The 144,179-nt window shown below is 38.2% G+C and overlaps 7 protein-coding genes across 9 annotated transcripts in view; 2 read left to right on the forward strand and 5 right to left on the reverse strand.

The window, feature by feature from the left end:
• Window positions 1–10,358: 10,358 nt before the first annotated feature.
• LOC134532015 (tubulin alpha-1 chain) lies at window positions 10,359–23,827 on the reverse strand. The gene is made up of 3 exons (XM_063368140.1): window positions 23,437–23,827; window positions 15,655–15,877; window positions 10,359–11,594 (listed from the first exon to the last, which is right to left on the reverse strand). Exons 1-3 carry the CDS (start codon window positions 23,437–23,439, stop codon window positions 10,468–10,470), a joined length of 1,353 nt encoding a protein of 450 aa, XP_063224210.1. The 5' UTR covers window positions 23,440–23,827; the 3' UTR covers window positions 10,359–10,467.
• A 15,111-nt stretch (window positions 23,828–38,938) lies between these two features.
• Window positions 38,939–62,407, reverse strand: LOC134532016 (myotubularin-related protein 9). Its single transcript, XM_063368141.1, has 11 exons — window positions 62,126–62,407; window positions 61,024–61,186; window positions 58,546–58,700; window positions 56,311–56,436; window positions 55,285–55,434; window positions 53,462–53,573; window positions 50,485–50,606; window positions 48,405–48,511; window positions 46,559–46,782; window positions 45,705–45,874; window positions 38,939–42,201 (listed from the first exon to the last, which is right to left on the reverse strand). The coding sequence occupies exons 1-11, from the start codon at window positions 62,270–62,272 to the stop codon at window positions 41,974–41,976; spliced, it is 1,704 nt and encodes a 567-aa protein (XP_063224211.1). The 5' UTR covers window positions 62,273–62,407; the 3' UTR covers window positions 38,939–41,973.
• Window positions 62,408–62,779: 372 nt separating this feature from the next.
• LOC134532017 (10 kDa heat shock protein, mitochondrial) lies at window positions 62,780–73,531 on the forward strand. The gene is made up of 3 exons (XM_063368142.1): window positions 62,780–62,899; window positions 62,989–63,156; window positions 73,203–73,531. Exons 1-3 carry the CDS (start codon window positions 62,897–62,899, stop codon window positions 73,344–73,346), a joined length of 315 nt encoding a protein of 104 aa, XP_063224212.1. The 5' UTR covers window positions 62,780–62,896; the 3' UTR covers window positions 73,347–73,531.
• Window positions 73,532–75,747: 2,216 nt separating this feature from the next.
• Window positions 75,748–81,266, reverse strand: LOC134532018 (large ribosomal subunit protein bL20m). Its single transcript, XM_063368143.1, has 4 exons — window positions 81,092–81,266; window positions 77,305–77,415; window positions 76,445–76,588; window positions 75,748–75,914 (listed from the first exon to the last, which is right to left on the reverse strand). The coding sequence occupies exons 1-4, from the start codon at window positions 81,176–81,178 to the stop codon at window positions 75,807–75,809; spliced, it is 450 nt and encodes a 149-aa protein (XP_063224213.1). The 5' UTR covers window positions 81,179–81,266; the 3' UTR covers window positions 75,748–75,806.
• A 2,694-nt stretch (window positions 81,267–83,960) lies between these two features.
• On the forward strand, window positions 83,961–109,801 carry LOC134532020 (exocyst complex component 8). The gene is made up of 13 exons (XM_063368144.1): window positions 83,961–84,063; window positions 86,155–86,310; window positions 88,247–88,455; window positions 90,394–90,536; window positions 92,676–92,829; window positions 96,502–96,649; window positions 96,762–96,954; window positions 99,225–99,369; window positions 100,319–100,499; window positions 103,000–103,130; window positions 105,119–105,344; window positions 107,016–107,206; window positions 108,465–109,801. Exons 1-13 carry the CDS (start codon window positions 84,009–84,011, stop codon window positions 108,666–108,668), a joined length of 2,136 nt encoding a protein of 711 aa, XP_063224214.1. The 5' UTR covers window positions 83,961–84,008; the 3' UTR covers window positions 108,669–109,801.
• A 2,500-nt stretch (window positions 109,802–112,301) lies between these two features.
• LOC134532021 (dual specificity protein phosphatase CDC14AB-like) lies at window positions 112,302–126,416 on the reverse strand. 2 transcript variants are annotated; one of them, XM_063368145.1, is made up of 2 exons: window positions 126,229–126,416; window positions 112,302–126,009 (listed from the first exon to the last, which is right to left on the reverse strand). In XM_063368145.1, exon 2 carries the CDS (start codon window positions 125,993–125,995, stop codon window positions 124,436–124,438), a length of 1,560 nt encoding a protein of 519 aa, XP_063224215.1. In that variant the 5' UTR covers window positions 125,996–126,009; window positions 126,229–126,416; the 3' UTR covers window positions 112,302–124,435. The 2 variants fall into 2 exon arrangements, with proteins under 2 accessions (XP_063224215.1, XP_063224216.1); XM_063368146.1 differs by having other exon boundaries at window positions 126,360–126,407.
• Window positions 126,417–136,070: 9,654 nt separating this feature from the next.
• Window positions 136,071–144,179, reverse strand: part of LOC134532022 (ras-related protein Rab-18-B-like) — an 11,036-nt gene continuing 2,927 nt past the window's right edge. Inside the window, exons 4-5 of one of the 2 annotated variants that reach the window (XM_063368148.1) lie at window positions 143,723–143,848; window positions 136,071–142,448 (exon numbers count right to left, since the gene is read on the reverse strand). In XM_063368148.1, coding sequence (XP_063224218.1) covers window positions 142,332–142,448; window positions 143,723–143,848 — 243 coding nt within the window. In that variant the 3' untranslated portion in view covers window positions 136,071–142,331. The remainder of the gene's footprint in view (window positions 142,449–143,722; window positions 143,849–144,179) is intronic. The other variant, XM_063368149.1, reaches the window with a different exon arrangement.

Raw genomic sequence — 144,179 nt, forward strand, 5'->3', positions numbered from 1 at the left:
CAGCTGAATTCGCTCAAAAGTTCCCTTACGGGGAGTGTCAGTGCCGGAGCGACTGAGTCTAACCAAAGTTCTGTCCTCGGGAGACGGCCCGTACCGGATAATGAACCTACCCCTCGGACCAAGTGTGGTGCAGGGGGGGGGGTTTAAATTTATGCGGCCGGATTAGGTCCTGGACCGGAAAAACTGGACCGGGTACACACGGAGAGATTATTAAAAAGGGGTTTTAAGAATGACTATATTTACCAGAAGTGAACTCGGTGTGGACAAAGGATGATGTCTCTCCGTGGGACGTGCGTCCGCCCCGGTCCACGAGTCACGTTGTACTGGCGTCATGTCATGGCGTCCGGCCGAGGCTCGGTGGCCCTCGCGCCAGGGTTGACCTTATTACGTTAGTTTTTAGTGTGACATGTTAAATAAGAGAATTTAATGACGTTAAATTCTTACATTAATTATAAAAGCTGAATCAAGACCACTCGTCCCTTCTACGAATTGAAGTTATTATATTTAAGAATTATTATATTTAAATTTTACGTCACATCAGCGACTGTTCGTCTCTTGCCGGATTTCTCTGGTGGGGTTAATGACGCAACACCAGGTTTGAATAATTTTGTCATAAGGTCTGATTGACTAATTCAGGCAGAAGGCCGCCAGGGGAACACTCACACACGTATTGCCGTAGTTACACACGTGAGTGCCCGGGCACTCCTACGTCGCACTTTCGTTAACCAACTTCCAATTAATACGTAACACTGTTTAATAATCTATGTTTTTTAATGTGGTTGGTTGTGATGACGGTCTGTTTATTTTGGGGGGGCCGGGTTCTACCTTGATTGCTGGTGGCTCGCCTGACTCGGGTGGGCCATGGCTAGGGGCGTGTTCCGTTAGCGGGGGTGAATACTGGCGGTTGCAGGTCGGGCTTTAGGGTGGCCTTCGGTCGGACGACGTCAATAAAAAACACACATCACGTAGCGGAGTGTATCATTTGTAGTGTAAGGCATCTTGGGTGGCCTAAACAGCCCAAGGATCACCTCTTCGGACACATCCCTGCCTCCTGCCACTTGGCCGAACCCAAAACCCCGAGACCTATTCCGCAAAAACTTGATAGATTTGACAGGGAGGCAGCCGGACCTGTGTCAAGACAATGGCTACGAAAGCCAGCTATCTTTATTCCTTTACTTCTTATCAAAATAGGTTGACATTAGACACCAACATTTGGTCACACAGGTCATTATGACACATCTACATCCCCTTAGCATTTGCATACAACGAACGCATCGGTGGTGTGAGTTGGTACAGCGAAGGGAACGACCCTGAAGTCGAGGGATCGATAACCACCCGCGCAGCTATCGGGGAGCATTGATGTATTCATCCACCTCTGCAGTTAACATGTACGCTGTTGCTCTCATAATATTTGAGATGTGCATTTATCATCACCACCCAATGTATACGTCTATAGTAGGATAACAGGACACATTTATTTATTTAAGAATGTGATTGTATGTTAAAAATGTTGGTGAAGGTTCCACCTGTCCCCCGGTGGTCGTCGATGTAGGTTTGGGCTCGGCTCGATCTCAGGGGTAGGTTTGGGCATTAGTGGTGGGGAGAAGGGGATGGCTCGGCTGATGAGGCTGTTCTTACTCTGTAACTGCTTATCCTAGTCGGCGCGAGCCAGAAGCTCTCGACGGCACCTGTGTTCGTCCTCCAGGCGGTCAGCTGCCCGCAGATTTGCCTCTCGCAACTGCTCTTCTGGCCTCAGCACCCTGGTCTGCAGGGCCATGTCTCGCTCGGCGTGGGTGTAGCTGTCATCAGGGCTTCTCTGGTTGATGGTCAGCACTCTCACCACTTGCTCTCGCAAGAGCCAGAGGACGCACAGTGGCGGGCCCTCCTCTCCCTCCACTGTCGGAAGGGTAGAACCGCAACAGACGCACTCCATTGTCACAGTGCTGCAGTATAAAACCTAGTTGCTGCATCGCCCTGGGCCGCTGCACCGACACTCGCACTCACTCGCAAAAGGAACAGCGATGGGCAACAGTGATCTAAGCGACTGAGGAAGGCACGACGGATGTCGTCAATGTATTTGTATTATTAAGCACCAACACATTGTGTATATAGAGAGAGAGTGTACTGCCAATGTAGGTGCCGGCATCATTCCATTATTTGTTTGTGATTGGCAGCTGCACAGTGAAGGGGAGCAGAGAAGTGGTGGCGCGGCAGTCGGCAGCTGACCTTGATGTCCTGGGGATGGAGCTCGGCACTGGAGTGGTGGTTTTGCCAGATTGGGCTGGCCTTCAACTCTACAGTGTAGCTAACCTGTTGTAAGATGCCGACATTTGAACTTAAGTAACATTGTTAAGAACGGGCAATCGAGCGGTGCTTTTACAAGTAGTGTTTTGGTAGTGAGGTCGGTAATAATAAAAAAATTCAGAGTCTCTGCGCATGTATTATTTCTCAGTGTGGTGTTCCAGTGGCCAGAAGATTATTTAAATACATCACAAAACGAGAAAAATATAGAGTTTTATATACTAACTCTTCACTCTGAGGTTTAGACTTCAGTTTATAAAATTTCTTGTGTACCCATGTTCTTTTTTATATACCCTTTTTTTTAATCTCTCTTTCTTACTTTTGAAATGTAAAAGTACTTTGTAATATTTAGTTTTTGTAGTTGTACAGTTTGTTTGTATATATGTATATATTTATATTAATTGACTTGTTCTATATCCCGGAGTCCTTACCTCCATATGGGATCTACAGAACAAAAATTGAATAAATAAATAAAAAACCAGAGTTAACCTGTCATGCATCATTCCTCCAGAACACCCTAACTTGGCCTTTAGGTGTCGAATCCCTGACCTTAAGCAGTCTCGTGCCCCGACTGTGCCCTGGAGCACAGTCTGTTGTATGTTATTCTACAGCTGTGACCTGTAAATAGTAACTTAGCATTAGAAACTTTAAATATGTTAGAGGAGGTAATGACACAGTGTTTGTATTCATCTACCAAACATAGATCCATAAAAATTGTTATTTATGTATTTAATCAATAATTGTTGTGAAACATGAGGTAGCTCGTCTGCCGGGGCCATGTCAGTCACTTCTCAATCCGCGGTGAGACTGGACACATCTCGTCCAGTGGACCTATCACTGCTCCTTCATCATTATGTACCATCCACATAACTTACGTAACTGTAAATAAGGTGATATAATATACTGTACATTCTTCGGAAGCCACATTCATAGCACCTCACACAGTCTCTTTACAAACTGTATGTGTAATGTTAACTTTTTTGTGTAGTGTTAATATTCCCTATTCTCTCATGCGCATAGTATTTCTCGTGTTGCACATAACGAACGTGACATATCAGTGAGACTGCGTACCGTACATACCCAACAGACACTCGCCTTCATTATCGCAACCCTGCTCTCGCCATAACCGTAATGCTTCCATAAGTACGTACACGTTGACGCCGTCCCCGCTACCTCTGATTATTTAAACGTAATTTTTGTCCGGTTCGTGTTCTCAGGGAGGGTTCGGCCTTGTGGCTAGAGGTAGGGGTCAACGCAGTAGGGCCCCCCGAGCTGTTGAGGCCACTCGGGACGCCTGAATAATAACACAAAACCTCTTCAGATAGTTGGTGAATTTAATACAGCACAGCCCAATACATGGTGCTGCCCGTTCTGGCCGTAACGGTTTGCCCGACGCGACTAGTCACACGCGCAGCTCACTTCCTCAGTGGCGGCTCACGATTCTTATGCGCGTGAGGGGCAGACTCGTATACGTGACGCGAAAGTTACAAAAGACACTCTGACATGGCACACGATATTTTGAAGCACAATACACTACACTAATACCTAGCTCTGGATAAACTGGGCTAGCAACACGTAGGCCCGTGTCTCCGGCGACTCTACGTGGTGACTAGGTGTGTCCCAGGGACTGAATCGTTATTAAGTTTGGTGGCGCACTGCAGTACGACGGTGATACATAAGCCCTGACATGACGAATTACACTTAGGCGAACAACTATTCCGCTAACACATTACACTTGATAAACTGGGCTAGCAACACGTAGGCCCGTGTCTCCGGCGACTCTACGTGGTGTCTAGGTGTGTCCCAGGGACTGAATCGTTATTAAGTTGGATGGCACGTGTCGCCTGCTGGCTGCCCCGTGCGGGCCAAAACTAAGTAGCCTGTAGGCTAGGTTGGGCGTGAAGCGCCGACGTAAAAACACATACTCTCCCCACAGTACTTACGTATGACGTAAACACTCATCTCGGAGCACTGATTGAATTAAGTTAAGTACCTCATGGTAAATTTAGGCCGACCGCGGAACTGTACAAAAGGTTGAAAAGAAATTACACTATGGAAAACTACATGTCGGTGAATGCAAAGGTTGAAGGTTCCGCGTTGCGCGCAGGCTGCCGGCCTGGTTGAGCTCTCGAAGGACACTAGCGGTGTCGCCGCGCGCGACCCCCCTCCCCCGCCAGCCCTCCCGCGGAAACGTGTGAATTTCGCGGGAAACTGAACCGGCCAGGTTCGGGACAAATCGCACATTGAAACATGATTTTGCAAAGACTTAATTATTAATTAATAAAAAATAATGTTTAATAAAATCCTGTGGAAAAACATAATTATAACAATTTGTTGTAGTGCGGCGGAAGGATATGCCACACCCGGCCGGATCCTTGCGCCGGTGTAGCACTCGTTGTATGGCGTTCGCCTCGTCGCACGAACTGCACTTTGCTGCGCGCACGGGCGCGTTCGGTGCACACGCTTTTGCGAGACGTTGATGAGGCATAGCGGTCTATGCGACAGAGGAGCATTGGCGGTCGGCGTCAACGTACTCCAGCACCAACAAGATGCAGCCTGAGTTCTGCAGTAGCACAATGTAATGTGTTACCTTTTTTGTAATAAGTCATTATCGCTTCGGAGTTACTATTATTGTCACCTGAATTATCTCTTGTATTGACGCCACTCCCGCTGCCTGTCTAAGTTTTTAAATTGATTATTAATGTTGAAAGTGATCTCAGGGGTTTTAACGGGGGTTCGGCCTCGTGGCTGCAGGCAGGAGCACGTCTATGTTCGAAACCTACCCGGGCTGTTCAGGCCACCCAGGACGCCTTATAAATAACTGGTAAACGATTTTCACGACACTGCACTTTATTTAGAACCGTGACGCTGCCGTGAGTGCTCCCTCTGAGAGCACAGGCCGTTATGTGTCCTCAACACCTGATCAGTGCCGTGCCACGAACACGCCCGTGCGTGCAACGTAGTGCAGTGCCCCGAACGGCGTGACGTCAGTCACGGCCTCCTACGTGTGCAAGCGCCCGGCCGGGTGTGGCACCGCGCAACTAGGTAGTCTGTACATGCATTTCATAAAACAATCAAAAACTAAAACTTTTAAAATAGCCAATAATTATTGTTAATTAAATAATCATTTTGTAAACCAATATCGTTCACAAAACTGGCCGGAATCATCTTCCCGCGCTCCGCAGTTTCCCGCGGAATTTTCCCCCTCCCTGGACACGGTGGCCAGGGAGGTTAGTCAGTAGCGATCTAGCTCTCACCTGGGCCGGCAGCCCCGTGCACGGGGAGCACTCATCTTTCGCGCTATCTCCACGTTAACAGCAATAGGTAACTATCTTTAAAATCTTTTCAACAGTTCCCCGGTCGGCCCAAACCGGCCGTACGATATTTCGTGCGGTCTTTCATTAAAATGTGTGACTCGCCACCGAGTCTTTCCAGTGCTACGCAAGTGAATTTATTTAGGCGACCCGTCGTGACACCTGCGCCTCACGCTTTAAACCTCACCTTGGGGAACTAGTTCGTAGCCCACGCAGGGCGGCACAGTGCCGAACGCGAAACTGAACTTAATGACGATTCATCACCTGGGACGTGCAACAGTTGCGGACGAGATATCCCGCCGGATTCCGCCGCGCCCGTCCCCAGCATAACGTGGCCCTCGCCACCACGCGGAGTAGCCGCCATTGTGTGACCACCTGAGTGGGACACGTGAACCTTACCCCGAACTCGGGACTAGCCCTTAGTGACTGTAGTGTAATATTTCTTTGTCAAGTGAACTGGTATAATCAGACGTTAATATATCCGTGTTACGTCCCGCACAAACATCCACGTGTGCAGTAACGGGCTTGCCGCTCTCCCGAGCATTCGTCTCATAACTCGCAGTGTTACCTACCCCTCTTAAAGTACTAGCCGCCGGGCTACCGAGTGACCGTAAAAAGTACCGCCAGTTGAGGGTGGTGTAGGCTGAGTGGAGGTCGACGATGATGCGGCCAGTCGCGTGAGAGTGCCATATGTGACGTAGCGAAGTGTAACGTGTGTGACGTAATAAATCTGTTAAACATACGTGTGTGTTTTCTTTAATACGGCGTCCTGGGAGGCCATAACAGCCCGGGGAGCCCTTTGCCGACGCGTCCCTGCCTGCAGCCACGAGGCCAGGAACCCCGCCCTTAAGATCAAAATTCTTCAAAACCTTTTAATTTAACGTAATTTCAAAACAGGTAGCGGGGACGGCGTCAACCGATACACATATTGGTCCAGGTACTGGCCGCTTCTGTTGTCTAACCGCTGCGACACGCGTATCTCTCTACGTAAACGGTACGCACGACCAGGATAGGTTGCCAAGTGGTGTACACGGACTTATACAGTGGCCGATTATAAATGTGAATGGCGCGGCGGATAGCCATAGATCTACTGTGCTGCAAGAACTTCTACAGGCAGTTACGTTAACATGGAAAACAGCACATGCAAACGGACGTTCCAAAGTTATTTGCAATCTAACCTATGGCGAAATATTAAGGTCCCGAAAAGTACGTAACTCGGTACGCTGGAATCATACACGTTACAGTCACTTGTTAATCAGAAAATACTCGGTTAGATTGCATGTTACAAGTTACACATTTACAGCCGATGAAAGTTAAAAGGCGAAAGTTAGCGAGTAAGAACTCGACACACGTTGCTAAAAGTCTTCGATGATAACAATTAAGTGGCTGTGAAGCCGAAACTGCGTAACTCAATTATGCTGTACTTAATCTCTGGACACGATATTACGTAGAAAATGTTAAGTTCCCTGTTGGGATAGAATTAATTAGTTACGAGTCGCACGAAATATCGTGCGACTGGGTGGGGTCGGCGCAGAGCTAGTAAATGGATTTTTAAACTTACACTATTGCTGATATGTGGATGTAGCGCGAATGTTGATGGCTCTGCGTTTGCGAAGCGTCCGACCCTTGCGAGCTCCTGGCGGGAACTGAGTTTGAGACCGCCCTGCGGCCTCGCGCCTTAACACTTGGAGCGCGGGAACTGAGTTTGAGACCGCCCTGCGGCCTCGCGCCTTAACACTTGGAGCGCGGGAAAACAGATCCGGCCAGTTTTGGGCTTAAAAGAAATGTTACACAATATATGATTATAAAACAATTAGACATGATTTCCCTTGAATTAATTATGTTTTAAATTGTTATTAAATTGGTTGTTTTTGATTTGAACAGAATAATTACGTATTTAATTTGGCGCATTGCCACACCCGGCCGGGCGCTGTCGTCGCGGCGCACTTTTACACACTCGGCGGAAATCACGCTCGGGCGTGTTCGATGCACTTAAAAGGTGTTGTTTTGACATAACAGCCTGTGCGAACCAGAGGGAGCACCGGTGGTCGGCGTCAGTATGATATATTAGGTCCGACTAGCTCTGAACGGGTTCCTGGCCATGTGGGGACGAAATTAAGAGTTTATAGGTTAACTCTGTTGTGATTTCATTTCATCAATGTTTTGTTATGTCACGTTAAACTATCGTGCCTAAACCGACTTTACATACAACCAATTTTTTTTATAAGTAACTTGTAATCATGTGCCCCAAAATTCACCAACTGTATTGTGCATGCACCAACATTGCTAAATCAGAAACAAAACATTAAAATGCCCGAATTTCTATTACATGCAATCAGTCTAAGAATCCTGTGAAATTTAAGGACTTTCAAGAGGGATTACTCAAGTGAACACTTGCGATATGGAGATGTACAAACCCACTCAATATTTGTTAAACTTACGTCACAAATCAGTCCGTAAAAAAAAATTCTAATATTCCTTCCAATCAAGGGGGTAATGCAATGTATCATTCGAAACTTGTACGAATGGTTAGATGCTACTAGTTTCATTATGAAGTCAATTGTTGTAGGCACTACTCTTATTGAATACAGAATAGAATGACAACTTTTAAACACCACTGCGTAATAAGTTAACTTCCATTCTAATTCAGTTCATCAGCAAAGTTACATTGCTTCACAATATTAATGGTCAAAGTCAGAATAAATTTTCAGACATGAAATTCAACCAAAAGGTTTCTGTAACACATTGATTGCATCTGCATGGCAGTTTCGATAATAGGAAAAACTGGGGCCAAACATGTTTTATCCTTTGGACATATTAATTTTATTAAGAAGAACAATCGTATGCACAATTGATCTTAAGGTTTATATTTTTGAAATAGTAAATAATAAAATGTGTCAAGTCTCATGTGTCTGGAATGTTTTGGTAAACATCACCAAAGATAGTTGTCCGTCATTTTGAAGTGCTTCCTGCAATGTATTTGATACTTTAGATTGTGTTGAGTGATAAATGTATTTTTTGTACAGTTCATGCAGTAGACATGGTCTCATGTTTCCTAATCAAAAGGCCAAAGACATTTTTGAAAGAAAATAAAGAAATGTAATTTACTTTTTTTTTAGTTGATAGGCCTATCACAGTTTTGTTTTTTTTATCAAGATGGTAACCATAATAAATGTTTTTGTAAATAACATAGCTACATAATACTATGTGGAATAATCTCATTTTCCTGCCCAAATTAAGTACGGTATGTAAATTATATAAAACAGTCTCAAACATAATGTTTTTATTATTTATGTAGTACACAAAGACTAAAACAAAACATTGAATTTTTTTTTGTAAACGTCATACAGCATATTTAATGTCACCTATAATTCCCTTTATCTAGTTATATCAACATAGAGAGGCCACGAGGATAGAGTTAAATGTTTCTCAAGAGACCACACACTAACCCTATAATGTAAAGTTCCATTTAGTGTCAGTTATATATTCCTCAGGGCCTGCTGTGAAATATTGTCATCTTTGTCTGACATGGCCTTGCAGGAATGCAGTGGTGTGTCATGTGTCTGATGGCAGTCAATGTGTTAAAAAAAAACTTTATACCACCACAGTGCTTGCAGCAACCATGGTTGCATACATGTGCTGTATGCTAACCAAATTATATTTTTAAACAATCTTGTTTTGATTTTCAGGAATCTTTGGTTGTAGTGCTGTTCAATAAGCAAAAGGATCATGTTCACTTACAAGTGCCAGGTGTTCAATCTTAATAATGTTTGAATTCTCTAGTTACATTGAAGACTAATCATTTAGATTTGCACAATAAATTAAAAAGGTCAAGCTTTTGAACCTGCTTCGTCAGATACCTTTAATTCTTATAATATTCTTTTAACAGTTATGTGCATTTAAGAAATTGAGCACCAGACTTATCTACAAAAACCCAGTATTAAATTACCTGCATTAAATATCTTCCACTTTGTACTAAGCAGCAAAAGCCCAGTTCTGCACTTTCAATGTTATTCACAGCAATAATAACCAGTTTTTTTACTAGCCATGGCTAAATAAACTTGTGTATTCACATATATAAAACCTTACAGAGTATTCCCAACAATTCAGCAAGGCCAGGTTTCCACAGTGCTCTAGGATCTCACCAACACACCATGTAGTCTGTTACTTTAAGGAGCCCAAGACTTCCTTGATAGGAGACATCACCTTGCTTCTCACCACTGCCCAAGGCACAGTGGCAGGATCAGAGGTCAAGGATAGCTCAACTAGCTAACTATTTTGTCATCTACCAGTCATGATCTGAATCTGACCATGAATAATACAAATCCAGAGCCATATTTCAGAAAACTACATTCCTACAAAGAAAATTTTTTCAATTCAAAAGTTGGCACACTTTTAAACCTGAATGTCAAGTCTTACATCTGGGATTTTTGTTTGAACGAAACTTCAAGAGATGGTGATTTAGTGAAAGTATAATTCTCTCAATAAAATAAAACATTTGACATGGAAAGTCATTCCGTAAACTTGTAAAATTGTTGTTATGACAGTTGTGCACAGATAACCCATGAAAATTTTCCAAGTGGTGATTCTCATGAACCATTGCAGTACTAGTTGCAAAGATTTTTAATTTGTAACAAAGTTACCCCATAGAGCTGTGAAAAGTTTGTGTACTGTAAGTTTAATAGAATTTAACCAATTTAATTATATGGAATTAACTGGGTTATTTTCAAATAAAATCCACAATCATTGCAAAAAGGATTTACTGAACAAAACAAAATACATTTGCAAATAATGCTTAAAAAAAAAAAAATATTAAATAAATGCTTGAATCCAGTTGCTTGTCAAGATGTGTCTAGTACTCCTCGGCACCCTCGCCTTCTCCCTCGACGGAGTCCATGCCGACCTCCTCGTAGTCCTTCTCCAGGGCCGCCAGGTCCTCGCGCGCCTCGCTGAACTCCCCCTCCTCCATGCCCTCGCCCACGTACCAGTGCACGAAGGCCCTCTTGGCGTACATCAGGTCGAACTTGTGGTCCAGGCGGGCCCACGCCTCCGCGATGGCCGTCGTGTTGGACAGCATGCACACGGCTCGCTGCACCTTGGCCAGGTCCCCTCCCGGGACCACCGTCGGGGGCTGGTAGTTGATGCCCACCTTGAAGCCGGTCGGGCACCAGTCCACGAACTGGATCGTGCGCTTCGTCTTGATGGTCGCGATGGCCGCGTTCACGTCCTTCGGCACCACGTCGCCGCGGTACAGCATGCAGCAGGCCATGTACTTGCCGTGGCGCGGGTCGCACTTCACCATCTGGTTGGCCGGCTCGAAGCAGGCGTTCGTGATCTCCGCCACGGACAGCTGCTCGTGGTACGCCTTCTCTGCGGAGATAACCGGCGCGTACGTCACCAGCGGGAAGTGAATGCGTGGGTAGGGCACCAGGTTGGTCTGGAACTCAGTCAGATCTACGTTCAGGGCACCGTCGAACCTCAGAGAGGCCGTTATGGAAGAGACGATCTGGCCGATGAGACGGTTCAGGTTGGTGTAGGTGGGGCGCTCAATGTCCAGGTTACGGCGACAGATGTCGTATATGGCCTCGTTATCGACCATGAAAGCGCAGTCTGAGTGCTCCAGAGTGGTGTGGGTGGTGAGAATGGAGTTGTAGGGCTCCACCACTGCGGTGGACACCTGGGGCGCGGGGTAGATGGCAAACTCCAGCTTGCTCTTCTTTCCGTAGTCCACGGAGAGCCTCTCCATCAGCAGGGACGTGAACCCCGAGCCAGTGCCGCCCCCAAACGAGTGGAAAATGAGGAAGCCTTGCAGACCGGTACATTGGTCGGCCAGCTTGCGGATACGGTCCAACACCAAGTCCACTATCTCCTTGCCGATCGTGTAGTGACCCCTGGCATAGTTGTTCGCGGCATCTTCCTTGCCAGTGATCAGCTGCTCTGGGTGGAAAAGCTGCCTGTACGTGCCTGTGCGAACCTCATCTGGAACACGCCACAGTTGCTTAGTACACCTATACAACCACAAGTCATGTCAATGCGCACACACATCTAAATATTGTCTGGTGTAGCTTCAGAATAGCATGCAAATTTGTGCAAATAAATTCACAGCTACAAAACCTTACCAAAATAAATTACTGAGTCACAATAAGTGCAAGTGAAACTAACAGTGCCAAATGGTATTTAGTTACATTACTCCATCACTACCCTTCCCTGTAACGATACCACCCAGATCTACCCTATGGGAGTAAAAACCTTTCACATTATACAATAAGTAATGAATGATAAACAACCTACCAGTTATGTATGTGTCTACAATTGAAGTTTTGCTATAAAAGCATTTCTCCCCACAAAATGCTGCTTCAAATTTTCTTAAAATTAGTCACTGGGCCAGTTTTTAAATGAGCAAAACTACATTACATTAACTAGGTATTCCCAAACCTACACAATTGTTTGGAAGCTGTATTCATGCAATAGCATTGTTCCAGACACATCTGAATGAAATTAGGTGAATGTTAACATGCGATGACAAGTCTGTACCTCTGACACTCACCACATAAACAAATTAATTTATAGTTATGCAACAAAAAATATTTTATTTTAACTTTAAATCAGAGTGCACGCAATCAGCAATCTTAATTTTGATATTTAACTGTGCACACAATCAACATAACCAAACACTCATGATGCGAACACAACGGCAAGAAGACCAACAGATTGTTATAACATTTGAAAGCATCTAAAAGAAAATTCACACATTAAACAACTTTGTATTTGTTGACTTATTTCTGTTAATTAAATAAGCTTAAATAACTTCATATTGGATTTCATCTATTATACGGGAAAAATGTTAAATGAGCAATATCTTGCATGTAAAAAAATAACATCTGGCAGAGAAAATGGCAGGAGAAACATTCAAAACTTATTTCCAATTGTACTACAGAACTGCCGTACAAACATGAAAACTGATTTGCTGACAGTCTTTGTCCAGTCATTTTATTACCTACATTTGCACTCCATCAAATTAAGATGCCTAGACAGTATAACAATTATGCAATAAAACAATGCATCACAAAAAATCCTTGAGGAAATAATTTTAAGTAGTTCATGAACACAAATTAAGTTTTGTTGATTAGTTCAATCCGTACAGATAAACCACAAATGTCCAGAATTCTCTCAATAAAAAATTTAAGAAGATTAAAAACTATGGACTTTTCGAATTTTAAGGGCACCGTCTAGTCAAGGTGCATGTGCGTTAGCAAGGCGGGATAAGTGTGATGCTCACTGGTATTTCTAGTGCGATATCACCCTTAAGCACAAGACTCATCTTCACAGGAAAACAAATTTGAGCAGTGAACATAACATTACAGTCAAACATCTATAATTTTTCAAGGGACCAACAAAAAAATTCAGTAGATGCGGACAATCAATAGATGATGACTTCACTCTTAGATTTTGAAAAATATATTTCAACCTCAAAATTAGTGTCAGAAATATACCAGTTACTTGTCATTAAAGTTTAATCAGTTGAAAAAAGAAAAAATTGAAGCATTTTACTTAATTCTATTTACAATTGCAAAAAAAAAAACATACGCACGATAAACCTACATGGATATTAAGTCTTTTTCAATATCTGTAAGTCTGAAATATGTTACTCATGTCATCAAATGTAGAGATGTACTGAAGAAGCCGATTTTGCCAATATTTAGTTTAATCGGCATTTCTGCTGACTTCCGATACTCTTGTTAATTTTCGGCCGATATTACTGAAAAACGAGAGACTGCCATAACCTAAAAATCCACGAGTACCCGTACCCTTTTCACTTTTATAGTAGTACTGCATTCTTTCAGATTGCATTATTTCTTCACAACATGTGCCAACCATACATATAAAAAATTTAACATGCTTTTTTTTCCCAATAATGTTCTTTGATTTTAATATGTCATAAATAAATTAATTACCATCACGGTAAATATACATCTCAGTTGTTACGGTAACTATAGTGCAAATGTGGTAGCTATTGTGCTTCTGTAGTATTATGGTATCTACAAAGAATCTTTAGTTCTTTTTATGGTAATTATAGTAAGATAACAATTGGGTTTGTACTGTAGTTATGGTACATCATCCATATTTCTTCGTAAGTTGTTGTTCATTTGTCTTTTCTTCTTGTTTACGTGCTCCATTACTTGGCTGCAGATTTAAGGTGATTTTTACTTCTTCTGTATACAATCATTACTGTTTTTATGATGGTTTCTGTCTAAGAAATGGTTATTTCTGCAAAATCTTTATGGTTAAACGATCTATTAAAATTTATAGTGACGGGACCACATACAGTGAAACCTCTTATCTATCAAACTCGCACGTATCAATTGTCTGTGTTTATCGTACTTTCTACATTCCCGGCAAAATTGTCATAATACTAAGGTTAAAAAAGTCCGCTTGTACCGATGTTCGAATTATCGTTTTGTCCATATTGATCGTACAAAATATGTGGTCCCGTCACTATAAATTATAACAGATGATCGTTTAACCATAAAGACTTTGCAGAAGTAACCATAAAGATTTTGCAGAAATAACCATTTCTTAGAAAGAAACCGTCATAAAAACAGTAAAGATAGTATACAGTAGTAAAAATCACCTTCAATCTGCAGCCAAGTAATGGAGCACGTAAATATGAAGAAAAGACAAATGAACAACAACTTACGAAGAAATATGGATGATATACCATAGCTACAGTACAAACCCAATTGTTATCCTAAGATAATTACCATAAAAAGAACTAAAGATTCTTTGTCAATACCATAATTACTACAGAAGCACGATAGCTACCACATTTGCACTACAGTTACCGTAACCGAGATGTCTATTTATTTACCGTGACGGTAATGTATTTATTTGACATATTAAAATTAAAGAACATTATTGAAAAAAAGGATGTTAAATTTTTATATGTACATTCGGCACATGTGAAGAAATAATGAAATCTGAAAGAATGCAGTACTACTATAAAAGTGAAAAGGGTACGGGTACTCGTGGATTTTTAGGTTATGGCAGTCTCTCGTTTTCCAGTAATATTGGCCGAAAATTAACAAGCGTATCGGAAGTCGGCAGAAATGCAGATTCAACTAAATATTGGCAAAATTGGCTCCTTCAGTACATCTCTACATTTCATGACATGAGTAAACATATTTTAGACTTTAGAATATTGAAAACAACTTTAATTTTTATGTAGGTTTATTGTGCGTATTTTTTTTTTGCAAGTGTAAATTGAGTTAAGCTAAATACTTCCATTTTTATTTATTTTTCAACTGATTTAACTTTAATGACAAGTAACTGATATACTTCAGACACTAATTTTGAGGTTGACATATTTTTTTTAAATTCTTAGAGCTAAGTCCACATCTATTGAATGTCTTTATCTACCGAATTTTTTTGTTGGTCCCCTGAAAAAAAACGATAGGGGTTTGATTGTAATACCAGACATTTTATACACGTATTGTACATTCACTTGTTACAATTCCCCTTGCTTTAAACAAAAAATAAAGAGGTTCTAACAGATGAATTAGGGCTTGTTAAAAAATTTTTTTTACATCAGTCTACTATTTGTAACTATAAAATGAAGCCAAATCACACAATAATTTATTAGAAAATCGATAAGCCAGACTAAGTACACCAAACTATTGTAATGCAATTTCTCGCATGCCCATTACCATTTCAAGAATTAAATACACATTTCCAATTTTGGCGGGCACGATTCTGACTGGCCTTAACGTATTTATGAACCAGTACTTATATATAAAATGTTGGATAGAAAACTAAATCAAACTTCTGTAATAAGTTTACATAGTAATGTTTTCTGCCCTCCACACTTCTCCAAATTAATAGGATTAATAGGAAAGCACTGGAATGGGATTTGAGTGTATCAATAGCGCAATAAACTTTTCTACCCTCATGTTTTCTTCACCGCTTCTACATCGCCTGCCTTCTTAGGTCCAAGCCACACCAGAACATTTAAATCGCAGGGGTTGAACAGAGCATTACGTACCAACAACAGTCGGCTCCAGGTCGACAAACACAGCCCTAGGCACGTGCTTCCCCGCTCCCGTCTCGCTGAAGAAGGTGTTGAAGCTGTCGTCACCCCCACCGATGGTCTTGTCAGACGGCATCTGGCCGTCGGGCTGGATGCCATGCTCCAGACAGTACAGCTCCCAGCATGCATTGCCAATCTGCACTCCCGCTTGTCCAACGTGGATGGAGATGCACTCACGCTGCAATCAAATTGCCCTTTTTAAAACAGTTTCTAGACACAAAGGACATTGTTATCATGGACAACTGTAACTACTTGAAATATAGGGATAACAAGTTGCTACAATACAGGAAGTTAAGATATTACAATCTACCAGAATTATCTTATAAAAGACTGCCATAATACAAAGAGTAATATATTTTACACCTAGTAAAACAATATAAATGGCAAAAATAAAATTAAGTAACAATCTAAATGCTCACCTTACCCGACTCTTCATATTAACATTGACATTTATTATGCACAGCATACCTTTAAGTATTTAAACATGTGCAATCCAGATCAATTTTGAGCTAGCAGTTATACTGTTAAAATACAAGTAGTATCTTTTAATTATTGAACATCTTTGTAGCTATAATTTAGTTCAACATTCTTATCTGCACAAAATATGCTGGGCACTTATCCTTTGTACTTTAATTGTTCATCTTAAATATTTATAAATAACCAATTTGCTACCCTGATTTATTATTATAGTTTTGAATAGTCTTGCGACACTATTTGGCTCTTTCTTATGCAGCAATTTGTTAGTATTAAGTTAATTGAAAACCATGGTGGCATATATTCATTATTGTACTATATTGAGTGGTTAATTTCCTAATAATAATTTAAATGTTTGCCTGTGCAGTGAACACAGGCCTGCAATACGGGTATACATAGTTAAAACTGATGACATTAATACACCACCTAAAACACAAATTTGCAAAGAATTTAAAAGTTTAAGGGGATTGGTGCAGGACAAAAAACAGTCATACGTCAGAATTGGTTGGAAATGAGCTTAAGTGTTTCATAAATGCTTGTTTATTACTACTGTAAGGCCAGCCAGCACGTATATAAGCTAGCGGGTTAGATTTGGCGAGTTAGTGGCGAGAGAGCTTCTGTGAGGGGAGGTTGTCGAAGATTGCAGCTCTGAGGCCTGCCATCTAGCGGTAATCTTTCGAAGGTCTTCCACAATATCACCTTTCTCTCTCTCTCTCTCTCTCTCCAACACGGTCGGAAAGAGAACCGCGATAACCAGCTCCTATCTTCGCTTCCCATCTCGCCCTATCCTTCATTCTCGGATCAGGTAGCCGCCCTTCCCCGCGTAGACTTTCGTGTTACTCCAGATTTTTGTACTCTGGTAGAGTTGACTGTGCTTAATAACATACCGAAAGTTTACCGCTGTAGACCTTGTGCGTTATAACCGAAAATTTGCATTTAAGTCCTAGGTGACAGCAAATTAAAAACATTAAAATGCTACCCATTTATACAGTTTTTAATTTTGACTGTCCGTAAACTTACCAAAATAATCGAGAAACTGTAATTCACCCATTAATGTAAGAAAAAATTAAATTTTTAATATTTAAGATATGATATAAAGAGATTAATTCATGACATATATATATTTTTTTATCTTTGCCACCCAGATAAAAATACGATTTACACCGATTTGAAGAGCCCAATGCGAAAAAATGTCTAAATAAATGTTTATAATTATACTTTAAGCTTTAAGTTAGTATATTTATAAAGAGTCTAGCATAATTAGTTGCCTCATTAAAGCTGCCCGAGTGTTGCAGTGTACTGCGGCCGTACTGATCTTTCACGGCCGGCGTGCTTTGAAACACGCTGCGTACTGCGACACTCAATAAACTTGGTCTTATTTAAGGATTACTTAAAATATATTTAATGCATATGATAGGGTGTATTCATGTTACATCTATTGAGATATACATATTTTTTTTTCTTATATGAATGATATTTGATACAATAAAATTAACAATAAACAATTTCTGCTTGGAACTTGTAAATAAAAATTCTAGAGGACCTCTGGTTTTATATATGTGTGTTCGTATTTTGTTACAAGAAATTTTATTATTAAAAATTATTTTAATACAAAATATATAATTATTTTTTATTTCTAATACATTATATTATCTTCAATCAGAACTATGCAAAATTTTAATGTAGCCTATATTATAAAAAATATATATTTAATTGTATAAAATTAGTTTACTACATAACAATTGAAGAAAACGATACACCGTAAATTACTTATTGAGTTTTGTCACTTTTGTAACATAATTCGTATGATAATATTATTTTTTCCAGAAAATAAATAAAACATAAGTTGTGTTGTAAAATGTATTGATAGAATTACATATTAAGTATTTTTTTTTCTAAGTTAATTTATTGGAGTGCTGCGCCTAGCTGACTTCGTTGAATTGCTAGTGGCAAAGAGCGGTGGTGGATATTTTGCAAGAGTTTGACCGTATTTTATGACCCTAGCTGTGAGAGGGTGTTCGTCCCAGAAATCCTAACGGTCAAGGAAAATAGCCTTTCTCTGTAGTCACGTACGGGTCTGCTACTCGCGCAATATCGTCAGTTTATCACAACTTTCTGGGAAGTTCTATTGTTGTTATTTATTTATAATTTAGAAATTAAAGAGTTGACCATACTAACATTTTTACCTAAGCAAATCGCATCCTGGAAGATTTTTATCTACGTTTGCAGAAAAAATCACTTGTAGTTAGGAAACTTTTATTCTTTCAGAGTAAAATTCAGTCTGGAATTACCATACATTAAAAACCTTAGTTTTCTGGAGCAAAAAACGTCCCAGCACGAGCGACTTTAACACTGCTGCACACACACTACGCAGCTTGAAATACATCAGTGGTCAGACTATTGTACCAGACACTCAAAATATACACATTTAAACCTTGAAAAAAAAAAAAAAAAAAAACAGACAATATTTATGAAGTGATTTTGACGCTACGCTCAACATATTTATGTAACATGTAGTGAAATTTCTATAAAAATATTTTTTTCTTACCTTTTATGATTAAAATTACCAATTTAATAATAGGACGTTTAAACTTTGAGGTGTTTATCACAATTACCATGTAAGACATTCTTTTATATAACTTTGGTACCATAATGAGAACCGACTTAAAAAAGTATTAAAGTTATTAAATTTACGAAACATTTTTGTGGATCATTGTAGAAATTATCATTAAGGACTCAACTTCTCATTATTGGTGTGATTACTAGGTTTCATCGGTAAACTTATGACGTGTTACTAAGAAATGTTCATTCTACTAGTGTACAAAATTTTTGCTTTGCGATAATTTTCCATGTATTAAAAATTTTTGTTTCTTAACAGCAAAATTCGTCCCAACCTGAGCCTACTTCCACAACCTCACAGTAGTATACACTACGCGGCTCGTATCGATTTAGTGGTCAGACTAATTGTATGAGACACTTAAAAAATATACCAATTTGAAGATGAATAAATATGCAACAACGTTTACTTTAAGCGATTTCCACGTTGGGCTCTTTAAGTTTATGTAAGATGTATTTATATTTCCTTAAAATTGAATGAAAGTGAATTCGTTAACTTTAATGATTTTAATGGTCTATTTTATAGAAACATGTTTAAACTTTGTGCTTTTTATCACTATCCTCAGATAGGGCAATGTTTCTAGATTATTTTGGGTTCCATACTGACGGTCTACTCCATAAACTGCATTTGCAATATCCATTATTGTGGATCGTTGCAAAAAATTGTCATTTTGGACTTAACTGCTCGTTTTTACTGCTCGTTTTTGGTGTGACGCACAAGGTTTGCGGCAGCACTAAAACTTTTGACGTATTACTAAGAAATGTTCATTCTACTACTGTACAAATTTTCGGCTTTGGGATAATTTTCCATGTATTAAAAACCTTTGTTTCTTCACAGCGAAATTCGTCCCGACCCGAGCCTACTTCGGCAACCTCGCAGTAGTATACACTACGCGGCTCGGATCGCTTTAGTGGTCAGACACATTGTACCAGGCTCTCAACAAATAAACTAATTTAAAATTTAAGAACAAAATCGTGATCGTAAAATGGCCGCCATGGTGACTTGCGATTTATGGAGAAATAACAGCAGTTAAAATCTTATGTAGTTTCCAAGAGACATTATTACATCACCAATCATCTAAAGTAACAGGTTTACAAAATTTCAACATATTCAGTAACTAGTCAATTTTTTCATGTGTGTTAGTATTAACAATCTGGACCATATCTAGTCGGTGAGGTCTGTATTGTTACAGACTATCTGTATTCTGGTATTTGGATTTTGAAGCTACTTAATGATTCGCTTTCAATGTCTATTAAAATATACCTATTGCTAATTGCAGGAATATTTCTACTCGATTTCAAAATTATAATTCCTGAACATTTGTAGCGGACACATTTCAATGTAACACATACTGATTTTCGAGTTGTGTTGAGGTTTAACAGGCCACTTCGTGTACACCTGCTCTGGTAACAATGAGTCATCACAACCGGTGCCGCCTGTACGAGCGTCTTCACAAGTTATCCTGAAATATGTTCTTAAATATTAATTCAAGTGAATTCTTAAAATCCTACACACCTTATCTTAAGTGTCGTAAATGAATCGTTATATTTTGTAAATCCATATAATATAGGAGCCAACATGGCGCGAAGCGATGGACGCGATACGAATAATATTTTTTTTACCAACCACTACATCAGTAAATATTTGTGGTTTCCATTCGCTATGAATTCAAGCATGTAACATGTGTACTGCTTCTTCAATACGGCCACAGTTAAATGGGAGGCTCTGAATCACTGAAAACTCCTCAACAAAATCAACGATGAATCACAGGCATTACAACAAACAGTTGTCACAAGTCAAGTAGCCAATGAGCAGGTGACATTTTTCGAGTCCGTAGAGGATTGTTGAGACTATCCTACAGGTCAATGGCAACGCGCCCTTACGCGCATGGTTAATACCCCGCATGAGTAGAGTGTAAAGGCGTAAGCCTGAGACACATCTAGGTCCTCATCTAACCGCGCACACTTAGATTTAACTCAGGATAGGGTGGAAAATGTTTACTAATTTTGCAGTCCTAACAGTCACCAACGAAATGCCAGCAAAATAAATAAATAAGGCCACGTATATTGTTCGTGAATGAAGGCGAAGCTGATACTTTGGAAACGTTACCAGCAGATATTAAATAATGTTTAACTATTATTTACGTAGCTTACTTCTTAAAACTGCATTCATGTAAACTGATTTTGTGTGAGACTATGTTGAGTGTTTTCTGCTTCTGCTACACTTAATTTTCTGAAAATAAGTCTATTGTGGCTTAATAAACTTGTTAACATTGATGCCTGCCATAAAAAAAATAATTCAAACGTAATTATACGGATACATGTTGAGTATAGTTTATGAATGGTTCACGCATTGCTGAAAAAAAGCATGTTTACAATTTTACACATCTTTTTGTTGTCGCATCGCGTCCATCGCGTTGTACATACGCAACTCTGAAAAATAAATGTATGCTAAAAAAATCTATAGTAAAATAATCTCTTATCTTTCTTTATTCTTTTTTCTAAGCGCTCTAATGGCTTTCGATAGTTTTGTTCTTTTGTGTACTCTGCTTGGTGGAGGTTTCTTCGGCATTTTATTCCTGAATAAATCTCACGCTTACAACAAAAAACATCTAGCTAAATCACTGTGCTAAATAATAACAGAGAATAACCATTCAATTATACGCCGAGCTAGACCAAACACGTTATCTTATCTAATGAAAATGAGTACGTTGACCTTCATATCAGTTTCGCACGAAATCCCGTCTCTCCTTCGTAAACAGCAGACAGCTGTGGCTGGGTGGGAACGAGAGAAAACACTGGCTGCAAACAGTTGGGGAAACTGTCGCAAGGTGTCACTACTGTCCAGCGCGCTCCATAATTTCTCGTATCCGAGCTTGCACGCTGCTCAAACTTCTACAGCTACGTTTTTACTTTAGGTCCGACTGCAATAAGCTAAAGAGTAAATTAAGTCAATCATTCAGCCGACAGATATGTTGGCGTTTGAATTACAAATGAAAACGCGAATGTTATTAAATTCGCAAATGAATATCACGCAATTTCGTAACATCTCATTTATTAAAATTCAAATTGTAAATACGTTAAATTAATAATGATTACAGATAAAATAATGGTCACAGTCATATCTCCCGTGTCTGAAAATTTATCTGCGAAAGTTTTACCACTGAATTCTTTATAGTTTATTAATAAAGCTTGAATTTAAAAAATTCCCGAAAATCAGCAATAACTTAATTAAAATAAAAAAATTAAAAAATAAATTTTACACCAGAATGGTTCAAATGTTCTCTAGCAGCTGAATCATTAACAAATATATTGTTTTTTTTAATACGATGCTGGTGCACCAATCCCCTTAACTTGGTCTCCTTACTTGAAATAATCACAACTAAAGGAGCAACTTATTTTAGGCATAATATAAAACTAAGTTTACTATAAAAATTATTTTAAATAGTTATTTTCAAAAAGCCCCTTAGAAAGCTATTTAATTAGTTGCGGAATTTTCCAGAAAAGCACACCTTCAGAATTACCCAATTTCCTTGTGCTTCACCGCCCTTCCACTAATTTTCAGTACCTATTTGAAATTCGAAAAAGCCTTTAGGATAATCAACCAAAATTACTACCTTTTCTCACATAAATGGCAACTTTCAGTATTTTTTATTTATTTATTTATTTGGTTGCCTCCTGTTTTCTCCAGTACATACCGTTTGATTTGAAGGGGAAAAAAAGGGTAATTCCTTATTGAATTTGCTACTAGTACTGTAACAAATATATTTAACTAAAAAACTAAATTTGACGTTTAGAAATGCAACGAGATAATTACGTAAATACATTTGAATTTTGAAAAGATAAAGATTAACTGGATATGCAATTAGGAAAAATTAAACAGAAAAAAATTTAAATAGCATTTTAAATAGTTTAAAACCTAAATAAAAAAAATTAGACGCAATTAACGCTGTTTTAAAAATATTTGTTTCAAAATGCCGAAAATCCTTGCAAGTACGATGCTTACTTTTTGAATGGAATTTTCCCGGCAAGTTTAAATTTGTAACTAAGCATGTTTAATGACGAGAAGTATACGTACATATAAACTCAAGTATTTGAAGATACAAACAAAAAACTATTCCATGCGTCATCTCACCTAAATAGCAAGCATACAAATTATCGGCAAACTTCAACAAATTTCAACATGTCTTCCTGATGAGCAACAGCGAGCAATGGCAGCCATTACCTGCCGTTTTGGTTTTCTAAAGCATTCTATACACGTTTAATTCCTTTAGAGCTATTTATTATACGGATGAAATCTATCAATTTAAAAATTACATTCTAAAAATGTCAAACGTACAATATGGCCAATCCATGAACCGAGAATATTCCGTAACTAAGTGAATAATTTAAATCTCTAAACAATTGCCCGTGAAATATGAAACAATGCCAAAACTGTTTAACTTCAAATTCATTCGTTTTTAGAAATAATCATTCCAGAGCACAGTAATGTTCAGCACATAGTGACTAGATCTCATATTCAAAGTTACAGCACGTATAGCTATTTCTTATATCCACAGTAGTTCAGTATTTCGTTATGTTAATATACGTAATAATGCATTATATGACAAATACTATTATTAAAACTTTTATAACGCAAAAACTCACCATGATTGGAAATCTTGAGAAGCAACTGGTTTCTCGTTGACGAAGCAGACAACGGCGCTCCTTCAATCGAATAGTAACGGAAATTTTGAGTTGCCTTGTATATATAGCTTTCTTAATGCGTATGAAACGAACGCTGTGATTGGTCAGAAACTCAAACAGGGTGTGGTTCACCAAATAGTAATTGGCTTTAAAATAATCAAATTAAATACAAATCTATAATTTATAAAGACATTTTATCATGACACAAATATATTTATTGCTAATTTACATCACAAATAAGTTTTTGTAGTTATTTAAAATTCTGAGCTGCAGTGTTGCCAGATTTCAAGCTTCGCTTCCTTCTTTCTCTCTCTTTGTAACCTCTTATTCAAAGGACACCGTGCAGCTCACTGTTTTTTTTTCCACTGAGAGTCAGTTTAACAATGTGACGGACCCACCGACTTGCACTCAGGGCAAGTCCCCCCCCCCCCCCCTCCTTTATAATCTTATTTTTCTCACATTCGCATAATCGTCTGGATTCAAAATTGCCACAATGTTGAAAACACAAAAACCGCAAGTCAAACAACTTCAGCACGTCATTCGCAATAATCCTTGAGGGGAAACACACACGATAATCAAAAATAAAAATAAAAAAATAATATTTTACTGCGATGCATTCGTTCCTATCCAAATTCATAATCATAAGAGATTAATCTCGAGAAAGCTTCATGTGGAATGAACATTTAAATACAGCAATCGCATTAATTTTAATAAAGTTGGTTAATGTGAAAACGTAAGATTGTAATTAATATATTATCTTCACTCGAATTGCAGTCATAAAGTAAATTTTGTTAAAACGGGATTTTCAGAATCGTTGATGCTAACGTATAAAATGTTCCTAGGATAAGCATAACTATTAGGGTCAGGGTATTTTCCTCAAAGTAAAACTATTCCTAAAAAAAAGTAAAAGAACGGGGTGGAATGTCATCTAAAACTTTTTGAAAGAATGAAATGTTACAGGGCTGTGTTGAAATTATTAATTTTAATATTGTGATTCAGATCGAATGCACACCGAATTCACTTGTTTGCACACGCGCTAATACACGCAAGTCAATTTCGGTTAGATTATATGCTACAAAACTGTTTATTTATTTAGCCCTTAAACTTAAATACAACTAAATTTTTATTAGATCTTCTCACAAATGCCATAAATATTTTTTATGGAAAAATATACTTGAAACTGAAATATCGCGATATTTAAAGTTGGGCACCACACTCAATTTTCTTACCTACCTGAACAATAAAGTATGTACTGAAATATTAATAATACGCTTATGTTATGCATAAGTAAAATTTTGTTTCCTAAGAGTGAAAAAATGTTACGGTGGGTAGAACCACCTTGCTCTTTGCTTTCAAATTATTTCCTTCCTTATGTTGGTGGAAATAATAAATTATTTTATGATTCGAAAAAAAGAGGGGGGGGGGATGATATCTCCTCAACTCCCCCTGCTTGAAATGATATCAATAAGGCACTTTTGTATTTAAATAAATGCATCATTTTGTTGGTCACGTCATAACTTTTCTGTATACAACAAATGATAAATATAGAACCTTGAGTGTCCCATCACGTGCACATCCGACCTTGTCACTCTTTCGACGAATTTTTATTTTTCCAAGGAATTTAAAGCGTTCGCCAAAACATTTTAATATTTTTACTTATAATGTGGCTATTTCGTCGATAAGTTTAATTAGTTTGTAAGATATCAAAACCCACAACCTATGTGGAACTCAAGCCCACTAACCAAAAAGTGATGTATACTGATCACTCCGCTAATAATGAATGGATAATTGATTTATCTGAATTGGTATATTGAAGTGGTTGAGTGGAGAAATTATGATTGCGGTTTCAATTTCATCTAGAACAAATCCATTGTATAAAATGAACTTTTACGCCAATTCAAACACTTTTGGAAATCAACCTTTGAAATAATTATGTAATCAATAGCAGGCACTTGTTCAGAGATGGAATTGGCTGACGTTTATAAGGAAGGGAACAGATTCCAAGTATTGTAAACACAGTAACAATTGCACGGAGGTGTTTTAAGAGTTGATGAGTGTATCTGACTCTTGTAAACGGTTTGTTCATGGGTGGTGATAATGTTCTGCAGGTTTGAGCTATGGAGTTAGTTCATCTGAGCAACAGCTCAGAACCCCGCGCCTATTGGCTCATTTCATTACCCTAGCACCTGCCATACAAAAAGTTTGCCATTCAATTGTAGAATCATATTTATAATATAACTAGCTGCCCGACCCGGCTTCGCACGGCTATACTAATGGAAAAAGAATTAAGCCACATCTCCCATTTACAGTATTGGTAAATAATAAAAAATTCCGTGAAAATTTATTACAATGCACGCAACATAAAACTGATGTACCCGTACTTCGCTACGGCAGTCTACAGGCAGATCACTCTTGCGCCGCTCATAATACATGCCCCTCGTTGTGGGTACGCCACTGCCGCGCGATGCCTGTTGCCATGGAGACGCAGAAGGCATGAACAATGCAAAATACTGTTCTCATGCAGACAAAGTACCCACTGTTGCCTGGTTTTAACCACCTATGCTATGGGATCTAATTTTCGGAAAATGTCATCCTGCGTAACATAAGGAACATTACTGTGAAGTTTCAAGTCTGTAAAATATATATACTTGAAAAAAAAGGGCAATTTTTGATATTTAAAGTACTTGCAAAATTTCAACGGTGATGAGGACTGCACTAACAATGAAATAGCCGTTGCCATAGAGACGAATGAAGCATCAACAAAGCAACAGCTGTTGCCATGGTGATTTCCTACCAAAAACTGGAAATAAAAAAAAAATTTAGGGGTGGACTACCCCTAACATTTAGGGGGATGAAAAATAGATGTTGGCTGATTCTCATAGATACCGGATAAGCACAAAAAATTTCATCAAAATCGGTCAAGCCGTTTCGGAGGAGTATGGCAACGAAAACTGTGACACGAGAATTTTATATATAAGATGTCAACGTAATTTATTCGGATTTCAAAAACGCTACATTCATATTTGAAGTTGTTAATATTTCTTGTAAATAAATTAGCAAAACCATCGAAATTTAAGTTCCTTGTTAGCTTAAAAATGTTGTTTTAATCTAGCCCCCTCATTTACGATGTATATTTCTGTAACGATAATTTATTTATGGTATTTTTTGCAAATATTCTATATGAATATTTACTGTGGATCTTCCAACAAAGTATTTTAAAATTCATAAAATACATTTCTGACGCTAAGAAGTTGTGGCCCAAAATTATATTAAAACACAAATAAAACTATAGGTTTAAATTTTAACTTTGTTCAGTGCGTTTCATGCTGAGGAAGATAAAACAATTTGCAAGAAAAATCAGTTCTTTTTTCATTTCTAATTTTATAAGTACACTTGGCATAGTGTTTCTAAACTAAAGTAGCCAAATCATCTTTTCAATGCCCTAAGAAGCTATTCGAAGGTAATTTTCCAAATGAACATCATTTAACCGATTCCTCAGTTTTGACCTGATATTTTTCATCTTTGAGATTAACTGCTCCTATTTGCCAAAGAGTGATGCTATGAACATAACTAATCGGAGGTTTTAAAATCGTTTGCATTATACTGTATTGGTGTAAATTCATTTATGTTAAATGGAATATAAAATATTTTAAAAAATCATTGAATTTGAATACTGAACAGGAGCAACAATCCCTGCGACATTAGAGAGTACGTTTCTATGTTTATCTTCATTTTAATATTGATACTGAGATATAAATGTGTAGTGAGTGGAAATTGAAAGCAAATATAATGAATTTTTTTTTTGTTCTCAGGCTGTAATTAAAATAACCTGGCGGACCGAGATTAAGGTAGCTTATCTAAATGTTATCAATATCTTCTGCAGCCACGACTACACGAATAGAAAACCGTAGAACGAGCTGGCACCAGCGACAAGACAACTTTAAAACATAGCTACTTCCAAACAGACTGAGAAGCATATTTGGAACAACTGCTCATCATTCTCTCTTCGCAGCTTACGTACTGAATGTGTGCGGGACTGGTATTACTGTACTTGCGTTTCTTTATTTTTTCTTGGATTGTCAACTTTTAATGTTTTATCCTTAATTTAATTGCAGCAGGTGTATGCCTATACTTATTTAAAGCAGTTTGAATATTTTAGTTGCTTTTAGTAAAATTTAATTTTTTTTTTTTTTTTTAAATTTTCTATCTTATTAATTATTTTATCATCAGTTTTATTATTGCTGTGTTGAATTATTTAGTTTATTTAGCTAATGCAAAGGTAGTATATTTAAAAAATGAGGTTAAGTGTAAGAGAAGACGTTAATAAATATATAATGAATAAACTAGACATCAATACCTATAATTATTATAGACGTATTTACTCAACATAGTACAGGGAATATTGGAAAGAAATTTACCATAAATGGTCGGAATGGTTTTCGACCCCGCAACCTCACGAACGCGTATATGGCATTTTACCACTACGTTCGGCTTTCTGTTCTGATCGCACCTTTCACTAGAAAGTGACATTATTTCAGGGGAGGGGTGATGAGAAACATTAGTTTCTGAACACGAGCTTCATCTGCCACGGGACGCGAACGACAGAAACGAGATCCAAAATGGCCGGCAAGCGACGCGGCGGGAAGCCGGCTGGGCAAGCTGCCTGCGCCTGCGCCGTGACTCACGGCGGGGCGTATCAAGCCTTCCCCGCGCCGGAATTACGTGTCCATACAAGGCAGCTGCGTCACCGGTCACGTCCCCGCGACGGCTGTTGCTTCACGGCCCGCCCGCAGTGTTGCCAGATAGAGCGAACAAGTAGCTGATTCATTTTATTCGAGACTTCCTCCCCCTCGTTATTTGGGCTACATTTATCTCACAGCAACAATTTATATTGAAAACTGAATTAGTTTGACTGGCTTATGTGTGTTTTGGCATGTGTAGGATTATCTATATTATATTTTTAGTCATCCAATCTTAACAAGCGTGCACAGTGATCACCCACAAATCTATTAGGCTTTATTCGAGGACTTCGTTCCGAAAATTATATAAATAGTAAATTTGTCTTTGTTTTGGAAGAAATAAAATATTTTGGTGACTTAAGTTTTAATTTCTGAGATTTTTTTCAAGAATTCAGGCTTTTTTTTTTTTTTGTCCACTCTTAACTTAAATTATTGGTTGGGACGTTGGGAGAGCTTCGAGTCAGGTAAAACTGTTTTAAGTGTGTCTCAGGCCAAAGCCGAACGGTTATCTTAGTAGACATATCTGGCAACACTGCCCGCTCGTGCCGGCGGCGGCGGCGGCGGTTCGGCGAACAGATGGCCGGCCGGCAGGCGCGGTCTTGCCGGTCTCGTTACGGCGAACAGCTGCCGGCCATGTTGTCGTCATAGCAGGCCCCTTCTTAGAAGGCATGCCGAGAGGTTTTCCGGGAACAGAGGCGAACAACGGCTTCATCTTGAGCTGCATATAAGTTGTCAACAATTACCAACCACATGGACAACTGCAGTGGCGTAGCCTGGATTTGGGTTCGGAAGGAGATCAAGTTTTGTTTGAAGACATAGCAACATGTTTCATTACATATATTTATATGTATGTAACAAAACAAAATGTTTTAATTAAAAATGCATTTGAAATATACGTGTTTAAGGTTGCCGGGTTATGGATACATTTGTAATGATATGAACAGTATATGTACATGAAAAATGTATTTATTACTCGCAGAATACGTTGACGGAAAGTAGTACACCGTAGGCCCAGAACTTCAATGAGTTTAGCATTATTGTCAGCGTGTGAGGTAGAGAAACCCAAGTAGTCTGTAAATACTGCACAAACTCATGGAGCTCATGACTTATTGGGAGCCGGAGCAGAGTGAACCCCCCCCCCCCCCCCCCCCAACATAAACTTGAACCCTCGTCAACATACACACACACACACACACACACACACCATTACTAGACTAGAGACAGCGTATACCCTGAATAGGAAATCCTGCAATCAACTTCTGACAGTAATCCCCACCGAAACTGCCCAATAAATAAGATGACAAGTTATTCGAACATGCTAGAAGCTTCACATCCTAACGTGCTTAACTGAAATAAAATACTTACCTTTGATTAGGAATGATAATTTTAACCTTGCTTGTTTTGCAATGGCAGGAAGTGTGATGTAAAAATGTATGGACATATTACATTGCAGAGAGTTTTTTCTTTCTTTACGTCGTAGGAAACGAAAACAGACAAGGTAAATACGAAAATAATAATATTAATAGTTTTATACATTCAGTAATCATACGTTTGAGCGATGAGTGTTAAGTTTTTTTTTTTTTTACCTAGCTTCTTATTTTATTGAGTTATAAATTTAATTCTACAGATAGACGTCTTGGGAATAAAATCGTACCTAAAAATAGCATTCCTTATTGAGTCCTCTAGGTGTAAACAAATAAGCGTTAAAGCGGAGCTGTGCACAACCATTTTCGTGTGGGTAACAATGAATTCTGAGAGTGACCCGTGCGGTTATCTGCAACACGTGGACACGGAAAGGGAGGGATATAAGTAAGATATACCTTACAGCCGACAGCAAGGTCATTGCTGCATGCGGGGGAAGAGACGGGCGAGTGTAGAACAAAGAAGTCATTGTGCCGTGACGTCGCGCTCTGCTGCTTCCTAGGAGGGCGTTTGCACGAGAGGCCGACTTCCGGAGTCGATACAAACCACCGCTACTGCAGCTTTAAGTTGTTGTTTTTTTCAGTTAAAATTTAATGGTTCTGAGGCCTGTAAACTAAGGGCAGAGACAATACAACAATTTCAATCAATCGTTGTTAGCTAGCTAAAATAGGTTTAAGTCCGCATAGTCAGGGGCGGAGATGCTCCACAGCGCCGAAATACCACAACGCCGAACGTACAATGACGCTGAAAACCATAACGCCAAATGCCAAATTGACTACAACGCCGACAGCTAGAAACTGCTGTATACCACAACGCCGAAATACATTAACGCCGAAAAATGTCATTGCAGGACTGCCACAAAGATTAGGTTAGGTGAGGTGAGGTAAGGTTAGGCTAGGTTAGGCTAACCTAGGTTAGGTTAGGTTAGGTTAGGTTGTGGTATTTCGGCGTTAAGATACATTTAAGAAACACACACAAATTCATTCAGTTGTGTTTAATTTTGCTCCTGTGCCCCCCGCCCCTCCTCGCAGCAACATTTTTCGGCGTTACTGTATTTCGGCGTTGTGGTACACAGCAGTTTTCTAGCTGGCGGCGTGGCGGTCGATTTGGCATTCGGCGTTATGGTATTCGGCGTTATTGTACGTTCGGCGTTGTGGTATTTCGGCGTTGTGGTAACGACCCGTCAGGGGCAGAGACGCAAATCTACAGGATTCGTAAAGGTGGGGCCCGTGCGGCCCGAGAATTTGTACGCGGAGCAGACCGTCAAGTCATCTCTGGATACGTTGCTTGCATGTTGTATACTGTCCATATTTTGGCCTGCATGCGTGAAATATACAGAAAACTTAAAAATAAACCGAAAGTTTTCCATAAAACATAGTTATGACGCTTTTACAAGCGCAAGCGGGCCCCCTCGGTGAAGAGTTTCTTAATTCTTAAAGAAGTGGTAAAGGAGGGGGGGGGGGGGGGGGAAACCCTCGGGATCAGGGGTGTCGTGAGACGGAATGATAAGTGCGAAGTTCGCTGGTGCTTATAGCGCGGTATCGCCTCTAAGCGCAAGGCTCTGAACTGGCGCGCAGTCTTCTCGTAGTGCATAGAACTACTAAGAGATTTGTGCGGTGCCCGTAACATTATCCGGCGGAGAAATGAAGATAAAGGCGCATCGCGAAGTTCTTTTAGTGTTTTCAATGATCTGTCCCGGGAGTTTCGTACCTAAACATCGTTCTTAAAACACTCGTTTTAGCCTCATTGACTCTGGGAAATACTGTTAAAAAACTAAACTCAGAATAAGTTTTATTAATCCGACCTCAGCGTATTTTTAAATGTTTTTCGTAAGATGCCGCCGCGTGGATTCTTCACACCGCATGAGTGTCCGAAGGGGGTGGGGGGAAGGCCCTTAATCAATTTTAATGTTATTTCTTCCATTTTTTAAAATGAAATTCCTTAGGAATCAATGCCGATTTTTCTAAAGTGCTGTGGGCATTGCGGATAAGCTTCATTGACGGATAATCGAGAGTTACACGCTACGACACGACAGCCCAGCCGGATCGTGTGTCGATTAGGATTGGCAACGATATATCAATATAAAGAAATATCGATACTTCAGGTTCAATATCGATAATTTGATATCGATATTTTTGGGCCTATATTTTTTGATATTGATTTTTTTTCAATAATATCGAATTTGAATAAAATAATAGAGTTTTAGTTAAAAAAATTAAAATTATCTGTAAATGAATTTGAAAGAAAAAAAGTAAAAGGATAAAAGCTTGGAAAACTGAAAAATAAATGCTGCTGATTTTGAAAAAAATAGGAAAATATTTATGCTAGTTTCAGTTAAATATAATTAAATTACATATAGCAGAGTTTGTTGTTACCAGCAAAATGAAATACAACTAACTAATTTTTCAATTTTTTATTATTCTTATTATCTTTTCTACATGCTATTGACTTCTTTATCTCTTAACATCTTCAGAAGTTTGTATCAGTAAAAACCATAAAAATTACTTAAAAATAAAAATAAAAATTGTATAAAAACATTGAAACATATAGAGAATTGATTAATTAATATTTAAAAAAAATTTTTGTATCCTCTTTTGCCAGACAGAGCTAAACTTGTATTAGGCAATTCGTTTATATTAGCTTAGCTGTATCAAGAACTCAATATAACATATAGCTAAATATTTCTATAATAAGTTGATCATGGGTAAAAGTTTGTATATTATAATATACCGATATGTTAAAAAATATCGATATTTTATTGGTATAGATATAATTCAAGCGCTCTTTCAAACGGGTGGTAACTCGTGTAGCGGTGATGGCCAAACCAGCACACCTACAACACAAGTCTGTTGCCATCTTGTCCTCTGTAGGCTGCGAAATAGTACTGATGTTTTGAAACACTCTCTCAAGTATCGGAAGAAAATAATATATTATTGTGGAGCTACTTGAGTGTTGGAAACAATACTGGTGTCCAATAGGGACTATCTAATTCAAAACCGGTGGTTTGGGGGGGGGGGGGGGAGGTTTCGTATCCAAACCTTTTCTTCTTAGGGAAGGAAGGTCCATGATGCCAAATTAACTGTAAAAAAGAGAAGGATTAAAAAATAACAATAGTTTGTAACGATTAGTTAAACAATTTACAATAATTAAAGCTCTGTTATTTTTTTTCCCCGATTGAAAAAAAAAAAAAGGAGTGGTAGCTGCACTCCATGCTCCTTACTGGAAATAAAATTATGGAAACCGTCTGCATCCAACTCCTTTAAGAGTTTCATGTATGTGAAAAATCTTCTCTCCTGCAACTACGTCTTAGAACACACCCAGTTCTCTTCTTTCAACATATTTTACCTATACGTATTACTGCACATAGAGTTACACCTATTTTCATGTGGTCGGAGGCTGCAGTTGCAAAACAAGACATATAATTTAGTGGTTGGCATTTTAATATTTACACATTTATGTTACTAAAATACAACTTTTGATGAAATATAATTTAAAAAGCACAAATTTTTTGTGTTTAAGTAGACACAAATACACCCTTAAAAATATAAGACATAAATATAATAAAATCCCAAGTTTGGTAGGACTTTAAACCCTTCAGCCACACCTGGTGTTCAGAAGTCAAAAGTTCTACACTGAAACGGTTATTTTCGCCTTTAGTTCGCTAGCAGCCCAAATGGGAGGATAGGAAGTTAGCAGACCTTACAATATGACCGTGTGGCGGACATATAGAGATGACAAACTCATTGTTTGTGTTTATATGACCTACCTCCTATGACTTTCTATTATAAAACTGAATTTACCCCTTTTTCACTCCTTTAAGGATGTAATTTCATAATTATATGTAGTCTATTTCACTCTTCGGCCCATGAACTATTTATATGCAAAAAAATCATGTCGATACGTTACTCCGTTGCTGCGTGGAAAGACATGCAAATACACTTTCGCATTTATAATATTGGTCAAGTTTGTTGATCACATTTTGAAAATTCTTTTATTCATCGTGATTATTTATTTATTTAATTTTTTATTTATCGTCTTTATTGGTGCCGAAGTTAAGGCGGTACGCCTTTTCTTACACTTAAACCACTTTTCTGCAACTACATCAAATAGTGGAATATTAAAAATTAAGCATGATATAAGCAGATGTTGACTAAATATTAAGAGAACAAATAAAATTTTTAACTTAATGTTCAAATATTAACTACTACAAAAGATTCAACCATAACTAATTTAAAGTAATTAAAAATTTAGCATAGAAATACATAAAAAGGAAAGTAATTAAACATACAGTAAATAGTATCAAAACCGGGAAAAGAAAATAGGTGCTACTACATTAAAACCAGTCACTCGCTCATTCACACACAGATTCAAGCAGTAGGGTAACGGCGAAGTGGTCATGGTAAGCAGTTGATACAAATATGTTTTTTCAGCCTGTACTTAAAGGAAGCTAGATTTTTTGTTTGCCTTGTCGCTTGGTTTAATTTATTCCAGAGCCTGCTACTCACGGTTGCAAAATATCCCGACAGACATTTGGATGAGTGCACTGTGAGAGATAGCATTGGGTTGCGTGTGGATCGCGTGTCATGGCTATGGTAACTATGTAGGTAATTAATACTGGCTGACATATAATGAGGTGATACCTGCTGCAGCACCTTATTAGCAATTTATGGCTGTTTCAATTGTCTGAACAGCGAAATAAAGGCAACGAACTGCATTCTTGCCGCATGGCGATCAATAAGGCAATGCAGCGTGTCAACCGCATTGGGAAAGCGGCCAACCTTCCACGCTGTGTTACTGTCAAAGGAATAAAAATAGACCCCTTTCGACACAGCCTACAGGCGTAGGTAGATTTCGAAGTACCTATTATGGAAATATTTTGGAAACTTCTATAAACTCCTGGATCATTTTAATAACTTTTTTCGAAGTACCTATACATTCTGAAAATATTTTGGAAACTTCTGTAAACTCCTGGAAGTTTTAAGAACTTAATGTAGACTATATGATCGGCAATATGAAAAAAAAAAAAGGATCGATTTAACATTTTCTTATATTCCAATCAGCGAATATATTTTGAATGTTTTTAACTTATGCATCCAGCACAGAATGTTTTAACGAATGTCATATTATGTCTACTAAGGTAGTATGCAATTATTTATGACCTCCAAACCCTTTTCAACACTTTTCATCACTTGCACTAACACATTGCCGTATAAAATATTTTTTGGACAAAGTTTTAAGGTAATATTAATATGGTTATTAATAAATTCTGACGAATTTAATAATATGAAAGTTTTTTTAAAAAATTTCAATCCCGGTTTTTACGTTAATAGTTTGTTTCATCAAAAAATGTTTCAGCCAAAGATTTTAGATAAAGTTTAGGAGTTTTACAATAAATTATAATGGATTTGATAATATATCTATTAAAAAAGTAATGACATTTTGTCTTTCTACCGTTGTTATTTATACCCCTTGCAGTAATGGTTTGTATTATCTAAAATTGTTTCAGACAAAAGTTTTAGGTAAAAATTATAAGATTTACAAACAATTTGAACGAATTTGATAGTGTACCTACTAAAGGAGTTATTTTTTTTTTTAAATCTACCACTCATTTTTTCAACCCATTTCAAGCAATGGCTCATCTAATCAAAAATTGTTTTAAATAAAAATTATAATAAATATTTTTTACAAACAACTTGAACGAATTTGATGGTGTGCATACTAAGGGAGTCATGAATTTTTTTTATCATTCAAACCCTATTTATTCCAGCCACCCCTTGCAGCAATGGTTGGTCGTATAAACTTTTGATTTGACGATGTTTTTGAGGTATATGGACCATGAAATGAAAAGCTATATAATTGTTTTCCGGAAGTAGCACCATGGTAACGGCTACAATAAGGTAGTATTTATTTGAAATCTACCTAAAAGAGTAAGTGTAGCTGCCATTGTCAACTGTCAAAACCACATGGCACGAAGAATGCTAAGTAATAATTATTTGAGTTACGAAGTAATATAGAGCCTGTGTATAAATTTTGATATGTAAAGCGTCAATTAAATTTGGTGAGTACCTTTATTCACTGCAGTTAATCGCCATAGGAAAAAAAAGTGGACATTTTAGAGTGACGTTACTAGATCAAAAATTCGAGTGTCTATTGAATAGGGAGAGTGAAACTAGTTTTCTTGCTCAACAGAGGTTTCTCTTGAGTTTATATTTTTACTCTTGAATCACGTTGATTTGAAGCTGGGGTTATATTATTTCGTTTTTAAATGAAATTAAACCTTTTCTTCTCAATTTTGTATTTCATGTGTTCATCAAGACTTCCACGACTGTGTCTGTTACTTTTTACAATTTAAAGTTAGGTATAGGGTTTGTAACGTCTTGAAACTTTCGTGCTTACCGGTACTGTATCAGCGATCGTAGTTTTCTTGCGTAAATTATAAACCGGAATTTAATAAAGTTGATATAAATAAGTAGCACGTATTATGCCTATTAGGATTCCTTTTAAAAGCCTAGGTGGTTTAATTCAACGTAGTTCTTGTTCTGCAGCAATACCAAACTCATTCTCATGTTTTCTACGCTCTGTTGGCTGTGCGCAGCGCATGTTCATTGACCGCAAACAAGCACGGTAAAAACGTACAAAGCAAGGTTACCCAGGCAGACGTAGTCCCAGTCGGTTTTAATGAGGCATGTTCTACTGTGGGTGTTGTACCGGTCGAACGCTGGCGTCACGTAGACTGCCTAGCCATTCTTTTTCTCTTTCTAACTCCAGCGCGATCAATAATCTACACGAGATGTGGCAACGTTGCAGTGGGTCGGCTGACGTGTTGGGTGGAAAATAGACCCTTCGCTGGAAATTCTAGCGTATCATTCCGCAGCCCGCTGTGTCACGGTTTTGAGAATGGGGAGAGGGGAGAATGCTTGAAAGCGATTCGTGGATTGGCCGACTTCAGCTTTGGCGCCATCCTGTTATTTTTTTCCTACTTAAAAATACTAGAGTTTAAGCGATAATTATTGTTAAAAGAAATTAAAGGGAAACTTAGCTTTTATAATAATTTAATTTAAAATGTTAAATATTAGTAATTTTTACGCACTGTGCTAATATTTTTTTTGTATTTCCCATTAAAATTTCAAGAAAATAAGCGGCTTGATTGTGGTGTTACGCCGGTGAATTAAATTTGAACCCTATTTCGGGGGGGGGGGGGGGGGGGGGGGGGGGGGGGGAGAAGAGAGGAGGAGAGAAGACTAAATTATTATTATTCTACTTTGGAGGGCATAGAAAAGGAACGAAGAAAATAAATAACATATTATCTACTTTGATATTAAATATTGTTTTAAAATTAAAAAACCTATTACGTACATTTGAGAAAAAAAAATTAATACGATTTAAAAATTTTGGTATGGCTGTTGTCTGTATGCCTGCTATTTACAATTAGGTATTATATTTAGGTTAATTAAGAATTCCGCTATCGGAATGTGAATTATGTATAAAAAAAACCATTTGAATGGAATGAAACATGAAAATATACAATTGCAAATGTTCCAAATGCTAAAACATTTTAAATTTTTGCTAGGACATATCATGCAATAGCTTGTTTTGTACAAGATAAATATAAACCTGATTACAGGGAAAAAATTTTCAAGCCACTCAGCATTATTTTTAATTATTTAACATATTTTCCGATATTCAGGTAGACCATTGTTTCAAGAACACATTTGAAGCAGTAACTTGTTGTACCTTTTGGGATGATCATAGTTATTCATTGTTGATACTGACAGCACTGGATTCACCAATGGTGAATTAGAGCATGGTTATTTTGCATGCCGAGCAATGCAGACAGGCAACCTACGCTCACAGCACAACTCTGGAAGATCTGGTCCAAGTGGAAAATGAGACGGGCATTACTTACCCCTGCAACCTGCCGCTGCTCTATCCAAAGGAAGGACACGTGTGTCACGTGGTACCCAGTGAATACTGGTGACACCACTAACGCTTGTTGATTAGATGCTATCTGTCCTACAAGGTGTTTACTCACTGGTAAATAATATACAGTCCCTTCCATTTATGTTCGCAGGACCATCGAGAGGAAATAAGGTCCCAGGGCAAATGTAATAAGACAAATTTTCAAAACCCACAATTTAAAAAAAATAATTGAAAATACTGTAAAAATTACCTACTGGCCATAACTGTAAATGCAATCTGCAAGTATTGTTTAACTTGTAAGATTTCCAATGAATATATTAGCAATAGACTTGTAATTGTCCTACTGTTGGGGCATTCTCAGGTATAATAATTTTTCGAAACTCAACTGGGTCCCCATGGTGCCCGGGCATTTTGCTCCCTCTGCCTGTCTCGGACGGCTCTGTAATGTTTGCAGTTCACGTCAGAAAACGTATCCCAACATACGTTCCACTTCAACCATGTTCGCTCCGATCCGGTAGGGCAGAGCTTATGAGACGACAAGTGTCGAAGTAGGGTGATGGTCCAGATTGAACGAATGACAACACTCATCTACACATCAGAACGACAGGTTCACAGACACGATGTCCGAGATGCAAGGCAAGGGAGTGGACAGCTACAAGTTTTGTTAGAATTCAGTGAAAGGACTTTAATCCGGTATACTGTAATCTGGCACTAATCAAACTGATCACAATCTGATTTTTTCGAGGAGGGGGAGGGGAGATTCCAGCTGTTGGCATGGACGCCAGGTGGCATCACTCCGTTGCCGGTGTTTTCAGTTCGCTAAATTTGTTACTGTCAGTTTTCATTATAGTACAGTTTATCCTGTTTCTAGTAGGTTACATTAAATAACATTAGGTATTCACGGTAAAACTACCAATTCTGGTGTTGTGACAATCAGTAATTCGTCAAAATCGCTAATACGGAATGGCAGTGGTTTCGAAGGTGCCAGGTTAAAAACCTTTCCCTGTTGTAAATTAAGTGCAGTAGAGTCTGAAATTTATGTCAGTCACCTTTATAAGAAAGCTAGCAAAGCCAAAATTTCTTTTGGGCCTATTACACAATAATAAAAAAAAATAGCTTAAAAATTTTCCACAAAATTAATCACGTATGAGGCAAGTTTAAATTTAGAGTGCAAACATTAATTGTCATAGGATGTATTAATTTAAGCTGTTTAATATACAAACTAAATTTAAAAACCTAGTATTTTAAAACTATTTTACTACACAAGATTACACATACAAATAAAATTATGTTGACAAACTTCTGTTAGAAGATGAATCTTAATGGATGAGGCAAGTCTTGTAATGATGCAGTTGTAAAATAATAAGCGATATACATCTGTTGGACAACAATTTATTTTTACAAAATTATATACAATACAAAGTAATTCAAAACAAAACCCAAGAATAAAAATGAAGTATATTCAAACATAAATAAGTTCATAAAAAAAATAAAAAATCACAGTTCAGATCACCAAATATATTACATCATTTCATTTTATTGTATAAATATAATCATTAGCAACAAAATATTTTTCAGTTCACTATACAAATTATAAAATTACAAGAACAAAATAGGTTAGACAAATATATTTTTAATAACAAATAGAGTTCAAAACATTTTAAAACTAACATTGGACACACAAACTTAATCATTTATGAAGAAGCATATCAAAATATATGTGTAAAGTGTAAAACAAAAATGAAGGTTCATCACAACTTTCAAGCCATTGATGGTAGGCAATCCGTCTCACAAAAGAAGATTTCACAATATTAAATAACAAAAAAATTATATATAATACCACAAATAAATACACAAATAGAGGAGTAAAAAAAAAAAATCAAATAATCATGCAAATAACTGACAAAACGGTTCTAGCATATTCAAAGTTTTCTTAACATGTTCGAACATAACCGTTTTAAAACACTTTTTTCAAAATAATTTCTACTACTACTACTAATTAACCCCCCCTCCCTTAACTTAATTGATACTATCAAGTTTGTGGGACAAAATAAACCACTACATGGGTGAAGCAATGGGTAGAGGCAAAATTATATGGTGAATAGTAATAAAATAAAAATAACAGCGAACTTTAAGTCAATGCTCAGACAAACCCCAAAATAAAAGTCAATATCGCATAACACAGAAATGCGCCTCAATTATAGTTATATTAAAATATACAAATCATTCCATAAATCTTGAGTTAGGTTATTATTTAAAAACTTAAAGTGTTATTTATGAAGTAAAAACACTTTTTAAATTCTGTATATATATATATTTTTAAGTAAAGTAAATATAGTTGATATAAGTCAGTTATAGGTAAAGGCCTATAGAGAAACATCACAAAAAAATGTAAATGTATAACAATTTTTGGCTTTTAACATCAAATTTTTTTTTTATTATTGAATGTTTTAGTTACAGATTTTTGTTTAACTTACTCTCATCAAAATATGTAATACACTAATACGTAGTACTGTTTAATGTACACATTTGAAGTGTGTTACCACGAATTGTTGAAGCAGCTGAACTTGACCTTTGAATATATATACTGTATAGAAGTCGCCAGCCCAGGTTAAAATTTCTAATACGGTTTTGAGGTAGTTGGTTAATTCACCGCCGCAATCGCCACCATCTCTAGGGCATCGACTTGTGGTGGTCCCTAGCAGACAAGTTTCGAACTCTTCAAACACCCCTTCCCCCTCTTGTTGAACAACCTTGAGCTGCAGTGAATGATAGGTGGGGGGTGCGGGGAATGACAGCGGGCGACAGTTCTGCGCTCTAACGTGTAAATAACAACTAAGACGATACAGGGCGTTACGGCAGCGCACTGCAGCGGTGAAGTTCCCAAGCTGCTCCTCGTACGCTTCTGAAAAACGTAGAGTAAATCCTATCCACTCGCGACTTCTATACAGTATATATATTCAAAGACTTGACACAAACTTATTATTACATGTGTTTTAATTTTTAATGACAATCAAGACAAAATCCTCTATTTTCAATGATGAAATTTGTTTTTCTATGACACCACAAAATCTTGGCTCTAGCAGTGGGCTTCCAAACAGAATTAACATGAAGAGAGTGAGGCACACCAATAGCGATAGTTGATGTTTCATTGTCAGAGTGATGAACCCTCATTGTTGTCTATGCAGAGATCATGTAACATGCACATGGGGTATTATTTACACATTTACAAGAATGACCTAAGACACTAGGTTATTTGACCACTGCACTCAGTGGCATATTACAATGCAAGTTTATAGATTCTGTTTAACGAATGTATATAATGTGGGAAGGGATCTTGGTAAAAATGAAAACCATGTTTATGTGCTTAATCCACTTCAAAGTTTTCAACCAATGGATAGCACTAAAAGATACAAATGTTTCATTAGCAAAGCCAAGCTGGAAAGCCGTCTCCTACTCAAAGCAAATTACAAAATGTTGTCAACAATAATATAAAATAAATAAAAAAAGTTCATTCAACAAAATAAAATTCAATACTGGATTTTCCCATACAAAAACTATCATTTAATGTCTGAAAATTCACACTGCTTAACACTACAAATTATAACAAATTAAAGAGTGGCAGAATTATCATATCAATGCTATGTTGACTATAATTTAAGCACAGGAAAGAATCAAAGAGATTAACAATTTTAATTAGATTCCATTAGCATATTTTTATTTTGTATTTAAACACCCAAGATGAAAAAAAGTATATATATATATATGTGTGATCACAGCAATAAAATATGTGATAAACCAGGCAATATAATGCAAGACACATAGTTCTCGACTCCTGGAATGTACTATAGCTTTCTGCACAGACATCACTTCATGCATCAGTGTGTGGACATTCCACGTGAATCACAAAAATGAAACTGCACTCAATTCCAGGATTCCAGTATGTAGTTCGAATTGACCTCAGTGGACTTTTTTTAATATAAAAAAAAAAGGGGGGGGGGGGGGGGTGGGTAGAACGAACTTACAGGAATTCAGGATTAAACAATACTATCATACATGAAAAAAAAAAAAAAATCAGTATCATAGCACACTACAATACTTATGCGAAAGTGTAAATTAATTGTGGAAATAAATACTGAAAAAAATAATATTTGATGAAAAAAATTTTGAATTTGGTATGAACGTAACTCACTTTAAAAATATTTATCTCTTTAAAGTGCACACACAGGGTAGTAAAAACTGACCTTTTATTATTTGTTTGACATTTAACTTATTCGTTTAAAGTGCATACTTATATAAACGAAAAAAAAAAAATCACATTCCATCAATTTCGGGATGAACGTCTACAGGTACTCCCGGGATGAACGGCGCGGGGCTAGGCGTAGACGTGTCTGATGCAGAAAGCGCACGCCTTGCTTCAAGCGACCTGCGCGGCGACGACGGGCGGGGCGGGGGGCCGGGAGGCCGGGGCCAGCACGCCCGCCTCCACGGCCTCCCGCTCGAGGTCGGCCAGCTGGCGGCGCAGGCGCGCGGCCTTGAGGCGCAGCTCCTGGTCCCTCTGGCGCAGCGCCGCGGCCGTGCGGCACGCCTCCGCCTGCGGGGCCTGGCTCACCGTCCAGCGCAGGAACACCTCGTCCCAGAGGCCCTGTGGGGCCCGCGCCACTCCCCTCTCTCAAACACCACCACCACCGGTATCGTTCCCCAGCCAGGCGACCGCCCTTCGGGAATCTTTACCGTGTACATTTCAAGGGACGAATCCGACATATGGTAGCTGAAAGGCGTAAAAAAAAAAAAAAAAAAAAAACAACGACAACAACAACACGCAAGGAACAAAAAATTGCTATATCCTAAAAAAATAATTCTGCAACACCCTTTTTAAGTATCTGTTTTTAAACCACGTAGATGCAAAAATGGAATGTCTGCATTGGCAGGGAAGGTTGGTCAGTTAAAAACAAACCATGAAATTAACTAAAAAAAAAATCACAATAAAATGGTCTTTAATCTGGCAGGCTAGGGACCAAGTCCATTCCAGAACAGAGATTTTGCCAGATTATCGAACTCCAATATAGTTTTGAAGGGCAAAAATGTGAAATGTAATTGACTTGGCAGCTGACGCTAACAGGTGAAGTCCACCCGGAAAAAAATTGAATGCGAGTGAATTGGTACTGGATTACAGAATTGCCAAACCACAAAGGGCTGATTAAAGACCTTTTACTTTCATATACACACACACACATGTACATAAAGTAATTAGACAGTTAACTACAAAACTAGAATACTTTGTTCTAATTTAGTATACGTACACATGTTAATGAAAAAAACGTAGGAAAATAATGTTATTTGAATTTTTTTTTCCACAGTAACTAAAACTGAAAAAAGTCTATTAGTGAACTAACATTTTAATAAAAAGACACAGTAAAACAACAGGAGAAAATAAAAGATAAAAAATGAATGGCGTTTTGTTTTAGATAAGAGGAACTGTTTAACATCTTGCAACTCCACACGGTTGAAGCGCAATTGCCCGTTGATGGCAAAGTGGGCAGAAAGACACGCCGCAAGCTGAAAGGTAAATCTGGGCACGGCCTCCATGAAGTAAACCAATCGTGGTCACAGTCCTCGGAGCTGCTAAATTTCCCCAGGCCACCTGCCGGACCTTGCTACATTCTCAGAATGCTGGGTCAAAATAAAATGCCCAGCTAGAGTGGCTCCTAGCCATTCGGTTGCCAACCAATGGGCTTGCATCAAGCCAGGGTTGGTCTGGAAACACCAAATAATTGAAATAATAATAATATTCCTTATTATTCATATTTACTTAATTTTTCGTTATATTCACAGTAATTTAAAAGTTATTTTTATTTTTGAGCTTAAATGCATTCATCACCTTTTCACAACAATAGTTCTAATAGCACTTTCTGTGGACTGGCACAAGTATCTTCGCAAAAGAGGCTGTCGATAGCACGGGCAGTACGTACAAGCATACCTCCACAGTGTGATATAGTAAAAAAATAATTTTTTAAGCCACAGGTATAGCAATTCTAATATTGTATTTTACAATATTCTTAAAAAAAATACATTTTGTTAATTTGTGTAGTATAAAATTGTTGCAAAATTTAAATTGATTTGAATTTGATTTATAAACTATATAAATGTTACGATTTAATTTTGTAATAGTTGGTTAATCCAAACCTCGTTATTGCAAATTGACAAAATTATGGTCCCTTCAGGTTTGTATCATTGAGGTTTGACCGTACATGAGCGAGAACCCAAGGCTGGGGTCCTACCCTCCGAGCTCACCTGCTTCCACATCCTAGAAAGCCAACACGGAACAGAGACTCAAGGTGGAGCAGGAATGGGATAGATAAAAGGGAGGGGAATTGGAACAGGTAGGAGCTCCCTGAGAAAACCCGACAGCCATCATTGAAAATCCTAGTGAACTCACCAGAGAACGTCCGATGCAACAATCACATGGCCAAGAAACTAACACTAGACACGGAACAGTGGGACTCCATAATTACACACCTCCAGGAAAAACCACTCACAAAATGCAGGAAAGTGCAAGATCTGAGAAAGAGAAGTTACAGTAGAACCTCATTTTTACATATTTCAAGGGACCAGGAAAAAAATATGTAAAAACCGGGAAAATGCAAAATGAGGGAAATGTTCAAATTTTTTTTATCATCTTACTATATGGGAAACAATAAGAAAATATATACCACACTAAATAATATGTCAGAGACGGTTACGTTTTTATATATTAACTAAAACTTCACTATCTCACATGATTAAAATTATAAATATATCCAAAATCGCCGTTCTTCATTATTGCCGAAAGTTAAACATGAAATTTGCTGTTCTTGTGTAAGAGATGAGAATGTTGAAGCATCTTGATATAGCCACTTGGTGCTAAAATTTTGTAACACAATTGATTTTTGAACTTTGTATTTAATTACGTGTTAAAGTTTTATTAATTTCAGATTTTTTGAGAAATAATACTATAAAACGATAGCTACCACCATCAATATAATTGTTTACATTGAGGAATAGAAGTTAAATTGCCATTGCATTGTTTGGATATTCATTGCAGCCATTTGACTTTTCAGAATGTTTCTAATGTGTTAAAATGAACATCGCCAAATATGCACGAAGACGCCATATTTATAGGAAACTCGTACATTGCTTAAAACATATTTTAATAATGGAACGGTAACCCGCTCTTTTGTGTATTTAAAATGTGAGTTTTCACCTTTATTTTCATGCATAATACATTTAAGATTAAAGGGGAACGCTAAGAAAAGTACTTATTAATTTTCATGTTTATGTCACCAATGGTTTGGTTCATGGCCGTATGGTGTACAATAGCACCTGACACAAAAAAAAAAAGTAAGTTGTTTACAATGGCGAACGAAGCTGTGGTGACCATACACTCATGCAGTAACGCTTAATAATTAAACTTCACTCTATTCATTTTGAGAATTTGTTTTCTCTAAATTTTCCGATGGTTTGCCACGAAATACAGCACTAATTCTACGTAAACAGCGGGAAATGCTTTTGCACAAGGCGGGAAAAGAATGCATTATTAGTATAGGGAAATTGACAGTGCATGTAAAAAAATACGTTAATCGCGGGAATTCGTATATCGCGGGTACGTAAAAATGAGGTTCTACTGTATACTGTATACATGATATTCCGTAAAACTAAATAGGCAGGGGCAGCAATGTTTACGAAAAGCAGAATAAAGAATAGGCAGCAATACATTCATTACATAATTGGCTGGGATTTAATTTAGTCGCACAACAACTGTTTGCAAACAGATAACAGCTTTCCAATATCAGTTCTGCTGGACTGCGAATGGCCTGGTTAAATAACACAACTGTCTGGTTCAGATGTCAGCCAATGAAAGAAGTAGTAGAAAATTAATAAAGATAGGTTACTGAAACACTGGGTGAGGTCAAAGGGTATAGCTGAAAGACACTGGCCATATAAATACATACATGTTAATGAATGAATGAATGAAATACGGTTTAACGTCTTGTTGACCTCTGGGTCGTTAAGACGGCGAGGGGTGATGAGTTGAGGCATGAGCAGGCAGGACGAACGAGAGCACCGGGTCACGGGAACGCCTGCAACCCTGCGACCGGGGGGACTCACCAGGCTCATGGGGGCCACCGAGGGCCAGATGACCTTGCCGTTGGGCTCGTACATGGGGTTGAGGAAGGACTGCAGCACGTCCGGCCGGTTGAGGTGCGACCACAGGCTGACGGTGTGCTCCGCGAGCCCCAGGCGCGCCCGGTCCGCCTCGCAGGTCCCCAGGAACGTGCCTGCAGCGACAAACACACACTCACTCACACACGTGTGCGCGTCACGCCCAGTCTCCCTCTTACGCGGACCATCGCGGAGACGTCAAACAGGCGGCTCGCCAGTGACAGTAAACACTGAAATGCCCCTTAAGAGGGACCGCCTCGTCAGGTGTGTGTGTGTGTGTGTGTTAGTGAGGCGGGATGATAACCGCGACACTCGTTGGTATTTCTAGCGCGCTATAGCCTCTTAAGCGCAAGGGTCCGAACTGGCGCGGAGTCTTCTCGTCGTCACAGGACAACTGTGAAATTTGAGCGGTGACCGTAACATTATATGGCCGAGAAATGAAGATAAAGGTGTAATGCAAGTCTCTTAAGTGCTTTCAAGAATCTGTACTGGTTGTTTTACGCCTAAAAATTAATCTGAAAACATGCGTTTTAGCAGCCATTTTCACTCTTGTAAAAAATACAGTTTAAAGACTCAATCCGAAATCAAAAGTCCTTTTCAGCCGTCAGCGAACTCTTAAATGCTTTTCGTAAGCAGACCCCACTCGGATATATTGGGTGGTTTTGAAATCGCGTTGTTTTTCCTGAAGCTCTGCGCACCGTGTGTGTGCCCGGGTAGGAGGGGCCCTTAATACACCAACGAACACCTAAATACAGGTCAGTATGTAGAATTTAAACAATATTGTTCCTGATCCCACGCACCGAACTGGGAGCAGTAGGAGTGCTGGAACAGCGCCACGAGGAAGGAGGTGGCGAACTCGAAGCTGCAGGGGAACTGGCCGTGTATCTGCTGCAGGCAGTCCAGGAACAGCAGGAAGGTGGGCGCCTGGCCGCGCGACCGGCTGGCGGAGTAGCACGACCGGGCGTGCCGGGTGGGGAAGGGGTGGCCCGCCTGCAGCCACTCCCGCTCCACCAGCGCCTCCAGCCTGCGCACGCAAACAACCTCGGCAGTGAGGCGTCCCGCGTCCCGCTACCAAAACAACTCAAAAAGATTTTTTTGAAGTTTAAAACTTCCTTAGCTGCGTCGAGCGATTTTTTTGGTAGGGGCAAAACTTGTGGGTTCGCGTCACCGACATGCTGGTGACGTGTTGCGCCAGACCGGCGACGCGCAGCGACTTGTGTACATGTACACGCGTACATACACCAATACATTGTGTATGCTTGACTGAATCACGTGCGTGTTGGACTCTTTTTGGATGGGTGAAATCTTGCGAGTTCGCGCCACCAACATGCTGTGGTAGCAGTAAGTGAAGTTAGTTTGACCACGTGAATACATGAACTAGGTCTGACATCACTGGTAAGTCATAGCTAGGTAATGGAATTTTTACGTAATTTTTACATACCACTGACATATGTTGTGATTAAAAAAATGATGTAACGCTAAATGATATCATGCTGACATCGTACTGATATAATACCAAAATCATTTTCTTACGTAAATTTGACGTAGAAATGATGTCATATTACATATTGCACATTTAAAAACAAAGTTTTAAGTTTTCACTTCTGTAGACAGTCCTCATGACTGGCTATTTTTTTTTTTCCAAAGCTTTGACAATGCATACAATGAATAACTACAACACATACCATCAATTATTTTTTAACTAAACTAGGTTTATAACTAAAATAGGTTTATTAAAATAAAACAATTAAAAAATTCAACAGAGTAAAAAAATTACATAAACATTTTCAGGTTGTACTGCAAAATACACAAACAGAATTCTCTGACTTCTCCACGTCTTTTATACTTTTTAGCAACTTACTACCATTGCTTTAGTTATGCCTTGCAGATTCTTCAGTGTTGTGCCAGAAATATGCACACCCCACAATGACAAAAAGACTGGTAAAACTATGCACAAAATGATGTTTCTAATACATCACCACACACTGAGGCAACACCACAAGTTGGAATCTGGCCCCGCATGCTACAAAATATGACTCTGCTCAAAAATACTTGGCACGATAGCATCACAACAAACACTGAATCCAAATATGATATGCATGGAATGGTTAACAAGTTAGTGATACAGAAAGAGCCTTTATATAAACTTTTCATTCAAAATATTTGATCTAAATTATATTTCCCTTAAATTTAAAATTTTCTCTGACTAGTCCAGGTTTTCTTTGTTTTCCGTGTCCTTTTAGAAACAGGCCGTAAGTCAGCAGGAGATAAATTTTTGAGAGTACATATGTATCTACAAATATGAGCAAAACACACACACACACACACACACACACACACATGCAAAAAAAAGGAAGCATTTAAAAAATCTCTATGTTATATTTAGTTAAACACGAGAGAGAGAGAGAAAGAAAGAGAAACGAGGGAGGGTTGCGAGAAAGGAGAGAGAGAAGGGAGAGAGGAAAGAGAGAGAGAATAGGGTTATAGAGAGGGGGAGGGTAGGGGTAGGTGAGAGTGGAAAGGAAAAGAGGGAGGGTAGGAGAGAAAGGAAAGGTAGGGGGGGCAGAAGAGGGGAGGTCGGAGAGTAGTAACAGAGAGGGTGAAGGGAGAGAGAGGGGAAGAAGGAGAGAGGTCCCGGACGCTCACCCTCGCACGGTCCGGCAGTCAGGGTTCAGGATGACCTGGGCCAAGGACGTGACGAGCAGCGTGGCGTCCAGCCCCTCGGAGCCGTGCACCAGCACGGAGGCTCCCTCCTGCGTGCACAGACACAGCACGTCCGTCTCCAGATGCGTGTCTCGCGGGCTACAACTGAGCTACAGTCATCAATAGATCCAGCTGAAGGCTGACTTCAAACAAATAAAGAAAGCCAGGGAAGTTATTATTTATCTTCAGCTGGACTAAAAAAAAAACTTCTATAAATAACTAGACACACTATTTATGATAAACCTGAGACAAATTCTCAGTAGCTCAAAATACACAATAAATGCTAAGATTATTAATAAATATGTACTTTAACACAAGCATAAAGAAAAGAAAGAAAAAAACATACAACTATAAAAAAAGCCTTTTTTAGTATGAAAAAATTTAATTTAACACACACTTGAAATTTGACAAAATTTAAATGCAATTATTTACAATGAAGTAGATGTTTGAGTAAAGAATATTGATATAAAAAATTATTTAAGTGTTTACAAATACGGTCAAAATGTTTTAAAAGAGCATATCCATCTGGAGTTAGTTTAAACGACAAGCAAAATTCATACCTTTTTCAGACTATGATAGTACAAACATTTAATAATAATCAGTTGGCTGTTGTTTGTCTGAAGCAAGGAACAAGGCACAATACCAGAAAGAAAACCAAGAACACTATCATAACTACACACATTGCAGTCTTTATGTAGTGTTGCATGCAAATACTGGCTCCCTTATTTAAATTGTGCAATCATTAGATCAATGACAGGGCACTTAAGTAGTTTTGTAGATATTAAGCTGGAAGGTGTCAAAATGTGTCAGTATATGTGTGTGTGTGTGCGCGTGAGTATATATTACTGTGAAAGGTCTTTCATTTGGGCCATTAGAGTCCAAAGTCATGTCAGATTAACGATTTTATCATTTTATTGAACGACAAAATAGTTTTAAAGTAAATACCTAGTGTTCAAATTTGAAATATGAAATTTAATCCACTAGAAAAAAAATGTACAGAGGTGTAAATTGACAGTAACAATAATAAACTCTAAGCGAACTAAAACCGCAGGCAGCACAGTAATGCGACATAGCCACCAAGGCCAACAACCGTATCCACAATAAAAAATATTAACACAATCGGCTCGAATGGTGTCTGATTACTAGAGCCAATAGTTTAAAGTGTTATAAAAAAAAGTAAATTTCATTATTAGAAATACTGGATTTAATCTTTATCGTCTTATTAAAAATTAAAAAACACATGTAGGCGAATAATAAGTACATATAACACCTAATTACTTCGATAAATTGCTTTATAATTTCATGGTAGGATGCTTAAAATGTGTACATACAACAATTATACACATATTGATGAAAGTTAAACAAACTGCAACAAAATCATTTAATAAGTTCTTTAGTGTATGAGAAAGTTATAAATATAAACAAAAAGTACAGCTAAAGATTTGTTTTTAAACTCCAATGTCTAAAGCCCAATTTTTTTTACTATTAATATGAATAAAAAAATCAATGTGCAATGTTGAAAGCACAAACTTATTAATTATTATACTTATACCTACATTTACTTGTTATGTTTCTCTGTACACCATGTCTGTATAGTGTGTATTGTGTATTGTGTGTGTGTGTGTGTGTGTGTGTGTGTGTGTACGCGTGCGCGCGTGTGTGTATATATATATAAAGTTTTACTTAGGACATATTCTAGGTTTTTAAATAAAAGGTTGAATTAAAGATATAAGAAAATAATACTATATTCTAATACAAATAAAATAAGATAATATTGCTTTATTTTGTGTTGTGCCTTGCATTTCGGTGTTATGAGGTGTATTGACAACTATTACGGTGTTTTGAGTTTTATTGACTTCAATTTTGCTGTTTTTTCCTGCTTCTATCGCTATTCACGTATAATCTTGCCTCTACTGATTACAGAATGCGCTGAAGCATAGAACGCCGGATAAAAGACCTTTCAATGTAATTTCACTTATTGAAAAGAAAAAAAAGTGTTTTTGTCCCCTCGGACACCGCGCACCTGGTCCAAGCACTGCGCCACGAGGCAGGCGCAGTTCAGGGTCTCCTTGATGTGGGACAGCCAGTTGGAGGCCTCCAGGCGCGACAACCACCTGTCCACCGAGGCCGTCGTGTCGTTGCACGCTGCCAACACGACCACACACCAGACATCACGCGCCCGTCCCAGCTGACCACATCATTTTACAAGCCTATTCCTCCAACTGGACAGAACTCTACATGTGCATAGGTTGCCTTCAACTTGTTCAAACATCATCATAAGCAGTGCAAATACTAGTTTTTTGATGCAAAGCGAATATCAAATCGAATGTTTAAAATATTTGCAAATTCAAATTGAATTGCGAATACTGTCCTCGGTAAACCTGTATTATACTTATGTATTTTATAAAATAAAGGATTGAAGTAAAAAAAAAAATTGTTAAGTTTGTAATGTTTGAACTGATTAAGTGATTAACCAATTGGGCAATATAACATCGTTCAAACATTAAAAAAAAAACCATGTTTTCATAAAAGGAAACTGAGAGCCATCTTTTGAACTTTTTTTAAAATTACAACCTTATTAAAGCAAAACATATAAAACAACAACAACAACAAAAACAACAACAACAACAACAAAATTCAGAGCAAATCTTAAGCTTCCAATGTTTTAAAGCTTGGCAACAAATGCAAAGCTTCACGTCAGACACAAATCTTTTCATCACAACTGAAGCTTCAAATAAAACGTATAGCAAATTCTCTGGAATAGAAAAACTGAATGTTAAAAATAGTTTTGAATGATTCGCTTGGTCAAAGCTTCGCACAGGCCTAATAACAAGGGGCCTGTCCAGTCAAGAGTGTACATACATGTGTTAGCCTGATGCTTGCTGGTGCTTCTAGCGTTGTGTCTCCTACAAGCACAGGGCTCAGAGCTAGTGCACAGTCTTCTCATCAAGCATCGTGCAACTATGATATCTGAGCGGCAACCATTATATAAGATGGCGGATAAATGAAGATAAATATGTAGTGCAAGTCCCTTGAGTGTTTTCAAAATCTGTTCTAGGCTTTTCACGACTCTAAATTACTCTTGAAACGTGCGTTTTAGCCATTTTCACTCTCCTGAAAACACAGTTTGTAAACTAATTATGGAAACACAACTACTCTTCTGTCCTCAGCTTATTCTAGAATGCTTTCTGTAAAATGCTTGGCGAGGAAGAATTTATTTAAAAATAGACAGATGAAGTTTTCGAGAAGATGGTAATATTTTCTAAAGACTCTGTTAAACCAGTTGTAAAGAAAATCAATGTCACCACAACATAGCTAAGAATTCTAGATCCTTCTTTTGAATATTTTGGTGGCAAAGTGAAGCAGTCATTCTGATTTCCTAATTGCAAGTCGGATGTAAGTAAACGTCTTTCACGTGATGGTTCATCACCTGTGTTTAAAGATGCTGAAAAAGCAAATTAAATGAATGTTATTATTCAGAAGGAAGGAAGTGAAGTTAAAGCTTCAAATTGCCATATCGCAAAGAAGAATGAAATAACTTCATCCACTTTCTTTAAATGTTTCGTCAGAAAAAATTGTTTCAGGTGGGAACTGTGATCAAAATGTGGAACACACTGACAAAAATTCCCTATGCTGGCGCTCAGCTAGACATTCAGTTTGATGAATTGGATTTTTTGGGAATTTCAAAACACCGTTCCTAAAAAGGTTGCAGTATGGAAAGGTAATTTTTTAGGCCAAAGACATTTCTGTCAGGCGTGAAAAGCAGAAGATTTACTGTGAAACTTGTAACTACTCAACGTACAGCAAATTGATCTTGGTAAAGCATGTCCGCAAACATTTTGTGAAAACTGAACTTTTTAAGTGTACAATATGTGTTAAACAGTTCTGTTTCCATGTGATATTTGTATAAGGCATTTACCAAAATTGAGAAAAAGCTTGACATGACAGTGCATTCTGGAGAGAAGAATAGAGTAAGTCACATCTGTGGAAAAGATTTTATGAAAGAAAGTTATCTTAGGAAGCATGTTCCCAGCATTCATGAGAGTAACGAGGAACACTGCCTACAGTGTGATTTTACAATCTACTATGCTAGTAGTCTGAACGCTCATGTTGAACTCTGTCTTGAAGGCGAACTAAGTAATGTATGTCCAGCATGTGGACTCAATGTGAATGTGCGGTCTTCATTCACAGAACATCTTGAGCAGTTTTCAAATCGCCTGGTGTCTTCTGAAACTTTGCAAACTGTATATACGCCCAGAGAGGCGGGGCCCATAAGATGATTGTTAAATATGGCAATCAATAGTAACATAGTAATATTATTATTTCCTTGAAAACAGTTGTATATAAAAATTATATATTATTTTGTCAGAAATACGGCACCATGTACCAATTAAAGTATTCATATGCTGTTTAGGTATATGTATGTGCATGTAATAATAAAACATTCAAATGCCTTTTTACAGAATGGAAATGCTTATCAATAATCTGAAAGTGTTGGGATTAGCTGGGCTATGAACAAAAATGTTATGGTTAACAAGTACCAGAACAAGCCTAAAACAAAATTTTTCTGTAAGTCAGGAGAGCGAGTACTATATATATATATTTTTTTTGAATGCAATCTGGGCATAACTGTGTTCTGTTCCAAGAAAAAGAACTTAAAAATTGTTCATACTGCTTGCAATGTATTAGAAACCTTCGAGATAAAAGCAGGTCCACACTGTTAAATACAAGACAACCTAGAGTACGTAACATATAAATAACAAATTTTGCATAAGTTCAGAAGTAAAGTGTTCACAATATTTTTAATGCTACAGATGGTTTCTAAATCTTGTATTCATAAGGTTAAGTAGCAACTTCTCTAAAAAAAATTTTAAAATTTATTGTTGTGCAGTTAAAATGTGTAATTAAAATTAAAACTTTTTTTTTCTTTTCAAAAACACTAATAACCTAAAGCGCTACGTACACGCAGACATAATTTGAATCGAGCAAACACCACTCACCCTCGACCAGTTTGGTGAGGCAGTCGAGCAGCACGTTGTGTCGGTCGATGGGCTTGTTGACGAGACGCCACTGCGGGTAGTGTATCTGCAGCTCGTAGCCGCCGCCGCGCGACTGCAACCAACCCCGTCACTCAACAACTGGCTTCCACTGACAGACTGACACACCCCACGCAGCTGTCGGCCGGGACAGACTGACATGTATCACGTAGAGGATTTAAAAGGAACAGACAGGTACCAATAGATGCCATCTGGGTTTCAAAACACTTTAGGCCACTGCAACTTTCTGTGGTTTGATTTCAAAATTCTGTTTCGTTAAACCTTTCAGTCACAGTTTGTCAACATTAAAGATATTCCGAATTTTGATTTTTTTATTGTAACTAAATTATTATTTTTTTTGTGTGATAATATCTCACGCTATAATTATTTCATTAATGAATAATTATTTCATAACAATGAATAAAAGTAAATTTATTTATTTATTTCAGAGCCATAAAGAATGATGCCTACTAGAATGTGTACACCGTAACCCACACATTCAAGTTTTGAAAAACTCCATGCATCATTGGATATAAATTGTCCACTTCAGAAGTCGAATACACTGAAAGGGTTAAAAGTATTTAATCTAATAGAATATTTGAAGTTAATACGGTTTCTGGTTGCTACAAACAGTTTTCCCAGTGAAGTCATTGGTGTTTAGTTTTGAACTCATTTTCGGGAATGACTACAACTCTAATATTACTGTCATTAGACACTATGCCATAGTTTTTGAAAATTTATTATTGTGTGATTTTAGCCTTAACATAGGCAAATTTTGAACATTAGAAACTAATTATGGAATAAAAATTGTTGAAACCAATGTTTGTTTTGTCAGATCCTACATCCCCTCCTTAAATTTAGGACACACAAAGAATCCAATTAAAAGTCTGTGTAAAACAGAGAAAATTCATTGATTATAAAACACTCATGCATACGAAATACTATCTTTATATTCTTTATCCTGAAATTCGAAGTAGAATAGTTAAACTTTCATTGTCACAACCAATGTACCCACAAAGAATAACAATTAAGGCCCCCGCCTACCCAGGCACACATACGGTGTGCAGATCTTCATTAAAAAAAACCACGCTATTTCAAAACTACACATGATATCCAAGTGGGGTCTGATTACGGAAGGCTTTTAAGAACGTGCTGAGGGCAAAAAAGACGTTTTGATTTTGGATTAAATTTTAAACTATATTTTTAGAAGAGTTAAAATAGCTAAAAGGCGTGTTTTTAGAATAATAATTTAGGTGTAAAACAAGCGGTACAGATACTTGAAAGCATTTAAGGGACTTGCACTAAACCTTTACCTTCATTTCTATGCCATATACTGTTACGAACATTGTTCCTTTTTCACAGTTGTTCTACGGACACCCTGAAGACTTAGAGACGACACCGCGCTAGAAGCACCAGCGAGCGTCGCGCTTATCGTCCCGCCTCACTAACACACATACACCCCTGACGAGACAGTGCCCCTTAAGGGGGTTCCTGTCTCAAGCAACATGTTCACACGATATGATCTGTAGTTGCGTAAAACCTGGGGTGATGAGAATATTTGACACTGTGAAAATAATACAATTTTGATTAAAAATTTGATTAGATTGGGATAAGACGAAATTAAATTTATCGAGCTATAAAGTTATTCATAACATTTATTTAATTGTACACAAAAAGCAAACTTCTTGTTCTGAAACATGTAAATATATTTGTTAGGTAGTGTTTGTTTAAAAAACTTACAGGATCTTGTATGAAACCAAATGAAATTCTCGGGGGAAGAGTTGTACCTTGGCGGTCTGCGCGAGGTTCTGGGTGCGTGTGTCGATGATGTAGCCGCGCTTGCCCGGCCCCAGCACGGAGTTGATGAGCCGCTCGTCCTCCTTGCAGCGCCGCGAGCTGGGCCCCGTCAGGGGCTGGCTGCCGCGCATCAGCACGCTCTGCACAGCAAGTCCGGGTCCTCTCGACACGCGCAAACACACACGGCCGCCCTCCTCGGACGGGCGGGGTAGAGCCCATGCCACATGCCCACGGACACACGAGAGAGAGCTCACACAGATCCAAGAGGCCCGCGGGGCAGGGTTGCATGATTCAAACCACAATGGTTTAAAACACTGTATAAACCATGATTAGAGTTCCGGAAATTTCGCGGATTCCTCTGGCCCCAGGATAGAATTAAAAGTTATAGGTGTGCTCGACCCTTGTTTACTTTCCCATTGCTTATTTTCGTGGCGAGAACATTTTTATCCTTGTTATTTGGCACTACCTGATTCGCTTACTTCTCTCCCAGCTGGACGTCGTTGGCTCACGGTCGTAGAGGGGGCGTGTCCAGATAACTGCGGTCCAATCATGAACACAGTGCGACAGTGTGGAGGTTTGCATTATAGCTTGCGACTAAATGAAATTTGCGAAATTTCCGTGGCTCTAACTATGATTTAAACCAAGTTATTTTTATAATTTGTTTAAAATCATGCATATCTTAGAATTTAATTTTTAATGCAAAGATACTGGCACATACTTAAAACATCCAAATGGTTGCCATATCATTTTTTTTTGTTTTTATTAAATGAATTAAGCTGCTCCAACACACGTATTAGAAAATATTTGAATCAAGAAATAGTTTTTACAGAAATTAATGACTTTTATGTTACAGAAGAAAGTATAAGAAAATATTTTTTTTACCTAAATGTTTATAAGTAAAAAAAAATTTGAAATAAACCAATAAAACTGAAATACTGGATCTAAAAAATGCAACTGAACTAAATGTAAAACCATGAAAGCTATTCTCCGGTAATGACACACACACACACTCTCACCCCTCCGTCGTGCCTGTAGCTGAGGACGGGGAAGCGGCCCCCTTCCCTGAAGTTGGCCGCGGCTACGATCGTCTCGTCATCCACCGACTTGGGCACCACGACGGCGCTGGGGTAGGTGGGGCACACCTGCACAAGCCCCACTCTCTCACGAGCCCTGCGGCAAGGGTTTCCCTCGACCACGTGCTAGGTCGGTGGTCTCCGACCTCTCCCCCCTCACGAGACAATTTCCCCCCTCAGCTGAAGTGTTGCGGGCCACACTGCACCACTAGGGACAAGATTATATGGTGAATTGCGATAAAACAGAAATAACACTGAAAATACATATCATAATACTGAAATACAAGTTAATACACTATGAAGTACCAAAATGAAAGTTATATCATGGAATTAACCGGCATTTAACCATAACCTAATACAAATCATAAAAAAAAATTATCTTTTAATGTTTGAAATTCAAAGACCGTCATTTCCAAACAAAAAATTGCACTAAAGTGGATGGATCAGAAAAATTAATTTAATTTGTTTTATTGTGCACCTCACATTAAATCACTCACAAACCATCAATTTATTTTTATTGTTCAGAAAATAACTGTTATAAGACCAAAAATTAAAAAGCCCAAGACGTAAAAATTCAACTTATAAATATTACCACTATTTTGTGGAGTAATTATTACTAAACAGCATTTTTAAAAATTAAAACGATAACACTGAAATCTTGTTTTAAAAATGAAATTGTATTAAAAATATAACCATAAAATCTTGTCTCCATGTATCATACACAAAATATCAAAATAAAAGAATAACAAAGTGTAGTGTTAGGAATTGTTCTTTAGACACCACGAGTGTTTAACTGCACCACAAGGGGAGGTGGGATAGGGAGGTGGGGTAGGAAGGGGTAGAGGAGGACACTTGGTTCAGAATATTCACACTTGTTTGCCTGCCTGATGTGTTTCTCGAGAGTTGATTGTGTCTTTCAATGAATACACAGGCAGGCATTTCCAAGAACCTTACCGATTTACTATGCTTATCTTCTGCACAATCAGCCGTGTACAATTACAGTCACTGCAGGCTATACTCTACCCAAGGGTCACATCTAGGAACCTCACTCGCAAGCGCCTGCCGCCACAGTGTGCACCTCAGTAACTAGGCCTGTGCGAATGCTAGCTTTTTCATGTGAAGCGAATATCAAATTAAATGTTTAAAATATTTGCGAAGTCAAATAAATTGAGAATATTGTTCTCATCAAGGCTGTATTACACTTATTTTTTTTTTTATAAAATACTGGATTGACATAAAAAATTTTTTTTTTAACATTAGTAATGTTTGAACTGATTAAGTTATGAACCAATTGGGCTCCTATATATAAAACCATTTAATATAAAAATTATAAACTAACCATATATAATATTAATATTGAGAGCATTAATAAAACCAAGCCTCAGTGGCACATTTGATTGTTTTAAGTAACCAAAGGTATTCATGGGGGAAAAAAAAAACTTAAATATTTTCATGAGCGAGTCTTTGGCTTCCATGTTCTAAAGCTATGCACCAAATGCCTAGCTTCACAGATGCAAAGCTTTGCATCACAAATTCAAATAAAATGAATATCAAATTTCCTTGTGAAGTAAATTCAAGTATCAAAAAGAACTTCAATTGATCTGCTTAGTCGAAGCTTCGCACAGGCCTATAGGTAGGGCTCGAGGGCCAACAGACTCTGTGCCCTGGTTGATTAATGCATCTCCTAGACTTTAGCGGCCACTTCGAAAACAACAACTGGCGTAACATCTCGCTTCTTCGTGGAACTCAACTCGCCTCTGAACTCTAGCCAACTCTGTGGCGCTGCAAAGCGACGTGTCAGCATACTAAATGCTCGAAAAGAATTAAACGTGTGGCGTGGTGCTCTCACGTGCAGGCAACGGATTGAGCTGCTGACCCCTGACCACTTGCTGGCTAGCGGCACAGTAGTACCAAAACTGAAATACACACATAGGTAGTTGACGTGGTGCTAATTATATATTGACGCGAATACACCACGTCACCTACAAACGTTTGCAATAATTGAAATGTAACAAACTTGATTCCCTGTCCCAAAATAGTCACCACAAAGTCAGTATAGAAAAAAAAAAAAGAAACCCCCCTCCATTTTCAAACAGAAGCCTCTAAATTATAAACTGACCGGTGCTTGCAAAGACACGCGCTCCGTTTGAACGAGCGTGACGTGCTCGCTGCCCTCACCGAGAAGTCCCTGTTCACGTAGCTGATCCTCCACTCCTCGCCCTGGGCGGCCACCAGGTGGGCGTACTCCGTCTCCGGCCGGAACGCCGTCCAGCCGTCCTCCAGGATGGGGCTCATGGGCCGGTAGAAGAACGGGTACATCCTCGTCACGTCGTCTGCACCATGCCGGAGATACGCGTCAACCGCTGCCAGAGACTGGCTAGCACCTTTTTTTTTTGGCTGCATGCAAAGTTACTTTCAGACAGGGTTGACTGATTTAAAGCACAATGATTTAAACCATGTGCTTTTTATATAAAAAATAATTCTTTCAAATATAATTTTTTTTAATGAAACAACTAGTTCCACTTTAATAACAACAAAAAAAAAATGCTCATTAGTTTTTTTTTTTGTGATTTACAGGCACAAAAATTATATACTAATCACGATCCTATTAATTAAATTATCCGAACAATTAATCTTCTAAAATAAAATTAATTAGGGAATAACAGTCAAAATGTGATCATTAAAAAAATTCCTATTCTGTGGGAAATCCCTGACTGTACTGAGGGAAGTACCCATTCTATGGAGAATCCTCCTCCTGTGGGGAAATACCCTTTCTGTCGTTAAGTCCCAGTCAGATATACAGATTTGCTGGACTTAAGTTTTTTGCTGTTATAACTGTTCTGGTTCAACACTTTTCATTTTCATTTCATTTATTAGCGTCCTATATTTGACAGTACATATGTCCAGGTTTTGTCAGTAACATTATAAATAAAATACAACATCATAATACACTAACAAAACAATATAAAAAAAAAATACATTATAACACAATAATATATGTTACAATAAAAAATGATAATAAAAAACAATGCAGCAATTTATGTAGATGCACTGAGGAATTCATTAACAGAGTATGGAGCTATTCGTAGTAGGTAATCTTTGAGATGTCGTTTAAATATGGTATGTGATTGGGATGCTGTATTTAACAGGGATATCGGTAGAACATTTATTAGTTTAAGGCCCATGTAAAAAGGGTTCAATTCGTATTTTTTTGTTGAATGAAAAGGAATGTGATTCTTATAAATGGATCTGGTAAAGTGATTATGTATTTCATTATTCTTTACATACTTAATATTTTGAATTACATAAATGACAACCGAATATATATAAATGGCTGGAAATGTTAAGAGTTTGTTATTCAGGAAAATAGGCCTACAAGAATCTGTCTTACTAAGATTATAAATAATTCTAATAACCCGTTTTTGAAGCTTAAATATCTTTAGCCAATTTAAGGAATTTCCCCAAAAAATAACACCATATCTCATTATTGAATATATGTTTGCATAATACATAGCAATTACTGCTTTATGTGAAGTTACAGTATTAATAGTTTTTATGGCAAAACAAAGAGAACTAAGTCTACGACACAGAAAAGATATATGATTAGTCCAATTTAGATTCTCATCAAGATTCAGTCCCAGAGTGGCAGAAAGCGTGATGTTGTAAGGCTTTCATTTGAATATGCTGAGAACCAAAATAACATAATAATAAAATAAAAAAAAAACTGGTTTTAACCTAAAAAACAAGGTTGGTTGGTTTTTAGTTAATAACACAGTTAAACAGGAGATGATAAAATTAATTAATAAAAATCTATACTTATATATTTTTTTTTACAAATTGGGGTGATCCAGCTAGTTGTAAGGTATAGCAGGTTTAAAAGGCAGTTTTCAGCTGTGTGGAAAAAAATTTAGTTTTTTCTTAAGTACCTACCTACTAAGAGTAATTTCTTCAAAGTTCCATTCCTTAGTTGGCAATGTGTGTGATTTTTTTATAAACACAATTATATTACTGACTTTAAACACTTGCAGCAGTTGTGACTGAGCGCTCGGGGTGGGGAATCCGGGGGAAGGAATGAGCGGCCTCTCCGCTAAGCCAGTACAGGGCGGCCACTCTGACCTCCTAACACAGCCAAACCATAGGGACTGGACTTGCCGGTTTTTTCTGCGGTAAGGGTTTTTCTTACTATTATTGATTTTTAATTTTCTAATTTATCAGTTTTAAAATTTTATGTTCTTATAGTCCATTATGTATGCGTCATATTTCTGTTGTATTGGTATTTTTTTGTTTTGTTTTGGTCTCCTGTAAGTATCTGATATGTTTGATTTCACGTGTTGGCCAACTGTGGATGTGCGTACATCCTGTGGTTTCACTTCAGGTAGAGCTTGCCTACTTTGGTGCCGGTGAGAGGGGGTGTCACCAGGTACTTGCATTTTTGTTATTGTTTCGTTTTTGTTTTATTTTTGCCTTTTTTGTTTTGTTTTGTTTTGTACCTGTTTATATGTGTCATGCCCACCGCTAAAGCCCTAGGCTGTTGATTGGCATGTTACAAACTTAATAAAATATGGATACTCAAAGAAGCAGTTCTGCAGAAGTGTGTCAGCTATCGGAAACCCCCTGGAGCGCGCGTGGAGCTCGGGCTGAAGACGGCTGGCTCACCGATGGAAGAGAGGCCCTCCAAGGAGGCGGCGACCTTCGCAAAGTCGTCGGTCCCGCTGATGTCCAGCTGGATGATGCGGAAGTCCTTGCACTTGAGGATGACGCTGCCGCCCTGCACACCGTTCGGCTTCCGCTCCACCTGGTCCACGTTCCGGTGAAGCAGCTGGCCACAGACACACCCACAGACACACACACTCACAGTCTCCAGTCGATTCCACTGCAGTGATGAGAACAGATACTTGGGAACAATTGTGACGGTTGGCTTTTTTTTTTGTCATACAATCAGGTAGAGAAATATTGTGGGACTCGTCCACTATTTAGATTTCCTATTTCCTCGCAAAGTGTTCTCATGCACTCAGCTCTGTATTTATTGGTATATACATGGAAAACTTATATTGGTGTGTCTGTAATTGTACCTTCAGCATTAAGTAAAGGAGGTAATTGGTCATTTTTAGTAACAAATGTTGCTGTATCTAACTAACTAAACACAGACTGAGTCCATCAGGAATTATGTAGCTTTATAACAGTGACTGAATTTTCGAAATAAGTCCAGTAGTTTTCAATTTTACCCATAAAAAAAAATCCAAAATGGTATTTTTATATAATTAGTTTAGATGTCAAAGTCAGTGCATGAATTAACGTTCAACATCTCGTCTAAATCAAGGCATTAAGAGACAGATGAAGAGAGTAACTATGAGATGTGGCAGCATTAAGCGGGGGGTGTAACGGGAGTACCTCGAGGGAGAATGGGGCAAGCTGAGAACGACGCAGCAGACGGAGGTTCATAACGGGAGAAAAGATCATGGGAGGAAACTTCAAAGAGTTTGTAGGAGTCCTGAAAGAGGTAGGCAGTCAATCTTTGCGAGTCCCGGAAGGGGTTGGAGTGCGTTTGTGGGGAAGGTGGTGAAGGTGAAATCTCCTTGCCACTGTTTTAAAAACTTAGGGTTGGAGCTGCCGGGAATCGAATTTGAATCATAAATATAAGGCGAGCTGGCTGACCACAAACGTGACACCTACCGAACAGGGCTACCACACGTAAAATGAGTCACAACTGAAGAGAATGCAAATAAAAATAAATGAATGTTCTGTTAATTACGCTCACCATTAATTCTTCGAAACCCTCTTTTCTGGACGACAGAATCAAGTGGTGTCCGGTGATACAGAGTGTCCCGTCCACTGGTTTCATGAGTGGGGCATGCATTACAACACCGTCCAGTTTTGGTATTAATATTAGATCCACGAACTCCATTACTTCAGATCATATGCTTCAGATTAAATAAGCAGGAAGAGCTTGCACAAGTTGTCACCTAAAAATGACACAGGACATAGAAAAAAATTAAAGTTGGTATATTCTGTTTGACAGAAGAGTAAAACATAAACACAAACTAATCCATAGAAGTAAACAAAAGGCAAAAAAAAAAAAACTTTTACATTGAATGAATAGTAACATATTTTGTAGGTGATGAACTTATATTTAGACGTCCGGTAATCGTTAAAAATTAGAAAAAAAAAATAATTTTTACAACTATTAAAACGGTTTCAGTTTTCAAAACGCAATATGCAAAATATGTAAAGTTTAGATAATAAACTAATCTATGTAGTAAATCGTTAAAATTAAATCATTATTGAATCCAATATAGCGAATGTTTTGTACTCACTTCTTTACTTTTAAATACGGTTTTACTCCAACAATTACATTTTAAATTTATACTTTGTTCTACTCGTATTAACATGATTAAAAATGGGTTGTCTCTTGACTCTACATGCATCTATGGTCGAATTAACGAGTGGAAACCGGCGTGAGGAATATTCTGGAAGCAGAACTGCTTTATTTAAAATTTTAATACTTTATTAATCAATTGTTGCTGTTGCCATGGTAAGAATGAAGTATTAGTGCTTTAAATTTAAGATCTTAAAATTTGAGTAGATATATTATTTTCTGATGTGAATGAATTTTTATTGCAGGCGACCTCGGCGTTAGCAAAGAGGCTAATACCGTTGTTGGACAGAGTTTTGATTAAAAAAGCTGAAGCTGTTACAAAAACCAAAGGGGGAATCGTTTTACCAGAAAAAGCCCAAGATAAAGTTTTACAGGGAACTGTTATTGCTGTAGGGCCTGGACAGAGGAATAAGGTGAGCTTATGTAACCAAGGAACTGTTTGCACGAGGTGTAGCCGATTTAAATTTTTTTTATTTTATGTGATCTCGAACACATTTGAGTTAGTTATAATTAGTCACCTTGTTTTTTTATAAAATCTTTTTAATTTATGTCAGTAGTTGTGTCATGCATGGCTAGAAGAAAGTTTTGTTTAATTGAACTTATAGTATTTCTGCAACAGTACATAAACCCGTTAACAGGGAATTAACATTCACGTTTTCCCATACCTAGTAAATTCCGTTACACTTTTGCCACTCACCCAGACCGCACATTTAAATGTACCTCCTTTCTGTCCTCCAAAGCTTTCCATCTATTGGCTCTTCCAAATAACTTGCAGAAATTCCCCAATCTTGTTCTATTCTTCTGCCTTAGGGGTCGTCCATTAATCACGTGATGTTTTTTTTAGCAAATCTTTAACCCCCCCTCCCCCCTAGTGATTTGTGGTGAGGTTTTAGACTACCCCCCCCCCCCCCCCCCCCCCAATAAATCACGTGTATTTTTTGGTACAATATATTTTTTAACATTTCTGAATATTATCTTTAAATATAGGTATAATCTAATTTAATTCTGGAAAATTAAGCACAGTGATAAAAATGTCCAGACACACATTAAGGGGTAAATCTGTATTGTACGGATTAGCGCCAAAAAAAATCGTACAAATATGAAATAAATTTCATTATATGCTCTTTTATGTCCTCTTTTCAAAACCGCCTGCGGAGATTAAAAATTCCAATTACTTTTGGAGATATCGCCGTTCTTATTTTGCAATACAAGCCCTATGTAATCATTCAACAGGCGCCATTTTATATTTTGCCGTGTGTGCGTGAATGCATAAATAACAGAAATTTTCCATTAGGTAAGGTTAGTTACATGATAAATACTTCAAAATAAACGGAAATTAAAAATAATATCAATTAATGTTACTTGTATAGTTTTAAGTATTTATAATGTAACTGACCTGACCTAACTAAACGGGACAAAGGTAGATTAGGTCAGGTCAGCTACAGTATAAATACTTTGAAACTGAACGGACATTAAAAATAATAAAAATTAATTTTAATGGTTGTTTAGTTTTAAAGTATTTATAATGTAGCTGACCTGACCTAACAAACCGGGAAAAAGGATGAACAGTAGGAACTCACGTAATTTTCTTTTTACGTGATGTAGTCGTTCAACTACGTCGCGAAAAAAAAAAAAATCATACTTGTAAACAAGCAACAATGGGAACGCGGGAAGCCTACGATTCACTCATCCTTCTGGACATACCCGAATACTCACGTTGGCAAGCCTTCTTTCAACAGACGAGAGGCGAACGCCCGATCGTGCATCTTCGGTTTTTTTTTTTTTGTTTATTGTAAATAAATATGCAACTCATGAAAACTAATGGTCAATTAGGTATTGTTAGCTATATTATAAATACTTGAAAACATTGTGGATGGTTGATTTGGTTAGGATAGCTACATTAAAAATACTGTGAAATCATGTTAACGGTTTCCTAGCGCTGGATAGCTACATATTAAAAAGTTATTTGCTAAGCAACCATAAAATGATTTTACAGTTTTTTTAATGTAGCTATACTTACCTAATATAACCAACCATCCACAGTGTTTTAAAGTATTTTTAATTACTTCTTGCTAATTTTAAGAAAAGAAGTCTTGCCAACGTGAGTATTCGGGTATGTCCAGAAGGATGTGTGAATCGTAGGCTTCCCGCTGAACTCCGCATCAGTGCACATCACGAAAATTAAAAAATTCCATATCTCCTAAAGTATTTGGAATTTCTGATCTCCGCCGGGTTTAATGAAAAGAGGAAGTTAAAGAGCACAGAATAAAGGTATTTTGGGATTTTTTAAAAACCTTTTTAAAAAAATCGCCAAAAAATGAATATTAAAAAATTCGATATCTCCAAAAGTAATTGGAATTTTTAATCTCCGCAGGCGGTTCTGAAAAGATGACGTAAGATAGCATATAATGAAAGTTATTTCATATTTTTACGATTTTTATTGGCGCTAATCCGTACAATACAGATTTACCCATTAAGGTTGCAGGTTTATTCTCACTGGCATAAAAATAATAAAGGAAAGGCTTATTATGTGATATACGCATGTATTCGGCGCCAAAATCACAGTCTTACTGGCGACTGGCAAGCCGAGCCGGTTGGTTCATGTTGCGGCGGGCGGGGATACTGTTGCCTGGCTACGGCGAGTCAAGGTCACACGTCGCTTTTCGGTTTAGTAGAAATCGGGCGAAAAAATAAATACACGTGATATCTCTCTACACCCCCCCTCCCCCTTTGTGATATTTCGTGATTTTTCCCGACCCCCTCCCCCCCTTTTCGAGCTTCAAGTGATTAATGGACGATCCCTTACCTCTGACCACCATGAAGCGATTTGCCTGGCTTCATGCTTTGTTCCCACAGCACGTGGTGTGGCAAGCATGGTCTGAAGTTTATTGAACCTCTATGGGAATGTAAAGGCTAGTTATTGCTTGAGGTGATGCAGGGTGGCTTGACATTTCCGTAAATATTTGGAAGATGCTTAGACATCGAAAGGCGTGTTGATAAGATGATCCGCCTCAGTATGGCACAAATTGTCGAGCCATGCACAGTGGGAACAAGGCTTTACCCTGCAGAGTGGTGTGTGTCATGTCCAAGCTTTGTAATCATCACAGCTGGTTTGTACATCTCCTTTCCCATAGAAGGTCCTCTGTGGCAGTGTTTTGCTTATGTGTGTTCAGTCTCAACATACCTGGTACAACTCAAATTGATGAGTACAGAGTCGGTACTCAAGTGTTTCAGAGTTAACTATATTCGTTCGTGGAGGTCTTGTCCCTTTAAGCCTCAGTGCATAACTCTATGATGTTAAACCTTATTGAAAGTCATCCTTCCCCACGTCCATGTCACTCATCTTGCTGCTATCCTTTGATCTCTGTTAATAGGTACAGGTTCCATACTGGGTAGGTAAGTATGGAGGTAAGGTGCTATTTAAAAAAAATCATTCCTAAAATAATATTTTTTTAGTGCTGCTGATGTGTCTAGCTAAAACTCTTTTTTAAACTCGTACCAAACTCATTAGTTAGGATGGCTATGAAGACTAGGAAAGTTAGGGTGAAAATCATTAAAAATGAGAAAAAATCATGTCTAAGTGCTTAGTCACTGTAGTATAAATGCTTCTGCCAATGATGTGACTTAATGTGAATAATCTGGCTTATATAAATCACTGCAGAAGGTAGACAAGTGAGGTTTCTGGCAGGTGGTGGAAATGGCTGTCATGTGTCTACTATTCTACGCACGCCAGGAAGTAATATATTGCAGGTGTGATATAATCCGAAATTGTGGGGAAAAAAGAAACTTATTTTTTTTAATATCTTGGATTTGCAACTTTTAAGCGTAAAAAAATTCCAAACCTGTTATTTTTGAGGCATAAAAAATACAATAAAATCTGAGCAAACAAAAATATTTCTTTGGAATTTATATATTATTAATTTTTTTTCCCTTGGGATGTGTAACAAACTTTTAAGGTTTTTTGGTAAAAGTTTTGTATCGTATATTCAAGTCTATTCCTTTATCATAATGGCATGATCATGAATACATTCTGTAGTACATGATGCTTGCTGTTCTAATTTAGTACATCAACATATCCTTGATACAACAAAAATTGTGATGAAACAATGAATTATTCTATTATCAGATCACATAAAAATCTAAAAATGATTTTTTTTTTAACTTTCTAACATTGTATTGTGTTATTTTTGTTATGTCCAGTATCTTTTGATGTACTAAAGCAAGCATCATGTACCACAGTATCGATTATACATGATCATACCATCAGGATCATGGGATAAACTTGGATACGTGTTATGGAAAAAGTACCAAGTTTTTTTTACATGTTTGAAAATTTTGCTGGTGTAGTCATGATCCAAATTATTTGCCATTTTACATCAATGTCGCAGAAATGTCTGGAATCATAAGTACATCTTTGCTCTTGAAATTAACAATTACTAGAGCTTTTTGCAAACTTTTTAAAATATTGGTAGCTGTGATTTGTGCCAGTAGTATTTAACATAAGCGGTTTCCTTTCCAAATAAAGAATTGTGTGTGTAATATTAAATATTAGGTAGCAATTTGACTCTTATATATTTTTTCAATTAGGTCATGGAATTTTTTATTTTTATTCCTGGGCATGTACAAATATTTGGGGGGAAAATTTTTTTAAACGTTGCAATGTTGGAAAATTAGATAAGAAGTAACAGAGATGGTTTTTCTACTCTTGTAAGCTGCGTAGAGGTCATTAGATAACAGCGTTTTTTCATACAGCTAGTAACCGTTTGCCATTTTGATAAACGTATTTGAGCATGATGTAACAGTAACTCATTTAAGTTCGGTTAACTTTTTAAAGTATAATAGTATACCAATAGACATGAAAAATATATAGTACATATACCAATGGAAAAAAAAAATCAACTGTTCAGCAAATAAATTTTGAACTTGCAAATGAAACTCCAGTTATAACCCAGCTTACTTGAAAGAATTGAGATATGTACCTGTACATACTTAATTCTTAATTGTGGTTGGAAAAGACATTTTGAGGGAGGGGGGGGGGGGGTTTAACTACAAATAGGTTTATTAATTGGTCTAAATTTTTAAGTAATAAGCAAATCTGAAAAAGAAATTTACAATTTACAAAGATTACTTGCCGTTTGTCATTAGGCAAAATATAAAAAAATTAATTCAAAGATCCAAAGCATATATGATGTTCATTTAAAACAGAAAAAGTAACTATTACATATCTTCAGAGATAAAACATAAAAATTACAAAGAATGAATGTAAAATACTAAAACTTTAAATTGATGGCTTAACTACTAGTCACATGACAGGATGAAGAATATTCCTCTTACAGTTAAATATTTTGTGATAGAGCGTTGCAATAATTAAGTAGTTTACTGTTTTAACAGTGTGTTCTATACATTACACATAGCTTTCAAGCCCCATGACACATTAATACAGATAAGCAAAATCATGTAGCAGGGTTGGCTGATTTAACCCACAATGGTTTAAATAAAGAATTCTTTTTTTTAAGTTATGTATTTTCAAACCTTATCTTAATAAATTTTAATGAAAGGTCTAATTCCATTTTAATAACAGTTTTTTCATTAATGTTTCTTGCGATTTACGAAAAAAAAATTCCATACTAATCAAGATTGTATAATTTAAATTATCTGAATAAGTTGTAAACAATACACAGCTAAATACTCTAAAATTAAATTTATTAGTAAATTGTAGTCAAAATTGTAAATAAAAAATAGAGGAAATAAATAAATTCATTATTAAAAAAACCTCCTATTTGTGGGGAATCCCTGACTACTGAAAATCCCTTTTATGTGAGAAACACCCATTCTATGGAAGATCCTCTTCCTGTGGGGAAATATCCTTTCTGTGGTTAAGTCCCAGTCAGGTGTGCAGATTTGCTGGGCTTCAGTTCTTTGATGTTATGAATTTAATGGTTCAAAATGAGTGGCAGAAAGCAGGATGTTGCATGGCTTTCATTTGAACATGCTGAGAACCAGAATAACTAATGTAATAAAGAAAAACTGGTTTAGACAAAAAAAACCTGGTTGAATCAAAGAAACAGTTTTTTTTAAATACCCGTTTTTTCTTGACTCTGTCATGTCCACTTTGTGAACACAATAACCAATAAGTAATATTACCAAAAATTGTTTGACTTGACGGCCATTTTGCCAACAGTGATTTAACGAACAGTTATTTGACTGAAATATTAATATCTGAATTTTTTTTAATGTGCCTTACAAGAGCATAGGAACACATTTAATTTGTGGATACTGTTGTAACACCTTTATTAACAATAATTTATTTTACATCACCATCACGTCACCATGATTTTGAGCTGCAGTTGGAATAGTTGCTTCTTGGAATAGTTGCTTCTTGGAATTTTTTTTGGTCAAGTGTTTTTCACAGTTAAACCAATTTGTGGTGAAACACTTGTTTTTCTGCACATTAAGGGTAAAGATGTAATTAATGTTGGTAGCCAGGTTTTGATACAAGGATACCAACTGGCACACAATCACAGCTTTGCCACTTTTTATGTTGCAGGTTTCACTATGGTTTAAGGAGTAAATTTACTGGTATAGATGTGAGGATGATGGTGCCAGGTGTAGCAATTGCAGAAACAAGGAAATAAAATGAGAAAGAAACTAGTAGTTAAATTTAAGGGACCCGAGTTGGTGGTGTTGTTCACAACATTATATTATAGTCTAAAAGAACTATGTATCTTGAATTATAGTTCTCTTTCACAGGTTGTCCACATTATGGAAAGTCAGGGAAGTTAAATTGGTGTGCGGGATTTTACTTTAAAACTCAGAAAGGCCATGGAAATTGCTCAGCGACAGTAACTGGAGGGGGAAACGTCATGCTCCCGTAAGCCATCACACAGGCTTTCAAGTTTTTTCTTTCAAGACTGTGTTTTTGGTGCATAGTCTTACACACGGTTAAATAGCGCATATAAGGTTCTGTTTAAGGATGGTGGAGTTTGGATTTTCTTTCTTTCAGAAAGTTGCAGAATAGGTAAATTTTTTAGGTAATATTCTTACAGAGAGGCTTTAAGTAAAGTAAAAATAAAAATCTGAAAATACCTATTTTGTACACTAGAGGTATTTATATATTAACTCCAAAAATAGTGTTTCTATATTCCTTCTGGTTTCAGAGAAATCACTGTTGATAGGTTTTATTACAGTAGCTGTGAATTGAAGTGGCCTCCACCATTCTTTTCCGGGTGGGTCAGTGTGTGTATGTGATTTGGAGAAAATGAGTTAATTTGTGAAAATGGTCGATACTTTATTTTGGTAACATTAAATACTTCAAAAATGTGGATGGTTAGTATAGCTACATTAAAAAAAAACCTTTGAATTCATGTGGATGTTTGTTGAGGTCAGGATAGCTACATCTTAAATTGGTAATTCCTAACCATTAACCATATTTTACAGAATTTTTAATGTAGCTATTCTAACCTAACCAATCGTCCACAATGTTTTGAAGTATTTGTTTTGTAGCTAACCTAATGTAATTGACCATTCTCACAATTTAAAGTTTTTCGCTCCCATTTGAATTGTTTGTTACTACGTGACACAAAATACTCCTTTAAATGCAAATGTCAGAAAACAAAGATTCCATAATGCAATTAGTTATTTACAAAAACAAACAGAAACATTAAAATTGCCCTTATAATTGCAAAAGTTGGCTGCGGCCACGTCAATTGTAATGTAAGCTATAAACTGTTATTTTACAGAAACCAGTAGGAATTCAAAAATGCTGTTTTCAGGGTAAATACAGGTCTCTAGTTTTAAAATATATTAGAAGTTTTGCTTTACGTAAAAGCTCCTCTGTAAGAATATTTCCTTGAGAGAGAAATTTGAAATTTTTGTCATAAAAAAGTCAAGAAAATTTTTCTTCGGATTTACATAGAGAATGACAGTTTTTGAGCATTGTGTACATTTGAGCCATTTGTAATCGAGAAGGCTCTGTTAACAAAACTTGACATAAGCTGTATCCGAATACATGTGGATGCATCCACAGCACACCCATCCCTTCATCTATTAGCAGTGTAAAGGATGCATTTATAATGGATGAAACTATTCAAAAACTACTAATGCATGCACCACCTGTTACTGTTGGTTTTACTAATGGGCATGCAGCGATTTTGAGTTGTGATATCGATGACTATTCAGCAAAATGTAAATAAATGACTAATTTTCAAAAAAAATTATTGTAGCATAGATGTTATAAATGTTAGCGATCAGTGTAAAAATTTTATCTCAAAATATTTAAAATACTTATAATAGCCATTAAATACACCTGTAAGTTTCAGTTCGGCTTTCTGTAATTTTTATTTTATCTCTTTTTGAGTTATCACTTATGCTTATAGTTGTACATTTTTAAAAAATCTTATGCCAAAACTCTTTAATACTATATACAAAAAAAATTCCGAAGCTAACGGATGTAGGGATACACCACAGTGGATGTTTGTGCATCCCTATGAATCTCATTTTGGTGGACACATGTAGGGATGCATTGTGAGAATTCGGAAGAAACGCAAAGTTGGCCGCATCCTCTATGATGTGCTTTCAGCAGATCACTAAGGGCCGATATTATGACCTCCGGCTAAATCCTTGACCAAGCGTGTGGTGTAATAATGGTTGTGTTGGTAATGAAATAAAACAGAATTTGGTAACTTTTGTTGCAAGACAGTTATTTTTTCTGGTAGAATGTTAGTCAGCTGTTTGTTTGTATTGTGATTCGGAATGTTTACAGCTGCAGTAAAGAAATATGCCGCGAACTTTATCTTGCAACAGATATAATTAAATTAACCAAAAATTACTTTGACGTCAAACCTGCTTTGTATTAAACCATAAAATTACAATTTACGATTCAAAACCGTGTGTTTTCAACTTTACTCTTGTATTGAAACACATGATTTTGTTAGGTTATATATTAAGCCAAAACTAACGAAGTAATTCTATACCAACAAATAAATAGGGATGACATTTTTGCTAGAGAACACTTATTTCTTTAATAAATTTATTTCATAATCAAATAATATAGACCCCGTTTCGGGAAAATACTTGTCGATTTTCATTTCACTGGTGTAGGTTTCATTTTTGTACTAATAGTTTCGTATCACATATCCAAATTAATCCGATCCTGATGGAATTAGTTTGTGGTATAGGATGCTTGCTGTTTTAATTTAGTAGGTCAAGAGATCCTAGATATATTCACTGGGGAAATAATTATTGTAAAATGTATACGAATGAAATATATTTTTACAAGACCTGACATAATTTGTTTGCATCGTGATATGTTAGGTATGTTGTGTTATGTACAGGATTTTTCAACATTCTAAATTAAAACAGCAAGTATAATGTAAAACAAGACCAACATATACAGGGTCATGCCGATAGGATCAAGGGATAAACTTGGATACGGTAAACAGAATAATTCCAGTGCTGTTTTCGTTTTGCACTTGCGTGGCAGGTAGATAATAAGTACCTAATGGTTTGTAAGATAGGGAAGGGATAATTGGGTAACATTTATTTTCACATTCAATTGTATTCATTGAATTAGAACCACGTCTGAAGTCGTATGAAGTGCATTTCATTCCCGGCATATGTCCACTGTATTACGAATAAAAATTCACAGATACAACTTCCACGAAAACACGCATTTTATAGGTAATAATAACCCTCGTTTTGCAATTTTAAAATTCACTTATTTACACATATTCTTAAGCAGGAACATTTAAGTTTATATACATAGCATACGTTTATGTACTTCGTGATCAATTAAAGTCAAATAATAATACACGACTCGACGAAAATAGAAAAGCGTTACTATACTTTCATGCCATGTAATTTTTAATAAAACTTTGACGAATACGGCGAAGCATTTTACATTTAGTAATAAATTATTCCATCGCATCCTGTAAATATTCAATAGAATTCCTCAAATAGTCATCATCACTATCAACAACTAACCTCACCTGATACATCGCCATTTTATTTTCTGTTGCTTTTAGCCTCCGGTTAAGCAGCTAGCGGCCGGTTCATCCACCCGCTAGGTTAGCCGGAACTTTAGCTGGAAGGTAGACGTTAACAGGGAGTCATAAAACCGAAATAAGAGCTAGCCTGCGGTTAAATTTTAGCCGGAACTTTAGCCGGAGGTCATAAAACCGGCCCTAAGGGCTCAATAAGCTAAGGGATCCTTTAGGCTAGTATTCGGATGCAGCTATGGTCTCATGCTGATGTGAATACTTGGTGTACGTACTTGCAATCAAGCCTTCAAGTTGATTTTCATCAGAAGAAATTGAACGCATTATTATTGTGCTTGTGTAAATGCTGATTCTTACTTGTGGTAGAAAAAACAAATGGATGAAAAGTAACACGATGGAATTATCTTGTCGGCATTGGTAACTGGTCAGTTTGCGGAGTGGTGCTGAAGTCGCCTGTGTTCCAGAAAGGGGACCACGTCCCCTTGGCAGTGAAGGTTGGCGACACCGTCTTGCTGCCAGAGTACGGGGGAACCAAGGTGGAGCTGGAAGGGGGCACCGAGTTCCACCTGTTCCGGGAAGCGGACATTCTTGCCAAGGTGGAGACGTAGCCTGCCCGACGCGTGCCGTAGTCCGACCGTCGCCTGCTCTCCGGCAGATTCTTGAACGTGCCCGAATGGCCGCGAGTTGAGAACTTGAAATCTCATGCTGCGGGAAAATACATATTTTTTTCTTTGTGACTAAGAATGTAGTGGTTTGTTTTGTATGATTTACAAATACATTTTTATTGTTTAAACTTGTGTTTTTTTACTTACCGGTGATTCTGATCTTTTCCACAGTAAATCCTAGAGTTCTGAGCAACGTGAGGCTAGAAGCTTCCTTGTTGGTTGCAAGTTGGACCTAGTGTGGCCTGCTTTATTACTAATTTTTGTATCTTATCTGGGTAATTTAACTGGAATGTGTATGTATCAACAATCATTCCTTCTGAAAATATTAAAACCATTATGTTCTGGAGTTCTGGGTCTTTTGTTAACATAATTTCTGCTGTCTGGGTCGAGTCCAGGCACACTAGTCATAGTTTCTGTGGTCTGGGTCCTGTTGGCAGCAGAAGGCAACTGTGCACAAGATGGGTTAGCATCATGTCTCTTTGATGTGACGGGCTCTGTTTTATCTGCTCAAGTATATCATCCTTAGAGATGGTGATTTATAGCATTTAAAATATTATTTAGCATTTTGAATTTGAAATTTAGCATTTTGTAGCATTTTTAAAAACAAGATTTAGCCAATTCTCTCATTTTACATTACTGAAGAAAAGTATATTTTTAAAAAGCATTAAATAATACACATATTAATTATTAACAACCACAGAAATAAATATCTAGCACAACTACAAAGATAGCCTATCTTGGCAGGTTTCCAAACACCGTTTTAGCACTTATGAGTGCAATAAATTTAATACGTAAAATTACAATAATTTTTTAGCTGTGTTCATGGCCATAGTTGATAGAGTGCACAAATAATGTTATTGAAACTCGGTTTTTTCAATTTTTTTCGTTTTTCAATTTTCACCTTTTGGTTTTTGATCATGCCAGAAACTGTTGCTTGCCGTTTTACCAACTTTTCTCCTTCATCCGATTTCTCGGTGAATCTTTTTTTTGCAGCCTGATGTCCCTCAGATTTAATGTGCTTTTCAAGAACATTTTTTTTTTTCCACTCCAGAAGGCGATTACATAAATTGCACATTAAAATATTCGTATCACTTTTGTAGAAATGTTCACTTTTGTATTCATTTATGCGATAGCGAATGGAAATTATGTTTCGTCCCATTTTTACCACGAGAAATAACAGTATACAACACATTCACGAGTATGCACGTATTTGTAAACACACCACCTTCCACAGACTACACAAGAACGCGGCTTTCACGTGAAATACAGCCAGAAAATGGGACTTACAATTGTTAGCGCGGCGAAGCAGAGATGTCGCAATATGGCGGCCTAAAAACTTGTACTCTTCAAGATGACGGACACTCTTCCAGCTAGTTGTTCTTTGCTTTGTTTACAATCGCGAGGCACGGATGGCCATTCTTCATTCAATATTTACGAACAATAGTGTTGTGAATGATGTGAAAAATAAGATACTTGTGCTGAATATGCCATAAAATGATGGTTTCTTTTGATACTGAACTGAAACGAAATACAATCAGTAAATAAATTGTGTAGAGTGAAGACGAATCTACGTTTTTTTTACCTTAATTTCGCATTTATCTCGGAATAGTCTAGATTTCGTATTTTATAGCGGGAAAAATATAATTTAGCATATTTTCGCATCTATTTCGCAACAACGAAAAATCACAATCCCTAATCATCCTTTTTGTTTGCTGCATATATCATTTATCGTTAAATCCTAAGCCAATCATTATCAAAGAATGAGTTCTTCGGAAAAGGATAACTATTGTTGATGGGAGAAAATACAAAGTAGGGAGTGATTGATTAGTAGTCTTGGAATAAGTGTTTAAAGATATGGCAAAACATTTAGTACTACATATACAACTAGAATTATTACTCTGTAAAGAAATTGAACTTGAGTAAGATGGAACAAGCAAACTTTTAGTTTGTGCTTTTTTTTTTTTTTTTTAATTTGAGAAGTGTTGTGGCAATATATTACCAGAAATGCAAGCGTAAATAAAATCAAATTGGTGTACAAAGAAAGCAGACAATATAAGCATCACAGAATTTTTTTAATTTTGTAGTTTCCAGCATTTAACGAACCCTTCCCCCCCCCCCAATACTGTGTTTTGCATTATTGTACCTACTGGTAAACTTTCTGCATTGATTTTTTGGAACATTAATCTCCTGGTACTGTTGTAGCAGTGATTACCAACATCTCACAAGGCATCAGAAGTAAAGGGGGATTTTATTTCATGTAAATGGTTAGACCAGTAATCAATTTTTTTGTGAATTCATTGAGTTGACGTCTGCAATGATCAACAAAGAATGAAATTAACACATGTGGTTTCCAAATAAATTTATTTTTGAAACATTAAAGGTGAACTAAGCACAGCAAGCGTGCTACTTGAGCATGCCCCTGGTGATGACGCCGGCCGGGGGCTCGTCCAGGTCTCGGGCCTTGGCCAGGCCGTCCTGGGCCACGCGGCTCCACGCGAGGCTCGCCAGGGCCTGCAACACATTCCCAGTGAGCGACCACAGCATCCGCAGAGGGGAAGGATCGCAAGAAGAGACGATTTTGGGCATTCTGAACCCCAAGCAATATACTTACCCATTTACATGCAACTCTTAAGTCACCTCTCACCCGTGATCCGCTCAGGCTCACTATAGTAGCGCAGCCAGCGACCTTTGTTTCATATCGTCCATTTCTACAAACTAAGCTGACGTCCATTACACAGTGGTACCAACAGTTCAAAATGTTATTAAAGGCTACGCTTAGGTATGTTAGACAATGGGATTCCACCTGCATACTTACTACAAATAAATTAATAAAATTGACTCGTACAGTTGTGCATTTAAACTGTAATCGCTGTAATTTATAAATATATAAAAAAAAAAAATTATACGAAATAATAATAGGGTGAAATCTTGTTAAAACCCGTTTTGACTTAATGGAATTTTGTTGTGATTGTAACTTTCAGTAGAATGATGTTTTAGTCAACACTTTGGTTGTGAATGTGAAGAGTCACTTCGGGACGGACCTTGAAGGAGCGGGGCTCCCAGATGGCCAGGTCGGAGAGGGACTTCCTGTTGAGCAGGATGTTGCAGCGGGACAGTCCCTCGGCGAGCAGCGGGTAGCTGAAGTTGTGCTCCTCGCACGCCGCCGTCAGGCGGACGTCCCACAGCTGCAACACGGACATCACCGGGCCGGCGGCTTTGGACAGACTTGTATCTACAGCCTTTCATGCAATCAGTTTTGTCGACCAAAGTTTTGTTCATAAGGATATAACATCTACGAACAAATTTATGACATGAGAACCAGGGGCGAAGCAAAAGGAGGGGGGGTTAGGGGTTAAACCCCCCCCCCCCCCTCCAATCTCCAAATCTTTAATTAATTTCTTATTCATCACTCAAACAAATTTCATATTAAAATTAATAAAAAAATTTTACCATTACAATATTTAAATTTAAGTACAGAAAACTGCTAAAATAGCACTTTTTTACACCTTAAAATCTAAATTTTCTCGGGGGACGGATCCCCCGCTTTAATACGGGTGGGCCCATGCTTCTTAATACCCCCCATACATGAATCCTGGCTACACCACTGATGAGAACTACTATTTGCGATAATCACTTAACACTTCAAAAAAGAAAAATAATGATGAGCTGTATGGAGAGGTACAAATTTTCTGGAAGCTTTTTGGATAAATTTGTTAAAGCCTTTAATCAAACAATTCTGATATTAGTTTCGGAATGTAGGGAAGAGCTCAGTAATGTTCCTTGACAGAGGAACAACCCAAACAGCATTTGTAAGACCCACGACTAAAGTGGATACAAAGATAATCACACCAAGCCTAGAGCTACGCATCACGAAAATTATGTAATCGTAAGCATTACTTACGTCTTTCATGTCCTGTTTCTTCAACTTTCTACCTTTTGTTGCAAACACCAGGGCTCTGTGGACACTGCGTATCGCTATGGAGTAACAATTCCGTCGCCTGCCAATGAAGTGCTGAAACAACAAGTTAGTCCGTCCGTAATTCTGTTACACAAAGAAACAAACTAACACTGACATATCACCTTAATTCAAAGGTTATCCTACTGTCTTGTTATATTTCAGCTCAAGTCATTTTACGAACATTATTTAAAGGGTGCCATATCAAAAAATTGTGAAATTTTTGGACTTATAAGAGTTTATTGTTTTTCTTGATTATTCAACTTCGTAACGATATTAAAGCTTTAAATGCCTTCTACACAGTACTTAGTACTGTGGAGCTCAAATAATATTAATCAATTACCAAAATGCAACAGCATGTGGTAAAATAAATCTCTATAGCATTTAGTTATCATGTAACACAGCATATAAAATTATTACAAGAACAAAATCACTATACATGTGAATTAAGTCAAGAAATCAAAAATAATTTTTTAAATACAAAATTTTTTAAGTTTTTACAGAAATACTATTCATCTTAAACTTGTTCGGATTAGCTGGATTTTCAGATTAGCGGGACTCCACTGTAGGCTACTTAACAAATGACATACATCCAAATAGGTATTGGAAACCATACATTTAAAATACAGGCATAATAATGCTAAGATAGGCTAGTGTTAGTAAAGATATACATGCACTTGAATTCTTATCTTTATTTTCATAACTCGCTATCACAATCTTTGTTTTTTGTTTTAAAAAAAGTTAGTTATTAATGAACTACCCAACACTATATCCCTTGAATAACACACATACAGTTATCTTAATCTCTTAATTTTAATATTATCCTATAATTTGTGACATGTAGAAAATTATTTTATTCTCAAGAGGAAGAGATTATAACATCAGAAGTTAGAGGTATAATATTTGAATGTGTATCATGAAGAACACCTCCAGTCTGTGGCAGGCATACTGTACAATTTCATACAAAACTGTTTCTGTTCACCATCTGGAAAACTAGGATCTCTGTATTTAGTGAAAATTGATGTACATTGATACTTGTATCTCTATTAGTTATGATTTCCACCCAAAATACACTATGTCACAATATTCAATTTAAAGAGTTTTCACTTGAGAGTTTTCTTTTGAATCCTTTCACGAGACAAGAAAACCATCGTGTGCTCTCTGTTTCATAATTTCAAGATTATCAGTTGACCCATTAAAATTGAAAAATTTTATGAAAAGACAATAATAAATATTCTACATACGCATGTATGTAAAATCTAAGACTACATACTTTATATTTATTCATTAGCAAGAAAACAATTTCACAAAACAAGATTAACAACAGCATCCCAGGCAGTTTCAGAAAGTGTAAATCACAAGGACACAAAACTGTAATATATCAACACCAAACATTAAGTAGTTTACCAATATAAAAAAAAAAATTCTTTCACAAGATGTGCTTTAATTTAATGAGAAATAGGAAATATAAGAATGTATTCAAAATGATCTAACATTTTAACACATAGCAATAATTAAAACTACAGTATTTTATACGGACCCTACTAAAATCCCTGGCAAACTGAAAGGGTCGCTGCACTTTAGTAAGTAAAAAAAAAAATTGTTTTTTAACATTACAGCTATTAACCCTGCAAACAGTTTTTCGAAATTCCTACTAGTTTAGGAAAAATTACAGTTTACAGGTTACATTAGGTAGCCTATGCAGTGATGCGGCCGTCCCATGTTGAGCTTTATTAGCCTAGCCGAGACTTGTTTTAAAAAAGGACGAGATGTTTAATGTCAATACGTTATGGTCAGGGCCAAGACTGTTTTCTAGCCCTGTCTTTTTGATAATAGCCTCGGCTAGGCTGTATTCCTAAGGAACAAGTTGCAGCTTACACCAAGTGGAAAGTAGGGTGGCAACAACAATCAGGCCAATCGCTCGTGGACACTCGTCTCCTCGGCTACACTAATACAAAATGAAGCACAAAATGGCTACGGCTGCGTCACTGCACAGGCTACCTACTGTAACCTAAAGCGGCAATTTCTCAGAAACAAGAAGGAATTTTGAAACACGGTTCTCAGGGTAAATAGAGGCACATCTGTTGCCTTTAAAAACACCATATTTAAAACTATATTAATTTTTATGGAAAAGCCTTACAAAATACCAAATATATTTTAGTGAACTTTAAGATTTGAATCACATGTTTATTAAGAAATCTTTCTACTTTCTGAAATTTGTTCCAATTCTTTTATACAAGAAATTACGAGTAGTTCTTCGTTTAATTGTTGGTTAAGTGAAGTTATGTTAGTTACATTAAAATACTGTAAAAAAAAAGTGTAAACATTTGGTTTAGTTAGAGGTGCAGTTTGTTCAGTAAAAATTAAATCTTAAAACTATAATTTTTAATGCCTTTCATTATATTTAATAATGCTGGGAAAATGGAATTGTGATATTACAAGCAGTTTACAAATAGTTTACTGTTTGGTAATGTTGGTTAGGTTAGGTTCGGTTAGGTTATCAACATTAAAAATCTCGTTAAATCATATGATTGCTTGGTTAGGCTAGCAACAATAAAAATACAATGTATTTTTCTGTACAATAAGTACTCAAAAAATCAATTTTCGGAAATGTACCACTTCGACAGAGTAGGCCTACCTCACAAGAAGTTAATGGAGAAGGTAGAGCGGTTGGTGGAGGATGAGGGGGGTTAGTTGGGTAGGGCACTTCCTGAGGTAGAAGGCAGAGGGTGAGGGTGGGTGAGGATAGGTCTGAAGAGAGGGAAGTGAAGTCAGTAGTTCTGCAAGGGAGTGTGTTGGTGCCACTGTTGATCATGATGATGATGATGATGATGATGATGATTATTGGAGAGGGGATGGAAGCCAGGATGAGAGTATTTGCGGATGATTGCGTAATGTATGAGGTGGTGGGGGGGGGGGGGGGGGGGGAAGGGGTTCATGTGCAAGGTGACTTGAGCAGACTGGAACAATGGACGGAGCAGAATGGGATGTCGCTGAATGTTGAAATGACGAAGGTGGTTAGGTTCGCGAGGAAGGGGAAGGTAATGAGGGAAGTGTACATGTGGAAGGGGCAGGAAATAAAGGAGGTAGAAGAGTATAAGTACCTGGAGGTGACCCTACAAAATAACCTGGGATGTGCAGAACAGGTTCAGTGGGTGGTGAGTAAGGGTAGGAGGGTAAGGGAGAAGACATACTCCACATTGGTCAGGCCAGTGATGGAGTATAGGTCTGTGATCTGGGACTCCTACCACATAGTCCGACTGATGATTAAGGAGCTAGGGTGGGAAGCATTACAATGGAGTAGAACGGTGAAAAGATTAGTCAGACGTATAAAATGATAAAAACAGGAAGGAGGGGGGGGGGGAGGAGGAGGTCATCAGCTGGGGATTAAGATACAGAGGTGGGTGGAAAGGGCGGAGAGATCACGGTTGGAATCTCCGGAGGGACTGGAGGGAAAGGAAAGGGGTAAGAATGCTTTTCTTAGTAGAACAGGAAGGGAGTGGAATCGGTTGAATGAAGACATGCTAGGGTTAAAAGATGCAAAGGATATAAGGAAAATGCTATCGTGGGGGAAGAAAGTGAGTGAAAAGAGGACTCCTTAATACCGGGTGAAAGCCTAATTGCAAGCGAAATAGTCAATTCAATTCAATTTACCTACTGTAGTAAAAACATTTAAATAAAGTGTAATATTCATAAATATGAATTCGTTCACAGAAAAAAAAATCATACTTACAGCTGATAGTTTGAATATTTTTCTTTTTCTCCAAAATTCATCAGGGCCTCTACTTCTTGTAAAGAAAACAAGAGATTGAAATACCATATTTAAAAGACGATAATTGATGGACTATATATACTTCTCAATAATAAAATACACTTGTTTCTGTTTTCGCAAATGCACATAAATGTCGATACTTTAAGATATCGATAACAAATATATAATTAATAGAGTTGATATATCGATATATTTAAAGTCTCACTACATATTTTTAATATCGATTATATTTAATAAAAGTCTTGGTTATTGGTAACCTGCAAGGGTTACCTGTGTGATAGACGGGAAGACGAAGCCTTCATTTCACATTTTATTTTTCCTTATATAACTAAAATTAAATGTATGAGTAGGAGGGATCCTGGTTAGGAAGATACCGAGGTGCATCTCAGGCCGAAGCCTATACACTGCCGTCGTCCGGGTTCTCGTGTTCGAGATCCGGCGTATTTCCTAGTGGGAAGGCTGGTTTTTACTGAAAATGTGTCCGGGAGGGCGCCAGGCCAGCTCTGTGGCTAACCACGAGGTGGGTCGTTGGGTGCGAATGCCCCTGCGTGGCCCGCTAGGAACAGTGGCGGTGGTCGTGGTGAGAGGGATCACTGGTTATTGATACACTACTGGCCCTACACAGCATAGCACACTGATCTCTAACTGGATTGGGGAAGTTCACAAAATAACATACACGAGTCTGGTTTGGCACTGTCGAATACACATCACGCACAGAGTGAGCGGAGTGGACGTTTAATTGAAATCGGCAGTTACACTTGCAGTTACAGTTACACTATGCACACTAATTTTCCTTTTACAAATTACACTAGGTTGACACTGGGCACCCTGATGCGCCGTCACTAATATTAAGTCCTCACGCCAGTCGAGGTTAAGAGGAGGAGTTTGATTGGAGTCGGCCAATCCCGTAAATTGCGAACGGCGACACCCGGGCCCACCTGTGTGGACCGCGGATCACTATGAAATTCGTTAAAAGTCTTTAAGTCGCTGTGGCCGGTGCCGGTGCACTTCGGCGATTACCCGACAGTCTGTGATTGCGGGAGTCAGCCCGCGCCGTATGCTGCACTGCTCCGCGTAATGCTTTGTGCGGGGAGTTTACGTTTAAGCGGCTGGGATAGGCCCTACACCGTAAAAGGACCGGGCGCACACGGGGAGTTAATTACAAAAAGGTTTTGGAGAGTGACTATAATTACCAGGAATGAAATCGGTGACGACAAAGGTTGAAGGCTTCCCGTGGGACGCACGTCCGTCCCAGTCCGCGAGTCACTCAGTACTGGCATCTGGCCCTGGTGCGAGGAGAGGGTTCCGCGTCCTCTCGCGCCAAAGTTTCTTAAGTTCCGTTATTCGGAAATTATTAAATTAACAAGAGACTGAAAGTGGCTCTGAATTAATCTAATACACAGATACGTTTTAGGAATTCGATTCAACAAGTTTACATTAATTAATTTTGAATAATGTGAGTCACATTGGAGACTGTTCATCACATGTTGACTGCTCCAGTGGCGAATGATACACAAAACTTTGGGAGGTTATAATTAAGTCACACACTACTTTATTTAATTAAGGCTGAAGGCCGCAAGGGGAGCACTCACAAATGTATTAATAAAAATCCACACGTGAGTGACCCGTGCACTCCTACGTCGCACTTCCCTTGTATGGGAATTTTAATGAAAAGTGATGATATCATTAATTTACGTTTAATTTATAACGTACAGGAACCGCGGTGTCTGTTTGATTGGGGCATGGTCTTTAATTCTACCTTTCGTTCCGGTGTTCGCCTGACTCGGGTGGGCCATGGCTAGGGGTGCGTTCCGTTAGCGGGGTCGGATACTGGTGGTTGCAGGTCGGGCTTTAGGGTGGCCTTCGGTCGGACGACGTCAACCTAACCATACATTCAAGGTGCTGGTGAGGAAATCTTAGGGGGACTTCCGATATCAACATGGGTCGACCCACACTACTGCCTAGATATTTCATGAACTTGCGGGCTTTTACGATCTCATTGTCCATAAGCTAACACTGTAAATTACCCATGTCCGTGCCACAGGAAACACCCATTGGATAACTCACTGACTCTGGAATGTCAGAGCTTACAGCTGATTTCGCCTAGTTGTGACCTTGTCAAGAGCAGAGGGTGTGCCCAGACTAACCAATACCATTTCGCCACTTGATCTTTACAGCGATCCAAGGCATTTGAGACCCAACGACCTGAGGGTCCAGCAGTTATGACTCCCCAGGAAAAGTTGGCGAACCATCTGTCATAGCTTACAGAGAGGGCCTTTCTACCTCAGGAGATAAGTCTTTCACATCATCTGATGATGAGGAACAAGGACTTCCTTGGGAATCTCTCAAGGGAATCTCTGTTAGATAAACACCCTTGCACCCTTTCTGTAAACCTGTTGGATTCTGCCTCGGATTATAGAGTAGGAAAAGAGCCCAGACTCCTAAAGTGACAAGCACCTTCTCCTGAGAAAGTCAGAACTATTACCTGCAGCGATCAACAGTCAAATCATTGTTTTTTATGCCAGTCCATTTACACCAATCGTAGGTCCTTTTTAAATATCAACTACTGAGTTTTTTACTTCAAATCAAATACGAATTATGACTGAAATTTGTCGATGGTGAAATAAAACTAGTTTTAAATATTTCCAAGTGTTTGGTAAAATGAGATAAGATATTTATTTTGGTTATACTTATGTAATTTTCTCTTACATTTTCTTGAACTATGTTATTTATTTTTAATTTATATATAAAGGGATTCACTTGATTCCTTTTATGTTTGGTTGGGTGATTGCAGTTGAAATTAGGAAACTCTCCTTTTCCAAGTCGTCTGCTAGCGTAGAATATCTGTTTGTTTATTTTTGTATTGTGACAGTTCAACATGGGAGATTCTACGGCAAAGAAGATAGGAAGTCCGGACTTCAACGCTGAAAAGTGTAATTAGTATAGTCATATTGTTTTCACATTTCACACATTAAATATCCATAGGTGATTTCAGTAACTGACATTGATAATTTATGCTACTAGGCAACAGCCCGATTGCTAGGAAATTTCACCTCAATTTGGTTTCCTTCAATTTCCTTATTAACTCCCGAACTCCTAATGCTTCTGTCACATTCTCTTCAAGCTCATTCCGTCCCGTTTCAAGCCTCAACTGAGGAGTGATTCCTTCATATCTGTTCTTATACATCTTTTTGAAGCTTCCACTTAGTTCTGTCCACCTCGTATAATCCCCTTCTGCAACTTATTTCCCAGCCCATCTCATTCTCTCCTGATCCTACATCATGCTGGCTACGATTTGCGAACGGGCAACCGGGCATTTATGGTGTGAGGCATTTGAGATGTGAAAAAAATGTAACAAAAAATTGAGGGATAGGAATGATATATATTTTTAAACATTCGCTAATGATATTTTCAGAAATAAAGGTCAAATCCTGCAATTTAAAGCACAACAGAAAGGCGTGTAATATTTCCATGCTTTCTGTAAGAGATTCACATAACTGTTCTACATAACTGTTGTAGTTTGATTGATCTCATTTTTAAAGTAAGGGGAAATTTTAGTTAATACTAACTATTACATTATGGTTAAAATATAAGGGCTTGAACCAAATTCTGTATAAATAGATTTAAACTTTTTTTAATAAAATACCTATAGTAAATTATAAGTTATATTTTATTACAGTAGTTTCCACAGCCGTATAAAACTGCACCAACCATTTATTTAATTTAAGTATGAAAAACCTTAGTGATTAGTTGCATAATATGCTGTTTTAAAAGTGATAGTAAATATGCTTGAATTTTAAAAATATCATGATGTTTAGGGAAATTGTATAAGGAAGGGGGCAGTTAATGATTATCTGCTCAGAGCGTTAGCTGCCAGGAATCGGGGCCTGGCAGCATGCTACACCCCAGGTTGGCAACCATCACCGATAGTCGTGTGTGTTTCTCGTTTCCCTGTCCATCTCCACTGTCCTGTAACTCGTGATAAAGCCAAAAATTTCTATCTTTAGTATTTATGCAACAATTGAATTTTCAGCTCATTTGATTCTGCTTGTCACTATTATGTGCATGAAGAGCAGCATTTGTAGAAAATGCAAGTATAAAATACTGTGTATCATAAAGTGGAGTGCTTTTGTTCTTAAGTGCTTGTGCTAACAGTGAATTGCGATCACACGAGATAATGAATGCAAACTGTTACAAAGACGTTCACGCATCGTAATTATCCAGGATTGGGAAAAAGCAATATTATTTCAGGCCATGCCAGTGATTAATGTATTTTTTTACCTGAGATTAAGTTAGAGCAGGAATGTTTTATTTTAAAGTAATTTTTTTTCCTTCATTTCAAAGAAATTCCTGACGTCACATTTAATACTAAAAATGAGGAACTAAATTGACATTTTGTGGTTTGGTATGTATTCCAGTATTGTTTAGATTTTTTTCGGTGGATTTTGGCTGTTGACCTTGACGTCTAGGTTTCATTGCTGCGCTGCTGGGGTTTTTATCAATACAGAGTTTATCATTACTTTTAGTTTTCATGCTGTGTTTCCTATTTTCTAGCAGATTACATTTCACACTTCACATTTGATATTCCCATTAAAACAACATTGACAATCAATAATAATGTGGCAATGTCATTATCTCGAACGTGCCAGATTAAACACCTCTTACTGCACTGTAAATTATTTTTGACCCTTTTTATCTCTTGATTTGTTAATGTTTCACTAGCTAATCGTAGTAAGTATTGACCTGAAGCGAAGGTTACAAGCCTCCTGTTCATATCCCACACGTAATTTTAAAAATTAATATTTAAATTAATAAAAAAAAATGTTTTTGCATGATTGGTATGTGATTCCAGTAAGGAAAGTTCGAAGACTTGGTATGGCGGGGGAAAAATAAAATGATAGCTTTGTCATTTTTATTCAGACACCTCAACAGGTGCTTGTATAGACCTGTGCATGTACGTGTTCAAACATAACGTTGTGCGTGCGTGCAAGTATCAACTCAGTACGGACGTGGTTTGCGTGCAGTTGTGAAGGAGCTGTCCCAGCGATGTGTCGGCGGCCAGGAGTTGCAGCAGCAGCGCATGAAGATTCAGTCCCTCGCGGATGAGACCAACGCCGCTCTCAAGAAGAACGTCTACCAGAACTACATGCAGTTCATCGAGACAGCCAAGGAGATATCCCGTATCCTTCCCTTGCTGGATGCAGTGCTCGGGACGTGTTCTTGGCGTCTTTCCATTCTTAACTTACATTCTGTTCCAAAACATAAACTTGTGATTGCTCGTACACATTTTCCACCCATTTTTTTCTTCTTATATTCACTTGAGGTCATAAATAAAAATACCATGATGATATTACTATTTTTTTTTTTTTAATAATCCTAGTAAAATGTTATACTTTGATTTGTATGTTGAAGGAAAAAAATGTCAGATATATGCATCTTTTACAAATACATTTGTAGTGAGTTTTAATACTAGGAATAAGGTATTTATAAATTCCAAAATCTTTTATATACATGTTAATCAATGCAAGTTCTTCCATACTTGATGTCTATGCCTACTGATTTGTGTAAGAAAATTAACACTTATTGGACAATTCTGGTGTGTGATATGAGCGCACTGTTTTAGTGTGCCGGTCAGCACTTTTCTACACAGTGAATATGAAATATGTCCTATTTAAAATACTTTGTTAACTACATTTGATTTTGAACATGCAAATATAATAAATAATAAGAGATGTGCAATGAACTGTCATGCAGTTTAGCTAAAAAAAAATGTTACTGATGTGAAAAAATTTGGTCCCTTATTATGTGCCCTCTCACATAACTTTTCATAGTGAGTCCGATTGCAAGTTAATTTATTTTGACACCCATTTCGATACAGAGCATATTAATTTTCAGAAATATGAACACCTAATTTTGTAGTCATATGATTATAAAGTAACTATTAGTTTGTATATTTTGTATTTAATTGTAAGTAAAATTTTTAGTCTACTAAATAGGTGCAGCATAAAAGCTTTGTAGTACAGTATCATACCTACTTAAGAAATTTACATGCTCCTCTTCAAAGGATTTTGATTCAGGAACTGTGAAGATACAGTGCTTGGAAGGTAAAGCAGCGTAACAGTAAAAATGTGCTTTCTATGTTTTAGATTATGATGATTTTTTTTATTGGATTGTGTTTATATTGTATTTGAATTCTATTTCACTTTAAAATTGTAGCATCAGCTTTTTTCATAAATAAAAAAATATAATTCAGAAAATGGTTTTATTTTAACATTAAAAAATTCCTTTATTTACCCTGAAAACAGAGTTTCAAAAATCCTACTGGTTTCTGAGAAATTACGGTTCATAGGTTGCATCAGGTATCTTTGCAGGGACACGGCTACTGCCATTGTGCTTTACCATGGCAACTTGATCCTGTCGCTCTTGACATATAAGTACATGCACATTTTGTATTTAAATTTTGTGACACAGTGGAAGGTAAATAAAAATTAAAAAAATACGTGAGTCGCTACTGTGCATCCAAACCCAAGCATCATCCCTTAACAGGTTTTTTTTTTAGCAGTATGGAGGCGCAAAGTACCGACTTGATATGTGCGACAGCACATAACCCGGACGTAAAAAAGGAATCTGCAATACATGTATCAAATATATGTCCTTTTGTTCTCAGGTTACATGCTAATAGCATGTAACAAGTCGGCGCTTCGCGTCTCCATTCTGCCAAAAAAACATCGCTGTCAAGGGTGATGCTTGTGTGTGGATGCATAGTAGGGACTTGCATAGTTTTAAAATTTTTATTTAACCTCTACTGTGTTAAAAAAAATCCAAACAAAAAATACACTCGTTCTTGTATATGGCGAACCACAGGATCAGCAATGCTATTAAAGCAAAAGCTTTGTAATGGAACCTATAAACTGTAATTTCTCAGAAACCAGTAGGAATTCATAAACGCTGATTTTAGAGTAAAACAAGGAATGTGTGTAGTACTGAAAAACGCAATTTTCGAAATTTGATTATTTTATTTTCGGAAAAGCAGCGGCTTTAGAATTTGACCTGTTTCACTCACACTGTTGTCAACTGACGGTCCAGGGGTGCAATGTTCCTTGACGAAGAGACCAGATCTGGAGAGCGAGATGTACCAGCTGTCGCACATGCTCACGGAGCAGCAGTCGCTGCTGTCGTCGCTGTCGTCCACCTCGCTGCTGGGGGACAAGGCCCCGCCCGCGCAGGAGAGCGACGGGGGGGCCAAGCCCCGGGACGAGGCCCGCGAGGAGGAGCGCCGGCACCAGATGCTCACGGCCATCCTCGAGAAGGTGGAGGGCTGCGTGGTGCGTTCGCAACCCTCGCTGCTCGCTGCTCCTTAGGGAAGCCTTGGAGATGTCCCGCCTGGTCGGGCGTGTGTTTGTGTCTGTGAGGCGGGACCAGCGCCTCATAGCGCAATTACACATTTACCCGGAAATAACGTCTCTCTGAATATAATGCAATCCCAAAATTTTTGATTGTGAGTCAACGAAAACACTTTATAGAGTGTGGAGATCAAATAAAATAGGGGGAAAGAAAAAATACTGTTGCAGCCGCAGCACGAAGCTGTAATTTCGAAAGAACATGTACAAAGAAGTAAAGAATGTGGCGATTAGTAATGGTGAATGAGGGGAGGACGCAGGTAAGAAAAGATGAAGTGGAATGGACTCCTGTGTGAAAATCTTTTTTAGCACTCTCTTTCCCCCACCTCCCTCGTAATTTGCGTTTCAGTGTCATTCTGTCGTACCAACAGTGGTCAAAAGTAGCATAAGTTACGTAGTTTAGGTGCAAGGTGTGTAGTTTTTCAAGTAACCTATTCTTACCACCGAGAGTGCATAAAAGTAGTGAAGGGGATAAATGTCTGGGAATGGGAGTAAAGCATGGCTGTGTCTGGCACATAAAGATTGGGGGGGGGGGGGGGGGGGGGGACATAAAAGAAATTTATTTATTTAAATGCTGGTACCTCCGTCAAGTTAAGAATAAAATGTCTGTTCATTTTCAAACTATGCTTTGTATGTAATTTTTATTTGACACTTGATCTATTACTATATGTCATCACTGTAAATACATGTATTTTATAAACATGAAAATAGTATAAATAAAACAACTGGATTTACTTGAAAATATTGGGGGGAACATGTCCCCCACTTCCCCGCCGCCAGAGACGCCCGTGGAGCAAAGATGTAACAATGTACTACTGACCTGCGCACTGCTGGTTAGTCTGTTAATGACCATACTTCCAGATGCTAAAAATATGTTTTTAATTACCATGCAATCCCTACTTTTAGTTTCAGCAGTTTTGGTTAAAAATGATTGCATAATTTTCAAGTAAATATGATATTTTGCCAACGCTACAGTTGCGTCTTTTCACACGTCCTTTTGACAAGAGGTGGGATGAGGAGTTAAAGAAATACCATTTACCAGAAAATATTGTTACTCTCTCTCTGAATTTAATGCGACCCCAACTTTTTGATTATGAGTTCATGAATCATACTTTATGGGGTAAAAATCACAATTCCAACTCACAGAAATCAAAAATTATTTAAATTAGTTAATCTATGCCATATTTAGTAACAGCTTTTCTGGTGCCTTTTTCTGTCAGAAGATGGCCTTTATTGCAACAGCAAGCATGAACTGGAGGAAAAATAAAGGCAGCAAATATAAGGAGAAGAGTTTAAGGCTGTTGGTCATAAGCCATTCGTTAGAGAGCAAAGAATGCTGTGATATATGTAGGTTTGCCGGGTAGGATATGAGGAAGGGAGGGGGGGTGCTTTGGCTAGCAGCCAACTCAACTGTCAAGCCTGCTGACATACCCCTTCCAGCCACCCAAGGTTCAGAAAGCCATAAACAAGAACGGAATAAAGTAACATAAGTGAAGCCGTTCACATGCATTGCAGATCGTGTAGTTTTCAAACTAAGCGGAGGTTCAGGAGGCAGTAATTACCAGCGGTCTAAAGTGGCGTATGTGACTCAGTTATGAGGCAGAGCGTGTGGTTTTTAAACTAAGCTGTTCTCATCGTTGTAAATTAATGTGTTCCAGCAGCAAGATGCAAGATTGCGATTGTAATGCAAGTCTTACTTTTAGGAGTTTTGGTGTAAACTTATATTCAGGTAAATAGGGGTAGTTAGCTAATTTCTGTTTCTGCAAGCTGGTGAACATCCTGTCGTAGAAACGAATGTGTGTCTGTGCTGTGATGCCAGTCGTGCAACTTGATTGTTTGCGAGCGCCGTGTGCTGCGTGCCAGACGCTGCTGGAGGCTCCAGGCAGAGCCGTGCTGCACGAGGGAGACCTGGTGGAGCTGGACCCCGTGGAGAACAACGCGCTGCAGCGTGTGCACGGATACTTGTTCAGCGACGGCTTCATGGTCGCTTCCTGGATACCCAACAGGTACTGCCCGCTCCGACCCTCTGCCTTGCTGAGGAAAACTAGTGTTAGAGGAAATACTTTTAGAAATGTTTCAAATTTAGAGATTTAATTTTTTTGTAAAAAAAAGTAGTAATTTTTTATAATCTATAAAAAAGTCATATATTACAATTATTACAGACATTTTCAAGTTTCACAAAACTTATTTATGTACTATATAATGTTGCTCTCAAAATCAATTATTTTATAATTTTATTTGAGGTGGATTCTAAATGATCCATCGCGTCTGTCCTTTCATCAACAAGCCAAGCAATTTACACTTTTATCATTATACTTTCCCATTTTGATGCTGCCAACATACTATAAGGCCTAAATTGTGGTGATAATTTATCTTTTATATGTATCATTTAAAGTTAACCACTTATAAATCAGGAAACTTATTTTTTTTGGGCTCCTGATATTTATTTTACCTCACGTAATTAATTACACTTCTATGTCTGGGTCAACTATTGTGACAAATATCAAACTTTAAAATTTGTTCAGACGGAAGTTAAAACCATGCAATGGAAGCAGCTAAACAAATAAGCAAACTTTAAAAATTTTCGTGATATTAAAGGTTGTCGGCAATTCCGTGCTAACATTTCGGAAGATATAATTCCATCCGTTCGTCCATCGAAAGTTAAAGCTTAGGAAGCTTTTGACAGACGGAGGGGTGGAATTTTTAGGGCCTTCTGATTGGCTTGAGGTCACATGATTGCCAGACTTACGGGAAACTGACGGATGCGACTGATAATCATGAGTCCAGCTCAATGCCAAACTGCACCCTACTTTTCACACTTGGGTCTGAAGGAACTCCATTTTGCCTGAAACATAACTATTGGGCTGTGAACCAGTTTATGGTTCAATGGATTCGGGCAGCCCGTTCAAAATGGCATTACAGTCTTGACCAGCGTTACACATTCCAGTAGCTTCCATAATACCTTTTAGGAAACATACTAGGTTTAATCTCCCTGTCACTATCCAGAGGCTTTCCGAGTAAAGCAGCGTGGTTTTGAAATAAGGCACACCACACTTTGGTTGGCACCAGGGACTGTCAAGGCTTGTGGGATGAGGAGTGGCTGTCAGTCTTCCTCCAGGTGTTTGTCACGAGCCGTTAACACTGGCACAGGGAGGGCAAACCCCTTTCGATGGCAGCGAGCAACTTGCGAGGAGTGGGTCTGCGTGGTATCCCCTTTCAACGTAGAACCCTCATCGATGTTGGTGACATGTTGCACATCTTTGGTCACGAATGTTGTGAATTGATGGTGACGGTGACATGTGAAAAATATCCAAGTTTATCAGTATTGTAAATACCTACGTCACCAAACTTTTGTGTCAAAAAAAAAAACTTTTCCGATATTGATGCAGACTTCCTTATTACAGCACAGTTAGATGATATTGATATTGGATCTGCATTGGAAATATTGGCGATTACCAAAATATATGTAACAAACTAAAGCAATATCTATTAGTACTCCGTTCCTACTCTCTGAAGGAATTATTTACCTAATAGAAGATAGAAAAAATTGAATTGTGGTTAAATTGACATGTTAAAAAAATACCAAAGTAATGATTATCTTTTTAATTGTGTACATAAATTAAATTTTAAAAAGATACACAAGTTTTTTACCTAACTTTTATTTCATATTATAGTCATAAATATAGAGGTGTGTATGTATAGATGCATGTAACCAATATATCATCATGTTCTATACTATAGCTTGAAGCACTAGACTCAATGCTAGATACACAGAAAAAAAAAAATTAAAATACAGTAGAGTCTTGATGATTAACTGAGCTTCAACTAACGGAGGTTCCTTATTATCCGAGCCAACATAAAGCGCTATTACTGGCAAAGACTGTTCAATCATTTGCTTGAGTACATAGAAAATGATCTTAATCTTAAGTGTTGTCGAAAGCCTAAAAAAAGTAACCTTAAAGATGTTTTTACTGATTGGGCGGGTCATGGAATGACGCGAAAGAATCTACACAAAAACGTACTGTTACCACGGAGATAGTGCTCTCCGAGGTTGCCGTGCCTCACGTTAGCTCGGGTAGTGGAGACTGCGCCGCGAGGAGGCAGCGAGCGTGTCGGAAGAGTGTTGTTCATGCGTGTGCGCGCAGGCGGGGTCCCGTGCGCTACAAGTTCGAGGCGATGTACGAGCTGGGCAGCCTGGCCGTGGTGAACGTGCGCGACATGGGCAGCGTCAAGCTGGCCTTCAAGCTGCTGGTGTTCCCCGATACGCGCGTCTTCCAGTGCTCCTCCGACCAGAGCAAGGTCTCCACACATTCCTCCTCTTCATGCAGTGGTTTCCTTGTCGGGCCAAGTTTCATCTTTTATGGATTCTGTTTATTCACAAAGGAAATAATATTATTGAGCAAATTTGACTTTTAAATGGTTCATATTACTACTTATTTCACCAGAACTGTCATTTTAACCAATATATGATGAACTTTTACAATATAATAATTTGTAAAAAGGACAGAAATACTTGGAAGCATAAAAATATATCTGCAAGTATTTGTGTGTTTGAAAAATTTGCTAACATCGTAATGTAAAAGTGAGTTACTACTGATAATAGTTGCAAGATCAAAAGAAAGTGAATTTTTTTTCTCCAGTCTATTTAGGACATATATTTTGGTACAAACTTCATGCTGAAAAATATAAATTTATTAAATTAAATTTATTTAAATATTACATTTAAGTTAAGGTTTGATTAAAAATACTGATTAATTTAGTGATTTTTATTTTAATTAAGGTTGTTCATGATGTATTAACTTGTATTTCGGGATTATACAGTTTTATTGAAATTCACCACACAATCTTGCCTCTAGTGATTGACTCCTGATGTAGTGATCTATCACTCTCCTCCCATCTGGACGACCTGGGTTCATTTCCCTGCAAGATCAAACAAGAATTTCTAGCAATTGAGAAATGTGATTCACATTGCTGTAAGCAGCTGGTTTTTCTCAGGCTTCTACTGTTCCCCGAACCCATTAATTTCACCAATGCTCCATTCTAATGTCATTATGAACATTATTTTGACATGATGTTAAGCCATAATTCATTCGTTTAAACAAATTTAAGAGCCATGTATGGCAATATAGTTTCTGTATTATTTTTAAATATAGAAAAGAAGGGATACAATATATTACTATAGTTTCACTTATTAGCCTTCAATTCAGGCACTGTAAAACATTTTGGAGCATAAACAGAAGGATGTCTTCTGGTTACAAATGTCACGAAAGAGTTACGAAAATGAAGTATTATTTTGGTCACAAAACTTAATTTTTCAGTAGCCTTTAGCTTATATGCATTTTGTTTTTTGAAGGCTCTCTTCAGTTCAAAGTGGTATATCAAATATAAATAGTTAGAAGCTGTTCATTTAAATCTAGGGCTGTTCCGATACCTCCTTTTCTAATATATATTCCCGATTACCCAGTACCACTACGATAACCCAATACTACCGTTGATACCTTATGATACAATCAACATGTACAATTAATGCCCTCTTAAAATTATAACGGTACATTAAATATAAATAGATGCTTTCCACTTAAATCTAGGGCTGTTCTGATACCTCTTTTTCTGTTATCAATTCTCAGTTACCCAATACTACTATGATATGCCGATACTACCACTGATACCTTATAATTAAGCCTGTGCGAATATCAGTTTTTTAGTTCGAATTGAATTCGAATACGAATACCAAATTATTCTCGAATACGAATATTGAGTTCGAATAATTGGATTGAGAATTGAAATCCCATAAAACATGTTATATCACATCACATTACAATATGATAACAGGTACATATTTACTGATACAATGTATGTAGAATCAAAAAACTGACAGTACTTAAAATTTTAAGGTTCTCCAATTTTATAATTAGTTCGTATTAAAAAGAGTCTTGTCACATCACTACATATTAGCTATGTAATTTAAATTTTTGTGGAGAAACACAAGCTGCTCTACATTTTCGGGGAGTAGACTCTCTCTTCTACACGTCACAATGTTGCCAGCTGTTGAGAAAAGTCTCTCACTGCACACTTGTGTGGCAGGTATAGGCAAGTACTTTCTTGCTACCACAGCTATGTTTCGGAAACAAGTGCGCCCCTTCTCTGACCAGAAACTGAAAGGATTTTCATTCTTTGGGATTAAGGGTGCTGCCAGATATCCGTTTACGTCTCCTTGGATAGTTTCTTCGTAGCTTGCAAGCGTAGACTGAGCTGCTGATGAAGGTTTCACGTAGGCCCACAGAGATGACTTCTTAATAGGGATTTCACTTGTAGTCTCACTTGTCTCAGTTATAGTTTCAGCTACTATGTTCAGCTTACACAGCTTACATACCTCCCTGCACAAATTTTCAACCCATATATTTTTTTTATTTTCATCCTCAATTAGTGAATCTTTGAACCGTGGATCTACCATCATAGAAAACACATTTACTTCACAATCTTGGTACACCATGTAACGCTTTTAAGTAAGTTCTTTGCAAGAGTTTTTTTTTTGATGCGCGGGACAGGATAATTGCCTGAGCTGTCACTACGTGAGGAATTTGGGAAGGGTGGGAAGGGTATGAAGGGATGGGGGGGGGGGTGTGTGTGTGTTTGTGGTTTCCGCCTGCATCCGGTAGTTTACTGTGTATTATCCTATTGAAAAACATTGACGTAGCATGTTAGGCTTTTGGAGTCTTTGATCTGAGTATGCGGCCTGATGTTTTCCACATGGTCTGCACAATTTTCTTTCTCTTCGCCGTCACGTTCGGAACGAAATTACAGTGCCGACAAACCATGTTTCACCCTCTAATCTGAAAACTGTCACCTATAACACCCCGGTTGTGTGGATTTTACAGACACGTATTTATCTTTATCAGTATGCTGACAGTTAAAATCTATTTTAAACGACCTGACGACATTCTTCTACATAAAATACGTTAGTTATCGCTCCAAATTACTGTGTTCAAACGGGCTTTACGTGGCCAGATGTAGTGGAATAACTCCACATACATAACTCTAAAACATTACGAAAATCCCGCGTGATCCCGAAATATTTCCCGGTTTCAGTGATCCCGTTCAGCCTTTTTCGTAAATGACTGAATATTCGTTTTTTTCAATGTGTTAGTATTCAAAATCGAATCGAATACGAATAATAAACTATTCGTTTTGATATTCGAAAATTCGAATATTCGCACAGGCCTACTTATAATACAATCAACATTTACAATTACTGGCCTCACTAAATACATACCCAATAATTGAAAAACAATTTTATTAAATATTTTTGAGAATGTAATTATTTATTTTCTAAATATAAAATCAAAGAAAGTATATTGAAAATAGTGAATCATTTATTAGGTAAACACCTTCTTTTCTTTTTACCTGTAGCTATTCAGTGCCTAAGTGATTGATTTTCATGATTTAATTTAAAAAAGTTAAGTTTACATAAATCAAAAACACAAAAATAGTATTAAAACTAACACAATCATAGGAAGTATTAAAAAGAAATCAACCTTCTGAGTAATTTTTTTCATGATAGTTCTGACACCTGTTCCAATTCCGTAGTATCAGCCAAGATCTGAATATCGGCTGATATCCGATTCCAGTATCGGAACAGCCCTAACTTAAATAATGTATAAATTATCTCTGAAAAGATTTAAAAGATTTTCTGACAAAATATGCAATTATGAGCTATTTTGTATTATATGAATAATTTTTTTTTTTGGTATTATTTATAACGGGAGTTTGCAAGGAATTTTATTAAAAGGTCCTGAAACAGTCCTGGAATTGACTCAGCATGTATATGTAGATACCCTGCTATGGGGTTTATTTTCCTTACTACTCAAATGTGGCTTTTTTTCGTGTCGCTTACCACCACGTGGCGACACTAGTAGTTGCATTTTTGGAGAGACTGCAGTTGAGTGAAGCGCTTGAACCGGTGTGCCGCAGAAAGAGTGGCTGGACAAGTTCGACCAGGCCAAGAAGGCGCGCCTGGCCCAGGACCAGCAGAAGAGGGAGGCGGCGCCCGCGGCCGCAGCGGCGGAGGGCTCGCCCGTGCGCCTCGCGAGGGCCAACTCCCAGGACTTCTCCTACAACCGTGAGTCTCCTCCCCTCCCTCCCGTTGCGTCAGCTGCTTCCCCGGAGTCGAGCCGCAGGGAGACCTAGATACACCTGGCTGTACTGTAACTCGGACGCGCGGATGCTCGCAGCGTTCGAGGAGGGGGCGGGGGCGGGGCCCGAGCCGGAGCTGCCCGAGTGGCTGGTGGAGGCGCCTGAGGACCTGGATGCCTGCATCGCCCAGCGCCACTTCGAGGAGGCCTTCAACCTGCTGGGCAAGGCCCGCGACTTCCTCGACGCCAACGAGGAGGGCAGCGCGCACGACCCCGTCTTCACGGACATCAGGTGGGCCGTCCCCGCTGGGCTTGTGCCTCGTCGTATCGCGTAACCATCGCACGTTTCATGCCTGGCTCAAGTTCGAAAAGTAGGGGAGCGATTTTTATTCGAGAAAAGCATTTTTTTGTTGAGGTTAAGTTTTTCTTAAAAACTAAACAATGTTGCACGGAAAGTACGTTAAATTGAAAAGCAGACTGTGCAAAAGCAACGCCAAACAATCTAAATTAATTAGTCATGCAACCAAAACACGTGTCATTCGTCTTAAAATAGAGAACCGTGACCCGAACGTGTGAGCCGGAACTAACGTAGTGCACCCGTAACTGTCGAAAGAGTGCGGGCTATCCAATGTAGTGTACTCGGTGCGAGACAAGACGTTGCATGCGGTCGGCGAGCTATCGATGTTGACATTGACAGCGTGCACGCAATCTGTACAGGCATCGACGTAACCAAACATGAACGATGCCAACGAGCGCTGGCTACAGTTTTTATATGCGCTACACAGCGACAACAGTCAAATTTATGTTAATTAAATAAGTAAGCTGTAATATCCAAACTATAAATGGATTTCAACTTTAAAATACATGGGCAACTTCATGGGAAAAATCGTACATCTTATGGAGAAAATGGGGGGACCAAAACATTTTCCCGTATTGGAACGGAAAATAATTTTGTTCAGGTACATCTTAAACTAGTTTTTAATTCCTTTATTTTAACTACCATACTGCCTGACAGCAACATGAAAACCAATTGCTGTTGCACGGTGGTTTGGCCTGTGATTTTTGGCAATGTCATGTTTACTACATTCATAAAGCGCTCGGAATCTAACAGCGGAATCAAAATGTCACGCAATTTTTATTCTATAATTTTTTCCCCCCAATTTTTGACGCCCTTAAATAAAAGTGCGACGATTATTGGAGTGTGACGATTATGCAATAAAACACAGTACATATGAGACAAGGGGGAAACATGGGGACATTGCAGTGAGCTGGTATAGTTTCTCTGGGTGCTTCTCATGTCACTGCAGACTGTCTCTGCTCCATTTTAGTGAATCGCCTCTCTCTGTCTTAAATGACCTTGATTTCAACAAGATGTTAGACCCGATTCCATTTATGCATTACTTCATTCCATCCTTGGTCATTTCTTCAAGCATTCATTCAGTCCTTCATTCAAGTTTTTATATTATAAATTAAGTAATCCCTTCATCCATCCTTCATCCCAGCCTTGTTTTGACTTCTCTCAAGCCTTCATTAATAGAACTTTCTGAATTAATTATTTTTTCTTTATTTGCACACTCAAGCCTTTACTCTTCTTTCATCCAAACCTTCACTCATTTCAGCAACTATTCTTGATTCATTAAGTATTCAGTCACGCCTTTATTCTTACATTTATTTTCAATCCATTCATCATTCAAGCCTTCATTTGTAACTTAATACTTCCTTAATTTGTGCCTTATTAAAAACTAAAATTGTTCCATCATTATCCATCCATCCATCCATCTGTTCATAAGTAGAAGCTCTTAAGGATCACTGGTACATTTCCCGGTGAAGATGGTGTTGTACGAACTGTGTCTGTGAGAACTGCTACAGGAGTTATCAAAAAAAAACAGTGTCCAAAGTTGCTCTGTTACCATTTCAGGCTCGACTGAATCAAGTATATCTCTACTTGAAAGACTTGGGTATGAGTGATGTTAATTAGTTGTTACATTGTTTAGCTTTGTTGCGTTGTTATTTGCTTGCATTCGTGAGGTGGGAAATCAGATGTGTGTATCAGTATCATTAGCACGAGAACTTAAATGCGAGTGATGTGCCAAGAGGTGAGTAGATTGTTACTAGTTAACATTAACAAGGTGGGCGGAAAATGTTGGGACAGTAATTATCTGTATTCCGGCACTACATTAGGTTTAGTTGAATGTAGGAGGATCAGTGTTCTGATGGCGGATTTAATCGTTGGGTTGTGATTATTTGAGTGTGTTTGGTTAGAAGGTTTTACCTATGAAAAGGTCCCCTGGCGGTTACATTAATCACGTAACATTTTCAATGTATACACGTGGAAAAAAGGAGTGTGTTATTACAGTACACTTAACCAGTTTTTAAATTTTTTGCTAATATTTAATATACCAAGAATATTCTTCATGGTTCATATTTTAAAGTAAGTGAACTATGTGCCCGTAAATTTACGAATATCCCTGGATGACATGTAATCAGCGTTCTTCGTACATTGACTCCGTGTATATGAAGTGTCTTCGTACATGTCTGAAGTGCCGGTGTGTCTTGCGGCAGGCGCAAGGTGACGGCGCGCACCAAGGGGCTCACGGAGATCCTGATGAAGGAGCTGGAGGTGTCTCCCGACAAGTCCCAGCACGGAGGCCTGCGCGCCGCGCGCCGCGCCGTGCGCCTGCTGAACCAGCTGGGCCGCGCCGCGCAGGTCGGTTCTGCTCCCTCGGAGACGTGTCCGAGATGGTCATGTTCCGACTGTGCGGATTGAGCATTTCTCAATAATTTGTTTCACATCTTTGAAACGCACAAATGCTTGCTGTCTTGTGTTTTACTATTCGGAATAATTCTGCTGTAGATTTGCGCGTTAAAACATTTTTTGACATGACAACGTCTAATAAATCGATGAACGCCGGCTGCACGCACGAAAAAGTGTCCCACTACGGATGTCCCACTACGGATGTGTCCTATTTGCTCATTGTACGCATGCGTGGCATCTCTCTTCATGCTCATTGTAGGGCCTACGCATGCGTGGCATCTCTCTTCCACTCGATTGGAACGACCATCGATTAGACTTTTTTTATGCATTATTAATCACAATCAGAAATGTGTATTTTTATGAATGAGTAGAGCCACGGAATTTTCGCGGATTCATTTAGTCGCGAGCTAGAATGAAAAACCTCCACACTTGTCGCACTGTGTTCATGGTTGGACTGCAGTTGCCTGGACACGCCCCCTCTACGACCGTGAGCCAACGACGTCCAGCTAGCAGAGAAGTAAGCGAATCAGGTAGTGCCAAATAACAAGGATAAAAACGTTCTCGCTAAGAAATCAACCAATGGGGAAAGTAAACATGGGTCGAGCACACCTATAACTAACTTTGATTTCTATCCTGAGGCCAGAGGAATCCGCAAAATTTCCGGGACTCTGTGAATGAGTAATACGAAACATTTAGTGTCATACATTTTGATTAATGCACTACAACTATGAATTAACACAATTGTTAAAATTAAAATCAATAAGACAGAAATCTCTGTGTTTTAAAAAAAAAAACTGGCTAAAGTAATGAAACGCAGATCTCTTTAATGTAGTCTGTAGTGTTCGGTGAATGCAGGAGGCGGCCCCGCGACAGAGAGGTATTGTTGCGGCGGTGTTGGCAGGCCTGCGAGCTGTTCCTGAAGCTGTGCAGCAGCATCCTGAAGATGCAGCTGAAGCGGGTGAAGCGGGAGGGGGCGACGGCGCTGTACGTGCGGCAGCTGGGCGGGATCTTCTTCTCCAACCTGACCGACATGGCGCGCGAGTTCCTGAGGGCGTTCCCTGGCTCCCCGCAATGCGCCTCAGGTGTCGTGCAGGGACATCGAGACACTCCGAGGGCCCGGGGGCGAATAGTTCTGTCGGCCCTCCCTCCCTGTTGTTCGAACAACTTGTATATAAAAAAGATGGTGGTTGGTTTAGTGCATTGTAGATGGTAGCACAGGGTACAAGGAGCTTGGTTATAGTTATATAAAAAAAACTTTACAGGTTTCTCATGCACTTGCTTTAGGTAACTCGAAGAATAAAAAAAAAAATTGCTCGGTTCCTTTTACATAAAAATCATTTCATTTAATGTCAGACTTGTCACCCTCCTCGTGTCCCGACCCGAGGGCGGCCATCCTTTCGCGCCGTCCCGCCAGAGGACAGCTGGGTGGCGGGTTCAGAATCCAGGACCCTCCGACGGGGGCCGGGGCTCTGGCGACTGGCCTGGTAGAAGTGGAGGCCAGGCGAAAGGTCTTGGCTCGGACCACAGCTTGCGGTGTGCTGCTCCGCACGAACGGGGCTGCTGGTCCCGTTCGTTGCAGCATTCAACAGTTTTTGGATTTGTCGTTTTTGCGTTTCAAGGGGCTTATGTCTGTGATGCTCTAATGACACACCTGAAGGCTAGTTAATGACTGGAACTTAAGAACAACAGTAAGAATTAGTCATGTCCTTTAGTCTTATGTCTGCTATGGGAATGGTTTTAGATTGTCGTATATGAGTTTTGACGGGTGTTGTGTGAATCAGCTTTCGACTTGAGGATTAACGGAAATCATTATATTGAATCATCATGGCAAAGCACCAATCAGAGCACAGTAGAATGTGTAGTTGGCGTGAAATGTTTGTTTGGGTAAAGAAAATTATGATGTAGTGCGAAGTGATTATGAAATATGGAATTATAAGCAGCATGTCCCAAAACGATAAAATACTTGCAAGAAAATTACACAAAATAAAAATAAAAAAGCTTTGTTTTTTTCTACATTTCATGAATATATATATTAATTTAACTGTGCTACCATGTACCATTACACTTGGTTCTAAATATAGATGATAATAAAATTATATATGATAGTATTTATACATCACAGTTAAATATTTGTAATTATGGTTTGCGTTCCAATTCTAAGGTTAGTATTAGCAAATGTCACCATGAGGAAAAATGTTACATTCAAAAAATTATCAGTCAGCACAATTTCAAACCAAAACACACTTTAAAATATGCAAACGATACCTTCAACATGGCTGCATTCTCGCCTGTTTGCATTGGCTGGAATTAATGACCCACACTTGAATCATAAACTGGATTTTTTCAGTTTTACTGAAGATTGTCCTCGTCATTCAGTTTTCAGTCTTAAACCATCGTAAGACTAGAGTTTTAATGTGGTGTTGAAGATACAGCAGCGATGAAATATTTGGGAATAAATGTAGAACCTTGATTAGACCCTAGGATCTGGCCCTCTTCCACGATTTTCCAGGATTACTCCAGGCAGATGCAGTGATGCATGGTTCCTCAGATCGTACTGTAGCGCCTTGATGTCTGTCGTCGAGTGTTGCTTGTCGTGGTCGAGACGTGCAGCAGTAAAGGCCGGGCTACATTTGCAATAGCACGCAAACAGCACAGACGCACGGAAGTTCAACATACACTATTAGATATGAGCTGCCACATTGGCAAATAGCACGCGCACAGAAAAATAGCACAGAATCGGCCCACAGAAAAATCATTAACTTTTAACTTTTAGGTTATTTTCTGTGCGCGACCCTGGTGGTAGCCAATCAGCAAACAGTTTAAGTACTACTCTAGTGGGCTTATAAAAAAACAATTGTCACGAAAGTATTGATGCTGTTGACTTGAGTAGTTTGTTATTGTTTTCAAACGCACGATAACATAAAAATGGAAGGCACATTTGATAGCTGTATAGAAAGTAAAAATATTTTGTATGACAGGGGATCCGGATTTGATAATTGATAATCTATAGATAATTGATAATATTTATTGTCATTAGACACAGGGTGCAATAGACATTGTCATTGAAAATACATTATAATAATATATAAATACACATTTTTAAGTTTAAAGAAAAACATCTTAACAATAATATAACTTTACACAAACTTAAGATCATTAAAATTTAAATTGTTCCATTCGTCTAGTGAGTATAAAGGATTGGATATGAGCCATTGTTCTAAGATTTGTTTATACTTATCAAAAGATACTGTCCTTGCACACAAGGGTAATGTATTAAAAAAAACTTACACTTACATTTTCAAAACTCATGTATGATTTACATAGTCGTTTATAACTTACATCAATTAAATATCTATTTCTGGTTTTATAGCTATGTACATTATTTCTTAAAATTAAGGTTTTTTGAATGCTTCCGGTATTCTTTTGTGTTGTGTTGTGCGTGAATGCAGCATCTATCTCTGTGCGTGTGTGCTATCTGTGTGCTGTTTGCGTGCTATTGCGAATGTAGCCCGGCCTTAAGGGCGCGGTGCCTCCGAGGCGCCCGGGAGTGACTAGGGCGTGCGTGCTCTGGGGTCCCCGCAGCGTTCGTGGTGTGGGCGGGCGCGGAGCTGACCCTCCTCGCGTCTCACCTGGTCAAGCAGGTGTTCGTGCCCCAGGTGTCGCTGACGACCCTCGCCGAGTGCATCACCTCCGTCAGGAACCAGTGCGACCAGGTGGGCGGCGCGTTGCTCTTCTCTCGAACAAACCACGTCCTCATCAGTACCGTGAAATGTTCTTGCAGAATTTGTGGAAACATTCAGGTTATTTAGGGTTGCAGGGCTTCAGTATTCACAAAAAAAAAATAATGTAGTGGCAGCGTGTACAAACCTAGTGACTACACCGAAAATGGATTTAAGTTCATAAAAAAATTATTAAAAAAAATAGAAATTGGAAATTCCAAACAAGTCCTTTCAGTTTGTATGAAATTGTCTAAAGTTAATTTTTTTAAATTTCATTATTCATTACTGGTTATTTCTATGTTCACTCTCAAGAGCTTCACACTGATTAGAGTGTGTTTTAATTTTATTATAAAAATGGCTTGCAAATATTGTGCAATAGAGTTTTTTTTTTAAGAAAAAAAAGTATTTTGTAGCTCTCCGATTGCCAACTATGTAAATTATGGCCAGTTGCATTCTGCTCTTTGATCCACTATCCAATGATCTTAGCCCAAGAATGAACTAAGGATAATTCCTCTAAATGTTGCGCCAATACATACTGGGAATACACGAACTTCTTCCGCGTGAACTATAGTTCATTCATTTTCAATCCGCGACAACAGGCAGCAGCAAGTTGAAGAAATGTTAGGTGCATTTATATTGGCGGCTTGGAACGGTTTGAGTCGCTACAGTCGGCAAGACAATGGTTAATGCGGTTGCCACAAATTAGCAGCATATATAGTCACGGACTCATCTTTTTAATTTTAATAACGACTGGAAAACATGCTGGTATTTAAAAATTAATACAAAACGAAGCAGTCAAAAATATAAATAGGTTTAGACTAAAAAAAATCTTCTATTTAAAATGGGAAGTAATCATTATGAAATAAAATACTAAAACATTAATCGATCAAGCATTTCTAATTTTTAAAATATGTTATTTTGCATAAAAAGAGGTTTGTAACATTATATGTAATAAGCAAGATTTTTGATACATGAATTATTTGTGATTTGAAACTTTGTAAATAATACTCTTAATATTTACTTGTGATTAAATTAACCTTAATTAAGTCCGTGAAAATCCCGGTCATGTCTACTGTAATCATTTTGGAAGAATATAATTTCTAAGCTGTTTACCCAACCTACAATGAACCCAAAAGCAATGGCATTGGTATTATTTTTACTGAAACTTCTTGTTGTTTCTTCACATTATTCCGGGATGTTTGTACTAAACAATCCTTTACTACATGTAATTGTTTACCCTTGGAACAAAAAAACCGTACTTTTGTTTTGTGTTGAACCAATTACTTAGCACTATAACTCCTATGTAATTTCTAGGGACTGTGAAACACTTTATTTTAATGAGAATTTTGTGTTAATAGGGAATTTCTCAATGAAGTTTCACTGTGATGATTCATTGGTTCATCCATTCATACAAGGTAATTCATCCATTCGTACAAGGTAATTCATCCATTCGTACAAGGTAATTCATCCATTCATACAAGGTAATTCATCCATTCATACAAGGTAATTCATCCATTCATACAAGTTAATTCATCCATTCATACAAGGTAATTCATCCATTCATACAAGGTAATTCATCCATTCATACGAGGTAATTCATCCATTCATACGAGGTAATTCATCCATTCATACAAGGTAATTCATCCATTCATACGAGGTAATTCATAAATTCATACGAGGTAATTCATACATTCATACGAGGTAATTCATCCATTCATACGAGGTAATTCATCCATTCATACGAGGTAATTCATCCATCCACACAAGGTAATTCATCCATCCACACAAGGTAATTCATCTATTCATACAAGGTCATTCATTCATACAAGGTAATTCATCCATTCATACAAGGTAATTCATCCATCCAGACAAGGTAATTCATCCATCCATGCTAATTATTCATTTGTGAAGCCATGTAGGCCGGTGCGTGTCGGCACGCCTGTGCTTGTCTGTGCTGAGTGCCGTGCCGTGGTCCCACGCAGCTGTGCGAGCTGGGGCTGGACCTGCGCTACCAGCTGGACGGCCTGCTGCGCACGGCGCTGTGCCGGGCGCTGCGCGACTCCCGGGAGAAGCTGGTGGACGCGGTGAAGCTGCGGGCGGCCGAGGACAAGTGGCGGCCGCTGAACCTGCAGAGCAAGGCGGGGCTGGCGCGCTTCCTGCAGGAGATGGGCGACGCGGGCATCGCCGGCGTCCACGCCCACGTCACAGGCAAGCCCCGTTCCCCCCCCCCCCCCCCCCATCCCGGGTCGGTACTCCGTCGTCAGCGCCATCGCGGGAAACTACGGAGGCGACCGTCAATCTGACGTTCTAGTCGCAGAGCGTGTACATCCTTAGCTGTTACAAATGCCAGCTGGGATGATCTGTGCCATTCGGATGCCCAGCGACCCGGAACCTCGGACAGTACTAGAGGCAGTTGCTAGTACCTTCTCCAGTTTCCCAGGGGCAGGTATTTTTGGTGAGAAAGTATATGGACACACACGTGACTGCTTTCAAGTTACGTTCCTCCCCCTGAGGTTTCTCCATTGTATTTGGCTGCTGTCTGCAAGAGAAGCAGTTGCGTCGTAAGGCCGGGACGTTCAAGAAGGCATGATTGCGATCGAAATCTTTACTCTGTTGGCGTAAATTAACAAGACTGCAGCTCGTAACGACTGGTTATTCCACGCGGGCGACTTCAGGTGAAGCAGTAGTTTTACCCACCATTGCATTTCCTCGCTCCGGTCCCTCTGCCTTGTCAAAATGACCTCAACGTTGACAACCCTTTTAGTCATGCTTATTTACTTGTTTTTTCATTCAGTCATTCTTTTATGTTTTTATTTGTTCTTTTTTCATTGATCCATTCTTTTATTCATTATTTTATTCATTCATTAATCCCTTAATTTATTCAATCATTCATTTACTGACTTGTTCATTGTTTATTACCGTATTTACTCGCATAATGTCCACAGTAATTAGGCTACATTTTTGACAAAAAAAATGGGGTGCGGACATTATGAGGTGAAGTTCAAAAAAAAATTTTTTTCCTCAAAATTTTACGTTTTGTGTAGAGTAAAAAAATTGTACTCTCATAATTAATTTACTAGCAGAGCGCTGTTGACTGGTGACCCTCTGCAGCGGACGTGAGAAATGTGACAGGTGTTTAGATAATTGGGTGCCGGCGATTAGTGGAAGACGCCACTCATATTTTTTTTCTTCTCTCACTCGCGTGTGCGCTCCTACGTTCAGAAGCCGCAGCCAGCCTACACAAAATAAACGCTTTGCGTGAAAAGATATTTTTTTAATCATTCATTGAGATGGCCACTGACGGCACGGGGCAGATGTCTAATGTCTGCATTAGCCGGCGCCGGCGAGCCTCCCTCCCTGTCCCTTGTCTACTGTGTGTATAAAAACACTGCGCGCATGTACCCCCACCACTTCTCCGCTACCTCCCCTACTTTGTGACGTAGTGTGAGTTGACGTGTACTGGCTTGTGCTATATATAGCCCATCCCCTTGCAACTGGCGTGACATCGCAGGCAGCTGCGCAGTGGAGTGCGAGTTTCTGAGTCCGGGCGGTTTCACCACGCTACAAAACCCTCTCAGCGACCGCTCCGGAGAAATGAACAACTCAAGGTCAAAGCATTGTTGACAGCGTCAGTAATTTTCCATCCCGTTACTGTGCCTTTCAGGGGTGGCCAAGGTTGCTTTGTCTGGTGCGGACTTTATGCGGATTTTAAAAAATTTCATTTCAAGTATTTAAAAAGAAAGGTGCGGACATTATGCGATGGCGGACATTATGCGATTAAATACGGTAATTGATTCATTCGTAGACTAATTGGCTGGGAAGTGTTTGCCTTGCGCCGTGGGTGCTGGAGGGAAGGGGGTCTCGCGCCCGTGCCCGCAGGGGAGTGCTGGGTGGGGCTGACGGCCAACACGGTGGCCTTCAGCAAGCTGTACGTGTCGCTGGCGGAGGACTGCGTGCGGCTGGCCGGCCGGGAGCTGCTACACGTCGTCGACGAGGTGCTGCGCGACGTGCTGCGCGCCCAGCTGCGCCACGTGGAGCTGTCCGCCCGCAGCGACCAGCTGCGGCCCCAGGTGCGGCGTCCTACCCAGAGCCGGGCTCGGCTCGCCCCGAGCGTCGTTTTCAAATACATATATACCGTATAGAAGTCGCGAGTGGATAGGATTTACTCTACGTTTTTTTCAGGAGCGCATGATGAGCAGCTCGGGAACTTCGCCGCTGCAGTGCGCTGCCGTAACGCCCTGCATCGTCTCGGGTTGCTATTTGCACGTTAGAGCGCAGCACTGTCGCCCGCTGTCATTCCCCCGTGCACCCCCCCCCCCCCCACACCAAACATTCACTGCAGCTCAAGGGTCCGTTCAACGGGAGTTTGTGCGTCACGAAACTGTAAGGGATGAGAGGTGGGGCAGAGGGTGGGTGGAGGACAACGCGTGTTTGAGGGAGGGTGGGGGGAGGGGTGTTTTGAAGAGTTTGACACTTGTCCGCTAGGGACCACCACAAGTCGATGCCCTGGAGAGATGGTGGCGATTGCGGCGGTGAATTGACCAACTACCTCAAAACCGTATTAGAAATTTTAACCTGGGCTGGCGACTTCTATACAGTACGTATATATATATATTCAAAGGTATCATAAAGCTTTCCAGAATGTAGCATGATCGCATTATTTGGAGGGTTGCGCGTGATCGGAAGAGACAGGAGTTTTAAGGTTTTATTTTCAGGCCAGTTTCATTTTTAAAACAGGAGATTTCAGTTTTATTGTTTTTTTTTTTTTTTTACGATATATGCATATTAAAAATTATAGCATATTACTGAGCAAACATGACTATTGAATGGTCCATGATACTAATTTCTCAAATGAGTGTCATTTTGACCAATACACGATGCACTCTTAACAACAATTGTGTCTTAACTATTCGGAATAAATTAAATAAATCTGTTAAGTATTTTTGTGCTTGAAAAATGTACTAATGTCATAATTTGCAAACGGGTAACTAATAACAGTTGCAAGATTAAAAAGAAGTAAACTTTGTACAATTTTTTTTGCATAAATTAATATAATTTAATTAATTGAATTTATTATTTAAAAAATTTATGTACTCATCATTAGAGTTAAGTTTTGATTGAAATTGCTGATTATTGTTTTGGGCCCGATAAAAAATTATCTGCCCCCGGGCCTTTTGGTTTTTCTCTGCGGCCCTGGTCGATGGCCCATCGTTACTGACTCTTAAGTGTCCTTGTTGATAAGGTGCATGCTCCCAACAGAATGATTGATTGATTGAATGATTGAATGAGTGAGCAAGCATGCCGGCTGACTGTGTCGCGTGTGTGCAGGCCAAGTTCATCCAGAAGAATGCTGCGTTCCTCCTGGATACCTTGCTGACGCTGGTGGAGCACTGCTACGAGGGCAAGGTGGGGCACCCCTGCGCCCCGCTGGCCGCGCTCCGCCGGGAGTACGCCTGGCTCGCCGAGGGCGCCGCCCCCGCCCCCGCCCCCGCCCGCTCCACCACCAAGTACTCCTCCCCCGAGTACGTGTGAGGCCGTCCCCCCCTCGCCGTCGCTTCCCTGGAAGCATCGCACGCTCTCCGGCTGCGGCGCATCGAGAACAACTTGTAACACTTGTGTCAATGTCAGTCTCTTGACGAAGGACCAAAGGACTATGAGATGTACACCGTGCAAGGCAACCACTTCTGAGAAAATGAATGGATTAATGAATAAATGAACGAATCAATTAATTAATCAATGAACAAATGAACTTATGAATGAATAGAAAAAAAATCAATGGATTAATGCAAAAGTGAATAAATTAATGGATTAATGCAAAATGGAATAAATTAATGGATCAATGCAAAAGTCCCAGAAAGTATAAATACTAAGGGAAGAATCATCTACTGTCTGAGCTTCATCTGGGACCTCAGGCAAGGGTTGTAAAATTTGAGAGTAAAAATTTTTTTTTTCTATCTTATCAAAATATCAAAGTCATTAACACATTATTTCATGCATCAGGCTGGGTCAGGAGGGGTTTAAATGTCAGAAGAAATGTTTCAGCTATGTATTGATCTTCACTTGGTAACTGACGTTACGTGAGAGGAAATGTGTCCCCCTCTGTTTGAACGTGTTAAGGGAGCAGTGAATGAAAGCATGCAACACAGGTGCAGAGTGGTGGACAGATTAAGGCAGATGGCGGTGGTTTGCTAGACTGACCCAGTCGCAGGCTGGTCAATGATTGACTGCATTAAGATTAAACTTCTTGTAGATCGAAGAAAAGTGAGAATCAGTTTTTTGAAATCAAAGCACAAAAAAAGTGTAAGTGTAAAGACTGTGGAACTTGTGTTTTCGGGCAGAAGAAAAATGTTAATGATACTTATTGGCTTAGCTGGTCTCCATGTATCCTAAATGTTAAGTAATCACTGGGTAATTATAATTAATTGGTGCAATATTGACTAATATGAATCTACATATGATACCTACAAGCGGAACTTTTTTCCACCAACTCATTTAATTCATGTTTTTTGAAACTACATACTCAATGTGATTTAAGCCTTGTGATCTGTATAAGGCTGTCTATAATTTTTTTTGTTTTGATGTTTCACATTACTGCATTTGATGTTTTTTTTTCTTATTTCTTGAATGTACTTGTTTACAGATAAAGAATTACGCTGATTAGTGAATGGTGGTTACATCTCTTTTGTTAATCCTACCGATAGCTAGTTTGCTCATTTGTTTCTTCACTAAGTGTAGCTTAGTTCGACATATCAAAACTTTTTTTTTTGTTTAAAAAGTCCAAATTTTTCTGTAGGTTGTCCATATTTCCATATTTTTACCAAGCACAAACACTGACTTATTGTTCAGCATGTTCCTGAATGACTCATCTAATTTATTTCACAAGGCTATAACGTTTTCTTGAATGATGATAGAATCTTCGGGTGGATTTTAATATACGTATAAGAACACAAAGTTTTTATTTACACTTCCACCGGACCAACTGCATATCTCTAGACGGTAATCAAACTCGTCCCATGCTCTTAACCAGCACTTCAGGTATTACTGCAGCCAGGGACAGAAATTGTGATTAGTCCTGTCCTCATTTTCATTCTTAAGTAGCTGCACACACTCCTTTTGGTACTTTTTTTTTTTGCCTTTGGGCTTGTTCTAATCCTTTTCACTGGCTTTTACTTCATATGACTGTTCATGTATGAATGACATTCCAGATTTTTCATCATCCTTGCCATAAACATTTTTTACATTTACATTTTTTTTTACTTTCTTCGCAATTTAAAAAGCTTCATCGCTATCTACAATTTTAAATATCGAGCTGTTGTGTAAATTTTCTAGTTTTTAACTCATTTTTATCTGCATGTGTCCAGGACTTGTCACATCAGAGTGATTCTTTCTCTTCATTTATTGCTTGAAACTAGTCCTGTCCGACCCCCCAAATCATCTTCACTAAACATAAGCGCGATTTAGTCTTACGAAGAACAAAAGTGCATTGTCAGCTGCCAACAAATATATATTGCTTGACTGTCCAGTATTAAAACTACATACATATCAGTATTTTGTCATAAGGAAGAGAGCAGGTTAAAATTTTAATCCTTGAGGTCAGGTTTATGGTTGAACCAAATTTTTGCATGCCTAAGATGAAAAAATATTTACATTTAAGTACATTACCAAGCATTAAAATCACTTCGTGATTAACATTTTTGAGATCCATCTGCCTGGCTCCATGAAAGAAAATTTATTGTATTCCATTTGGTTTCAGAAAAAAAAAATAATATGCTGCAGATGCTCACTCGATGTTTCATATCACGCAATGAAAGGTCTTCATTCCGGAATTCTGTAGTTTGGCACATTCTGTACTCGGCACCAATCACACCACTTGCGGATTCCAGCTATTGACCTTGGACACCATGTCGCAATACTGCGCTGCCGGCGCTTTTAGCTCGCTCAGAGTTCATTGTTAACTCTCTGTTTTCATTTCGGTGCAGCAGGCTACATCTAACATTTCAGGGCACGTTTACATAATTTTGATTTAAAGATGAACGCTCATTTGTATGATTTCTTTCTACACAGCAGCTTATTACAATTTATTAAAATACAATTGTAATATACATGGTTTTTCCATTAAAAATCTATTCAGTTTTAATAACCAGGCATGTTCGTGGTTCCAAACGACACTTATTTAATACCTTTCATTGTAATATGCATGATAAAAAAAAATTGTTATTTTTCAATGTACTGTTTCACAATTATAGTGCTACTTATTAGTTTTAAGGTGCCCATTGAAAAATGATGAATATAACAAACACTTTAATATACACAAAATATTTATCAACAATTCAATTTATTATATTGCACAAATGAAAATTATTTCATATATATAAAATTATATAAAAAAAAATTACAAAAATTGTTGAAAAACTACACCATGTGTGAATTGTCTAAATCAATAATCTTTAATGAATTATAATGACATACCCAAGAAATAAAAATTGATTTTCAGTGATAAATTGAATATTCACTTACTTTGCGAAATTAATTAATCAAATTCGAAAAGTAAAAGAATGATTTAAACACTCACAAATGTAAAAAAAAAAAATTCTTGAACATCTAGCACTATCTTTTGGTGAAAAATTCAAATCCACTTAATAACACACACAAAACAAATTTGAAAGTGTTGCTGTGTTTAAACCAGCAAGTGTAGCAACCTACAGTGTGCTGGCCTCAGACTCCTGGTGGGAGACTTCCTGCTACACACTGGCATTCTGCAGGCAGGTGCTGTCTTACAGCGTTACAGAGTCAGTGATGAGCATCAATATATTATGTATTGATAGTGCATACCAGCACTTGTACATCGTTTTGTGCACAGAAACCGTTTTAATGAGTATACTCTAGCTAGCATCAACCCCTATATCTTTCATCTCAATGGTTAAATTCCTGAAAATCTTGCTTCTTAGATAAAGAAATTAAATTGGTCATGAAAGTGCTGCAAATGTATTTTTTTTTGAGGCAATAAATTTTCGAAACTTATTTGAAGTGGGCTTTTCCCTAAAACTCTGTTCTTGCATACATGCAGCCCGCTCCATTTAATAATATTGACTTGTCCGGCTTATAATGACCACTTAGGAAGGAAGGGGGGAAACTGTTTACAATAGTATACTAAATACAACAATCTTTAGTGAAATTCATGTATTTATTCCATCCCTTCCATTAATATATTTGCAGATTAGGTATACATGAAGTCTATTTGCGCACAGTTATAAAATAACATTAACATATATATTTAATTAAAATTATTTGTAATCATAAAAAATTATTACACACATTAGCAGTCTATGATATCTAAAATAATTATTTAGCACTAGTATTTAAAAATAACACTGAGTTGAATAAAAACGTATCCAAGTTACTCGGCTCAAATTTTACGCCCACTCATTACTCAAGCACTCTGTTTTACTCGCAACAAAATGTCTGTTCCAGAGTTAACACTGTGGTGGCATCTTACAATTATTAAACGCTACACGGCATGCATCAACATTTTCTTCATTTAATGCAATATTAATTTATGGCACTAAGGACTTCCTACTTCTCAGATCGATTACATTAAAAAGAAAATAATTTCCTACCTAATTAACTCTCTAAATGCTGATATTGCTTAACATTTAAAAATAGAGATAGGCCTAAGTCTATTTTAACATTTCAAAACAGACTTAGGCCTAAGTCTGTTTTAAGCCCCGATGAGCGATGACTCATTCCTGTCGTCACTTGCATCGTAAACATTTGAACGTCGCGGTTAAGTCAAGGCTAGCTGATCTTGCCACATCCTTGGTAGGAGCCAATGACATATTTAAGCTGCTAAACTGCTGTTTAGGTCAACATCCAACAACTGAGAGTGGTTTGTGGTTAAAATTATTTTACAAACCTTTACTGTATTTATGCGTACTTTAGAAGCGTGGTTCAAGATTGTGCAAAGGTTCAGTCAAAGAATATTTGTTTTCCATCACCAGGCAGAGGTTGACAATTTCTACCTTGCAGAATCATTTAAACACTGAGGAGCTGATTATGGGACTTTTCAAGAGATGTTTCGCTATAGGAAATTGTATAGCATCTTGAGTGCCGTACTCGGCTTGAGATTGGTTGATGGTCAGAGTGCTTCGGAAAGGCAGACAGGTCACTTAAGATCACATACGCACAGATTGGCAACTTCCACGTGGAGGTGTAAGACCTCTGGTTTGCGTCCCCAACCCTGGTGTGGCACATCTGGGTACAAGCCCTAAGTTGGATCTCGGGTGGCTTGGATCCTACTCCAATGTCGCTGTACAGAACTGTAATTGCGAAAGAGCACATCAAGAGTCCAGATTATCCACGGAAGCTATAGAGGAAGTCCACACAAAAAAGTAGAATAATTTCCCAGACTTAGTCATGACCAGAATTACAAATTTCCTGAATGATTTTCCTATTTTGCAATATCCTGAAACAAATAAAGATAATCAGGCTTCCACCATCCCTATAGCTGTACTAGTTCAATGCCCTTTTACAGTGTATAACCATCTAGACTAAAAAAAATGTGTTCAAAGTCCAGGTGATGCCACACACAGGAACATATTTCCCCTTCCAATTACTGTATCTGAAGAATTTCTATGATTTACAGGTTTTAAAGTAAATTCCCTGACCAATTTCAAATTGCTTGAATTTCCAGAAATTGGACAAAACGCTATGTACCTGGCACAATTTACACTAAAAAATGAAGCATTGCGAGGGAGGTGTGTCTTTTTCCCGAGTAGTGCAGAACTAAATACATTTACAGGATACAGCCATCAAAGGGAGCATTCTCAGAGTTGGTGCTACGTTTTGAGACACCATTACATGGTCTTATGTTACACACAGGGCTGTGATTAAAATATAAATGAAAATCATTAAAAGTGATGTGTCGTGAAGAAAAATACACAAACAATCGAAATAACGGAAAATTGTCCGGAAAAAAATTCAAACGAAGCATTCTTTTGAGATGCCACCACAGCGCAAGCCTACGATGGTGATGCAGAACATAATAGCACACATAATTTCACAATCACACGTCAAGGAACGTCAAAACGTATTCTAACGTTTACAAAGGGAGTTCCAACAACTTTTCAATGAATATTTCATAAATGTGATCACATTAAATAAGTAAATTCATAATCATAAACATTACAGTTAAAATATTACTGCATATCCAGTTGGTTTTTACCCCAGTTAAAGTTTTAACACAATAATTAAAATCTACAATAAAATATTCTGTGAATAAAGCTCACTTCATAAACAAAGACACATAAAAAAAATAAACACAAAATGCTTTCTACAAAAGATAAAATAAAATTCTCATACAAAACTTTCACCTTGGCTAACTTCAAATCTGAAGAAAGTGTTACTGATCTTGGACAACATGGGCAACATTCTAAAAAGATTTTTTTTTATCAAGCGAAACTTCTTTGCTGTGAGGCTAACAATCTTTGAGTGTTACGAAAATTTTGATCGTATGAGGGGAACTGAGAGGAGGAGAGTGCATCAGCGGTGATGCACCAGCGGTCAAATGGGAAGATGGAAATAAAAGGTGGGGGGGGGGGGGGGGGGGGGGATAGGCACGTAGCGTAGCATGCTATATGCTGGGAAGGGGAGAGGTAGAAATGACGTAGCAGTGATGCTACGAAATTCTCGTAACACTGCTTGTGTTTGTCTATTCCTCAGTTTTTGTAATCGTTAACGATTGAAGTTACAATATATTTTTTGATTTGTACAATTTACTTTATAAGAATCATTCATTTTTATGTGAACAATGTGATTAAAAATGTCATTGATTTATCTCTATTTACACCTAACAAGCAAGAAGTTTCACCTCTGTCACACATGGACCCCAGGCACACTTTTCTTCAAACATTACAAACATTTTTTATAACATGAGATCTCTGAACTGCAGATAACGCTGACTGAGACAAAACTCTCCATCATCAACTAGAGCTCACCAACAGGACAATGGTTGATGCATTTGACTCACTTTCAGGACTCAAACACACACTCCAATTTCCCCCTATTTACATACGGCAGAGAATGTTGCCTCTATTTTTTGTGACGTCTGATTTTACATTTTTTAATACCGTTTGGTGATTTCGTGCACCAAAACAGGCAATAATTAACTTAATTCGGTGATTCCTAAAAGAGCCATACCCACTTCAAAATAAAGTTGTGAAATTTGTTTACTTTCAAACTAAATAAAACAACAAATATCTGATCATTCAACAGAAATGGGTAACACATGTAACAGTGATAAAAATACTAATCCCTTAATTAATACAACAGGAATTGCAACACTCACAGCTTCAGTACTTAACAATTTTAAAGGTTGTATTCCTGCAACCTGCGTATAAGTTTCTTAGGCTAGTAGGCAGCAAAAACTGAAAAACTTATGTGATGCAAAAATCAGTCACCAACACTTGTCATTGAGATCAATAACAGCTGTAATTTATCATTCTAAGCCGTGGAAGAATTCGAAGGCCAGTTGGCATATCACTTGGAGGTTTCTGCCCGATTTCTTAGCAATAAATGTCACAGGAAGACGTGGGAAATGTGCTTGCATGCCGTTATCCATCATCACAGCTCAAATCATGATGGTTTCTCATTGCGCAATTTCTACGAGATTCTCATGGACTGGTTGACTCTACAGCCCTTCAGTATGACACACTGTTCCTGCTGCTGACTGTTCACATGAAAGTTTGTTCAAACTGGACTGCTTACTATGATGAACCAAACAGTTTGCTATCGTGCAACGGTCTTCGGCAACGAACATGATTTAGAGCAGTAAAACAATACAGTTATAGTAATTAACAAAATGAGAATTACATGCCCAAATGAAGAAATAAGGTTTTACATAGGGAAAAATGTTAACTCTATTATTTTTTATTAATGAAAGTGATAATAAAATTAATCCAGATAATTGTTTCTTTTCACATCAGTAAGTATAAGCATACATATTTAATGTATTTTCAGCCTTTTGTCACCCAGACACAACTTGCATAAAGCTCAATGAACAACGGTCGTTCGATTATATAATTTTCATAGGATTTATCTGTCTCACTACAATAAATTGCTCAACAAAGCACAGATGACAACGTAAAATTTGTTTCAAAATCTGAAACTTTAATTGATTGTACATCGACTGAAAAAATGTGCACAGGTGAATTTCAAGGCGTCAAAATCACAAATTTAAAAATTTTGAATGGCTTGGTAAAATTAAATAAATTTTTCTGAAGAAAATTCAAGACCATATCATGTAGCCTGTATCATTCCCTTTAAACATACAATTTTCCAGTACTGTAATATATTTAATTTTCAGTATTTGAATAACCCAAAAACATTAAAAATGTTATTTTAGTAGCTATTTATGCAAAAGTATGCAACATATTTGCTTTTCATTTAAACCATTAAAAAAATAAAGTTTAACAGGGTCCAACTTAAGTATAAAATAATTACCTATAAAGTTGCACCCCCCCTAAAGTCCACACATCCTGGAAAAGCAGGTACAGTAGACTCCCATAGTCCGGCACTCAACGATCCAGGACCAGTGACGAATGTGGTCTTAAAACAACTAAGCGAACTCAAGCTAAAACCCTATAATTCAGCTCAGGTTAAAAACGTTCTTAAAGCACGCACGTAAGTGGTAGTCGTAAGTGTTCGCATGACCCGGGACTAGTCGGAAGCGTTTGGCACAGTTTGGGATCGCTAGGATGTGATTGATGTGCTTCGTGCTTCTTCAGCAGTCGATGATAGTGAATTTAGTTATGGCCTGTGGTTGTGTTGAAATGTTTGTCTGTATGTTCACGCTGGACAAGATTTGCTGCCAAACACTATCTTACAGGTTCATTTGCTCTACAACTTAAAGTTTAGCGATCGCAGGAGATAACGCTTGATAATCCGGGATCTGCAAAGACCTAAACGTGCCGGATTATCTGAAGGATGCCGAAAGCCGATTGCATAGCTAAAAGAACCATTACACTCCTCAGCACTCCAACAACAAAAATTTTCCAAAACAATATCATTACAACTAGGATGTAATTCATTACAAAGTCTAGGCCCACAGAAAAAATATTGCCAGGAAAAGCTTGTGCTGCTAGTTAAATAAAACAAAGTTACAGCAAAAACTTTCCACCATAAATGTGTGAAATGTTAGAAGTTTGTCTGGGTGCAAAAACTTACGCATTCTATCCCAATCACTATACTTTTTATGTTCCAGAGAAACCAACCTACAATTAGGATATAAATAACTGAATGTATGGGTGTAAGTAAGGACAAGATAACACTGATTGAAGCATTGTCTAGACCACTGTTCACCCAAAGGAAACTGAGAGCATATTATTGTAAAAGATTTCTGAGCAAAAAAAAAACTGGTGAAAGTGAAACGGTTTATTCCTGACAAGCTAACACTTCCTACTGGCTGACACACACCAAGAAGTCCTCCGTTTCTATGATCGCTCCATGTCACGCTCGGGTTCAATTGCAACACCCAGAGAGAATCAAGTTTATGAGCAACGAGTCAGTACATCCAAGTGGTAATAATCCCACTGTGAGCTCTGAGGTCCCATAGTTTTAATCCTCTGGCACAGCACTGTGATGCAAAACCCTGCCTTAATATTCAATGCTGCCAAGATGTGCATTTACTTTAGAAACTTTACTATGTACATTCGGTCAAATGAGGAACAGCACGTTATCAAAAAAAAATTAAAAAAAAAAAAAGGCAGCACGCACAATAACATTCATATTCTGTTCCCTGTTCCTAACATAGTAGCAAGAAATTAAATATGACTGCTAGTCATTCTGAAATTTAACATGGCTGATGTTACACAGCCTCACAACCTAAAACAAACTACACGGGAGGGGGCGAAAGGGGAGGGAAATATTAACATCCCCAACAGCGCAGAAAAAATAAAATACTGACATAACTGATACTGGGTGACAGAGCACAGTCTCCAAGCCACAAACAACAGGGCACTCATCACTGGATCACTGGCTTGCTCACGTCTATTGAATGTCCACGGCTGTGTGTCCCAATACACAGGTTACATGGTTACAACACCCAACAGGGACTGGCTTTGTCGGGAGTCTTTCCAAAATGTAATGGCACAATTTTGACTAAGAACCGACATTACGACTGTAAACAAAAACAGGTGAATTCAAAAAGTGTAATATTGTCACCACAGAAAATTACAGAAAGGACTGTAAAACAAGTGGGAAGTTTATCACTATTTATCATTAACACTTATTAAAGATTTCAAAAATATTTTCACTCACACTTAAGCACTTACAATCACAGTTGCACAACATTAAAAAAAAAAAAAAAAATCAACTTGAAAATCGCTCATTGGGATACTCCCATAATATCAACCTTTTCGGAGCCTTAGAAATGTAATTTGTTGGCTGAAGTATGACATACACTTCTGAAAAGCTAACAACAAAATAATTTGTAATCTGTAATAACAGATGCCAGTGTGCTTGTGCTGATGAAAGGCATCAAAACTAAAATGAAAACTAAAAATAGGCTGATGGAAATTTTAACTTTTTGAATTTCAGCACTGTTACTGTTCACTTCTCACTTCAGTGTTGTTACGTTTACGTCAATTGCCGAAAGTAACCCACAGCTTTTGAGGAATAAGGAAACAGTGTAATATGACCAATAACCAACGCAAGATAACGGTACACGACTCACCAGTTTCAGACTGCCATCCTCACAGGTTCTGGAGGCTTTGGCCTGTGTGAGACATGACAGAAAACGCCTCCAGCATTTTGGAAAGACACGTCAATGCACAGTGAACGTGTCACTCGGAGGGTAGGAGTACGTCAGCAGATTAGTTACACATCACGCAATACACGAAGTACTCTACAGCGGTCGGAAGAACAAGAGGCGGTACCTTACACATGCCACCCACGTCTCGGGCAAGCTCTACAAAGTCACAGTTGAGAGAGCAATGCTCCTCTTGCAATGATCCCGTGGCAGTGACTGGCACCGTAACTAGCTTTTGTCGCTGACTTACAAACGGATCATTTTAACAGACTCTTGAAAAAAATTAAACAAATGGTCTTCACAGAGCTTAATAAATAACCATAAACGTAACCATGGTGGCTCGCAAACCCCTTCAGACTTCTCGATGTCTCTTATAATTTTTCCCTGACCTAAACATTTAATATTTATATGAAAATCAACTATTACAAATGTTTTACCACTTCATAAAAAAATTTCTCAAGGATTAAAACACTAACAGCTTAGTCCTTACAGATTCTCCAATGTCATGACATCAATGTTTATAGCGAAAAATTAACTCGAAGACAATCACAAGTATAAATTCAGGGATCACGTGGCAAATTATGCTTTTTGATTTTAATACCCTGTCCTAATTTATAAATCCCCGGCTACTCTCTGATCTCTCCTGAAATTAGACATTTCTCAAACTCCTCTGGGTTTTGCCATTTTTCCCCTTGAAACTAGCTACCCTGCTGTGTTGCCTCAATCCCAAGAACAACGCTCTCCGCGGCTTGACCGAAAGCACAGAAAAGCGTCATCAAAGTGGGGTTAAAAACATGGCAGTCGAGAGACACTAAGGGTCCGGGGGGCAAATAATTTTTTAGGCCCCACTTTCCGTACAAGTTTTTAAATTAAACAATGTTAAATAAGAATCCAAAACACTAAGTGTTTGCATATTTGTTTTTGCTTAAATGACTATACTCAGTCTGTAAATAATTATTACAAACAAACCTTAATATTACTGAGCTGACTTACAATTATTTTATTTTATTAAAATAAGTAAAAAATAATTATTCCAATGATCAGAGTTGAATTAAGCCCCTTGAAGTAGCAAGCGCCCGCTCTACCGCTGCGCTAAAAAGTCTCTTGGGACTTTAGGAATGTATTATAATCATTGTAATGCCAGTTTTCTTAGGTATTTTAAAACTTGAGATTACTTTATAGGGCCTACTATGACTATGACTATTTTATACTATGACTATATTAAATCGTCATAATATATACTAATCTCAAGTTCTACTGTAAGTAAGTAATCTGCAACTTCCGGGGTAGTTGCAATATCATAAAGTTACATTTGGCACCCGAATATGTTTGGTATGTACCCTAATGTTTACGAAAGTGACTATAAACAGGTTTATGTAGCTGGACGTGGGTCTGCCAACTTTGACACATTTCCGTTCATAGTCTTCCGTTCCATAAAAAAAATTTGTTCTCTGACATGCATAATTTAACTCTCATTTAAATAATAAGGGGTACATTCACCACAAACTTGTTAGGCTGGATTTTAATTTCAATAATTCTGAATGTGTGGTGTCCACACTACCTCGTAAACCCATGGTACTGGTCAGGTATGACGACAAATCAGCCAATCAGGGACTCAGGCTTTCTGAAAGGTCTCGCCTCCGTCTCTTCCCACCATGGTACAGTTCTACCAAAACACACAGGTTCTAAACAACATTAAAACTGTCTTCCTAGAAAACACACATATATGAATATAAATATAAGGCAACAAACACTAGTTAATATTGTTTACACTGGTAGCTTATATTATCAAAGTTTGACATAAATTGTGACTTAATAAAAATACTTACTATTAACAAGCTAATTCACTAGTTTGACACTTATTACTGGGAGCGAACTTTATGTTTACAACATAATCTTTCATAATTAACTCACTGCCAAATACTGGCATGTCACTTGCATGTAAACACAGCACATATAAAAAATTAGTTTTACCACACCAAGCCAGTGCGGTGAATTAAATTTTACTCATGAGAACCTAAGGCAAAAATGTTAATGTGCACTCAAAGGCCATTTGATCAAACTGTACAACTAGTGGAAACGTTATATACAAGTATATTAAATATAGGGCCTATAAGAATTTTATACACATTACAATTTCTTTCTTGGTTAAATTATGAGTGATAGTGAAGTGAACTAACTATGAAGTAGGGACATGGATATGGTAAGTTATCAATGTGTTAAGTTTTGTACATTTGATTACATTTTGAGTTTTAAGCCACATACATGAAAAATAAACTACTTAACACATCTAAATATCAACATTTCATAAATGCATTACAATGCATTCTACATCAAAGTTATTGTTATACCATAATTCCTTAATCATTACAATAAAAAAAAATTACATATATGAGCTCACTACCACAAAAAGGAATAGGTACCTTTAAAAATTATTCTTTCACTTCACAAGTTAAAACTTACGGTTTTATATTAATAATCACAGTTAAAATTGTTAAAACAAGAAGGCCAAATGGAAAATTACTAATTTTCACTCCTTTGATAAAAAAATAACTGCACACCACAAAATGTTATAACACACGTAAAAATGACTTTCTGCGCAGGAGAAACTTACAGTAAGTTATCTGCTACGAAAAAAAATTCCATAATGCTACAAAATGAACTCCAAATACTTTCATAGTTCATGTAATGATCAACTTTCATAGTTCATGTAATGATCCCACATATTTGATGCCTACAACTACTACTAGTATGGCACATACATGGGCAAAAACCAAGCACAACGCAAACATTCAGATAACAGAAATACACTGTAAAGCTATTGTGCTAGATACACAACAAGCCACAAAAATACCTGTTGAAGTCTGATGCACTATATATACAGAAGAGTCCCACTAAATCAAACTGAGACCTGTTTGGAATACACCAATTTTTGAATTAGCTGAATAAATACCGTAATGTATAGTAAAATATATATTTAGAAGCAATAAGTTATCACGTAATACAGCCTATAACACTTTTAAGAACAAAAAATTTACTAATCATGTTGATAATTGGGTCAAGACATCAAAAATAATTTTTAAAACACAAAACAAATAATTTTTAAAATACATAACAAATAATTTTTTTCATCTGAAACTTGTTCGGATGAGCAGGATTCAGATTAACAGGGTTCGGATTAGTGGGACTCCACTGTATATTTATATATATAAGAGCCCGTCTACAATAGTCCGAACCTGTCGTGGTCCGTGTCCTTATCCGAATGTGAGTAACGTCACATTGTCTCACCGAAAACTGCCCTGTCCACAATTGCGATGTCCGATGTCGGAATGTATTAATTTCTCAAGTTGTTACCGGAGCGCAGTAAATGTGCCAAACCAAATGTTTTTGTTTATTGTTTTGATGTTTTGTAGTTTGAGATTGAACTTATGAAAGTTGTAGGAGTTGAATATTATATATTTATTCAGATATTTAACAAAAACAAACACCACGTTTCAAACGGGAACCGGAAATTCAAATATCGTGAGTGTTCTGTTCTTTTTCTGTGTCCGAAGTACACAGGTTGGGACAAAAAGTTCAAATTGACGAATGTCTTCGGACCAGGTAGGTTCAGACCTTCGCCCACTTGACGCATTACGTCAGAGGGTCACGTGGACCAATCAGCGGCGAGTGTCCTTCGGACACAGTTTAGGACATTGCTATTGTAGACGGGCCTTAAGGACAAATACTAGCATAACAATATATTTGTTTGCCTAAATAAAATAAAGATCACCGTCAACTGGTGCCAGACAAGAAACATAAATTACATTTAGGCCCTGTTAAGTCAAGGCATGTAGACATTCACCTTTAGTTTTTTTTTTTTTTTTTTTTTTAGCCAGTGCCAAGGAAGTGACTTTACGGAGTACGAAAGCATTAGGTATTTTTTTTCTTGGGTAAGCACCTGACCAAGAGGAAAAACTTACATAACTGAAATTTATTTACAATCCGCAAACACAAAATAAAAATTTACTCAGACACAAAAAAAAAAATTTAATTTACTCCTGTTATTGCATTATGGTCTGATAATTCTGTTACAAACATCACTTATAAGTTTTGCTAAAGCACACCAATATAATATAATATAATATAATATAATAATATATATGTCTATGTACAATACAATTCATTACATGTATATAATTAAAGATAATAACCATGTGTGATCTATTCCCACCAATGGATCCAGAGTAGCATCAGCCTTATACGGACATTCGCGTACGAGCACAACCTATTTCAGTCACGGTGTCACCAGATTCAGCACAAAAAACGAGCCATCAGCAAAAAACACTCGCAACTAAACAGGAATCAATACATCATTGCCAAAGCTCCGGACCTGAAAATAGCGTCCCGTCCAGAATACACATGTGCTCTCGAAAAAATTGTTTCTTCACTGCATTTCATAACAATTTCTCGTTAGATAAAGTTAACTGCAATGCATCAACACCATAAATAATCATTTATTTGTAAATATAACATCAATTAATATAGTAATTTCATATCCTTAATAATAAAACCTCTGTCAACATAGTTAGGTCCTCCTAGGTCTTATATTAATTATATCTTAGGTGCAAAAATCAACAACATTCTCGCACCTTTAATACCAGTCCAAATTCTGCATACTATTGAAATAAATCTATTTAGAGTACAATTAAATAAACTTTCAAAGTAATATTGGCTGGCAAGCAACGTTGCTAAAATACTAGTGAATTAGTAAACATGTGAAGAAAACTAGAAACTCTTTAGTGCCTTGTGCAAGTGTTATTAAATTAGTGAGCAAAAGGCTTAATTTTGGAAGGAGAATGTTGTGTTGCAAAGTAGAAAATGACTACAAAAAATTCTTACACCAAAAAGTGCAATTTGGTTATATAAAAACATTATATAAGTACAAGTACAAAATATTCAGATTAAAACATTGAGAACCAAATGAGATTTCCACCAAATGGGACGCCTGGCAGCTCATAAATGGAAATCTAGAGCGCCATCAATCCACACATTTGTTCAAGCCTTTTTTCCTTCTCAGTATTTTGGAGTTGTGTACTGTGGTTCTGCGTATACTCGTGACAGTCGTACACTTTACCATTCTGTGTTTGAAAATGTTGCTATTTTTAGCAGGGTCAGAGTCCAAGGCTCGGAATTTTTTAGCAGAATCCAACCGTGACGGCACCTCATCCGGGAGCACGGCACTCACGGTGGCTTCCCGGGCACGTGGCTCCATCTTGCCCTGGCCGATACTGAGGGAGCGCTTGGCGCGTCCCCTCACGGCCAGCTCACGGGAGGCCTGGCGCCCGGCCCCCAGCACGGGCCTGACGCACGTGAGGGGGGCGACGGTGGTCCCGGGGTCCTCTAGAGCAGACGAGGTGGCCTGCTGCCCCCCGAGCGGCACCCCCCCGGCTCGCAAGGGGCTGATGGTCGCGGAGGAGTCCTCGGGACAGCTGGCGGGGGGCGGCAGCCTGGCTAGTCATCTGACGAACGTACTCTTGTACACCCGAGACGAAGTCCTGCTGCTCCGCGAGACGGCGGAGCCCACGCGAGACGTGCGCTTCGCCGCGGCCGCCTCCTTCTCCTTGTGGGCGGCGACGATCACGGCGCTCACCTTGGTCGCCTTCAGCGGGGAGAGGGCGTGCTGCACGGCCCTGCTCGGCACCGTCCGGAACGGCTGGGACTTGGCCCTCGTGTGCACGCGCCCGTCTGCCGAGTGCACGGCCCCGGTCGTCATGGACCTCGGGTGCCGTCGCTGTGCCTTGATCTGGTTCAGCCGGTCCCCTTGCGTCATGACCAACAAGGGCTGGTCCTCCGCCGTCTCTGTGAACGCACCCGCGCTGCGATGACACGTCCTCTCGTTCTTGTTCTCATCCTTGCAGTCGTCCAGCTTCATGGTGTCCACTTGCTTCAGGATGTGGGAAACGTTATCGGTCGGCTTTTCTGTCGCCGATCCGTAGGCTGGCGATTTGTACTTGATGCTGTAGATGCCGAACACGTGCTTCGCGGGCGTCTTGCTGCACACGTCTCCGTCCAGCCACATCTGGGACTGCTTCTCGCCCAGCCACTGCTGCTGGTGGCCGATGATGGAGCCCGGTCTGCACAAACGGATCCACGCGATCACTTCGTGGGCTGTGAAGTGGTAGTGTTTCATTATGTAACAACCAATCAACGAGCCCGTTCTTCCCAGTCCTGCTTTGCAGTGGACTGCCAGTGCACCTCTTGCGTTCTCCGAGACCATCAAGAACTGCCTCAGGATCGGGTCACTGGGAGTGCTGCCATCGATGAAGAACAAGTCTTTGTGGTCGAATCCCCCATCTACGAAACGGGCCGCGTCATATATCTTCTTGTTCAGCCTGACTATGGTAGTCACGTTGTTCCTACGAAAATAAGCAAAGTACGACTCTGGAGAGTGCAGTGGGTGCCCATTTTCTATCTTGCTTTTGGCATGAGGTCCACAGAAAGCAATAAATTTCTGTGGCAATATCCAGTTAAGGTCACCATTTTCAACTCGCTCATAATACTCATACTCGTCAACATCAAAGTCTTCAAAATTGAAGAATCCCAAGTTGAGAGCTTTATACACAGCATGAAGACAGTCGAGCAATGTTATGTGATACACTGAGATTCCAACAGATGCGTCCCTAAAAGGTAGAAACGGCGGACTTGTGCTTCCGATCAAGGGCCTGTACGCCTCTTCTGGGGTTCTCTTCAGATATATAATGGCATACGATGCTATGAGGAAGGCCGCATTCACACGTTTCTGACCGTCCATCCCCGTGTAGTGTACGATTTTCTTCTTCGCCAGCGCGAAGGACCTCAGTTTCTTGTTCAGCTTCTGACAGTATCGGTACAGCATGGCCAAGTTCAAGGGACCGAAATCTGCGTAGAAGTTCTCGTAAACAAACTCTTCGTCAATGCAAAAATAATGCGTATTGGACGTCGATTTGGGCGGGGATACATCACGCAAAGTTGCGAAATACAGCCGGTCCTTAATGTACTCTGATGCACACACCAGCACGTGGTTGGCTTCATCCATGGTTTCAAGTTCACCTACAAACACGCATACACAAGTGGGTGAGAGTACCGTTACGCTTCCACGTTAGCAAACTACGTTTGCTCAATAAAACTGGAATCTATATGTAAAAATATAATTTCACATGCTAAGTACTCAGGTACGAGATTCAAGGCGCGATTCAAATCACCACCAAAAACATACATTTATTTCAATTAGGCCCCAAAAACAAAAATACGTATGGCGAGAAAACCAACCGAAATCTGGCACTACGAACACGGCAAAAAATTTACTTCAGCTGACAAAACGCTTATAAACATCTCACTTATATTTATTTCATAAAATAAAAGTTTCGAAACACATATTTACACTGGCACTTTTTATTTACCGAAGTCTTCGCCGCTCTAAGGTTAACAAGCCTACGCAAATAGTAAACACAACAAAGAAGTAGTACCAACATTAACGAACTTTTTACGTTGTAATGTTGGCGTGTTATAGATCTTTTATCCCTACTGCGCATGCGCACGTTTAAAATAGGCCGTGCGCTCAGGTGACTCCAGGGTGTGGGATGCTGAGTGGTCTTGTAGTTGCGCAGTTACACGTAAAAGAAGAAAAGTGACGTTCTGAGCCCCTGCCTTAGTGTGGGTATAGCAGTTACGTAAACAAGCCGTGGGCACCTGCAGTTAAAAAAATTCTGACGTCAAATGCCCTTAACGCACATCGAGAAAAAATAACACAAACATATAGTTTCAGACTTCTCACGACGATTGTCTGGTTAGATAAGATATAGTAATGTATTGGTTTATTCAAAAATATGAATAAACTGCGACATATGGCATGGTTCTATGTGAAATTAATTTTTTAATTGCTATTCTGCTTATCTGCATGGATAATTGCTTTCGGGTCTTCGATGGCTGCGCCATGCCAAGCCACATTGCGAGCGGAAAGGCGAGGGTCGATGTTGCGATCTTGACACTTGGCATGCCTCATTTTCATTTCTTAGGCCACTGATAATTTTGGGGCTGAAAAATCGGTTTGTTTTATACAAGGTCTTTGAGATAGCGGTAACACACTCTTCATGTTCAATGGTTTGTTAGTGATAATAGTCCTAATTGATAGTACCAGTGATCGCCGAGACATCACGATTACGTTCGGTTCAATTCCAAGTCCGGCAAGACTCGATTTACTACCCTATAAGCTTCTATGCACAGTTGTAATACATAAAAATTCATCTCTATATGTAAAGAGGCCACGGCTCGACTCTCGGGTTATTTATTCTACTCCGGATTACTCGCAAGTGGAAAGGGTAACAAAAATGTCGCGAACTTGTGGGTTTCTTCGTGAGGTAGTGTAAGTTACCCTCATCTATATGCATTCCATCGATTCTTAGTATTGTTACAATTTATGTGAGGAGAACTACTGGATTCGTAAGGGATATCTCAATTAATTAGTACAGTGTTATTTATTACTAATGTCTACACTACAAATGTAATTACTTCACTCAAGATTTTTGTCCACAATTAATCTTACACTGATCATTGACACATTAACACTTTCCACTGGAGTTTGGCTCGACAGTGGCTCGCTCTTCTGTCCGCTTCCTTCGCACACAGCCACGCCGCGCCGCAGTGCAGTCCCCAACTATCGCTCGCCAGGCCTTCTCGCAGGTATCGCCTCCCGATAGGCCCTGCCACTTGCCCTCTTCACCTCCCGCTGATCGCACGGGCATCGCCAGTATCACTCCCCGAGGGGGAGACTCTCCGCTACTCTCAGAACTCCCGCAGAGGCCGGCGTCGTCGCTTATATACCCGTGGCGTCCTTCTCGAACGGACGAGGCTGCTGTGACATGTCGCGTCATACCGGACCGATCCGACGCCCGAAACACCCAGAACAGCGACGCTTTTTCACGCCACTCCTCGCGATGGCCTCTGTAAGTTCTGAATTCCCAGGCCGCTCAAGGTGACAATAGCCCGAGGAGGGACTGTGCGCGGGGAGCGGGTGGGGGGGTTGGTAGCGAGGACCCTTGTAATCCGGCCAGGCACGCGTGGCAAGCCTTACGTCAATGGACAGCGCGTGACGTCAGTGGCCGTGCGTGGCCTCCAGCCCACTCCGAACCTGACGCACATCGCGGAATTGTCTCTAGCGTTTGTAACATTATCATCCAACCCCCCCCCTCCCCTCAATATTCCCCAACCCCCTATGATGACGAACCGTTAGATAATTGTATATTACACTTGCAACTTTCCAACGAGATCTTATATACACATATACACCATCATTTTATTCCTAGCAATTGTTGAATTACATCCTGACCTTATGTTCTTGCGCAGGGACGTCGGAACAGGGGGGGGGGGGGCAGCAGGGGCGAGTCGCCCCCGTGCCTTTATGCATAAGGGGGGGGGGGGGGCGAGAGTAGCATTTCGCCCCCTCCTTTTCCCAGAATAAATGTTTTGTCCTAGTAGTATTTTTCAGAAACCAGTATTTACAAACGTTGCATTGGTGATCACATTGATTAGAAAATCAAATTTATGATTGTCAATATACTGTAAAATGATTGCGAATTCCTAGATGGTATTATATTTAAATTGTACTACATCTACTGTCAGAGTAGTATTTAATACATATACTATGTCATCAAATTCTTGGAATGGTATACCTATTTAATATTTTGGTTCGGAAACTCATTAAATAGCACAATTTTGCATCTAAAATTGCAAATTTTTCCGGGGGAGGGACCCCCTGCTCTGAGACTGAGGTAAGTGTGATACATCTTTTCGCCCCCCCCTCCCCCCCCTTCACTCATGAAAACGTTCCGACGTCCCTGTTCTTGCGTGCGTGAGAAAGATCTGCATTGTCGACCTGCACACTTTCACCACACGCATCTTCGCCTTGACAGATGATCGCATACATATTGTTACAATGGTGGTTAAAACTTATATAGTCATTGCAATAGGACATGGCACATTAAAATGAACCACGTCTAGCGATCAAAAATAATAAACAAATCCGTACATGTGGCATGTTCTTAGAATGGTTCTTGCAGTGGACGAGATTGATTTGAGATGTTCATTTTGGACTCACGCATTTGCTGGTTACACTGTGTGTCATAAGAGCACAAGAGCAAGAATGGCGGTTAGGAAAACCGACACTCGCATCGAGTATCGATCACCTCAAAACGCAAGACAATAAGTTACCGAGTCCCGCTGTGGGCAACCCTGCAGCCTGTTGTAACACGTGATACAGGTTTGCTCTTCTTAGACATTGTTCTTTGACGTTCTAGATTTTTCTTATTTAAAAATAGTGTTTACGAAATACCTAATTTCATTGCTGTTTTTTTAACAATCACATAACTTCTCTTCAGCGTGACTATCGTATCTCAACACCCGTGCTGTTTGAGCAAATGTATTTAAAGTTCTAAAATTAACCGTAAAATCATAGTTTTCACGCGATAAATTAACTCAAACTCAACTCGAACTTCACTAAAATTAACATTTAGTTTGTTTTTTTTTAAATTATTTTTTTGAAATAAGAATTTATTCTCTCTCTCTCTCTCTTTTTTTTTTTTTTTTGTGCAATATGCGTACGTACAACCATCACGCACTTAAGATTGACAAGTTGCCTGCCCACCAGACAACCAGGAGCAGCCAGTGCATATCGAACTCGACAACTTTTTTAACACGCGATGTTTGTTGATGGGTTGACATTACTTAAGACACGTCGAAGCCAACGTAACATACCAGGTCGACATATTGAGGTAACACAAACAATTCTTAATATTCTGGCACTTTTTTTTGATAGCAGTATTACAGTATCAAATTCGTAAAAACTTCACATCACAACAGGAACGAAAACATTAATAAAATGTATGCATAAAATGTTACGTGTAAAGGTGCAGAAAATATGTCAAGGCCCAGGTTGGCATCACTGTGACCACATTACATTCTCTGTTGACAAGAGATAGATATGTCGCAAGGGATATGTCGTATGTCTTCGTTCGTCTCATTACAGCCGATCTCCGTAGCGTAGTCGGATGCGTACCAGCTTACGGTGCGAAGGGTTCTGGGTTCGAGTCTCGGATATGGCATAGGTGTAACATTGAAATTCAGATATTACGTTGAACATGAAATGATGTTTATATTGCGAAAGAGAATAATTACCCCTATGGCCGTGGTCTTCATGTTAAAAGTCAGCCCACCTCATTTAAAAAAAAATATTATCGTCTCATTTCGGATGAAAACAGTCCCCGTTCTACATGTTCGCCTCTCCACTGGCATAGCTTAACTTCTATCACTCCTGTAGACAAAACTTCATTATTTATACACTATAAACTAGATTCCTCAAAAATTTTGGCGCTGTGACTAAGCAACTCAAAGCACTCAATAAAAATAGCAGGAATTGAAGTACATAGCTTATCCTTCGTCGCTTCGCCTGAAATTTAAAGTCACATACTTACCATTCTGTCAGCAGTGAGCTAGATATACCCTACACCATAGGCGTGTGCAGGACTTCAGTATTGGTGGTGCCAGATTACACAACAGCCCTGTCATTCACGGACCCCGAGTCTTCCCCCGGAAAAAATTTGGATTTGAAAGCGAAAAATGGTGCTATTTAAGGTGTTTCTGAACAAAAACATTAAATACACAGATGTAAAAATTTTAACATTTTTTATGACAAATTATGGCTTTGAACGTTATAATCACCAGGAAAACTACTAAACTATTTACTGTTTTAAGCTTTGTTGAGCCATAAAGTAAATTGCACTTGCACAAATTGTTTGCATGGAATTCATGCTGGTGGCTTTGAAAAACCGTACTTACATGTTTTCTGAAGAAGCCAAATAAATGCTAGAAAAAACATTCTCAAATGTTAAGTTTTAAAATCAACAAATCAAGGGATTTTTTGTAACATACCTTAAATATGTAAAATATTAAATAATAAAAATACACAAATAACAGTGGGCAAAAGTTTTAACTTTTGGAATACAACAAAAATGTTTTGTTGGAGAATGCATATAAGTCATCGAGTAAGCCTATCCTTTTAACTAACTAAACTCTCTCTCTTTTTGAATAAACCCTGGCGGACGGCGGCTATTATTCCGTGCGCCTGCCGAGTGGAGTGAACAGTGGACACCGAGCGCGCATTCTATGTAATTCGAGGAGAAATATGAGAAGTATTTACATTTCAGAAGTTTCGTAGCCGCGGCCCGCGTGTACAACACAAGTAATTGCAACTGGCTTGTTTCCGTGTGTATAGTTGGTTCGATTGATAATTGATATACTGATAGTGTTATGAGCACATATCTGTAACGCAACACGATTGGAAAACATATTTTTTTGGAAATAGTACAGATTTTTGTAAGTATGTATTATTTCTGCTTGTAAAAAACAAAATAACGTTAACCCTAATGGTGGTGCCAAGGCACCTGTGGCACCTACCGTGCGCACGCCTATGCCCTACACATGTTATATTCCGGCTCTACATAAACACTTCAGTATTTTCCCCTGTTAAGCTCCAAATATTAAATTGTTTTGATGTGTAAACATTTTAGCTCTCAGTATACGGCATTTGGTAAGAAGAATTTCGTGAATGGAACGGAAGTCAATTGGAACGGAAATGTGTAAACACGGTGCTGCCATCTGTGGAAGACTCAGAAATTTCGAAAAGACGGAGGACCCGCGTGATGCACCTGTATATATTAAGTTTCACGAACATCGAGGGATGTACTTGTACCAAATAAATGTTATAATAGTTCAAATATCCTTTAATACTTTATGTTATAATTTCTAGTCATAAAAAATGACAACTTAAAAAAGTATGCATTTGAAATTTGATAATATTAACATAGAAATCTAGAGACAGCACAACGTTTATAATATTGCAGAGAGAAAAAAAAATGTTTGTCCTGTTAAATAAAATAATTTCATGATGGAATTTTTTACACGAGAATACATACATGTATTTGCTCGAAACCAAGGTTAGATGTATACACATCACTGGCGAGTATTAAAAAACTCAATTTTTTTTTCTGAACCGGGCTATGAGCAATGGACTATTCCTGCAACCCGACTTTGGTCCACGACCCTGGGTTCGAGGACCAATGAACCAAACTAATAGCATGCAAAACATAGCATAAATCCTTCCTTAGTTCTTTTACTAGCGAGACATCTTGTTAGTATAGAGAATGTGACGTAACTTACGTTACAAACCCTATGACTCGACCTGTAAAGGAGGTAGATCCCATAGAAGAAATGCTGACCTGGGGTGTGTGGAAGCAGGTACAGCGGCTGGTAAAGAAGGAGAGGGGTCTGGGGCTGACTGGCAGGACATCGAAGGGAACAGAAAGGAAGGCAAAGACGCACTCCACGTCTGCGAGGCCGATGAACCCGCATCTGGTGACGGAGGCGAGAGAGCTGGAAGAGGTACCTAACAGCGCAGTGCAGCGAGATGCGGGCAGTGAGTATGTGTAGTCCATCGGTGATGGTCAGGGATCTGGGAGGTGGGAGGAAAAGCTGGTGGGACTGTTCAAGGCGATCAAGGGGAAAGCTGAGGATAGGTCGCACACATGCGGGAGAAGTAGGAGGGTAGACCATGAGTGGGAGATGCTGTTGTCGCCAAACGTCTTTAAAAAGCGCCTACCACAATCACGTTCCCACAGTCACAGGCCAGCAGGATACCACCCGTCCTGCAAACATTCGGCTGTCAGCTACATACTAACTAAAGTCCGAAATGTCGGCGAAACCTTCGCCCCCGAGCCAGTGGCGGATCCAGAGTTTCACCTCGGAGGGGGCACTCTAGGATTTCAGAGTAGCCGGAGAAAAAATGTCTTAAAATTACTAAATTTGTATTTAATCTACTCACACTACACATAACATCCAACCACCAGATTGTATGATTCTACAAGAAATTCATTAATTATATTAAAATATTTTATTGGTTTCAGAAACAATCATTTTTGTCGGCAATATTAATGTAGCAGACAACTGGTTTTTCGGGGGGGGGGGGGGGATACTTGCCCCTGGTGGGCCCCCCTTGGATCCGCCACTGGCTGGTACGTGCATCCACTGCCACTGCCCCCGACGCATCTTAATAAAACAAGCAAAGACAGTTCAGCCAATGACCGCGGAAGCCTGCGATATAAATGATTGAAAACCTTATTCGGAGAAACAAAGCACAATTTTTCAGAGTGGCACAAAGCCAAGCGGTTTTCCTCCCATTCTTCTCCTCGAAACCCCTCTGGAGTTGGACTACCTCACCCCCGCGCAAGTAACCGTCAATACGTTTGACGACAACAGCACCGAAGGAGTGGAAGGCTTGAGAGGAAGGTACTGGAAGTGAGAGGTGCGAAAGAAATAAGGAGAAAGTTAAATGGAATGAGAGAGTGAAGTAGGGCGAGGACTCCCCGATGTAGCATGGTTGCTGACAGAGCTGCATATGATGCGATGCCAAGATCTGATGTTGATCAGGCCTGCTCGGAAAAAGAGTAGGACAAACGGATGAACTCAATTATGAGCTCCAGGTTGAAGAGAGGCCCCAAAAACTATAGATATATATTTTTAATATGTTTTCATAATTACAAAATATTTTGGTTTTATTCAATTAAAAATGTTGACAAACTGTGAACACAATGATCTGGGCTTAGAAATCATGCAGAAACAGTTGTGGAATGTACTTAAGCATTCTGTGTAGAAAACTTGACATGTAAGAAATATAAACGGTATACTGTCCCGGGTTTTAAAAAAGTATTTCACAATTTCTGATTAAAAATATAACTAAAAAATGTCGGGGTGGGATCATCTACGTTTATTTTCCCTGGGCTAATGGAAACAGGAGCTGGCTTGCCAATCTAAGAACAGAAAGGATGTGTACACACGGCAATAGCTCCTCCATTTTACTTTTTGGGGCCAGTCACATACATGATGCACATTATTACAGCGTTGTGTGCGAGGTAACCTTCTGCCAGTCGAGTTAGTGAATGACAACCCACCCACATTGGTTTTTTTGGGCTCAATATTCTTCTATGGAGCAATTTAGTCTGGCAGAGCTTCAACTTGTCGCATGTTGCTGCAGTCACGTAAAAGAGCAGCAGCAATGTACGAGGCAAGCATGGCTCCAGACAGGAGCAGGTGGGGGTCAGACCCTCACAAAGCTGATTTTTTTTTGAGGCTACATTAATTTGCACTTAAATAATTAAACTGATGTATTACACTTTTTTTTTATTATTAAAATTTGTATGAAAAACATTTCTGTATTTGAGACCATGAATTTGTAAATATCCCAAGGCCCATCTCTAACTTTTTGCAACTGCGTTGTTTCTTTGTACAACAGTCCCTCCCGAAAAGTCTTCCTGGGGTGGCCCCTGGTATGGGGAACGCTCTCCGCACCATCTTCAGCCCGCTCATACCATGTTCCAACAACTGGAGTGCTGTCTTCGTACGAGAGGCTCCCCACGCCCAAAACATCCACAAGAATGATCGACCACGTTCAGTACCAGTAGCCATAGAAGTGATTCTCGAGAAGCAGAGAAGACTCCTAAACCCAAGCATACGGACTGTACTACATTACCCAGTAAAAAATATTGTACGAGTGAATGCTTTAACTTTAACCTTACCTGCAACAATTGTAATCACTAGTCACTACGTGTAAAAAAATTATTCACTCAAGATGTCGGTTCTGAGTAGTTTGTACAAAAGGCAGTCTTTGTTGTTTACGAACGAATATACATTTATGCAAGATGCTTGGTCGCATGAAAATTCTACCAGTAATTAACTACAACAGTGGTTCTGAAACCTTTTTGAAGTCAGGGCGGGCACATTAAAAATCCTATAAATAATCGTAGGCTCACCATATACCAATTCCGGAGAAATATGTAAGAATAATTAAGTCAACTATTACAGAAAAAAATGAAATGAAATATCCCTGAAGTTAATTCAGACTTGTTTACAAATAGTGAAAAGTGACTACAGCACTGTACTGAACTAAATCACTGTTTGAACAAAACCTGTTAAAATAACATATAATCATGTATTACGAAAAAGAGCTGGATATCCGTAATGAAATGGTATAATAGAGTAATTATATTTTTATATCTTCACATATTTCTCTGGAATACCAGAGGGTGCACTTTGATAACAATGCACTACAGGTTTAATGTAGCCCCAAATGAAAAAATCGAGCGATGAGAAAAAACCTGTGCTGCATAGGGCATTCCACTTATGTAGATTATTTCAAATGTTACTGTACTGATTCACGTCCATTTTATATTTTAATATTTTATACACATCTATATCGATTAGGCTTATATTAATGATTCATGATATGCTTGTCTCCAAAGTATACATATCTCTTTGACATTACAGAGTCAGCAAGTCAGTGATGAGCGTAACTATATATAGGATGAATGAATGAAGTTTGCCTGATGGAAGAACAAAAATAACATGTTTATTGTTCACAGAATTCATAAGAAACCTTAAAAGTTAAGCCATACACGCAGATCACATTTACAATTACGGCTACGATAACGTTTATGAGTTTATTAACTTATTTTTTTTAATGGTGCGGTTTGAAAAGTTGTACTTTAAATAATAGGGCTGAGGCCTGACAAAATTATTTCCCAGAGGAAACTTAGTTTTTTCACACCAGCCCTGCCTCCTGGTATTGACAAATGCCAGCAAGTATACATTTCGAAAGTGTTCAAATAAACACGTAACAAACAGAAATAGTGCCCCAGCAAGCTGAATCAGCAGACTCAATCTCACATCAGTACTAATCATCTCCCCCCCCCCCCCCCCTTATCAAAAACACATAAGAAATCATATGTAAAATGGAACACACCTAGTAATACAAACTACTGTTAAGTTGGCAACACATCATGAAATGTAGTCCCCTGACCTAATAATTTAAAAAAGTGCATTTTTTTTAACTAGTGGCCAACAAATATCTGGATCTTTTAAATCATGTGTATCAATGTAACATTTGGCACAATGACATTTATAATTAATGCAACTAGGATTATGACATTGCTATTATTTTGATTTTAGTTATCGCACTAAAAATATAATTATTCCTAAAAAGCCACTACCCATACAAAAAAAACTTCAGATTTGTATTTTGTGTGCATACATTTATTATATACAAAATTACTGATATTAACAGTTAACACTTAATTAATAGATTTTAAGATAAAGCGAATGTAAATACATCCTCTTATCTGTTTCCGGTATGTAGCATTCGTGAGAGAACACATACACCTCGTACACACAGCCTGACAGCTTCAAAATGCCTGAATTTGGACATCACAAAAAAGTTTACAAACAACATATGAATAAAATTATAACATTTGTATGATAATACAATGTAACACAATGCATGAAAATTCGTACAATATTGGAAGTATAAAACATTAAAAATAATTATTTCGCAAAAAGGTTGTATTACAAGTATGGCAGCACATATGCATATATTTTTTATTATAGTGTAATTAAATACAACGTATTTTACCCTTTCCCTTCAAACCATTGTTATGTAAAAAACTTTTAAAATTGTCAAAACTTTAGTATAGTGGTAATAGTTTTGCTACATAAATATTAAACTGCAAACAAAAATAGTTTAAACAGTATTGTAAAGAACCATCTTTATTAAGATATAATTATTTAGCTATCACAAAATTACTACAAAAACAATCAAACAGCATAAACATTCTTCCTACTACCAAATGCAATTCTTCAATAAATTCAAATAAACTAGAAGGGGTAATTGGGCTACTTAATCATAATCTTAAGTTTTAACAAACACAAACTGCACTCAATGATAACTCATGCCTAAGTCCTGCAAAAGTCACTCACATTTCTGTATTTATTTTGCAGCTAACTTTACATGGACAATAATTAGGAGAAATCAGTTTAGAATGAAAAACTTGCATCTCAGAAATAACAACTTTAAAATCAGAAGTTTCTTAAACATAGTTTGTATAATTTAAAACATTCTAAATAATTATATATAATATATTTATTTAGTAGTTATTTAAATGCTTAAACAAAGTTGAGATTTATGGAAAATTTTATGTAGTCAGAGCAGTAGTAATCAAAGATGATTACTGAACAAACAAACCAAATTGTCACAACCAGCCAATACACAGTACCTAAGCTTTGGAAACACATATTTTACTTTAGTCAAGCTAAGTTATAAAAAAGTTCAAATTCTAATAAATATAAGAATATATACTTAAAATTATATCTGGTCTGTAAATAATTCAAGTATTTTGAGAGCATACAAGTGTATGAGAGTATACAAGTGGTAAAAAAAACCTCTTAGACAAAATTTAGAGTCTTTTAGTTCAAGATTAAACACATTTGAGGGGGACAAGAATGAAGTATGTAAATCTTCACGTTAGTAATAAAAAAAATAGTTTCTAAAAATAGAGGTATCAAACGTTGTTCTTGGAGCATAATTCTTTCAATAACATTTCCTACTGAAAGATGGTTTCTGCTCAATGAATATGTAATTTAATCATTTATCTAATTAGGATGTTAAATAAACTTTTTTTCTCATTTTGCTGTAAATATATTTTTTTTATTCATTAGATTTTACATCACACAGTTATGCATTGAGGTTTAGGCCAGGTTTATAAACTGTGCAAGAAATGCCAGATACAAAAATTTAATAAATAAAATTTATTAAATACCAGTTTAAAAACTAAGCAAGATGCCAAAACGAAACAAAATCATCTGCAATTTTGGCTTGCGTTTTCTGCCTTTCATATTTGAAGTGATTTTTTTCCGACAACATCTTTAAGATGTAGATGTTATGTGCATGGAAGACAACAATGATTATTTTATTACATACATCACGTTTTCACTTGTTAAACTTTGCACAGTGGAAGAAAATAACACTTTTATGTCAAAAATGACAGTTTCATATGTTTTCAAAACAAAAGTGAAATTATCAAAAGAAGCCTGAGGTACAAAAAATTTGTTTTCTACTGTTTTTTACAATTTTAAGTTGCGAATTTCGTGCCTTATAACAACTGTGATTTTCTTGCATTGGTTGCATGTTGCAACATCACTGAATCCCGTGGGTAGTTTCTGAACCGGCATTAAGGCGACTGGGCCCCCAAGACTACAGTGGGCTTGAAACACTTGGGTACCAACTCGGAGCTCGCAGACTTGAGACCAGGGTTTCAGCAACGAGCCCTCCCATGGCCACACAGCTTTACAGGTTATGTAAATGCGATAAATAAATGTCATTGCGAACAGAAAAAAATTTCAGAAGTTCAATCCTAGTGTTCATCGTAGAAACCTATGATAATGAAAAGTAAGGTAAAAATAATGTTATATGCAGAAAAATCTTATAAGCAGAAACAATATTTCCAGAGTCTCTCTTCCAAGATTAAATAATAGTTTATTATTATTTATAATTTTACAGACAAGACATCACATAAGGAATTTTGAACATTATTATTATTACTATTTATTTATAAATACTATTTTATTTCCTGGAACCATTAACATACCTTCACTGAATTTCTGATACCTATCATGTAAGAACAACCAAAATGAATTAGGTGCTGCTTAAAGATAGGTATTTGCCCCTATTGGAGCATAATTTATAGTTTTTTTTTTACAAATCATTCTTGCAATTAATATGCTGTTTTAATACACATAAGCAGCTACAACTAAATTTGGTGGCATTCTGTATGCTAAAATAAAAAATAATTTTTCCCCTTTAAAAGTTTATTTTTACGATGTTATTAGCAGAAAAAATAAAAACATGAACTGTAATGGACCGTGAATTTTTGTCGTTCGCTTATGTTAACAAACAGGAACCTTATACAGGGTTCTACTGTATTATACATACGTCCATAGATGGTTCCACTCCCACATAAAGCACATCTTTCATTCTCATTTTCCCGAAAACTCGTTCAAAAGTAGACAGCTGCCTGCACTAGCATTCACACTTAGCATTAGCTGACTGCATCAGTCCCCTGATACCATCATGCTCGCGAAAATTTCATACTTGAGCCATGTAAAGTTTCTGCTTAAATCATAGACTAAGCCAAACCTCGGATACTTCTTTGTCTCGATAACTTGTCAAGCCTATTGTAGGTTGTCATCATATCCATTTCTTTGACACTTTTTTTTTCTCGAGTAATTATCAAACACTGGCATTTCCAACTATGTATATTTTTAAAACATTAAGGATTACTCAGGTGGATAGGCTCAGAATGTGACATTTCACATTCACCGCACATTATTTACAACAGAATAAAAAAAAACCTTTGAATGTTAAAAACAGATACAGCTACGAGATAACTCAGAAGGGTGACTTTAATATCCTATTCGTAGGGACAAGATTATATGGTGAATTGCGATAAAACCGAAATAACTCCAAAAAGCCTGTCAAAACACTGCATAACATCGAAACGCAAGTTAATGCACCATGTAGCATCAAAATGCAAGTTGTATCATGGAATTAAGTAGCATTTAACCAAAACTTAATTAAAATCATAAAAAAAAATCTTTTAATGTTTTGACATTCAGGGAATGTCATTTCCGTGCAAAAACTCGTACCAAAGTCCATGTACCAGATAAATTAATTTAATTAGTTTTATCGTCCATCTCTTATTTAATCAATTTTAAACTATAAATGCTACCTAATTTATTTTTATTGTTCTGAATGTAATCTGTTTTAAACCAAATTACTAACATTATTATTACCATAAAAATGCAGCATATTTTACGGTGGAGTAAGTATTACTCAACAGCTTTTATAAAAATGAAAAACAATAAAAACCAAAATCTTTGTTTTAAAAACGAAATTAAACTAAAAATGAAAACCATAAAATCTTGTCTCTACCTATATGTCTGCTGGAAATGTATACTTGGGACTGCTGCAGACTAGTAGACACCGAATAATATCACAAAGTTGGTTAAGAGTGCAGGTATAGTGCGGGCTAAACGTTAAGAGCTGTCAGTGTCAGGGTCGGGAGCGTGGGGGGTAAGCAGGATGAAAGGGGGAGAAGGGGAAGGGAATATGCATAAGTGAGGAGCGGCCAAGGAGGTTAGAAACTATCCTTGGGAGTGGCATTTTTCGTTGAGTGCTAAACCTTTTCAAAATACACTCACCATGCAGTGCTTAACAAGTGATGAAGCCAAGCAGTAAAATGTGGAAAAAACAAAAAAAAAAATTGACATGCAGTAAAACACGCAGTGTTATCTGAAATGTGATCAGTAAGCAGAGACAAATGTCTTTCGATTCCTATTCAAAAAGTAACAGAACGAGTTGCGAAACAGTATACATGTGTACGTAAAGCTGCCTGCAGATACAGTGGATTACCGCTGATCCGAAAATCACGCTAAATTTTCTTTTGTATTTGAAAAATAATTTTTAAAGGATTGACCCAATTATTAATATATCATAATGATGATTGCCATTTTAAAAAAAACAGCTGTTGTATAACTAGGCCCTGCAGAGTCGGCACTATTTGGTTTCGTAGGGCTCCGTTTACTATCTGGCTCTGCCAGTCCGTTACAAGCCAAGCATTTCCTTCGACCGCGGAGCACAGCTTGCGACAAGTTTGGCCCAAACTATACACTCTATGCTACAGCACAGCAGTCCGACACTTGGCATTTTTGCGAAGGAAACACTGGTACATAGTGGTAACAAACACTAGATTGCACAAAGTTACTATGTCTTTTCGACAAAGGAATTTTGTGCTAGATTATGGAACTTAACTCCCAGAGACTAGATGTACTCAAAAGAGCCACTTTTAAGAATTACCAACACGACAGCTCCATCATGCCTTAAGTTCATCTTTGATTACATCATCTACACTTAAATTCACCCCAAATTTTATTAATCTTAAAGATCAGGATCATTTTATTTATACTTTATACATGTCTGATTTCTATAGTATAGAGAGTATCAATTTTTGAATCTGAGAGTACCGTGTTAACAAAACTACAGACCATTTCAATGTACAATGAATGATACAAGGATAATGATGGTCATTATTGTACCGGGTTACAACCCCCACCATCTACCATGCTGTGATTTGTGCAAGAGCAAAATACATAAATTTGTAAACCCATACATTAAGATAAAAAATACAGAAAGCACACAATTCCAAAATACGCCTGGTTGAAACGCAAATACCCAGTGAATGATTGGCTGAACCAGAACTGCCCTACTAAGAAACTACACAAACACGTGCAATACGATATTTATCTGCGGGTATCGAAGATCTCACCAATAGTTCTTTCTGCCATCTGAAACCGTAGTCCCTCTGCCAGGCAATTATAATTGGTCCCGCAGGACGGTACAATACAGAAAGACTACAGGAAGCGTGAAAATGCAGACCTGCAATAGTCAGCAGCAAGCATATGCATTTGACTGAACAAAATTTACATTGCGTACACCTACATTCAGTTTAAATGCTTTCTTACGTGGTAGGGAATTCGTCCCTAAGACAACGTAGGTACCAAAGTAATAACCCCTTAATTTTTTTTATTTTTACTTTTCAAGCAAAAACTGTAAAATACACAATCAGTTAACAGATTTAAATTTATACTATATCAGCATTACTCGAACAGGGGAAAAAGTGAAAAATGTGGGGACATGTAAAATCAGGGAGATGTATAAGGGTTCCACGGTTACTGAACTGATGCTTTATTATAGAGCAACTTTATGTCTCGGCCAACACTCACTGAAACACTGTTTTTGCCAACAAAACCTAATATTCTTTAACTCTGTACTTTTTATTTATAAGAAAATTTAAATAAGCACATGAAAATTGAGAGAAAGTCATTATCATACTTCCCACACAAAATCACAACCATTTGTCATGATAGAAGAGACTGAAATACCGGTGATGTGTGAAGAAGGCAGTTTAACAACTTGTGCACAAACTTTCCATCTTGCTGGTGCCAGCACCTAAAAACACTCCTACTTGCCGTAGCATCAACATTACCATATATCGCACTATTCACACTGGTTAACGATCCACAAGTTTATATTGACACAACAACAAATATTACAAGCTAACGCACAATCTAGCACACTTCCAAAAAAAAAATAAAGACGTGTAAAAAAAAAATTCTTAAACTCAACGTTCCAATCCCGTGAATGACAGACTGCCAATATAAATGCTGGGTTATCGTCAGTCGTTCAACTACGAGGCTCAGCGTTTGTGTTCTACCCTCCGACAAGCGTGCGGAAACTGAAACATTTCAGAGGCAGGCGAACTAAGGCGGCAAAACTATCGAGGCGAGAGAAGGAAGAACAAATAAGCTGGAAGTGTCGCTGCCAGGTCGACGGGCGTTCTTGCGAGGCGTGGGGCACCACGCTACACAAGGCGGGGTCCAAACTACACGAGACTGCACTTCCAGCCCCCGCACCCGGGCACGGCCGACATCTGCTCTCCCGATACGGCGAGTGTGTCCCCACCAGTCATTGTCTCCCAGAGACCAGGCGTCTGGATCACCTGTGCACACCAACACCAATACTTTCGCTGAGCAGATGTGGTACTTGATATCAACTTTGTTTACTCTCAAGTGCAACGAAAACACATAGCAGTGAAACCTCATTAATAAATACTCTGTTCATACGAAACTCTCATTAATACAAAGTGTTTTTCACAGTTCCTACAATTTAGGAATTATAATGTTAAGCAATTTATTTTTTATAAAAAATAATAGTTTGTAATACGAAAGGTGTTTTTGATTCATGGTTAATACCCCACATTCCAAATAATATAAAGATGTGAAGTTTCAACTAAAATAATAATGATGCCATCAGTTTGATTCAGTGTAGCATGGGCAAAACAGCTTATTAATTCTTCTTTCAAAATGATGGTACATCTAAGATTTTGCTATATTCTGCAGTCTTAAATCCCTTTAATAGTAGTACCTACAGTAAATATATATATTTTTTTAACTACAGGTATAGTTATTCTAAAATTCTACTTTACTATCCCTTAAAGAAGTACATTTGGTACTATATAAAACTATGAGCAATTTTCTTGAAGCAAATACCTTTTTAGGTGTGTTATAAATGCATTAAATTAGGAAAATAATTTTATCCTTAATTGAATACTTTAATAATCATATAAAAATTAAAATTTAACTACTTTTGTAATAGTCTGATTAATACTAACCTCATTAATTTGAAGTAACAAAATTATGGTCCCTTATTGAGGTTTGATTGTAATAAAAAAAAAACCTACATTGGCTGACACTACTTTTAAGAACTAGTACCTACAAAATATATGTATACATATATAAAAATTTAATACTTTTTCATTGTGATCTAAGAAAAAATAAAGGGCTAAAATCCCCAGAAACATATTTGACTTGTACGACTAAAGGTAAATATACTGATACAGAAGGTAAGTCTGCATGTAGGGATACAATGTTATGGTTGATTGCAATAACACCGAACTGTGCACCAATTCACTTCATCATATATTACCAAAAATATACGTCCATAAATCACTCCAAAATGCTAGTTAAATCACGAAATAATACCACATTTAAAAAACATTTTCCTCAAATCACTTAATTGTTTTGTTTAAAAATCAAAATTCATTGAATGACATTGTGTAGTAACAGGTATAAACTAGGTAACCAATTGGATTGGAACAGTTTATGTGCCCAGATTGGTATTGCACATTATATCACCTTAAAGATTCCTACATGTACGTAACTGTACCGCACTCGTCCCCAGTGGCGACTGAACGCGGCGCTAGGAGGCGCTCACCTTCTGCACAAGCTCCTCGAAGGCACACTGCACTCCGTCCTTCGTCTTGGCGCTCGCCTCGATGAACAGCGTCTGGTGCCGCCGCGCGAACTGGATCCCCTCCTCGCGGCTCACCTGCCGGTCCTCCTGGCACAGGGGCAGGGGCTCCGTCACGCACGGCCCACTTACGTCTCGACAAATGTGTCTGATTACATTAAATGCAATTTCAATTTTTTGGTGTACTATGTACAGCTATGTTTATCCTTGTATGATTTGAACGATTAAATATAATCCTAACAATGAGCCAAAATTTCATCATGATTGAATATTAATAAGTGTGGGCAGATATTTTAATGAATTGGGTGATGTTTTCAAAATGCTTCATTCCTTAGTTAAATATTATTTGTAATGGTCCTTTATTTGATTCTGTAATTTGAATACAGTAATTATTGTAAAGAATAAATATGAAGCTATTTTA

The sequence above is a fragment of the Bacillus rossius genome, chromosome 5 (genome assembly GCF_032445375.1).
Source record: "Bacillus rossius redtenbacheri isolate Brsri chromosome 5, Brsri_v3, whole genome shotgun sequence".
NCBI classification, from domain to species: Eukaryota; Metazoa; Arthropoda; class Insecta; order Phasmatodea; family Bacillidae; genus Bacillus; species Bacillus rossius.

What these genes read in the sequence shown, in the direction of transcription:
- LOC134532015 (XM_063368140.1), bottom strand. An exon ending in CCTGGAGCCGACTGTTGTTG is followed by an intron (nt 11,595 to 15,654) that starts GTACGTAATGCT and finishes GGCGTGTTCCAG; the next exon opens with ATGAGGTTCGCACAGGCACG.
- LOC134532016 (XM_063368141.1), bottom strand. Translation starts at nt 62,272, where the DNA reads ATGGAGTTCGTGGATCTAATATTAATACCAAAACTGGACGGTGTTGTA. An exon ending in AGGGTTTCGAAGAATTAATG is followed by an intron (nt 61,187 to 62,125) that starts GTGAGCGTAATT and finishes GTCTGTGGCCAG; the next exon opens with CTGCTTCACCGGAACGTGGA. An exon ending in TGGCGCAGTGCTTGGACCAG is followed by an intron (nt 48,512 to 50,484) that starts GTGCGCGGTGTC and finishes CTGTGCACGCAG; the next exon opens with GAGGGAGCCTCCGTGCTGGT.
- LOC134532017 (XM_063368142.1), top strand. An exon ending in GGCCTGGACAGAGGAATAAG is followed by an intron (nt 63,157 to 73,202) that starts GTGAGCTTATGT and finishes CCTGTGTTCCAG; the next exon opens with AAAGGGGACCACGTCCCCTT.
- LOC134532018 (XM_063368143.1), bottom strand. Translation starts at nt 81,178, where the DNA reads ATGGTATTTCAATCTCTTGTTTTCTTTACAAGAAGTAGAGGCCCTGAT. An exon ending in AGAAACAGGACATGAAAGAC is followed by an intron (nt 76,589 to 77,304) that starts GTAAGTAATGCT and finishes TCCGTGTTGCAG; the next exon opens with CTGTGGGACGTCCGCCTGAC. An exon ending in GGGAGCCCCGCTCCTTCAAG is followed by an intron (nt 75,915 to 76,444) that starts GTCCGTCCCGAA and finishes AATGTGTTGCAG; the next exon opens with GCCCTGGCGAGCCTCGCGTG.
- LOC134532020 (XM_063368144.1), top strand. Translation starts at nt 84,009, where the DNA reads ATGGGAGATTCTACGGCAAAGAAGATAGGAAGTCCGGACTTCAACGCT. An exon ending in CCAGGACTTCTCCTACAACC is followed by an intron (nt 96,650 to 96,761) that starts GTGAGTCTCCTC and finishes GGATGCTCGCAG; the next exon opens with CGTTCGAGGAGGGGGCGGGG. An exon ending in CTCCCCGCAATGCGCCTCAG is followed by an intron (nt 100,500 to 102,999) that starts GTGTCGTGCAGG and finishes GGGTCCCCGCAG; the next exon opens with CGTTCGTGGTGTGGGCGGGC.
- LOC134532021 (XM_063368145.1), bottom strand. Translation starts at nt 125,995, where the DNA reads ATGGATGAAGCCAACCACGTGCTGGTGTGTGCATCAGAGTACATTAAG.